At 54.5% G+C, this 134,094-nt stretch overlaps 37 protein-coding genes and 2 non-coding genes across 39 annotated transcripts in view; 20 read left to right on the top strand and 19 right to left on the bottom strand.

Annotated features, from left to right (window-relative positions):
• Positions 1-35: 35 nt before the first annotated feature.
• On the top strand, positions 36-2,012 carry BBK36DRAFT_1110772 (hypothetical protein; the record flags this gene model as incomplete). Its single annotated transcript, XM_024889627.1, has 1 exon — positions 36-2,012. The coding sequence occupies one exon, from the start codon at positions 36-38 to the stop codon at positions 2,010-2,012; it is 1,977 nt and encodes a 658-aa protein (XP_024753284.1).
• Positions 2,013-2,637: 625 nt separating this feature from the next.
• On the top strand, positions 2,638-4,902 carry BBK36DRAFT_1138377 (Mpp10 protein; the record flags this gene model as incomplete). The annotated part of the gene is made up of 1 exon (XM_024893241.1): positions 2,638-4,902. The coding sequence occupies one exon, from the start codon at positions 2,638-2,640 to the stop codon at positions 4,900-4,902; it is 2,265 nt and encodes a 754-aa protein (XP_024753285.1).
• A 559-nt stretch (positions 4,903-5,461) lies between these two features.
• Positions 5,462-6,996, bottom strand: BBK36DRAFT_1084317 (hypothetical protein; the record flags this gene model as incomplete). The annotated part of the gene is made up of 4 exons (XM_024888945.1): positions 5,462-5,734; positions 5,814-6,162; positions 6,230-6,483; positions 6,550-6,996. Coding segments are annotated over 4 exons (1,323 nt in total), but the record flags the coding sequence as incomplete, so codon positions are not given.
• A 1,100-nt stretch (positions 6,997-8,096) lies between these two features.
• On the top strand, positions 8,097-8,760 carry BBK36DRAFT_1189090 (hypothetical protein; the record flags this gene model as incomplete). The annotated part of the gene is made up of 3 exons (XM_024896608.1): positions 8,097-8,153; positions 8,258-8,574; positions 8,663-8,760. 3 exons carry the CDS (start codon positions 8,097-8,099, stop codon positions 8,751-8,753), a joined length of 465 nt encoding a protein of 154 aa, XP_024753287.1. The 3' UTR covers positions 8,754-8,760.
• A 4,772-nt stretch (positions 8,761-13,532) lies between these two features.
• BBK36DRAFT_1111779 (type I 3-dehydrogenase-like protein) lies at positions 13,533-15,806 on the top strand (the record flags this gene model as incomplete). Its single annotated transcript, XM_024889733.1, has 2 exons — positions 13,533-13,919; positions 14,043-15,806. The coding sequence occupies 2 exons, from the start codon at positions 13,533-13,535 to the stop codon at positions 15,804-15,806; spliced, it is 2,151 nt and encodes a 716-aa protein (XP_024753288.1).
• A 6,015-nt stretch (positions 15,807-21,821) lies between these two features.
• BBK36DRAFT_1166176 (N-terminal binuclear Zn cluster-containing/DNA binding domain-containing protein) lies at positions 21,822-24,910 on the top strand (the record flags this gene model as incomplete). Its single annotated transcript, XM_024894870.1, has 6 exons — positions 21,822-21,965; positions 22,087-22,153; positions 22,302-22,581; positions 22,639-22,806; positions 22,860-23,038; positions 23,100-24,910. The coding sequence occupies 6 exons, from the start codon at positions 21,822-21,824 to the stop codon at positions 24,908-24,910; spliced, it is 2,649 nt and encodes an 882-aa protein (XP_024753289.1).
• A 425-nt stretch (positions 24,911-25,335) lies between these two features.
• Positions 25,336-27,413, bottom strand: BBK36DRAFT_1109489 (MFS general substrate transporter; the record flags this gene model as incomplete). Its single annotated transcript, XM_024889483.1, has 4 exons — positions 25,336-26,322; positions 26,393-26,557; positions 26,636-27,054; positions 27,182-27,413. The coding sequence occupies 4 exons, from the start codon at positions 27,411-27,413 to the stop codon at positions 25,336-25,338; spliced, it is 1,803 nt and encodes a 600-aa protein (XP_024753290.1).
• A 2,462-nt stretch (positions 27,414-29,875) lies between these two features.
• BBK36DRAFT_1138383 (hypothetical protein) lies at positions 29,876-31,135 on the top strand (the record flags this gene model as incomplete). Its single annotated transcript, XM_024893242.1, has 6 exons — positions 29,876-30,123; positions 30,189-30,221; positions 30,320-30,349; positions 30,395-30,607; positions 30,655-30,688; positions 30,998-31,135. The coding sequence occupies 6 exons, from the start codon at positions 29,876-29,878 to the stop codon at positions 31,133-31,135; spliced, it is 696 nt and encodes a 231-aa protein (XP_024753291.1).
• A 4,564-nt stretch (positions 31,136-35,699) lies between these two features.
• Positions 35,700-38,739, top strand: BBK36DRAFT_1166178 (MFS general substrate transporter; the record flags this gene model as incomplete). Its single annotated transcript, XM_024894871.1, has 4 exons — positions 35,700-35,993; positions 36,067-37,903; positions 37,961-38,449; positions 38,480-38,739. The coding sequence occupies 4 exons, from the start codon at positions 35,700-35,702 to the stop codon at positions 38,737-38,739; spliced, it is 2,880 nt and encodes a 959-aa protein (XP_024753292.1).
• Positions 38,740-39,116: 377 nt separating this feature from the next.
• Positions 39,117-40,259, bottom strand: BBK36DRAFT_1110734 (FMN-linked oxidoreductase; the record flags this gene model as incomplete). Its single annotated transcript, XM_024889619.1, has 1 exon — positions 39,117-40,259. A coding segment is annotated over one exon (1,143 nt), but the record flags the coding sequence as incomplete, so codon positions are not given.
• A 1,440-nt stretch (positions 40,260-41,699) lies between these two features.
• On the bottom strand, positions 41,700-43,689 carry BBK36DRAFT_151836 (hypothetical protein; the record flags this gene model as incomplete). Its single annotated transcript, XM_024897593.1, has 4 exons — positions 41,700-42,233; positions 42,290-43,167; positions 43,249-43,410; positions 43,511-43,689. The coding sequence occupies 4 exons, from the start codon at positions 43,687-43,689 to the stop codon at positions 41,713-41,715; spliced, it is 1,740 nt and encodes a 579-aa protein (XP_024753294.1). The 3' UTR covers positions 41,700-41,712.
• Positions 43,690-48,326: 4,637 nt separating this feature from the next.
• BBK36DRAFT_t28 lies at positions 48,327-48,434 on the top strand. Its single transcript has one exon. It is a non-coding gene; the product is annotated as a tRNA-Arg (tRNA).
• An 817-nt stretch (positions 48,435-49,251) lies between these two features.
• On the bottom strand, positions 49,252-49,713 carry BBK36DRAFT_1109804 (hypothetical protein; the record flags this gene model as incomplete). Its single annotated transcript, XM_024889515.1, has 1 exon — positions 49,252-49,713. One exon carries the CDS (start codon positions 49,711-49,713, stop codon positions 49,252-49,254), a length of 462 nt encoding a protein of 153 aa, XP_024753295.1.
• A 1,034-nt stretch (positions 49,714-50,747) lies between these two features.
• On the bottom strand, positions 50,748-50,848 carry BBK36DRAFT_t31. The gene has a single exon. It is a non-coding gene; the product is annotated as a tRNA-Ile (tRNA).
• Positions 50,849-51,409: 561 nt separating this feature from the next.
• On the bottom strand, positions 51,410-52,480 carry BBK36DRAFT_1111556 (porphyromonas-type peptidyl-arginine deiminase; the record flags this gene model as incomplete). The annotated part of the gene is made up of 1 exon (XM_024889714.1): positions 51,410-52,480. The coding sequence occupies one exon, from the start codon at positions 52,478-52,480 to the stop codon at positions 51,410-51,412; it is 1,071 nt and encodes a 356-aa protein (XP_024753296.1).
• Positions 52,481-54,009: 1,529 nt separating this feature from the next.
• On the top strand, positions 54,010-55,116 carry BBK36DRAFT_1104977 (HET-domain-containing protein; the record flags this gene model as incomplete). The annotated part of the gene is made up of 1 exon (XM_024889195.1): positions 54,010-55,116. A coding segment is annotated over one exon (1,107 nt), but the record flags the coding sequence as incomplete, so codon positions are not given.
• A 5,709-nt stretch (positions 55,117-60,825) lies between these two features.
• On the top strand, positions 60,826-63,254 carry BBK36DRAFT_1134396 (hypothetical protein; the record flags this gene model as incomplete). The annotated part of the gene is made up of 4 exons (XM_024892289.1): positions 60,826-60,964; positions 61,148-62,490; positions 62,540-62,677; positions 62,731-63,254. The coding sequence occupies 4 exons, from the start codon at positions 60,826-60,828 to the stop codon at positions 63,175-63,177; spliced, it is 2,067 nt and encodes a 688-aa protein (XP_024753298.1). The 3' UTR covers positions 63,178-63,254.
• A 1,675-nt stretch (positions 63,255-64,929) lies between these two features.
• On the bottom strand, positions 64,930-66,324 carry BBK36DRAFT_47169 (hypothetical protein; the record flags this gene model as incomplete). The annotated part of the gene is made up of 1 exon (XM_024898119.1): positions 64,930-66,324. The coding sequence occupies one exon, from the start codon at positions 66,322-66,324 to the stop codon at positions 64,930-64,932; it is 1,395 nt and encodes a 464-aa protein (XP_024753299.1).
• Positions 66,325-67,832: 1,508 nt separating this feature from the next.
• BBK36DRAFT_1134397 (hypothetical protein) lies at positions 67,833-68,997 on the top strand. Its single transcript, XM_024892290.1, has 4 exons — positions 67,833-68,069; positions 68,134-68,691; positions 68,767-68,922; positions 68,979-68,997. Exons 1-3 carry the CDS (start codon positions 67,838-67,840, stop codon positions 68,901-68,903), a joined length of 927 nt encoding a protein of 308 aa, XP_024753300.1. The 5' UTR covers positions 67,833-67,837; the 3' UTR covers positions 68,904-68,922; positions 68,979-68,997.
• An 809-nt stretch (positions 68,998-69,806) lies between these two features.
• Positions 69,807-71,237, bottom strand: BBK36DRAFT_1189143 (DAHP synthetase; the record flags this gene model as incomplete). The annotated part of the gene is made up of 2 exons (XM_024896609.1): positions 69,807-71,102; positions 71,217-71,237. The coding sequence occupies 2 exons, from the start codon at positions 71,235-71,237 to the stop codon at positions 69,807-69,809; spliced, it is 1,317 nt and encodes a 438-aa protein (XP_024753301.1).
• Positions 71,238-73,162: 1,925 nt separating this feature from the next.
• Positions 73,163-74,426, bottom strand: BBK36DRAFT_1134398 (Clavaminate synthase-like protein; the record flags this gene model as incomplete). The annotated part of the gene is made up of 2 exons (XM_024892291.1): positions 73,163-73,527; positions 73,709-74,426. 2 exons carry the CDS (start codon positions 74,421-74,423, stop codon positions 73,169-73,171), a joined length of 1,074 nt encoding a protein of 357 aa, XP_024753302.1. The 3' UTR covers positions 73,163-73,168.
• Positions 74,427-75,892: 1,466 nt separating this feature from the next.
• Positions 75,893-77,834, top strand: BBK36DRAFT_1134399 (acetyl-CoA synthetase-like protein). The gene is made up of 3 exons (XM_024892292.1): positions 75,893-76,224; positions 76,251-76,253; positions 76,331-77,834. Exons 1-3 carry the CDS (start codon positions 75,985-75,987, stop codon positions 77,765-77,767), a joined length of 1,680 nt encoding a protein of 559 aa, XP_024753303.1. The 5' UTR covers positions 75,893-75,984; the 3' UTR covers positions 77,768-77,834.
• Positions 77,835-79,835: 2,001 nt separating this feature from the next.
• Positions 79,836-84,311, bottom strand: BBK36DRAFT_1110996 (hypothetical protein; the record flags this gene model as incomplete). Its single annotated transcript, XM_024889649.1, has 7 exons — positions 79,836-81,072; positions 81,131-81,345; positions 81,411-82,229; positions 82,290-82,420; positions 82,471-82,701; positions 82,758-83,518; positions 83,575-84,311. The coding sequence occupies 7 exons, from the start codon at positions 84,309-84,311 to the stop codon at positions 79,836-79,838; spliced, it is 4,131 nt and encodes a 1,376-aa protein (XP_024753304.1).
• A 3,783-nt stretch (positions 84,312-88,094) lies between these two features.
• Positions 88,095-89,272, bottom strand: BBK36DRAFT_1189160 (hypothetical protein; the record flags this gene model as incomplete). Its single annotated transcript, XM_024896610.1, has 4 exons — positions 88,095-88,121; positions 88,210-88,378; positions 88,446-88,857; positions 88,942-89,272. The coding sequence occupies 4 exons, from the start codon at positions 89,270-89,272 to the stop codon at positions 88,095-88,097; spliced, it is 939 nt and encodes a 312-aa protein (XP_024753305.1).
• Positions 89,273-90,254: 982 nt separating this feature from the next.
• BBK36DRAFT_1110901 (kinase-like protein) lies at positions 90,255-91,653 on the bottom strand (the record flags this gene model as incomplete). Its single annotated transcript, XM_024889643.1, has 2 exons — positions 90,255-90,914; positions 90,961-91,653. 2 exons carry the CDS (start codon positions 91,651-91,653, stop codon positions 90,255-90,257), a joined length of 1,353 nt encoding a protein of 450 aa, XP_024753306.1.
• Positions 91,654-93,890: 2,237 nt separating this feature from the next.
• BBK36DRAFT_1083594 (hypothetical protein) lies at positions 93,891-94,271 on the top strand (the record flags this gene model as incomplete). Its single annotated transcript, XM_024888937.1, has 1 exon — positions 93,891-94,271. A coding segment is annotated over one exon (381 nt), but the record flags the coding sequence as incomplete, so codon positions are not given.
• A 1,414-nt stretch (positions 94,272-95,685) lies between these two features.
• BBK36DRAFT_1156534 (hypothetical protein) lies at positions 95,686-96,944 on the bottom strand (the record flags this gene model as incomplete). The annotated part of the gene is made up of 3 exons (XM_024893934.1): positions 95,686-96,209; positions 96,260-96,434; positions 96,492-96,944. The coding sequence occupies 3 exons, from the start codon at positions 96,942-96,944 to the stop codon at positions 95,686-95,688; spliced, it is 1,152 nt and encodes a 383-aa protein (XP_024753308.1).
• Positions 96,945-99,177: 2,233 nt separating this feature from the next.
• BBK36DRAFT_47103 (hypothetical protein) lies at positions 99,178-100,842 on the top strand (the record flags this gene model as incomplete). The annotated part of the gene is made up of 1 exon (XM_024898116.1): positions 99,178-100,842. One exon carries the CDS (start codon positions 99,178-99,180, stop codon positions 100,840-100,842), a length of 1,665 nt encoding a protein of 554 aa, XP_024753309.1.
• Positions 100,843-101,266: 424 nt separating this feature from the next.
• On the top strand, positions 101,267-102,435 carry BBK36DRAFT_151870 (alpha/beta-hydrolase; the record flags this gene model as incomplete). The annotated part of the gene is made up of 3 exons (XM_024897594.1): positions 101,267-101,456; positions 101,564-101,768; positions 101,838-102,435. 3 exons carry the CDS (start codon positions 101,267-101,269, stop codon positions 102,433-102,435), a joined length of 993 nt encoding a protein of 330 aa, XP_024753310.1.
• Positions 102,436-103,109: 674 nt separating this feature from the next.
• Positions 103,110-103,391, bottom strand: BBK36DRAFT_1156537 (hypothetical protein; the record flags this gene model as incomplete). Its single annotated transcript, XM_024893935.1, has 2 exons — positions 103,110-103,183; positions 103,274-103,391. 2 exons carry the CDS (start codon positions 103,389-103,391, stop codon positions 103,110-103,112), a joined length of 192 nt encoding a protein of 63 aa, XP_024753311.1.
• Positions 103,392-109,178: 5,787 nt separating this feature from the next.
• On the top strand, positions 109,179-110,639 carry BBK36DRAFT_1189167 (hypothetical protein; the record flags this gene model as incomplete). The annotated part of the gene is made up of 2 exons (XM_024896611.1): positions 109,179-109,421; positions 109,752-110,639. The coding sequence occupies 2 exons, from the start codon at positions 109,179-109,181 to the stop codon at positions 110,637-110,639; spliced, it is 1,131 nt and encodes a 376-aa protein (XP_024753312.1).
• A 172-nt stretch (positions 110,640-110,811) lies between these two features.
• On the bottom strand, positions 110,812-111,528 carry BBK36DRAFT_1109556 (hypothetical protein; the record flags this gene model as incomplete). The annotated part of the gene is made up of 1 exon (XM_024889491.1): positions 110,812-111,528. One exon carries the CDS (start codon positions 111,526-111,528, stop codon positions 110,812-110,814), a length of 717 nt encoding a protein of 238 aa, XP_024753313.1.
• A 1,926-nt stretch (positions 111,529-113,454) lies between these two features.
• BBK36DRAFT_1166198 (hypothetical protein) lies at positions 113,455-117,063 on the top strand (the record flags this gene model as incomplete). Its single annotated transcript, XM_024894872.1, has 1 exon — positions 113,455-117,063. The coding sequence occupies one exon, from the start codon at positions 113,455-113,457 to the stop codon at positions 117,061-117,063; it is 3,609 nt and encodes a 1,202-aa protein (XP_024753314.1).
• A 1,251-nt stretch (positions 117,064-118,314) lies between these two features.
• Positions 118,315-121,214, bottom strand: BBK36DRAFT_1156541 (hypothetical protein; the record flags this gene model as incomplete). Its single annotated transcript, XM_024893936.1, has 2 exons — positions 118,315-120,908; positions 121,004-121,214. The coding sequence occupies 2 exons, from the start codon at positions 121,212-121,214 to the stop codon at positions 118,315-118,317; spliced, it is 2,805 nt and encodes a 934-aa protein (XP_024753315.1).
• Positions 121,215-122,501: 1,287 nt separating this feature from the next.
• On the bottom strand, positions 122,502-124,101 carry BBK36DRAFT_1110106 (hypothetical protein; the record flags this gene model as incomplete). Its single annotated transcript, XM_024889544.1, has 2 exons — positions 122,502-123,181; positions 123,261-124,101. 2 exons carry the CDS (start codon positions 124,099-124,101, stop codon positions 122,502-122,504), a joined length of 1,521 nt encoding a protein of 506 aa, XP_024753316.1.
• Positions 124,102-126,552: 2,451 nt separating this feature from the next.
• BBK36DRAFT_151892 (hypothetical protein) lies at positions 126,553-127,210 on the top strand (the record flags this gene model as incomplete). Its single annotated transcript, XM_024897595.1, has 2 exons — positions 126,553-126,822; positions 127,166-127,210. The coding sequence occupies 2 exons, from the start codon at positions 126,553-126,555 to the stop codon at positions 127,208-127,210; spliced, it is 315 nt and encodes a 104-aa protein (XP_024753317.1).
• Positions 127,211-127,385: 175 nt separating this feature from the next.
• Positions 127,386-130,924, top strand: BBK36DRAFT_1189180 (hypothetical protein; the record flags this gene model as incomplete). The annotated part of the gene is made up of 7 exons (XM_024896612.1): positions 127,386-127,668; positions 127,795-128,133; positions 128,226-129,181; positions 129,212-129,261; positions 129,298-129,403; positions 129,434-129,577; positions 129,620-130,924. The coding sequence occupies 7 exons, from the start codon at positions 127,386-127,388 to the stop codon at positions 130,922-130,924; spliced, it is 3,183 nt and encodes a 1,060-aa protein (XP_024753318.1).
• Positions 130,925-131,509: 585 nt separating this feature from the next.
• On the bottom strand, positions 131,510-132,465 carry BBK36DRAFT_1109555 (HAD-like protein; the record flags this gene model as incomplete). The annotated part of the gene is made up of 2 exons (XM_024889490.1): positions 131,510-132,316; positions 132,415-132,465. 2 exons carry the CDS (start codon positions 132,463-132,465, stop codon positions 131,510-131,512), a joined length of 858 nt encoding a protein of 285 aa, XP_024753319.1.
• Positions 132,466-132,923: 458 nt separating this feature from the next.
• BBK36DRAFT_1134406 (ribosomal protein L5) overlaps positions 132,924-134,094 on the top strand; it is a gene marked incomplete at both ends in the record, with an annotated part of 1,210 nt that continues 39 nt past the window's right edge. The window contains 3 exons of the mRNA XM_024892293.1: positions 132,924-132,926; positions 133,102-133,139; positions 133,266-134,094. The exon at positions 133,266-134,094 is cut by the window's right edge and continues 39 nt beyond it. Of these exons, the coding sequence (XP_024753320.1) occupies positions 132,924-132,926; positions 133,102-133,139; positions 133,266-134,094 (870 nt within the window). The remainder of the gene's footprint in view (positions 132,927-133,101; positions 133,140-133,265) is intronic.

A 134,094-nucleotide genomic window follows, 5' to 3' on the forward strand; every position in this document is an offset into this window, starting at 1 on the left:
AACAACACATCGACCGCCATCTCGGGCATCGCATCATGAACCCTTCGAACCCGAGCGCGGGCAAGTCCCTCCAGATCCAGCCCAGCTTCCCCGTGCCCGCACAGCCGGCTCCGGCGTCAGCGGGCTTCGAGACGGCTCGCCGCGCAAACCCGGCACCCGCAGCCTCGCTGCCGCAGCCCACGCCCCGGAAGGGACAGAGCTCGCGGAGACAGCATCGGACGCAGCGCCGGCCCAGCATGGCAGGGAGGCCGGTCGACGAGTACGACGCCATGGCGGAGATCAGGGCGCTGAGGAACCCGACGAGTCGGCGTGGGCAGACATCCATCACGCATCTGCTCAATTACTCAGCGCCGCTGCACCACCACGACGTCGGCCACCATCACCATGGAAACTCGAGGTCTTATCGGCGAAATCCAACCTGGGGCCCCGGCTCGGGATATCATGCCGTCGACAAGTCCCGATACGTCCACGCCAACTATCGCTTCGTCGTCTCTCCCGATGGAGACTACTCCAAGCATGCCGCGGATGCCGACCTCTCCCTCGACTGGTCCAATGTCCTGCAGGTCATTGTGTCTTCAGAATCGCAGGCTTCGTCGTGCCCAATATGCTTGTCGGAACCAGTTGCACCTCGGATGGCAAAGTGCGGACACATCTTCTGCCTTACATGCTTGCTTCGATTCATGAACTCGGCGCTGAGCGAGGACGAGGCGAAGCCGGGCAAGGCCGCCAAGTGGAGGAAGTGCCCCATCTGCGAAGACAACATCTACCTCCCTGACGTGCGGCCGGTGCGCTTCTACGCTGGCCAGGAGAGCCCTCTTCCCCGCGTTGGGGATGACGTTGTCCTGAGGCTCATGGTGCGGAACGCAGGCTCAACTCTTGCGCTTCCCCGCGCGAGCGGAGCCGAAGTCCTCAACTCAGAGGATAGCGTCCCGTGGTACTTTGCCGCCAACGTCCTCGACTACGCTCGTGTCATGAAGGGCACGGCAGACTACATGGCTGGTCAATATGACGAAGAGATTGAGACGATGCAACAACAGGCCGCGGAGGACGAAGCCTTGTTCGGGCAGGATCGCGAGTGGACTCAAAAGGCTGTCAATGCGGTCAATGCCGCCAAGGAAAAGGTGGCTACCCTTGGCGGCGCCGATGAAGCCAGCACAAGCTCGTTACCAGGCTCGGCGAAGCAGTCGACCGAGGCCGACTTTTATTTCTACAGCGCTTTGCCTCATTTATATCTTTCGCCACTAGACATTCGGATTTTAAAGACACAGTTTGGGTCTTTCTCAGCCTTTCCATCCACCTTGCTTCCCAGAGTCGAACACATCTCGACTGGCCACGTCGTCGATGACACTCTGCGGAAACGGGCAAAGTATCTAGGCCACCTTCCGCATGGTTGCGTTATCAGTTTTCTGGAGTGCGACTGGACCGACATCGTCCCTGCTGAGACGCTGGAGACGTTTGCTTCCGACATCGAGCGGAGACGGAGTCGCAACCGTGATAAGGCTGCGCAGGAAGAGCGAGAGCGCCTGCAGTCCGAAAGGATAGAGGCGGCTGCTCTGCGGAATCTTACCGGTTCCCGACGGTCTCATTCTCCGCCCATCCAGGGCGATTCCCCTCCTTTCGTGGACATGTCAGAGTTTCAGCCCCTGGCGGCGCCATCGGGTACGACACCTCCCGAAGCACGGTTAGGATTCTCCACGCTCGCCTCCATGTCAACCAGCCCCTCCACACAACGGACTGTCTGGGGCACACCAGCCATCTCAACAGGTCCTGGGATGGAAGAAGTTCCAGCGCCCCGCAATACTGACGACGGATGGCTCAAGGACGAAGATTTGTTTCTCAGCCCTAGCGAGCTCGCCAGGCAAATGGAAGCATTGAATGCCATGGATAAAGAGGAAAACGGACAGAGCAGCAGCACTCGTGGTGGTGGAGGTGGTGGTGGTGGTGGCGGAGGCAAGAAGAAGAAGAAGCAGAAGATCACACTTATGAGCACTGGTGGGCGTCGCGGCATTTGAAGAGGGACCTCGAGAGGGTTTCCAAGATAGATGATGATGTGTGAGGTCTTCCTTCTACGGAGTTGTGTGTTAATCCAAGCTGGAATTCGTTTTGGGGTTGCGCAAGGAGGCTCATCTCCTTATATATATGCATATAGCCAAGAATGGCACCACGATGGGGAGCAGTCGTACTTCCTGGCTTCTTCTCAAGCATACTGCCGAATTGCACGGCACGACGCAAGCGCTTCTCTTAAATGATACAATTAATGTAACAGAGTTACCAATCATCGTAACAACGAGTTCCTAATTCTGAGAAGACTCGGAATCGTCTTTGAGAATGCATGTCCATGCGTGGAGAGTCAATGGCGGTTGATCGCCAGCGCTGAGTTACAGCGGCTCAAGGCCTAAAGCTGGAGCGTGGGCGGGGCCAGTTGGTGTGGGGTGATTAGCTCACCTCGTCTTTATCGAACTGCAATCGATAGCCAGAAATTTTTTCCACTACCGCTGTTATCGCTCAAGCTTCTCCAGTCGAGGAAAAAAAGTTCATTGGAAAAGAGGATAACAACCGTCCTCTTCCGAATCACAACAAGAAAGGAAGAGCATGGCGGCAAACACATCGCCATCTCTAACGAGCTCGTCTCACACAATGACCGCATTGCCGCTCGTGTCGGTACCCCCGATCTCCTCCACAACCGCCAATGGCGCGAACAACAACCACAACAAGTCGCTGCTGAGTCTGCTCGAGAGCCTGCAGCCCGACAAGAGGCACGTCTTCCTGCAGCCGGACGAGTCCCTCCCCACGAGCGCGCTCAATGTAGCGAAGGAGACGCTGGAGGGGTTCGCGGCGGAGGTTGGCGAGGAGCAGGAGGCGAGGCTGAAGGAGAGCCGGAAGCGCAAGAGGGAAGCGGGACTGGGAGGGCGGAGGGATGAGATTGATGTGCTGAAGCTGAGGAGGGTGTATGTGGACGGGTTCGAGACGGAGCAGGTGTGGCAGCAGGCGAGGAGGATCGTTGCGAGCGTCTTGAAGTTTTCGGGGGGCTTGTTGGATGAGTTGGAGGAGAAGGGGGAGGTTGTTGCCGGGGACAAGGCCGACGGCCTCAATGACGGTGAAGCGGTTAACGGTGAGGAGGAGGAAGATGAAGAAGATTCCGAGGATGAAGACGAGCTTGATGCCGAATTGGATGAGGACGAGTTGGAGGAGGACGACCTGGAAGGCGAAGACGAAGAAGACATTGACGCGCTGGAGAATGGCTCCGACGAGGAACTCAATGGACTTGGCGTGGACGAGGACGAGGAAGAGGATGAAGATGAAGATGAGCAAGACGGCCAAGAATACGTCGAAGACCCCGACGGCCTCAACGACGGCTTCTTCAACATCGATGAGTTCAACCGGCAATCGCAGTACTTTGAAGAGCAAGACGCAAGAGGCGACCCCAACACCGACCGAGCAAGCGATGACGAAGAGATAGACTGGGATGCGGACCCCATGACACAATCCACCGCCGGCTCCAAAAGGGCCGGTCGTAACGGCAAGCAAGACGACGAGGAGCCACTACAAGGTGAAGACGACGAGGATGACGAAGAGGAGGATGGCCCAACTTTCGGCGATATGGCTCTTGATGCACCGGAAGGCGCGAGCGACGATGAATTTGACGACGAGGAGGCCGCGGATGACGAGGGCCTGGACCTCAACGCAAACGGCATCTACTACAAGGACTTCTTTGCGCCGCCGCCCCGCAAGAGCAAGGGCGGCAAGCCAAAGAAGAAGAGCGTCCACTTCAAGCCCGAGCAGCCCGCCCAAGAGGACGTTGACAGGGCCATGGCGGACGTGCGCCGGGATCTCTTCGACGACGAGTCAGACAACGACAACTCGGAAGATGCGCTGTCCGACGTCTCGGCCGGCGACCCCAAGTCCCGTCGATCCGCTCACGAGCGGAGACAAGCCAAGCTGGCCGAGGAGATTCGCAAGCTGGAGGCCGCGTCGGTGGCGAAGCGCGAATGGACGCTCTCCGGAGAAGCCGCGGCGGCCGATCGGCCCCTCAACTCGCTGCTGGAGGAGGACCTCGACTTCGAGCACGTCGGCAAGCCCGTGCCCGTCATCACGCCCGAGGTGACGGAGGGCATCGAGGACATGATCAAGCGGCGCATCCTGGCGCAGCAGTTCGACGAGGTGCTCCGGCGGCGGCCGAACGCGGAGGCGGTGCCGAGCGGGACGCGCCGCGGCATGGTGGAGCTGGACGACAGCAAGCCGAGCAAGGGGCTGGCGGAGGTGTACGAGGAGGAGCACGTCAAGAACGCGAACCCGGACGCGTACGTCAGCCAGTCGGACGAGAAGCTGCAGCGCGAGGAGCGCGAGATCGAGGCCCTGTGGAAGGACGTCTCGGCGCGGCTCGACGCCCTGAGCAGCTGGCACTACCGGCCCAAGCCCGCGGCGCCGAGCGTCTCCGTCGTGGCCGACGTGGCGGCCGTCGCCATGGAGGACGCCCAGCCGACGACCGCCTCGGCCATGGTCGGCGAGCAGAGCCGCATGGCGCCCCAGGAGGTGTACAAGGCCGGCGCGGACAACGCCGCGCCGGGGGAGATTGTCACGAGCGCGGGCCTGCCCGTCGCGAGGCAGGAGATGTCGCGCGAGGACAAGGTGCGCAGGCGGCGCCGCGCAAAGGAGCGCATGCGCAAGGCTGGCGCGGATGGTGCTGGCGCTGCTGCCCCTGGCTCTGGCTCAGGTGCTGGTGCTGCTGGCGCCGGTAAGAAGACGCTTTCGAACAAGGCCAAGATGCAGCGCGACACGATTGCCGAGCTGAAGAAGGGAGGCGTCAAGGTGATTAACCGCAAGGGTGAGATTACCGACGTCGAGGGCAAGAAGACCAAGGTTGCGGCCAAGATTGTTTCCGGAGGAAGCTTCAAGCTGTAAAAGGCGTGATGGGGGGGCTACATACAGGGGTTATAGACGGAGGAAGGCTATAAGGGGAGAAAGGCTGTTGATGGGATGCTTGAGTGCTGTATATATCTGGAGTGCATTTGTCTGGTTCAGACTTTGGCTTGGTAATTTCTCTCTTTTTTTGGCTTGGTGTGGCTGTTGTAATCAATGGGTTTGATTTGGCGAATACAGAAAAGTTCAGAATGGGATGAGAGCATGCATTTCATAGAGGCCAAGCTCATTATTCCAATCCCATGCGTATAAACTTTCTCTAAAATCCAGTCCGAAGGGGGTTCACGTCCCACCTAGTTTTCATAAACGCGATAACCGCAACGGGTATTTGTTTGTTTGTTCAGCTATTCTCATAGCAAGCTTTCTTTGCCTTCCCTTTCCTCCATACGCCCTGAACTCCTCTCCTTTCCCCCCTTAAGGGGGTATTCATGAAAACCCAAATACAGCGTCATCCGAGTCTCATCCTCGTATATTTAAACCAGCAGGGTGAATTTCAGATGCGTTTGATGAATTATTTCTCAGCCTCCGCAGTCTGCTCCTCCTCGACCTTGGCCTTCTTCGTTTCGAGCTCGGTAGTCTCGTCGTCGGCCTTGCGCTTACCATTGCCGTTGGCGGCTTCGGCATCGTCCACCTTGGCCTTCTTCTTGCGCACAAGGCCCGTCAGGTCCACGGCGTTCTTGGTAGCCTCCTCGACGCGCGCCTGCACGTCGGCAGCGGATTGGCCAAATGCAGCGCCGAGGATGCCGCCCAGGGGGTTGGCGCCATCACCCAGGAGGTCGTTTGCGCTCAGGGGGTCCTTGCGAAGGTCGACGAGCTGCGACTAGTTAGTAACGGAGGAGAAAAAGAAGAGTGGATAATTCAGAGTGCTATGACGCTCCGGCAAGTTCACATACCCTTTGCTCCAAGTCTACTATGACTTCCTTCATCTCTTCGACAGCCTTGCGCGAGAGCTCGTTATCCTCGGGCGACGCTGAGCTGGCGATTTCAACCTCTATGGCCTGCATCTTCGCCTTGAAGCTCTTGATGGCAAGCTCCATCTCCTTGATAGCCTCGTCACGCAGGCCCTGGTCAACCTCTTCGCGCTTGGTGTTCTTGCCTTCATCGTCGGCAACGGTCACGGAGGCAAACTCGAGAGCAAGGGAGAGCTTGTAGTGCGCCTCGGCAATGACTTCGGATTCTTCGGGGTACAGCTCAAGCTTGTAGTTGAGAGATGTGCGGCCATCCTCGATGGCATTGGGATACCTGCGCAAAAAGTCAATTAGGCGTCTCGTTTCACATCGGAGAAGAAGCTAGAGCAATCTCGGCATACCGCTCATTCTCTAGAGAGATTTCAGCAAGACAGTCGTGGGTCTCGGCGAGGCGCTCTTTGATGTGTCTGACGGCTGGAGAGTCTTCCTTGGCGACTTCCTTGCCCTTGCCCTTGTCGCCGTCGCCGTCGCTCTGCGCTTCCTCCTCTCGCAGCTTCTCCAGCTGCTTGAGGTAGCAGACGCGAGCGAGGTCGAGGATTTCAAAGGCAGTGGCAAGATCGTCGTCTTCTTCCTCTTCTTCGTCTCCTTCCTGGGCCTATTGGTTGAGCGATGGGTAATTAGACAGCGAACACAAGCTGGGTCAAGCTAGCACATAACCCACCTCGTCTTCGTCAGACTCGTCAAAGTTCTCATCGCCCGTGAACTGGAAAAAGACCTTCTTCCCCTCGGGAATGTCGGCCTTGTCATCGCCCTTCTTCTCCTTGCCTTCTTCAGACTCAGCCGCGCCCGGAGCCTCGCCCTCCTGTGTTACTTTTTCCTCCTTGACCGTCTTCTTCGAGGAGCTACCGTTCGCCTTGGGCTTCTTTTCGATGGGCGCCGAGCCGCCGAGGACGTCGCTCTTGCTCTGGCCGACCTTGAACAAGCTGCGGCCGTAGTGGAAGAGGATCTCGGCGTTCTCTGGGGCGGTCTCGCCGTTGATTTCGGCCTGGAGGATGCTCGCTCGGGAGAAGATGTCGGCGGCGGCCTCGTACTTTTTCTGCGCGTAGAGCGCGGTGCCCTTTGCGCTCAAGTCGGCGAGGGTGACCTTTTTGGACTTGATGTCGTCGTCGACCTCGTCGTCGGCTTCAGGCACGGGAGCTGCCTCTTCTTCATCTGCGTTTGCCTCTGCCTCCTCAGCAGCTGCGTCTTCAATGGTCTCGTCGGCAACCGGCTCTTCAACAGCAGGCGCAGTCTCCTCCACTGGTCGCGTCTCGGCGGTGGGTTCTGCCATTGTGAAGAGCTGCAGGCGACACGCGATAGGTGATGAGAGTGTGCTGGTGGCGGGCAGAGGATGCTATAGAGGAACGAATACGAATGTGTTTCGTCCAATGGCAGATTGAGAAGCTCACCAGAGATGAATTGATGATGCTGGACGGGAAATATCAAAATTGACACGATGGAACGATGGAAACGGAAAATGCAGAGGCAAGGGAGAAGCAGCTCTCGTGAGAGCGCAAACAGCTGATCTTTAGCAGCTCTGGAAGGCTTGCTGCAGTCGTGACGTGCGTCTGTGCTTTGGCGCGCCTGATTGGTTGAGAGGAGCGATTCTATGGGGCGGCCCTCGACACGGTGTGGCTGCGTGGGGCGCAGCTGGATTATGTAATGTCGTCACTTACGATGGAATACCTCTTACCTACCCTACACCTGCTTGATGGAACCATCAAGATTACAGTTTTGGCCATTGCTTCGAGCTGACTTCTGGATGCACAAAGATGGATTTCATCTCTCGGTTAGATAATCTCGGTGATGCTCGTAAAGCTGCCCGCCTCACCGAAGAGCTCCCCTCAGCCACTGATTCCAATAGACATTGTCCCAACCAAACCAGCTGAACAAGCCACAGCCGTTCAGGCGCCGGCAGAACCAAGCCGATCAGCGTCACGGTCATGATGAATATTCAGGTTTGGTGTCTTCTAGCTTTGCGCCACCTCCGCTTCCATTGGTGTTCTTTGGCACATGTGCGCTCCGTCATCACCAAGCAGGCCGGCTTTGAACGAAGAAAGTAATCGCTCGGATATAAGTATGCGTGAGCCCGTCATCTTACCTATTTCAAATCCAGATCCATAGCATCATTGGAAGCTCGAATTGTCTAGTCGTGTTACAAGTTCTTTCTATAGCAGTATATCCTCACCTATCAACTCTACTCATATCTTGAAGGAGCAACTTTCCATCATGCCGTCCACCGAGCCCATCGAACCGTCCACCGAGCCAATCATGCCGTCCACCGAGGTGAGAATAGACTATTGCTGATGCCCTTATTACATGTACTCGTGCTACCAATTCCTTGCACTCTCCGTCAGTCCAAACTCCGAAACTCACCCGTTCCGCAATAGGAACGTTACGGCCAAATGTGCTGGCTCGCCATCCCGGTCATAGACATTGAGCGGGCCAAGGCCTTTTACTCCCAAGTCTTTTCCTGGGACATCAGCCCCGACGGCGTCCCTCACCAGAGACCCGGCGTGAAAGAGCTGCACTTCTTCAACTGCGGCGATACGTTGCATGGCGCATTCTACGTGATGGAGGATGGATTCCACGTCATCAACCACTCGATAGATTTCCAGGACGGTCTGGCTGTACACCCGAGCTTCAACGTCAGGAACTGCAAAGAGACGCTTGAACTGGTGGAGACACTCGGCGGCAAAACGCAACTGTACGTTGGTTCACCTTTCGTAAATTACCCAGCGTGGAAGCACAAAGGTGATGGAAAGGAGGAGGATATTTGAGCTGACAACTTTCAGTCACAAGTCTGATCTTGGTGGCCACATGGGCCATTACGCCCGCTTCATCGATACCGAGGACAACATGATTGGGATCTGGTCCAAAATCTGACTTGAATTTCTCATGACAGCTGCTGCCCCTGCAAGTTCACGCAGCTAGTAGCACTCTGCCAAGTGACGTCGTTGCTATTCTTACCTATGTATATATCTCGCCGAGCAGAGTCATTCTTATGATAAGACAAGAGACGAGACCGATTTCATCATTTTGACTCATTCTGATTCGAGGCATATTAGTAGATGCCGTCGTACGTTCTATCTTATTTTCCCGTGGCGTAATATGTGATCAGTATGCTGGAAAGTCCGCTTCATCATGTTTCCTTTTCCGTTTCCCTTTTCCTTTTCCATCGAGGTACACCGGGATTAAGCGTCACGGACCAGCTGAAGCAGGGGCGAACACGATGATTGGAGGCACATCTCGTCTCAAGTTCTTCGACGGCCGATCTTTTGGAATCAATTTTCCAGCCCTGACACTCGTTCCATGATAATTTTCAGAAGGATATTCATTCTGCCGGTGTTAGAGGCTGGTGATGAAGCATCGCTCTTATCGTGACGGATCTGTATAGCGGAAGTTCCCGTCTCCAGTAACATAGATACCTTACACATGCATATACTGGTTGCTCACTTGAGTGCTCGGTTCTCGGCAGACCGTCTCAATGATGCTCAGTCAAGAAAAAGGTCACGGCTATCTAATGCTGACACATGTCTGTATATGCTTGAAAATCGCGGCTCTTGGCCACATGGTGCTGAAGTCAAGGATCAGAATGTGACACATGTACATGCATGCAGCTCACAGTCTAAAGTATCTTCAAGGCACTTCGCCGCTGACAAAACCAGAATGTGCTGTTGCATTTGGCGAAGATGGGATGAACGGCTGTTGCTAATTGGACGTTCATTTTGCCCTGCAGCCTCTCGGAGATATTTGTGCAATCAGATCCAGCTGTTTCGATGCCGAAACAACGGCGGTTGTCTATTCGTGGAATTAAATCCTCCTCACCTGGGCAGTGCTTTTATTCGTCAAGTATCTACAGCGATAACAAAGCACGTCCTTGCCAACAGCTCAGCGGAACTGCTTCAGACTGAATGCTACTGAGACAATTTGTTGTTGAGAAATGAAGAAACGCGGTGTTACTACGTACTGCGACTGACATCAACTTGCTACATGCAGATAGTTCGTTTGCTTAGCAAAGTGGGCACTATTACGACGCTGAGTAGGATCACTCTCCCAACGGTCCTCCACTCGGGCATATACTTTAGTAAATGGATCAAGTATCAGGGCCTTCTCTGCTCGGCAATACAAACTCCTCCGCGGGGGTCAAGTGCTTACGAGGCCGTGATACCGAATACAGGTACTACCTCTCATGCCAGCGTTGATGACTTAACATACAGCCCGTCTCACTCCGTCCTGGGGAAGTAGGAGGTCAAACCAAGCATTCACTCGGGCAAAGTCCACCTGTCTGCTCCGCTTCCCCTGGGTGCGTAAGGTTTCCCCCACAAGATCGGGAGCCGTTTCGGTCTTACTCCTCTTTAGTCGGGTTGCGGGGGGGATATTCAGGGTGATGGTAATACGCAGCAGGACCTGGGAGTGTTTTGTCTCGAGTCGAAAGAAGGAAGCTGTGTACGTTGGAAGGATCGATTAGGTAGGTTTTCACGACGGCATCAGGAGTGCTAGTCTAGATGGCTGGTACGATAATGGCAGGTACTTACAGGAACCGCGTCGGCTCCGAGAGAATGGAGGTACTTGTAGGGAGTTGTAGGGGTATGCAGTCTGCTGACGATATGACGATATGACTTTCGGGCAACTCTATTATCGGGGATAAGTTGACAGATGACCGGTGCGAGAGTTTGTCCGCTATATTGTCAATACCTTATTGATGTTGCGATAATGATGCTGGAAGGCCGCAATACTTTGAGAATCAGTATGAATGAATCAAAGCCGGCGTATAGCCTCTATGTCCCCAATAGGATGGCAGAACAACTGAAAGCAACGAGGCTGGTCCCGGTACACGAATAGTCTATTCATTTGCCAGACAGACTAAAGATCAACCGTCAATGCGCGCTAGCACTCTCCTCGTTTTGGGCAAGAAATTGAGATGCCTAGATTCCAGTCCAGTCCAGTCCACAGAGAGGCCCGGCCCGGCATGTCTTTTTCCGCTGGTCGCGATAGGAAGGATTACGATTCTCCTGATGGAGCGCGAGCGTTTGCCCGCAAGGGGGCGCCAAGCGGCAACCTACACGTACGGGGTACCTCTGCTTGACGTGGACTGGAGATTTCGTCTTGTTAGTCGAGGACGTGGTCGAGAATTCCTCCGTCTTCCAAGGGACCAAATGCCCAAAGAATCAGCAATGTGAGGCAAAAGTAGAGCCGTCAGAACCTGTTGCTTCCAAGAGAAACTGATTACGATGGCAAACGCAAGAATATGCGAGAGGCACTCGTTATCACTCGTACGAGACGTGGAGGCTCCTGTTCAATCCTCCAGAACCCCATGTCCACTCAACCTTTCCGACCCCGTACTACGGAGTACATACCCCGAGATTGCACTGCCCCGGTCTCAAGTACATATCACCGCCCGTCCAGTTCTTACTCCAGACAGCCAGGGCACACGGACGAGCACGGAGATCCAAAGAGGCAATTCCGGGTATCCTGTACTTCAGAGATGCAGAATCCAACCTGGAATGAAGGATTGATGATCAGTTGTTCTCATTGGGGGGTTAATCGTGCATCGGCAGCGGTGCGGGGCTTCGGCGCGTGATTGGCGGAGAATTGTCGCTGTTCAATATGGCCGGCAAATAGGGAGAATTTGGAGCTGCAGAGGCCTGCTGGATGAGTGGGGCCAGGCCAATCGACAGCAGGGCTGACTGGCCGGTTCAGCGCATTGTAGGGAAGTAGGGGACTGCTGGTCCCTGCTGGGCGACTCGCTAACGCCACATAGCCACAGGCCCGAGTGCGTCGTCGCCAGCAGGCGGAACAGCGCTAGAGCTTCCAGCGAGCTCCAGCGGCTCCCGCGCTGGGGTTTTTGCAGGCCTCCCCACCCAACAGCTTCCCATCTTCCCGCCAACCCCACGGCTGCTGAGCGGGAGCCTGGTGTACTGTACTTCTGCCAACGGCGGCCCCTCGCTGCGCGCGTATGTACTCACTACCAGTCGCAGCACCGGACCACCGTCGCACAAACTGCAGCATCCACTGCTCTGCACCGAACATCATCCTCCCGATACAAGTTCGCCAACTCTGGCCGTGCCGCGCATTGGCTGCCAGTCTCGCTTCGCCATCCCGCCGCTGCCTTGCGAGCTGCTTCTGCCTCTGTCGCTTCCGCTGCTGAAGGATTCACTTGCGCGCATCTCCTCGCGGGCAACCAGCGCCAAGCACTGCCAGGCGCACTCTCCAGGCTAGGCCGCCGCATCTTGTTGACCTTTTCGTATCGGCTGGGCTCCTCTCTCTCCATCGCCACAACCGTTGAGCCTCAGAATCAAGTCTCACCTTTTCTCACTGGTTTCCCGTCCTGCATCCTCCGCCTCCTTTTAAATCTCATCTACCCACGCTCGCCGCGGTGCTGGGGCGCCCAGGAAAAGGGATTGGCCACCTCGACTCCAAGGTCCTGACGTTCGGGAATCCAGTTTCGCCCGAGCGACAGCCGTCTCGGGGAAAAAAAAAGAGAACGGAAAAGAGAAGGGGAGGAAGAAAAAGGACAAAGACCGCCAACGCCGTCTGGGGAGGGAACATGGTCCTGATCTGCTTTCGCCTTCAGTCTCGCGCCACCCTCCGTTGAGCCAAGGTTCTGGATTTCCTGGGACCGAATATTAGCATCACACCCATCCGATAGACGTCCATCGCCGCCTCGCATCTGCTTTTTGTGCCTGCAAATCCCTCCGCCAACAACCGACGAGACCATACGATTTCGGGCCTCGCTTCTGACGTATAGGATCACTATTTTCTAACGCCTCCGCTTTGCGTAGAAGCTTCGGTCAAGCAGGTGCCGGGACCTGCGTTGTGCCTCGGGCGAGAAAGAGAGAAACGGAAAAGCCCCTTGCAACCTTCGGCACCTGTTCGCTCACAGAGCCATTGCGACGGCGTCCTATTAAGGGCAGCGAGTTGCCGTTTGTTTCGCCAGCGGTAAACAATATCCTGGCTGATCGGCTCTCCCGTCGCCGCTAACCTCGTGTCGTGGCGTCTTCTAGAGTAGATTTGGCGAACATTTCTTCGGCGACCCTACAACTATCTTGTTTCATCTGAGTCGAGTCGATTCGGAAGCCATCCGGCTCCTCTGCCACTAACCGGCTTACGGGGCGACAGAAGCCCGAGAGTGCATAGACCGCCGACTGTCGATAATCCAGGCCACCTCATTGCATTGACTTGCGTCCCCTCCTTACTGCAACCTGCCCTAATCGGGCCATTTCCACGGGGGCTATACTTGGGCACAACTGTATAGTCGGGACGACTCTCTGCGAGAGATCGCCGGGTACCTTATCTGACTCGACTCGGTTTTACCCGGTCTCGCGAAGTTGAGCTCGTCGCGCCCCCGAGTCATAGCTGGGTAGGAGGCCAACACGCCACCTCCGGAGCTGATCAGAATCCTTTCGCCAATCGCTGGCGCATCAGAGCCGCAGGTCGTCTCGTTCGAAGTCTTTGGGTCATCTATTTTCCGATTCCCCCTTGGCATGCAGCGCCGAGTTGGTGGAGGGTGCTAGGAGACACAGAGCCAGTGTTGCGTGTACCAAACGACGAGTCGCTTTTTGCCGGAGCGACAGCCTGAAAGCCCAGTCATCTTTGACCTCACAGCAGAGCGTGTGGTCCGAGTCCGAGTCCGAGCCCAATCAAATCCAGAACACTAATACAATGGCTGCTGTTCAGCAGTTGCTGGCGAGTCCGTCGCCCACGCCCGCGCCAGCACCATCACAACACATCAACAACGGTTCGGCGACCGCCAGCATGGAGGAACCTGGGACCACAGACAATGACCCGGTCGTGATTGACAGCGGGCTGATGAAGGGCGCGCCACAGCCGGGAGATTCCCGAATAGCGGTCATTGTCTATGGGCAGGGACAAGAGCATGTTGTATCCATATTCGCCGAAGTACTGGGCAAGCCGGTTAAATTAAAGCGACAGTTCAGAGACGTCGACCACGACGACGAGGGATTCGTGGTTGGCCTTGCGCTCGAGGAGGCCGAGCGGGATGTGGAGGACAGAGACCAACAGCTCCTCGTAGCGATCAATGCTCACTGCGTCAACCTAGGGATGCCTCCGAACTTGCGCCTCTCCGCCCACTGCGACTATGAGTTTCTTTACACCGAAACCCCCTTCTTCAGGCGCGACCTCGCACGATTCATTTCATTCACGCTGGGTCAGATCAGCCCGCACAGCCAGTTGATGGCCAAACCGAGAACGTTTTTCATTTCCACCACCTTCCCCGACGTCCGGGCAGCTCTTCCGAACCTGGACATTCTCACCGTGGGAGCGGATGCGGTCGAGATCCGCGTAGATCTTCTCCGCGAACCCCGGGGCGACGGCACCTTTTCTGACATTCCGAGTCTGAGCTACGTTGGGCAGCAGGTGATGCTGCTGCGCCAGAGAACTGAGCTGCCCATCATCTTCACAACCAGATGCACGCAGGAGAATGGAAAGTTCCCCATGGACAACCCCGACTTGTACTATGAATATCTGTACCGAGCGGTCCAGTGGGGGGTGGAGTACATCGACGTCGAGTTGTGGCTGCCGGAACGCATTCGGAAGAAGCTGTACGAGAAGAGAGGCAACTCCCGCATCATGTCTGCCTTTCACGACTTCTCAGGTACCTTCAAGTGGCCCTCGCAGTACGCACAAGAAGTCTTTGAAAGATCGAAGCAGTATGCCGACATTGTCAAGATGATTGCGATCATCAACGACCACAACGAGAACTTTGAGCTCGAGTACTTCCGCTCAAAGATACGGGCCCAGTACCCTGATGGGCCACCGCTGTCGGCTGTCAACATGGGTGAGATTGGTCAGTTCTCGAGAACGCTCAACACGGTCTTCTCGCCCATCACGCATCCTCTTCTGCCCATCATCGCCGCGCCCGGCCAGATGAGCACGGCCGAAATCAACGCCGCCCTGGCACTGCTCGGCCAGCTGCCGAAGAAGTACTTTTACGGCATCAGCAGCGCTGCCGCTCGAAGTATCGCGCCGCGGGCCCCCTTTTATGAGAAGTGCTTCAACGAGCTGGGACTGCCGCATCAGTTTGCTGTCGTGGAGCGCCAGCACAACAATCCGGCGGGTATTCAGGCGTGGTGCAACCAGAGGGACTTTGGCGGCGCCTATCTCGACCCGGGCCTGTCATACCAGACCATCATGAAGCACAACCCGTGGTTTTCGACGCTGCGAAACGGCCAGGGCCCGACACTGTCCGAGGCCGCTCAGGGGATTGGCATCATTGACACCATCGTCGTGAAGCCCTTGTCGTCATCAGGATCGGGAGGATCAACCTCGACGCCGCCGTCGCACTATGCCAGCGGCACTCTGCCGCCAGGAGGACAGCCGGGCCTTGCACCGAACACATCGCTCATCTTTGACAATGCCAGCTGGAGGGGCATCTTGTCCACACTGACCCGTGACCTAGCGCCCTCTGCGTACTTTGGCCGAACCGCGGTTGTGCTGGCGTTGACGGCCGACGATGCCGCGCCCGTCTTCTTCGCGCTCAAGGCGCTCAAGATTGCCAAGATATACACCGTCGGCTTCCGGACACCCTCTGGGCTGGCCCGCAACGCGCCGCCTATCGAACAATTCATCAGCATGGAGAGTCTTCAGCGCGCGCGATCCGTGGCGGACAACCGCGCCCCCTTTGTCATCATCTCTGCGCTCGGCCGAGGCAAGAGCAACATTGTCGGCATGCTGCTGCGAGTCTTTGGAGAGGCCGGTCCACCGGGATCGTCGAATTCGAAGAAGGTCTTTTTGAACCTGGCCGAGGCTGCTTCCCAGCAGAAGAATGACCCAGTCGTGGTAGCCGAGCAGAGCGGGTTCACCGCATACGACGCTGCAGACGTGGCGGCCTTTACGACGGTCGAGAGCCTACGGTTGCTGGTCGGCCAGAACGTGCCCTACAGCTTCGTGCGGCTGGCCAGCGGTAATTTATTCTGAGCGAAAATCTGGTCTATTTCTGTTTCGAAAGGATCCGGCTGATATAATAATACCCACTGCGAGCTGCTGGCCTGGACCTTGTTTTGTCGCTCGATTGATGGCTGGCAAGGGATGGGGGGAGGATCCATCTATTTTTCTCTTTATGTTATCGAGCTGCCTTTTCAACTTGCTCGGAGCAGCCGGTTATGGCATACGCTCCGGTTCTTGTTGTCCTGGTGGGCTTGCATCTGTGGCGTTGGAAGCGAGGCCAGCACAGAGGGCATGCGATTTCCATTTTTATCATTTTGACGCATCTGGCGCAATTGTCGTGAGGTTTGACTGCTTTCAATCGGGTTCAATGTACTTGAGGAGTGGTATACGGAATATACGATGTATATAGGTAGGCATTTGGATGGGGATTGGAGGAGGGAGACGATCGAATAGGCTGTGACTTTTGATTGGAAACTGTCACTTTCCCATACATTCACGGAGTATGGGGAGGATTGAAGGGGGAAGAAGAGGGAGCCCTGGAGACTCTCGTCCGGACCGAAAATACTACCTACCTACCTAACGTACTGCATACTCTATGCTACAACATGCCTATCGTCGCCATCGGCCATTCAATGTGAGGGCGAACGCGAAGCAACGGTACCCAAGTACGGACGACTTGCTTCAATCGGATTTGCTGCCTCGTATTCTACGGAGCACGGAGGCGCGCGTTCTGTACCAGTAAGGATAGACGTCCGTACGGTCAAAGGGGTCCTCGCTCACCTGGCAGGATAGGCCACTATTTTCTCGGCCTGGACTATCGGCATATGATTTTCTACGATTCTTCCTCTAGTACTAAACGGAACACTGGATGGACCCCTTCCGGTGGTTCCCCCTCCCTTTTTCTACATGACCCTTGTTATGTACCCGACTACTAGTACTACTATCGTGCTTTTGCTGTGTGTGCGACCGACCTAAAAAGTGATAAGCGGAAACGGAATTCGTGGTCAGCTTACCCAGCCCAGCCCCAGGACGACTTTTTACATTGCAGCCGGGCGGCAAGATTACATTGCCTTTTGGGGGACCAAGTTGAAGAAACTTGGAAGGGATGGATCTGATAGGTAGGTAGGGCCGTGTAGGAGGGGAGGGGAGGGGGGTTTGACTTGGTGTATAGTCGGAGGGGGCTTTATGGAATACTGCTCTTATGTTCCCTACGTGTATTACGAGGAAGTACTTTATAGTAACGGAAATAGTCCAGAACTGACGAAGGAACTTCTGATGACGGGATAGGAATTTCCTATAGTGGTATTGATGGTCCGATTGTCCTTGTTGGGTATTTCTGTGCTTTGACCGGATGGAGTTCATAGGGCTGGATTTGATGCTTCAGGATACTAGTCGATCGCCGCCCTCCTCTTCGATGCGGGACTTGAAAAGGTTTGTTTCCTCGGCCAGAATTGGGAGAGGGAGGGAGGAAAGAGGAGGGGCTGTAACGATGGGGGTTGTATGTACTTGGAGAGATACTGCGGTCGGTCGACTCCCGAGTCTCCAGTTCGTCTCTGCATTTACTGCTAGTAGTAATTGTATGTGATTTGACAACGCCGAGATGCTGCGGATTTACCGGACCCCCCCCCCTACACAAGTTGCTACAAAGTACTGCAGATCCTTTTGCTTCTTACCTTGTCTTGTAGCTCGGTAGGGCAGGGAATTCTATTCCTGTCCTCGTCTATATCGTCGATGTCAGGTACAAGCTCCAGAAAACGGGATAGGCACGAGCGAGTAATGTGAGGGAGAACGTGAACGCACCCGAGTCATGGACGTGCTTTGGCGAAAAGGCTGGTGGTGGTGGCCTGGTGTTCATGTTGTGTGGATGTTCGGATGAGCCTTATGAGAACGGATGCTACAGTACATGTGAAGGCAAGATGCGCCCATTAACCTTTTACGCTGTCCCCAGACTTCACGTTCTCTGCTGTTGGCGGGCGGGAGGGAGGGAGGGACGTTGGGCTGGCAGGGGGGATACATTGGATGTACTGTAGGTGTCGATTCAGGGGTCTGGTGGTGCTCGTTTGCGTTTTCTGGGCTGAACGGGTTGTTGCTGGAGAGAAGAAAGGAACAAGTCGGTTATCGTCTCACCCAGGTTGCCCTAGAATTGGTTGGTTGGTTGTTGCTATAGAAGAGAGAAAAGCAACTCGACCATTGTCTCTACGATAGGAGTTAAGATTTGTTGAAGAGAGTTGCTGCTCTATGCATAGGCTTAAGCTCTTTCGCCGGATCCTCAAGCCATAGCATAACCTTAACGAGATCACTAATTCACAGTGAGACGAAGTTCAAGCTGACCCAGTACACGTGCATCCCGGATACATGTACTGTATTACAAAGCTCAGTCTCACTGACAACCTCGGCTACAAGAGAGAAGAAAAAAGAGAGACAAGCACGGCTACGAGAAAAAGAAACAAGAGGGAGCGCGCTTAAGCGACCATTTTCCAAGATCTCGCTTGCGAGGCATCGTGGCATGATGAAAGAAGCGCAAAGGGCGCTACGAGAATACGAGGACGAGTAAGTCTACATGCATGCATCATGGCCCCAATCCCGGGGCTCTCAGCTCGAACAGGGTGCCCTAGATGCGCGCTTGCGCATGATAGCAGGACTTTGTGCTTATAGATAGAGTTGAATCCCGTTTCGAGAGAGAAACAGAGAGAAACACACGATAGAAGAAGAAGAAGAGCAGGGGGGAGAGCTGAGAAGCAAGACATGAGATAAGATGTGCCTAGTATCGCCGAGGAAAAACAAAGACTGCATGGTGCAGGGCGGGTGTCGCTCATTTTAAGGCTGGCGTTTATTTTCCCGTTTTGTTCTTTCAGTCCTGGTTGCTGGTGATTCTGATTGCTAGAGCCCTAGAATTCACGGTTTGCGGGCAGAGCGAGGCTGCACAATCTTGTCAGTAGATGCAATTCGTCCGTCTTGTGTTTTGTGTGCACCGTCTGACCTTGTCTGGGCGTGGGGGTGACGGAGAATCGGCTCACTTTTGCGGTGTCTCGTCTATTTCTGTCTTACTCTTGGTTCCAACTCGATAGTATTCTCGTCACAAGTTCCAAGATTGCAGCTTGTCAGGCACGGCTAGTCATGGCAATTGGCTGTGCTGGCGTGCAAACTACGGGATAGGCGACCCCTGAAGAGAGGTTGAGCCGAAGAGCAGCGCTTGCCAGCCCAGCAGCCAGGAGCCCTGTTTGCCGGGAGTCTCCTGGGCTAATGGTACAAAGGCGATTGAACCCGGAGGGGGAACTTTGCTGAACTGGGGCATCGAGGCGTTGCAGAAGATTGCTGTGCCGGGTTCAGTGCTGTGCGCTGCGGCACGAACCCCGGCGACTCCCCACAAGGCAGCCATTCGTGCGGGAAGGGTACATGTAGCATTTGCTTTCCCCTTTGCCTGGTACTGACATGTGTCGGCGATGGCAGCTTGTGTCGGCAAAGAGAGGCGGAAAGATGGTAAGGGACGAGACAACTGTCAACTCCTCATACGACTTAGTAGGTTGACAACTCGTAAGGTAGCATTGACACACATCTCACCCACACTCGCTCGAACTGACACACGCACATACACGCTTGGCCCAGCAGTCGTCCCACGGCGTCGGCTCTTTGGCGGCATATCACCGCCACCGTGAGCTCGGCAGTTGGGGGCCGGTCATCTCTAAAACGGCGCAAGGCAAGATGGCAAAACGGGCCAAAAAGACGAGTCTCTCGGCTTCAATCGCTGGTCCGCTGCTTGTTCGCCGGCTGCGCCTTGCAGCGACAACCAGCAAGCCGGTGTTGGTTCGTCGCTTGCCTTGCGCGGTTGCGACTCTGGAGGGTAGCAGCAGCAGCAGTCGACGGGGAACGAACGGGAAGACGTGGAGAGAGAAGAAACGAGCATGACACCTCCCCTGGCCTGGCCTGCAGCCCACTCTCTGTGTGGCTCCCCTGACACGGCGATGCGGGCTTGATGTGGTAAGCAAGCCACTGATTTGCGCCCTGGGCATCGTTCAGAGTTCGTTCCCTCTTCCCCTACCCGCGATTCGATGCGTGTGGTCCGATATCCAGCGTGAGATGACGGCGGTGGTGAGGATGAGGCCTGTATCTGCGCCGCCTTATGGAAACGGTCCATGCGGCTGATCGGGGCTGTTGAAACGCATCGTCGATGATGCCAAACTTGGACATCATCCTGGACGGACATGGCATCACGAACCGGCACGAGTCGCCGGGTCCCTCTGAGCCCTGCGGCCTGTGCATCGCGGGATCAGCACCCGAACGGATGCCTCTTGGATGCCTTTGGTTGGCTCTCGGTGTGCGATGCGTGCGAATGTCTGGCTGTGACTGGCGAGTTGGGTGATGGGGCGGTTCTCACTGCATGGCTGATGAGAGTTGACGGATTGCCACCAAACAGAGGGCGGGTGAGATACATGATTTGACGCCCTCTGTCCCGGGTCCTGACTTGGTAGAACTTGGATGTGATGCCGGAGATGTACTTGTACCTCTGCAAGGCTGGTGTCTGTGATTGGGCTGCATGTATGATGGGAATCGAATATGGAGTCTGATGCTATTTCGTGCAAAATGCTCCGAAGCGATTCTGCTGTGATGCTCCATGCTCGTACTCTCAAGGTGACCAGATGGGAGAGACATGGATGCTCAAGTGGGGAGAAGCCGTGATGAAGGATATTAGCAAGGGCGGCCGATTGGGAGCGAGCTCCAGCGGTTCCAAACTGGGCGAGTAGGGCTACGAGGGCACTAAACCGCTAGCAGCATCAGCACAGGGGGAGGGGATGGGGTAATGAGACACTGGAGAGGTGCAGGTACAGGTACAGGTACAGGTACGGGTGCATTACAGACACTCCGACACAGGAACATCTGCCGCAGGACAGGACAGGACAGGACAGGACAGGACAGGACAGGAACAGCAAATCATTCATCAATGGACCAATGCTACAGTACGGCACCATCTTGGAGCGGAGAGGCACCGAGTTGCTACGAATTGCTGCGACAGAGCGAGGGCTCAGATCCCATTCCGCGCAGCGCCACAGGGACGGAATGGATTCATCTTGATGCTTGTCCATCCTGCTTTAGGCATTTGTATCTGTACGGGCTGCGGAAGCGGAGCAGCCATCCTCTGGCGATAGGCTGGAATCGAGGCCACTGACGGGGCTGCTTAGGCGGGCTGGCGGGCTGCAAGGACTAGCGGGTTCAGAAGGGTTAGAGGCTGGGACGGGCCTGCACCGGCTGCAGTGGCTGTCGGGGCACATGGGCAAGTACCTGTACCTGTCCCTGACCCGGCCCTGGACGGGGACCTGTGGGCTAAGGCAGAAGCTGGAGGTTGCCGACGGCTCAGACCAGACTCAATGCTACTGCTCTCTCCATGCTCTGCATCGCATCTCATCCATCTTTTCCATCCTGGGGTCCTCACCAACGAGGCAGCAGCTCCGAGGCCTCAAGCTGAGCGTCCGCGATCCCTCCGGCGTGTCTCGTCTATATTTGTCTCTCCCTCCCGGCGCGCGTCATCCTCCGCCAGCGCATCGTCGACGCCGAGTTCCAGGTCAAAAAGCAGCCAGCACTCCAACAATCCCCGGTGGGTCGGCCGCCGCAGTTCCTCGACCAGACCGACGTCCAACCTGCAGCTGCTTTTCGTCCGGACGCGACAGACGCCCAGCACGCCGACAATCCTCGCCAGGGTCTCCGGGTATCAGCAAGCCGCCGGCATCTCGTATCCCATAACCGCCAACTCGGAATTGCTTGCGCCGCAAACCGCTGCCCCGAGCCCTCGTTCGCCGCTCGCCCGCCTCTGTCCGTCCCTCTTGCGCGCCTCCTCTGCAGCGGCTTCACCCGCCACATCTGGCTTTGCCTCTGCTGTCTGCTACTCTTATACCGCTGCCTCGTGCTGCTCTGCCTTCGACCGCTTAGGCGCCCTGCTGGCGGCGGCCGGCAACCCGCATTGCTTGCAGCGCGGCCTCTCTTCTACTCATCTCCGGAGACATTCGCCAACTCCTACCGGGCGCCCGCGCATCCTCGCCCGCCTCGTGCAAGATGAACGCTCCGCATCGTCCTCCGCAGCAGCCTGTGGCCTTGCCCCCCCAGCGGCCGCAGGTTGGCATTGAGCGCTTGCCTGCGCGGAATGTCACCACCGAGCCGCGCGAGTCCATGAACTGCAAGTCGTGCCGCAAGCGAAAGGTGAGTTGCTGCGTCTCCTGGCAGGTCTTTCAGCTCTTGCTCTGCGACTTTCTCTGTAGCCCCTCATTTAAATCGAGTGCCGCGCGCAGCATCTGACATGTCTCTTCTCATTGGGTTTTAGATCAAGTGTAATCGCCTTCGTCCTTCTTGCGAAGCATGCTTGGTGTTTCAATGTCCATGTATATACGGTAAGCTTCAACGTGCCCTGTGTCGCCTGGTGCTTTCGGAGCGGGTAGCCGAGTGTCTCGGACCTCGCCCGAGACAGCTTCTTCCCTGGAAGCGCCGCTGTCATCAGGACGTAATTGGACCAGAAATGCTCATACACTGGTCTCTTAGATGCTGTACCGAAGAAGCGCGGGCCAAAGACGGATGTCTTGGAGGCTCTCTTAAAGAGAGTGGATGGGTTGGAGGCCAAGCTCAAGGAGAAGAACGCCGAAGGCGAGCAGACGACGTCGTCAGCGGCAACACAGCAGCCGGCAGCAGCTGAACCATCCACAAAGAGGCAGCCAGACGAGCGAGACACTGCAGAACCCGCCGCCAAGCGGAGAGCCACCGAGGACAAGACGCCCAACGTTACAGAGCTGCCGTTGTACTCCCCACAGACGTCGACAGCTGGGTTGGTTGCTCCATGGCCGCTGTGCTTGGTGAATACATGTACTGATCCAGGCCACAGGGATCCCGCCACCCCGTCTATACAGACCGACGCCCTTCTCGATACCTACTTTAACCGCTTCCACAACAAGCCCTTTCACATCTTTGACGAGTCGGCGATACGGAAACGCATTCAGCTCAAGCAGCTTCCCCCCTTTCTCTTTGACGCCATTGCCGCAGTCGCCGCCAGGTATGTCTCCCGCATGGATCGCAACTGTACATGTCATCTTAACCCTTGCGCAGGCACACGCCACATCCTCGCGGTTTCCGGGCCGCTGTCAAGCTGGGCGACGAATATGCCTCTCGAGCCAGGAGTGCCATTGACATCGATGAGCCGTCCATCGACAATCTCCAGGCCATTGTTCTACTGGCGATTGCATATACCGCCTCGGGCAAGGGGAGGAAGGCGTTTATGTTGATAAGTACGTTCCCGCGGGAAGCTGACTCTTTGAAAGCGGGACTGCATTCTAACCTTGTGCTTAGCCAATGCCATTGGCATGATCATGGCACTGGAACTGCATCGTGAGATGGACCAGCAAGCACAGGTGACACCGATGGAACGCGAAACGCGGAGGCAGCTCTTTTGGTCATGCTACTTGCTGGATCGCTTCTCGGCCTCCGGCTCTAAGCGGCCATCCCTCATTGGCGATGATGCCATTGCATTACGGCTCCCGTCATGGTCTCCGGCGGTCTCCGGCCTTCCCGTGGACGGCGATTTCTTCCTCTGCGGATCTAATCTACAGTACTTTCAGGGCAGCGGCAAAAAGTCCCAGGGTAGCTCGGGCATGCTCATCGACATCACGCGCATTCTCGGCGTCACGAACCGGTATCTGGCGGCTGGAGGCGTCAAGGGCGACTCGCACTTCCCCTGGCACTCGCTATCAAATCTGTCCAAGATCAGACAGGATCTCGATGTGTGGGCGTCGGGCACGGACGGCATCTTCGCGTCGATGGATGTTCTCTTTGGCCAGCCGGACTCGACCGTTCTTGTCCTGTGCAAGCTCATCTACCACCTCATCCACTGCTTGATCTACCGTCCGTTCCTCCCCATCAGCCTAGCTGAGCTGGCAGGAAACGGGCAGCACCAGTCGTGGCAGATCGAGGCGACCAACATGTGCTTCTTCCACGCGAATGCCATCACGGAGCTCGCCGAGGTCGGCAGGCAGATGCAGACCATCGAGTGGCCGTCCTTTGTGGGCTACTGCATCTGCACCGCCGGCACCGTCCACATCCACGGCGCCCACTATGGCAAACAGGGCGGCAGCGGCGAGATCAGCGTCTTTAGCTCGTCTTCAGACTTTTTGTCCCGCGAAATGCAGCTTTTGAGCGACCTGCGGTTTACCTGGGCCATTGTGCAGCACCAACGGGATATGCTCCAGCGACTGTACGAGGCACACAGAGAGCTGGTCAAGACCATCACCGGAAGCACAATGCGGTACACGCCCGGATTCCAGCTCGAGGACTTTTTCGACCGGTATTCCAACATTGGAGGGCCTGGGGGGCCGACCTTCCACTTTGATACCGCCAACCTTAGCCTGGCCGACGAACTGGTCGACTACTCCAACGAGCCGACTCCCCTGTCCGATGTACAGTCTCCTTGGCCTACGGAGAACAGGCCGAACCCCAAGATCAAAAAGCCGTCCCAGTCGTCCCTCCAGGGCATACCTCTGCCTCTCACGCCCACGATGACGGTCACGAGCTATCCCCGCCAGTCCCTACCCATGCAGCATGGGCTGATGCCGGCCCCGTCAACGCCTGGGGTGGGTGCCATGGCCGAGATGATGCCCGCTCACATGGATGCTCACCGGCAACAGCACCACATGAGTGCCATGCGCAGCACCGTCGACGTCACTTCGGCCGCCCACCCTGCCATGGCTGGCTTCGGTCTTGGACACCCAGGTCACCCCGGCCCAGGAAACATGGCCTCCATGGCCGGGATGACATTCAGCCCCGCGTTCAACTACAACCTGGGGCCTTCCCACGCGGCAGGCGGTGTGCCTCAGCAGCAGGTCATCAACGACGCCAGCGGAGGCTTCGACGCTATGTTTGGAACGATCACGGCCAGCGCGTACAACAGCCCGCCCACATGGCAACCAGGGGTCAGCCAGGCAACGCCGGGAGCTACGGCTCCTAGCCCCAGCACAAAGAGCAACACGGGCAGCACGGGCACGACGGGCGAGGAGAAGGATCCTTTCATGAGCCTCTTGGAGCAGCTAGCCAACGACGAGCAGCGGCAAAGCAGCGGGTTGAAGAGCGAGCTGGATTACTTCCTGACCAGCGGTGGCGCTCCATAACGGCACTGCCTTTCTTGTGTTCTTTTCTCACGATTCCGGATAATGTGGATGAATGGGCGGGCTCCCCTCCCCCCCTGTGCTGGACATAAGATTCGTATTTAAGAACAGTTGTAATGACAGGAGCGTGCATGTATACGCTGACAAAATCTTACAAACGGGCTTGTATTTTCATCGAAGGAGGAACTTGTACAAAAGGGCCATGTAGGCTACTGCATGTATGATATGACGAAACGAAGCGTGAGCCTTGCTCCTGTTTTTACCTGACCTGGGGCCTTGAGAACATTGCTTTTTGAATAGCTAAGCATTTAATGTTGAAGATAATGTAAAGGATTCAACGTGTCTGCAGCCTTTCTACTCGAAATGCCCGGTATATCAAGTGATTCTGTATAACTTCGCACTAACACATACACTTATACGTAATCTAATCATCCTTCCTCCTCCTCTTCCTCCTCCTGCAACGTCCGCTCCCCCTCCTCCTCAGGCGCCGCCCATCCAGCTGCAGCCTGCACAACAATGACAACCACCCCCAAGCACGCTGCAGCCCTCCACACACTCCCGATGGCATCCGCATATCCCCGGACCGCAACCTCCCTCTCCCTCGCCCTCGACAAGAAGCCCTCCTTCCAGACGAGCTGCGGCGACCCGAGCAGCTCCTCAATCAGCTTCCTCCTCTCGGGACTCAGGGGGCCGTCGTCTAAGTCGTCGTCGAGCGAAAGGAAGCCGCTGACGAGACGCGCGCGGAGGACGCGGAAGAAGATGCCGCCGCCGAGGGAGGTGCCGAAGCTGCCGCCGAAGCCGCGGAACGTGGCGAGGAGGCTTGTGGTAATGTAGGAGGTGGATGGGTGGGAGAGGTGGAGGATGTGGACGAGGGCGTAGTTTAGGGATATTCCTGTGATGATGCCGTTGAGGCATACGGTTATTACGAAGGCGGTGAAGGATGATGATGATGATGATGGTGCTGGTGACGATGAGGAGGAGAGGGAGACGTGATGAGTGAGGACTGATAAGCCGAGAACAGTGAGTGTAAAGGCGAGCAAGGAAAGGAGCTGCGCGAGATAGTACGACCCCTGGCGGCGGATGTGCAGCCATCCGATGGCGAGGCCGCCGATGGAGAAGCCAATGTTGGTGGCGATGAGGAGGGAGCCGGCTTCGCCGGGGGAGGACGCGCGGAGGGAGAGCATGAGGATCGGGGTGTAGAAGAGGATGGCCCAGCGGGCGGTCATGAGGCCGAGCTGGGCGAGGCAGGAGAGGAGGACGGGGCGGGAGGAGAGGACGGAGAGGGGGATGATGGGGTCCGTGGCGAGGCGGAACTCGACGAGTGTGAAGAGGGACAGGGTGAGGAGGGAGGTGAGGAGGGGGAGGGGGTGGATTTCGGTGGAGAGGGAGTAGAGGAAGAGGACTATGGTGAGGGTCTGCTTTTTGTGTTAGTTAAGTCGAAGTTGAGGTTAGAAGTGGGGAGGAAAGAGGGGATGAGAGGCGTACGAGGAGAAAGGCGCCTAAATAGTCTATGCTGGCGAGTCTTTGTCTCAGGGGAGCTGGTTTGCCTGATTGTTCTGCTGGTGGCAGGGACATGGATGCCGGGAGGCTGATATAGAGCCCGACACCTGCGAGGAGGGCTATTGGCGACGGAAACCAGAAGAGCGGTCTCTGCATCAGGAGGACAGACAGGTTCATCAGTATAAGTGACGGGACGTAAGAAGGGGGTCGATATGAGAACACACTCACCCATCCAACAACCGGCTCCAAAACACCATACACCGCCGCCCCAACTGAAACCCCCATGGTAAACGCCGCATTCACAGACCCGATCACGACGCCCCTTTCCCTGGGGCCCGTGAGCTCAATCACAAACACCACCGCCATGACGACGATGCCCGCGCCGCCAACGCCCATGATGATCCGCGCGGCGAGGAAGGCTGCGTACGAGGTTGCTTGGGACGCGGCGAGGCTGCCGAGGGCGAAGCAGGCGGTGGAGGGGAGGACGACGGCGCGCGGGGAGAGGACGGCGGCGAGGCGGCCGACGGGGGGGAGGAGGGAGGACATTGCGATGAGGTAGCTTGTTGTGAGGGATTGGGCGCGTGAGGGGGCGTGGAGGGAGGATGCGAGGGGGCCTTGGATCATGGTGAGGCCGGACATGTTTGTTGCTGGAGGGCGTTAGTGATGTTGTATATCGGACTGGTAAAGGTGAATATGAGATGAGACTGATGTGGTGTATCAGGGCGAGGAGATGGTGCTGGGTGATGCAGATGAGAACTGGATGATTGTACATACAGTGAAGAAAGATGAGGATAAACAAGCTCGCCCCGACAGCGATCCCCCGAGCGAATCCAACTTTGTGCTTCGGCCCCTCTGCCGGCCGGGACGACGACGGGTCCCCCAAAGCTCCTCCTCGTCCTCCGTGCGATGTCCCGGCGCCGGACGAGCGGCCGGGAGGCGGAGAGGAGTCGCCGGATGGAGACTCGTGGCCGGCCAGCAGCGCTGTTTGCTCCGGCGACTTGGCCATTTTTGACAGACCGGTAATCTTTTCCCCCACACTTCTTGGTCTTTTATATGCCCATATGGATGTTTTTGATGAGATTAGAGAGTTGATGGGGGTTTGAGGATGGTTATCTGATAGTTGTTTGTTTGTGTTGATGACGTGATTGAGTTGAGGCGAGGCGAGGCACATGTCTCGGGCAGAAGTGGATATTGCGGGGAGGTAAGCTGTGATGTATGTTGAGATGTAATGTAGGCCAGATGCGACTCCAGATGAAGACGAGATAACAATCGAGAATGAACTTCGCGGTGCCATCTTCTTGCTTTTAATCTTGTTTTGAGCACTTCTTGGCTTTTGTGCCTAGCTATTGTTGTTGGTTTTTGGAAAAGGGTGGGTGTTAGTGTCGTGAGGCGATTGGGGTAGAGTTGGGGCGTCTTGCTCGGGCTCGATTATGACACGGAGAAGGACAGTTATAAATCTCTGATATTTCTCTGGCATTGCGTAGAGTACCCAGATGAAATTCACTCATTGAGAACTTCACGGGGTGATTGAAAAGGGATAGAGAAGGTTATTGGGATGAGACGTATTGTAGACTCCCTGGCGTTTTGTAGTGAGGTAGATGATGCTTCAGAAGTACTAGGTAACAGAGCGACAACTAGCATTTGGGAAATTAGGTAGATGGGTTTGATATTCAAAGTCAAGCATGAATACCAAAGCAAATCGCTTCTCAAGTCTTTCAGCATAATCATTCGGCTACTTGAGTTCGTTTACGTCCTTCATCTCTTGCCTACCACCTCATGAAGACATTGTGGCTTTCCCGATGGGCGTGCACATGGGACCTTGCAGACTGCATGCAGGTACAGACGGATAAAGATGAAAGCTACACATCAAATACCGCCAAGGTTGGCTGCTGTTGCTATCATGTCCATGGATGTCATGCAACTGAAAATGTAGAGACACTGCTGCATGGGGCGTGCGAGACAACATGTAGGCTATGTTGTATGTGGAAAGTCTCACCATCCCATCGCCAATGCTATCGGCATGGTGAGAGTAATGGGATGGCTGGGTTGCGCACGCAGTCATCTCTCAGCTTGAAAATTTCACAGGCATAAAATCAAGTCTTATACTCCGTACAAAACCCCCAATGGCTGAACCATGAGAATTGCATGCATGTGGCTTTCTCCAACGCGCCACACTCCCCCACAAAGAACAATGAGAATTGGTCCTTGATCAGACGAACCCAAACGCCATCCAATCTACAGAAGTGGATGCACCACGCGAGACAGAAACCTGCAGTGGCGTCTTCTCTTTCTTCGAGGCCGTCGACAACACGTGGGTTCGTAGAAGTTCCCCAGCTCAGGCCCGAGGTGGGCACTTTTGAAGTGTAATCCCCAAGGCTTCAAGAGAACAAGCAAGAAAAAATGAATAAAGAGCATAGCAAAATTCTTTGTCAATTAGGCTTCCATATTGTGGTGTATGCCCCGAGCCCCCTGAAATCACCGACCGAGTCATGATTCGGTGTGCATCTCTGTCTCAGGAGCATCGTGGCCCATTTCTGCCTTGTTACTGGATGTGCTTGGGTTAGCTTGGGCTATGCAACTTGCTACCTTATGGAATCCATTTTGGGCACCGATCTAATATTTGACAACCTGATCAAGTGGAAACGCTGATACTTCGGTATTGCAATTGGATACTGGTTCAGGTGATGCTTCCTCACAGGAGTTGGCGGGCATCTGACTTGCTGCCGCTGCAAAAGAGATCGTGACCTGGGGGCGATGCCCTCCTACTGGATCAGGACTTGATCAATGCTTTGCGGGGGAATGGGAGACGAAGTGGACTTTCGGCAGTGGTGGTGGAGTCTTCAAGCTTGACCTTATTCACCTTGAATCATTGATCAAATGGCAGAGCAATACTAATAAGAAGAGGCAGGTAATAACAGTAGCGCAGGGCGGCTCGAGTCAAGTGCTTCCAAGTCCGAGCCAACCATGTCCGCTTCCTAGTACCGTTTGCACACGGCATCAAATCTCTACTCAGTATTTGGTAAAGACAGCAAAAGGAAGAGGAAGGATGCAATGTTTGATGAGGGCAGGGCCAATGGCGCTTCGTGCATGTACAGTACGGGTTGGAGCACGTTCCCGATGCATGTCTTACAAGCTGGTCTGAGACATACAGATACTATGACGGGCTTGGGCGTTGAAGACTGTGGCCTGGTGGATAGATGCAAGCTGTCGACCCGTCTGCGTCTTATTGGACCGGCTGCAGTCCCGCCTTTGCTGTTGACAGTTGCGTATCAGTACTTGCGAGTGGCTTGGTCTTACCGAGTCAAGAATGCTGATCTGGCTGAGCACAACAGCAACTACATGAGATCTGTATCGACATCTTCACGTAAAGAACTGGAAGCAAGGCAGGCAGCACCGCGGCATCCTGAGCTCACGGGTCGGAGAGCTACCGGAACGCCGGGCGCTCTACCACTCAATGTCTAAATCAATATGATCCCCAGCTCATTTCCCACAAGGTTGCGCTCTTTAGCCGATCCGAGTTCCGACTCCATCCCCAGACTGGACAAGGCCACTTGCCGGATCCAGAAAGGAGTCGAGAAAGATGGCTTGGATGGCTTGAATGAGAGCCGACTCACCAGACTAGTAAACTGCGGGCGAGGGGAAGTTGGCTCTTTGGCGGAAAATATCGTCTCGATAGCGGCCATCTCAGGCACTGTAGAGGTTGCCGCTTGTTATGTGTGTGTGTGTGCGTTGTGTGATCCAGGCAGCAGAATTATTTTGCGGTGACAAAGAAAAAAAAAAGTTCGTCAGGCTTCGTCATTGTGCAGGTTTGGTGGTGTGTGAGGTTGATCAAGGGGTCCAACTGAATCTTCTCCATGTCATGTGCTGAATGCGGGCTGTTGATTGAAACGCTGACTACGGTATCATCAACAGTATCACGAAGAATGGGCAATTTGCCTACATGTATTGTTTACATGCTTGTAATTGATGTATGAATGACAAAATCAGGCTCGGTGAGACGGTCGCCAACAAGAGTCGATACGTATCAGCCAGATCCGACGCTGTGGAATGGGACATGCCACAGCATGATTTCAAGGACTCGGCGGAGAACTCCGTTACACACACCTGTACATTAACACCAGGCTCAGATCCGCGGGGACAGCCATCAAACAAGGCACTCCAATCGCAAGCCGTCTCGGCCGAGGCCGGTCGTCTTGCGATGTATGTCTTCCTTTCGAGGTAGCCGTGGCTGCTGGCTTGACATTCAGGCTTGGACCTGAGAGCCCGGTCGCTGCACTTTTGGTAAGTAGGCAAGGGCCGCGATTGGTCCCGAAGCGATGGGATTTGGGCTAGCACACTTGTTGCTGGGGGCAGGAAAAAAAAAGTTGTCGGCTGAGTTGAATGAAGGCTGAGGGCCAAGGGTTGGTGAAGGCATCGTGGGGGGGAGGTTGGATCGGGTTGGACGTGCCGTAAGGTACCTGTTCCAGTGCTTCGTATTTTCGTACAGTGACAGAACACCATGAATTAGACGGATGGCCAATACATAATGTAATTGATGTTGATGGTTGTACAAGAGAGGTACTCGAATGATACTTTGTAGCACCCTGGCAGGCTCTGAAGTCATTACAGACCTGTAGTACGTTGGACGTGGCCGAAAGCAAATCTGCAAGCTGCTGCTCCATCCGGGCTGAAGATCCGGCCAGCGACATGTTTGAAGTCGGTGATGCAAGCGGGGCAGCGGCAGCTTAAGCCGCGGGAGGGGGAAAGAGGAGGGCGAAGTTGTTTGAATTGCGAGTTGTTCAAGTTGAATCATGATCGTATAGAGGAATACTGTGTAGTTAGTTGTATACGATCTTATGGTCTATCTGTATAACTATGCTTGTATCATATGACCTATCAAAGTGAAATGTAAAACCCGACAAGAGACGGAAAAAAAAGTGACAGACAAGGTACATATGTATGAGGCGGGTGAGGCATGTCTGACCGTTTTTCCTCCAAGACTTTGCCGCTGTTGGTTGCGTGGGTTGTTGTGTGCATCTTGTCTGCGAGTGTGGTGTGAGCGAAAACTCGCTGTTCGCAGATGGGGCAGCATCTCACATCGCATGTACGGGTACAAGTACATACTCGTACGCATCACAAGCAACCAGAACTTCAAGCGAGATGCCGTTTTACCTTGGAAGCAATTGATACAAACGGACACGACGCGCATACGCACATCGTACAGCGTCGATTGCAAGGAAGTACTAGTAGACGGTTGCGTTTAGGCTGTCACTTGCATATTGGTCACTTTTGTTTACAACGCAGCAGTTCACATGCAACGTGTGAGCACGAGTACCTACATACACGAACAGGAGGTGAAGAAAGTGGGATTGAGACGAAAAAGTGGTGTTGAAGAATTGACGTGGTGGTGGGTCGTGGGAGGAGCGGCCGTCGCTCCGGGTTGCGCCATCTCGACCCAGAGGCGGATCTATAGGACGCTGGCGATGCTAGACGGATTGCTGGATGGCCTTTTCTATTTTCGATATAAACCTATGATGGCACTTGGACAGTGTAACGCCCATAATCTGTCCGTAAAGTACTAGAGACAGTGTCGGTGCTCTTCATGAAAAAAAAAGGGCAATTGTTCGAGGATTTGCTTCAGAAACAAGGCGACGTCTAGCGTCCGTAAAGATCGGTCAAGACCAGCAGCTGCAATAAAACCGATAATCCGGCAACACATTGCGTCAAGATTCCCGAACCGCATCTCAATCAGCAGTTGTACTCGTACATACCTTACATACCAATTTGTACAGAGGTAGACTACGGTATGTGGGCAAGGTGGGCAAGGCAAGGCAAGGTCCATGCATCTACAATGTACGAGCGCGGGGCACAGAGTGGCGGGCATGCAGCTCTCTTCTGCGCAAAACTCACCGCCGAGGTGCCGGGGTTGATGCCAGCTTTTGAAATCCCTGTGCTTTTTTCCCTCTTCCTCGGGCGTTTTCCATGTATGTATGTATCTGCGTGATTCGAGATAAATACGGTGTAGAATTGCGTAAGGCACATGTATGTTGGGTGTCCGTTGTAAGTCGAAGTATTGACATCAACTTCATGCCCAACTCGTCGCCCTTTTGCCTCGTCCGCCCATCACGCAACAGCCGCCCTTCACTGCCGGCTGAATGAATTACAGTATGTAAACCAGAACATCATGTACTGGTGCCATCCTCCTCGCACCGTTTGAGCTGACAACTTGATGTCTTCGAGTCGGTCCGCTTCCCGTTTAACCTTCAACGGTCAAGGTACAGGTACATGTCCCCACTGCCGCCTGGGGGTCTGAGAGCGCGGGACGAGCCCCGTGCATGGCTGGCCAGTGGCGTACCGACATGCGGTTGACGGGCAGGTACAGGTACGCACGTATGTACATGCTCTTGGGCAGATGAGGATGCTCGAGGGCTTCACTTTGGCATTAACTGACCGAGTACTGCTGTAATGGCATTCTTGATTTGCTCAGCTTCACGCTACTCCTTACAGCAGTTCATGGTGTCAAAGCTTTATCTGGCATTTCATAGCTGGTCTCAAGTATGCAATTCAACGTAGATGCCTTGGCCTCCACGAAATCAGGCACAATTGCCTAGACCGTACTAAACACCTAGAGCCTCAGCATCACCAACAGCACGTCGCCGCCACATTCAGCCGTCGGTTCTGCCTCCTCTTTCTGTAGCCGGCGTCATGACACCTACTGGTTGGCGCCTGATGGCTCTATTCTCGGCCCTTTGGCTTTGTTAACGGTTCTTCTCATTTGCTCGCTTTGCGCGCCTACCAACTCAATTCTTGAGTAATTCTGCATGTCTGGTACCTATGGGCTACTCCAAACCACTGCTAGTTGCATCGTGGAGGCATGAGGACACAATGACGAGCGAGTCAATGCTGCATAGCCCAGGTCGAGCGAGGCGCCTAATACCGCTCTTTTGTTTAGCATACACATACACACTCGCCGAAAGCGATGAAAAACACCAATGAAGTGCATGATGCGTGCGTGCCTATGCCCTTGCGGCAGCAACGATCGAATGCCCACCATCGTCTGTGATTCGATGTGTTCGCAGCCCTCGATTCGATTCGACGGGGCCTGGATCCCGCCAGTCGGCGCAAGCGTCCATCCGCCCATCTTTTCACACACACACACGCTCTCTCTCTCGCGTCTTTCACAGAAGCTGTCATGTGCCTGCTGTGCTCAGCTTCATCAATCTCACTGTTCCCGTTGGCTGGCTCAAAGAGCCCACGTACCCTCCCATCATATCCCGGCAGACCCCCATCCTCGCAACCTTTTGCCGGCAAGGCCAGAGAAGCTCCTGATACGCCCTCACGATGGCTTCAGGATCAACGAAACCCGGCGTCTGGATGCGCTTCACAGGGGTGATCCGCCGTCATACCGCCATCACGGCCAGGTTCCTTTCTTTATTCCTCGACAGCCCCTCTTTTCGCTGCCACGCCGCCCTTTTGCCCTATGTCTGCCGCATGATAGAGTGGCAGCAGTGGTCGAACTGGCGGAGTGAAGCTTCATGTTCTTGGGAGATGCTTGGTGTCCATGGTCTTGTTGAAACACACTCACGCACTCACACCCAGTGGTTAGGAGGCTGCTTTGCATTTGGTGGTTTTTGATTGTTCACTGCTTATTCTTCGGTCCTGCAGGGTGCGCACACTTTTACATGCCACTGAGCGTCTGGATGCTCACCCGCCCCCTTGCCCGTGCTGAGAATATGGGGTAGCAGTTCAGGCTGGCTGCGGTCATGCTTGTACTGTGCTGTGCTAGTATGCAGGTGCTTGTGTTAGCATCGTCGCGTCATAAGGCCTCGGTGTCTTAAACTGGATGTGACTTGATGGCATTTCCAATAACAGACTGGGCCAGACCAGCCAGCTGAGAGCACTGTAATACTGTCTGTACACCATGTCATCTCATACACTCACTCACATCCACCCGCGCCTTGAGATGGACAACATCGACACCGCAAATGCCCAACCGCTGCAGCTGCAAATGCATGGAGAGACCTGCCCGGTACGACCTGCTGCAAAAGGGACCCTGCCGCCCTCGCCAAAACGGCCTGGGGTCGGTACCTTGAATGTACATTTAAGCGCTGCCCGACGTCGCAGCAGCCCGGGTGCCCTCCGCGTACTCGCCAGCCGCTAGCCGGGCCTCGGTACCGGTACTTTGCGCTGAAGACCCCCTCAAGCGGTGCCAGCCCCTCCGTACCTTGAAGTACCCTGCAGGTATCGAGTGGCAGCTGCACGCGCAGGCGCAGACTCGCGGGCAGGCGCAAGTCCGCCACCTGCCCCCAAGCATCGGGTCGGCCTGTGCAGGTGCAGTGCAAGTGCAGGCAGGTACCGCAGCTCCGGCCTCCGTTGCTCTTGCTCTGCTCGTAGACCGCGGCTTTTCCTGGTCAGCGAAACTCTTTCCAAGTTCTGCTCTCTTCTCCCGGACCTCAACACCAAACCATCGGGCTGCTCCGTCTTTACTCTCCTCTTCCAACTCCTCACCGAGTCGCTGACGAGCTCCTGACAGAGCTGAAAGAGAGAGAGAAAGCCCTGGCTGTGCCTCTGCCGGAATTGCCCTCGACCCGGGCCTGAGTCTGACCAAGCAGCACCGAACATCCATGTATCACATCTCACTGCCTGCGCTATAATTATTCTCCTTACCAGCACCGGCGTCAGCAGCCTTGCGCTGCGGTCAAGCTGCTGCACTGGACAGGCCAAGACCGGACGTTGACTGGCCTGGTCACGGCCCTGGCCGAAGGCTTCTCGCGTATATCCTCTCGCGGCTCCCGGGCTGCCGCACCGCTCAGCCTCTGGCCTCGGTGCTAGTGCAAGCATCTAGTCCAAGACGCTGGGCCGGCAGCGATCCTGCATATCACCTGTCGACTGCGTGCTGCTCGCTTCCCTCTTACAAGTATAGCTGGTCCAGGCACAAGGTAGCACCCGCCCAGCCCAAGTCCGACCTCTCCCTGCTTCGTGCCGTCCTGCTGGAGCGCATCTTCAACCCAGACGGCAGCCGAGATCTAGATCAAATCTAACCCCTGGGGCGCGAGACAATGGAAGACTCCGCATCAGGGACGGATACCTAGCTCGACAAATCTCGCTCTCCTTTTCCTGGGTCTGCCGGAGACTTCTCCGTCTTCGACCCTTACAAGTATTAACCTCTCAGCTGCTTGGTGCGCCTGGGAGGCTTCTTTTCTCGCCTCTATCCGTCTCTCAACCGGACTCCGACTTGGATTCCGGCCAACCTCTGCTCTCCCTCTCGCCCATCCTACCATTGCTCAATGGGCTTGTTGTCAAAGCCACCGCCATGGAATCAGATTCGGATGTGGAACCGGGTGGCTCCATTGCAAATCGAGGACCTGCCGTCTTGGCCGTCACGATAGCTACTCTGGTCCTCGCCTCGGTTTTCGTTTTTGCGCGCATGATTTCTCGCTATTTCATTGTCAAAAGATTCACATGGGACGACCGGACTATCCTCTTCGCATGGCTCATCTCCTTCTTCTTGTCCTTCACCATCTGCTTGGGCGTTGCCAACGGACTCGGCAAGCACGACGTCGACATTCCCTCATCACAAATCGAGACTCTTCGCCATTGCGAGTATGTCTTCTCTATCCTCTATGTAAGTTTGTGTCCCCTTTTGCCAATGGCGACTCCGAGCTGACGAGCATACCCAGAATCCAGCCTTGATGGCAACGAAAACGAGCATCCTCATCTTCTACTTGCGCTTAGCTAGAAACACCCAAGTGCTCTTGCGCTTCGCTTCATGGCTGATCCTTATCATTGTCAACGTTGCAGGGATCGTCCTCACCTTCATGAACATCTTCCAGTGCACGCCTGTACAAGCTGCTTGGAATGCGAATTATACAGGTTCGACGAAATGCATCCCCCTGCTGACCGAGTTCATCTGCGCCGCTCCTGTCAACATCGTTACGGACCTTGCGATTCTTGCGGTGCCGATACCCGTCTTGACCGGCATGCGGCTACCCTCGCGGCAAAAGACGATTCTTGTCGTTACGTTCACTCTGGGTGTTTTCGTTGCCGTCGTGGATGTCGTCCGAGTCTATTACCTCCAGCAGGCCATCACCGACGTCCCCACTGGAATCACCACCGACCCGAGCTCGAGGTTCGGTGGCCAAGCTGACTTTGCCTACAACGCATCGCTGGCGCTGATGTGGAGCGCCGTCGAGGTCAATGTCGGCACCACCTGCGCCTGCATTCCCACCTTGAAGCCTCTGGTCCTTCGCCTCCTGCCTTCTATGCTCTACAATCCCAAGAACAACAATGGCAACAGGCCCAGCCCCGGCACCACGAGCGAGAAGAGCCAGACCCGGCGAGGCTCGGCCAACCGGTCGGTGGGTAACAATATCAACAACTCGGGGGTCATGAAACCGGAGCCTGTCGCCCATGGTGCCCTTGGCAGTGGTCGACAACACGTCAGCCCCGGCCCGGATGCGCCCATGAGCGCCATGGAGTTCCTCACCACTCCCGATATGACGTCCCTACCCCTTACCCACTCTGCGAATCGCTCCCGCACCACCAACACAATCTCGACGGACCATTCCTACGAAAACGGCGTCTATTTTGGCTTCGTCAACATGACCAAGCCCAAGAGCATGCTTCGAGCCAACAGCAGGGAGTCGTGGAAATACTGCACCATTGTGGCCATTCTCTTCTTTCTGTGGGGAATTTCGTACGGACTGCTGAACACGCTCAACAATGCGATTGCTGCGGTGGACAATATGAGCACGGCTCAAACAATTGGCCTGACGAGCGCTTACTTTGGCGGCGGCTACTTCTTTGGTCCCCTTCTGGTCGGCGAATGGATTCTGCGACGAGACGAGCACAGCCGATCCAAGCGTCATCGGCAAAACGACGAAAATATTGGGGGCTACAAGGCGACATTCATTACCGGCTTATGCATTTATGGCACGGGGACCATCATCTTCTGGCCCTCTGCCGTCACTAACTCCTTTGGCGGCTTCATGCTCAGCAACTTCGTTGTCGGCTTCGGCCTTTCGGTCCTCGAGGTCGCTGCAAACTCCTTCATGGTGCTCTGCGGGCCACAGGAGTACGGCGAGACTCGCCTCATGCTGGCACAAGCCGTGCAGGGTGTTGGCAGCGTACTCAGCGGCCTCTTGGCGCAAAAGGTCTTCTTCACGTCGCTGAGCCACGCCGATCCTGATGACAGAGGTAGCAGCACTACGCTGATCAATGTCCAGTGGACATATCTCGGCATCACGCTGCTCTGTGTCGTCCTCGCTCTCTTCTTCTATTATATGCCGCTTCCTGAGGTTAGTGACAGCGAGCTGGAGGAGTCGACGAAGCGGCTGCCGGTTGACCCAACCAAGAAGAGCATTGGCGGTCTGCAGTTGCGAACCGTCAGTCTCATCCTCGCCGTCATGGCCCAATACTTGTACGTGGCTGGCCAAGAGAGCAACAGCACGTTTTTCAATAGTCTTCTCCTTTCCATGCTGCCGTCACAGCCCGAGTCCGGCGTGGGGGCGGCCAGCGGTGCCGCCGTTACTGGGCTATCCGGACTCGGAGCGGCGGATCCGGACCAACCTCCAGAACTGGCTCTCTCTCTATCCGATTATCTGACGGTTGGACACACGGCTTTTGCTGTCTCCCGATTTGCCGCCGCCTATCTCACCTATTCGGCGGTCAAGAACCCTCGGCTGCCTCAGCCACGAACCGTCCTCAGCTTCTGTAGCTTTCTCTGTTTTTTATCCGCTCTTCTTTGCGTTGTCATACGGCCTTCTAATGCGAATCTGATATTCATTCCCGCTTGTCTGTTTTTCTTTGCCGAAGGGCCCATTTGGCCTCTCATCTTCGCCATAGGCATGCGCGGCCAGGGCAGAAGAACGAAGCGCGCAGCCGCTTTCATCACCATGGGCGCCTCTGGTCCTGCCTTCTTTCCCTTTGTCATGTACGGCATCATCATCCATGGAGGCACCGTACAAACGGCGTATATTCTCATCGTGGCGATGCAGGTGGTCATGATGGCCCTGCCCCTCTTCCTCACGCACGTCAAGGATGCCCGGCTGATGGTGGATCCGCGTCCACCACGCCGCGCGCCACGAAACCAAGGAGAGCGTCCCAATGACGAAGTGGTTGCTGAAGGGGTGCTTGCCGACGGAGAGCCTCGTGCTGATCCGGCTGCTGATCCGGCTGCTGATCCGGCCACCATTACGACCGATTTCTTCAGGGGGCCTGCGGTTGCGGAAAAGCCTCCCCGCACTTTCTTGGGAGTCGTTTCCAAAGGACTGAGCGCAAAGCTCAATGGGTCTCGTCGCAAATCTTCGCCTACACTCGAGGTCGAGCATAGCGAAGGCAGCCTCGAAACGTAACTTTTTATATGCTTATAATCTTTCTTGTTTCCCTTTGGTCAGGTTGATTCCTGGATATATCGCTTTCTGGTCGTATATATGACGAGGCCACGACTTTGCGTATTTGGCCGGAGTTTGGTGTTGTTGATGGCATGAATGGTTAAGGATTATACCCCTATCTCAAAAGGTGGCTGGTTCTGGATATTGTCTGTGGGATACAGACGGGAAGGTTATATAAAAGGAACTATATACAGTTTTACACGAGCCGGCGTATTATAGATGGTAGATGGCGCAGATACGCTTGTATCAATCTACTTGGCATGGACAGTTGTGTTAACGAGTGCTCTCTCACACTAATGTAGACATTTGACATGTGTTCCATTTGGAAAAGATGATATCTACCAAGCTGATTGAATGTCCTTCTCGATAGATGTAAAGACGCCCACGCCCTGTCTCCCCAACGCCGTCGCGATGCCCACGGCCATGGCTCCCACACTGCGCATTCGCTGATATCCCTGACTGTCGTAAACGCCCCCAACGCCAATGATGTCGAGATGTGCCAGTCGCGGATCGGCATCAAACCTGCGGCGCAGGATGGAGACGTTGCCTAGCGCGAGGGGGTGGAGAGGCGGGCCGGCCATGCCGCCTATGCCTGAGTCTGGGAGGGGCGGCTCGGGAGAAGAGAAGGAAAAGTCGAGGAGGAGGGATGAGCCGAGGGTGTTTGTTGCCGTTATGAAGCTTAATTTCGATGCTGGGACTGGATCTGAAGGTGAAGGTGCTGCTGGTGATGATGGGGAGTGAGAGCCGAGGAGGGCAGATACAAAGTCGTCGAATTGGCCTGCGTGGGTATAAGGCGGGATTTTGATGCCAATGGGGATTTGACTGTCTGAGTCGGGACTGGGCAGAGCGGCGAGGTATGTCGCTAGCGAGGCGGGTGAGTATGCTGGAGGGGGCAGGTGGGGGATGTTGGGGCATGAGAGGTTGATTTCGATGGCCAAGGGGAAGGAAGACGATGATGACGAGGATGATGAGCGAGAGAATGAAGAGATGAGTGCGATGGAGGATGAAATTTCCTCTGGGGAGCCGGTGATGCTGATTATTATTGTTTTGGGGGTTGATGGTGGGGACTGTGAGGAGGATGTGAGAGAGGATATGATGGAGAGATATTCTGATAGGGGGAGGGGGCTGTAGCCCAGCGTGTTGAGCGATGCGAGGGGCATTTTGTCGTTGTCGAGGTCCTTGAGGAAGATGTCGTTGACGAGTGAATCTTCAGGCGGCCCGGAGAAAGTGTTGGCACCCGACTTTGTACCACCACCGTCATTGACGCTTCCGTGCACAGCTTCTCCGGTAGCGGGATCGAAAAAGGCGTACCGGTGCCGCAGGGGATCATGCGGGAAGCCGGCGAGGAGACTCGTCCGGGTGGTCACGGCGCCGAGGGAGGGGCAGCGGAGGAGGGCGGCGAGGTGCGTGCGGGACGTGGCCCATGGGGAGGCGGTGTTGAGGAGAGGGGGGTGAATGCGCAATTTTGGTGGCATCTTTTTAACTTCTGCCGATGATGAAAGTTATTTAGGGTTTGTGTAGATGAGTGGGGGATGAGGTTGTGGTGGTTTATGGGGCGATTTGCTGAAGGGATGGGAGTGGAAGGGTTGGAGATTGGAGATTGGATGTGAAGTTGTGATGAGGCTTGAGCTGATAAGCGTGAACAACAGACGTGGGGAAATGATAGATAAGAAGGCGAGTGAGTTTGTTCTCCACATCTGGGCGGTCCGGCCCGCGTAAGCGAAGGCTGAGGGAAACGGGGGAGCCAAAAACCGAGATGAGATGAAAAGTATCGGTACTCCTCCTTTGCTGTACGAAGTATTGTATCACTCTAATCCGCGTATTCGGCGTTGCGATTACCTGCTTTGCCAAGACATGAGAGCGTGTATGTATGTAAATACCTAGGTAAGCGGAAGAAAGGAAATCGGGTGCTTCTATTGAATAAGGAGAACAGACAAACTAACGTGCACCTATAGGTCATTCCCATCAGCTGCACCCCGCAGTTTCGCAAATCGCACCACAAGCGCACCACACATGTTCTTTCTAGAAGGAAACATCGATCCGAATCATGCGAGACATTTGCGCTTCACCTTCCTACTTGGCTCTCGTTTCCAGCTCGTTTATGAACAAGCACTCCCAATCTTTCCCAAGTCACATAACTACTTTTACCGCCGCATTACCCACCAAGGGACCGACAGCCCTCCTAATAAGGCAGCCTGAGAAAGAGGGTGGGCTATTCTCCAAGGCGCTTCAACACACTTCGTCAGCATTTATAATCTCCCATCGCAACCTCGGGAGGTGGCAGTATTGGAGAGATTGCAGTTTTGTAAGTCACAAGTCCCGCTCCGCCAAGGTCTCGTCCTCCTTTTCCGCGCTCTGCTGGCCGGAAGAAAATCCGGGGTTATAGCAGTTTTGATTCTCGGAAATCCGGGGTTATGGATGATTCCGGAAATCCGGGGTTGGGGTTGATTTGTCCTTGATTTGTGTGTTGATATATGTAGGGGTTGTCGTGGCTCGCTTTTTGTTCTCGTGATGTTTCCGGTCTCCCCTTTCGGCCCCTTCTTCGCTCCCCTCTTACAACTTCACTCTTTGATAGGAACACCTTGCATGTCTCATGCTATTAACTGAAACAGGACGCACTTTATATCATCATATGTACATGTTCCGCCGAGCGAAACCAGGAAACCAGATATATATACAAGAGCCGTATCTTCAAAGCATGACTCATTTCCTCCGAAACGACAAAAGAAAGGGACAACAGGAAAATACATGGTATACCATCTCACCGGAGATGCAAAGAGATGACCCAACTCCAGGAAGCCATGTCGGACGTGAAAACAGAGGCTGCAGACAAACATGACAAGGAAACACACTTTTCTAGGGGCGCAAAATATGACAAGGAAAAAAGAGGCCAAAGATAAGGAAACAAGAGCACGAAAAGTCGACATCCCGACATCACCAGCCAAACTGCTCGCAGTGCAGCTCGACTCCCGGCCCGTCGGACCGGATACACGCCGCCGTCGTGTTGCGAACCTGCGCCATCAGACCGTCCGGCCCGCAGCCCAGCACTAGTACGCGCTCCTCCGCCGGCGTCTCTTCGATAATGGTTCGGATCAAGGCGGGCATTTCTGGCCTGCCGCGTCGGATGAAGTTGCTGTAGGCATGCGGCTGTGTGTCGACAGGAGCGGTGTTTTGCGTCGAATCGGTTTCGTCTCTGATTGACTTGGGGACTGATGATGAGGACGATGATGTTGAGGGCAGGGAGGATTCGGATGAAGATGACATGAGTGGCTCGGCCCTCACAGCGGGCTCTGCCTTCTCGACGTCGCGTTCGGAGGGTGGCGTGGCGGGAGCCGACTCGAGACCTGTCTCGTCGTCCGCCTTCTTTTCCGAAGTTCGAGTAACGTACAGCTGGAGCTCGACGCGGTCGTCCTTTGCAAGGGTGTCGAGATGAGAGGCGAACCAGCTCAGGTGACCTATTGCCTCTTCGTTAGCATACGCCACAGTTTTGAGGGGATGCCGGGGCACTTACTCTCATACTTGACCATCCAGACAAAGGTAATCTTCTTGGTCAGTTGCGCGGCGGCCGGGTTCTTGAGCATGTTGAGCGCCATGCCAAAGGTAAACGTCGAGCCGCTTCCACCCGCGACCAGGACGACTCTCTCATATTCGGAAGCGTTGGGCAGGGTACCATAGGCGCCCTCCACCGAGGCCTTGACCGTCGCGCCGGGGTGCTGCACGGCATACCGGTGCAAGTCCCGCGTGAAGCCATCGTGGGAGTTTACGACGAGCTCCAGGGGATCCATGGACGCAATGGTAAAAGGGTGAGTCTCGGACATCCGAATCGAGGGGATCCAGAGGAAGCAATGCTGTCCCGACACAGCGCCCAGGGGAGCCTTCTTAAGGGTCACGCGAGTGCCACCGTTGGGGAGAGGGGTGAGGACGGCAGTGTTGTTGGTGCTGTATACCAGCAGGCGGGCCATGCGGATGAGGCGGTCGAGCACCCAGATGCCGGCCGTCACAATCGTCACGTAGACAATCTTCTCGCCAAAGTTGGGCTGGTGGAGGCCGACCATGACGATGGCGAGGATCCAGAAGCTGACGTGGACGTAGTAGAAGAGCTCGTACCACCAGCGGCGGATCACCGCTCCCGCGAACCCGACGACGAAGAAGGACACGCCGGCAATCTCGCCATAAATGACGCTCTCCTCTCGGAGGATCGCGCCCCGACCGGCCTGCTCAAAGTAGGAGGAGTAGCAGGAGGCGTGGATGATGACGAAGATGATGCACATGGAGCCGGCGATTTGATGCAGGATGTTGAGGCGCTCGTACGACCACGCCGTGAGGAACGCCAGGGGAGTGTTCTTCAGGGCCAGGAAGATGAGAACGACAAGATTCGCAATGGCCATCCTATTACAACCCGTCAGCTTTCTGAGACGATAGAGGGCGCGACTTGGCTGCCCCTTTGCGGAATCCGATCCAGGCACCTACCATGCTGCACGTGCGGCCAAGTTGGAGTTCATCTTCATGACGGAGTTGTCAATGTCCGTAAAGGTAATGATGATGTTGATGGCGAAGTACAAGAAGACGAGAAATGCATGTCCCCGAGAAGGCAGCCCGGGTGCTGTGCGAAGAAGAACATTTCGCGGTTTCCTATCCCTTTGTCTTAGCTTCTTCATCACTCAGGCTTCTGCTAACCGTTTGATATATCGCCACCAGGCTTCGTTTGTACTTGGGTGATGTCTGTTCTTACCGAGATAAGGCGGCCAAGGCTGAAACTCCCTTCTTTCCCGCGTTCGTCTTCTGCGCAATACGTCGTCCCAGATGGAAGAAGATGAAGATGGCCGCGAGCCCAACCATGGATCCGATGAATGCGTACATCTGTCGGTGGTTGAGCGCCTCGCGGTGCTCGAAAGCGCTGCTGCTCGTCATGTTGGGCAACTGTGATGCAAAACGGTTCGGTATAGGAGAGAACGTCCACGTCGAAGCAGGCGGCTGTTGCCCAAACGAGGGTCGAGGCTTGGGTCTTTAATCACCAGATCGAGCAGTGATTGTGAGTACCGGCAAACAGAAGGGAAAGATGAAGATGATGAAGAGAAAAATGAAGTCGTGATTCGTGTCAAGCCTGAGGCTGAGGCTTGCTGTGAAAGAGAGTAGAGAGCAGGTGAGTATGACAACTTGTGCCGAGCACCAAGGGGGATGTATATGTCCTTCGACGGCGACTATCTACCCGTCAGCGACCAGTCAAGAACAGAAACTCCAAGCCCCGGCAACCACGTAATGCCCATGCTGATTACATACAGCGTCGCTTTTTCGAAGATTCCGAGATTCTATATTTACCTCCCGAAGTGGGTGCTGAGATTATCTTCGGCTTGACCCGTGCGGCAGCTTAGTCCCGCTATCTCTGCTGATATCAAATGCTTGCCCCCTTGTAACAACAGGGGAGGGGCAGGCAAACCGCAGCTCTGGCCACGGGCTCAGTGCAATGCTGGGCAGAGATTGCGAATCTTTTTTGGGGCTCAAGGTTATCTGACTTGGGGTTTCAGATTAGGGAAGGTGAAGGCCGACTGGATGCTCTGTTGGCGGTGGTTCCTGCTTGATGATGCCTGTCAGACATGTGTTACCCCGGCCCCGACGGCGCGGGCGAATAGGTCCATCTGTATGTAAGTGAAAAGACTTCTGTTTGAGGATGAGGCTTACCTTGTCTCACAGAGTGAAGATCTGCTGCCAGGTCAGAGACTATCTCGTTGGCTGTTTTCGACTATCTCGTTGGCCGATTTGCTGTTTGCCGGAGATGATAAGCCTCCGACGAGAGGGAGGCCTCGGACGGGGAAGAAGGCCGGTGAGAGTACGGATACGATTCCACACTTTTGAGGTCTCAGATGCAGACCTCAACACCGGGATAGCCTGCCTACTATGCGATTTGATGTCAAGCAAGAACCCTCACAAGACGAAAACGAGCGGAGAGCACAGTTCCTTGAGCCAAGGGTCGAGAGGCTACCCACGACATCCAGGACATCTGCCTTTATGTTTGTTCGCCCAGCACCTCGTGTTCTCACAATTAACTCCCCCATCCTTTGCAACCACCCACTCCAGGCGCCCGATGGCAGATTCGGCCCTTGACACAGCATACATGAGCCAAAGGGCCTGGCCCAATCCATGTAAGTCGAGAGCAAAGAGCCCACATCGCCGAAGGAGGGCAGGGGTGCAGCACGCTGATCTCTTTCGGCTCCTAGGGGTGTGGCCAGGCACTCCAAGAACCAGCACTATCGAGCCTATCTGCTAGCACTTTCATGCTTCGCAGTAGACTCGACCAAAGTCTTGATACTGCAGCTCTCCTCCTGCCCCCTCCACCCCGGAAGGACCATGATGCCATGATCATGTCGATATGAAGAAAATCCCTCCCTCCCCCTTCGTCGTTAGCCCTTCTTGGCTCGGCATCCACGATGCAACTGTTGGCCCAACTCTGACTGCAGAGTTTAATTTCTCTCCCACCCTCCCCTACCATCATGCCCTATGAAGTCACAGGGATTGTTTTCTCTCTCTGGGTGTCTCTTTGTGTGTGAAAGTATGCTTTCGTACGTTTCGAAGGCTTTGGAACTTTGGCGGCACAAATGTCACCATTGCTGGAACGGGTAGGAGCTCGCGCCGTGATACGGCGTATCACCCATGACATGACTTGTGAGACGGCCTGCCCTGCGAGTCGGCATGCTACTCTGCGAAACGCCCCCCCTGCTTACACCTTCCGTTGCTGTAGCACTAATCTCTGATGTTTCCGTCCCCAGGAACTGTATGGGCATCATGGATGAAGGCAAAAAGAGGACAAACTTGACAAGCCATGCATGCAACTTTGATCTTCCCACGAGGACCAGAATGCGGGGGATACGTTCCCAGCTAAACCATCTTCTGCCCTGAGGATCTGTTGAGCACCTCGTACTTTGTGTTGAGCCTCCGGGGACGGGCCGACTCATACTGTACACGATGGGCCAGAATAGGCCCGTTGATGAGCAGAAATACATGTATGTGTGCACCAGGATACCCTCCAGACGTAGTAACGGGGCAGCATGTTGAGACACGAGACGGCAACCCTGATTCTCCCCATTCAGTAAGGTACACCCAGCTTTCTTTCTGCCTCTAGCGAGGATAATGACAAGGTTCATGTGTATGGCCCCGAGATAAAGAGAAGGAGAGTAAAAGGTTTTTTTTTCGACGTCGCATTAAATTTGGCCGTGGCTCTATCCCAAAGAGGCAGGCAAATAGTCCCATTATCATGCTAGTCTCACTGCTTATGGGGGACAATTTGTTTCCTCATCGTCTGCAATCTGTCAAATTTTCAAGAGGAAACAAAAAATCACAGCACCTCTTCTTTCCTGTAAACTCATCCTCGATACGGCATCGCGGGCGTTCGTTTTCGTCCTTGGTGGGCTGAGCCAGCTCCGATTCAGCCAGGGAAAATATACCGGGACGACGTTGACCGTGAATTTAGCCTCGGGGCCGGCAAAGTGAATTAAGGTAGTGAGTCGAGGTGAGTGAAGAGTGGGTGTGCCTTGTCCAAGCCAAGTTTTTAGTGGCGCTGTCATCTTGACTCTGCCGGGAAATCTGCACACGAGAACTGCAAGTACCGCAGCTGGGCAGCGATTTTAGCCTACGGAAGGAGTTTGCGGGACATCAAAGTCCCCTTGTCGGCCTTTAAGCAGCTTGGGGGTGTGTGTGTCGGCTGTAACAGACATAAGGCGCCGATAATACAATGGTTCTCTACAAACCTCGGAGGGTGTGTCTGATTTCATGTTCATTCTAAGACTCTGGCAGTCTGGCTCAGCATTGTCATGACTCGGCCCAAGGAGAAAACATCTGCCGGTGCCATTTCAAATACTACGAGTAATGCCCTCGGGCGTTAGATAGTCGAAGTAGGATGAGTGATCATTCGTCGGAGGAACTGAAACTCGTCGTCGCCGCTCGATGCTGACCGTGTGTGGGACCAGCAGGCCATGATGTACAGGGGCCCCCCAAGCCAAGCCGGCCGGATTAGCTGGACAAGGTGATGATTCGAAGGCGTCAAGCAGAGGTGGCCCGTCGGCACGAGATGCAGATCTGACAGGAACAGGGCTAGCTGGTCGTGATGGGATAGCCATATATAGATGTCGGCACCGGGCAGTGCGGAATCGAGATTGCGTCTCACCAAGTTCAGTCGGGATAATTCGTCCGTAACCCTACCGCTGCTCACGATACAGGCAGGCAGTGAAAAGACATGCCTGCTTCGTCCACGCTGCACAGCATGGGCATGTGGCGGTGATCCGTGGACCGCAGTTCACGGCAGATGGATGATAGCCCGCATCTTTAAGCAGGGTGAGGCATCGTCCAGGGCTTATGACTAAACTCCGTGTTATTATAGCACGCAATCTGTTTTGGCGCTGGCACGATAGCACTGCCGGACTCAAACTCCGTAGCCCGTTGCCCAGGATCCGCGGACTTTTTAAACTCGCCATCATGCGCTGCCTGACGGAAACAGACACAGTTTTGAGCAAGTTTGGGCATCCCGCTGCCTGATACATACTTATCAGTACTCGTACTCGTGTATGTCATACGGAGCAGCGCACTCGAATTGGGCGAGGTGCCGCGAAAGCAAAGCAAAGCAAACCCCAAAGTCCACAGCCCTCTCGAGCAGTTTGCAGCATGGCCCGGGGGTTACAGCGCAGAAGTGGAAGCGCAAATGCTCGATGATGTCGCCAGCCACATGACGGGCCAGTCAGCTCGCGCGGGCAGGATTGAGTGAGTATGTAAGTCGAGGCCCATGAAATCAATGAATAATGCCCGCAGCACAGAGAAACCCGGATCACACTGCAGAGAGCCAAAAGCGAAGACGAGCCTTTTTGACAGGCGTGGGTTCACCAATCAGCTGCCCGCCCACAAAAGCACTGCGGGTTACATGAGGATTCTCGGCCCTGTACGACCGGAGGAGAGAAGTGATCGGGTGGGAGGAAGGAGACGGTCGAGGGGCAAAGACCAAACAGGGCTGCGATGGTTGTGTGTGAGGCAGTGGTGGTGTGGCGGGAGTGCGAGTTGATTCGAGTTTTGGGCATCGTCAGTTTGTCTGTCGGCAATACTCTCTCCGCACTCCGGAGTTATTATGCGGAGTTTTATGAGGCCAGTTTCCCCGCTATCGAGATCAGAGGTTGCAAAGGGAAAGGATTCATCATGCATCTGGACTTGTTGTTCATATTTGTTGAAGGCTTCAATGTTCTCGCTATTTTGCGGGGTACGGGAACGAAGATGGCTGCCGCCACGGCGAACATGCAGAAGAATCAGACCACCAAGGTAAGACGGTGTCTCGATAGAACCGGGTTGTCTATATCGGACAGTAAATTCGGCTACAAAGGTGGCGATGAATGGACTCTCGCGTGAGTTGGGACATTCCGCCGTCTACTCATGATGTCTGTGAGGAGTTCAAGATCACGGTGGATTCGCAGGAGGACAAGCACCAGAAGCGAGTGCTGTCAGTGGAATCAGATGAAGTAGTAGAAGCAGTTGTGCTTATAAGTAAAGATTCTTAACCGGTGGGCCAACAGAGCGCCCCCTTGGCCTAATGGTTAAGGCGCAAGACTTCTATTAGTGCTGGACTAAACCAGCGTCTATCAGAGCGTATCTTGAGATTGCCAGTTCGAGTCTGGCAGGGGGCTTCATTCACTCAGACGCCATTGATGGCTCAAGCGACCCAACTTTTTGCTCGTCCCTCAACAAGAAATCAGGGATCTCTTATTTTTTTCTCATCCGTCTCTATCAAATAAAGGTTGTACTTTGCTCGCTCCTTAATCATGGCCTGTTTATGCCCGCAATGAACCCGAATAGGGAGTTTCGGAAGGAATCGTTCCGATGTCAACTCCATCGCATCGCTCGCAACCCACAAACTGCCTTGGCAAGACGCCTCTAGGTAATACAAGCCTCGTTATTACACACCGTTGCAACTCTGCAACTGGTGGCCATTAGCACAGCTCTGCATTGTTCACTTACCCTGAGGTGTCACAAGTCGTATCTCATCGATGTGAGGGTTAGGGTTATACATTTTACATGGCTTCATATATCGTGGTGGTAGTGAGTGCTCTGAAGATGTTTCTGGAGAAGCCTTCTCCTTGACATACAGCTATAGGACACTAATTTCGTTGACAAGCCGCTTGTCCATCTCGCGGAAGTAGAAAGCTGACGGCAAACTTGACATTTAGCCTGATGAAGATGCTGTTCCTTGCAGACATTGCATTGTAGGAGGAATCTAAACTATCCTATTCTATGGCCTTGACAGGTTTGTGACCAGCGCGCCATTCATCAACCCTCATAGGACTGTCTCTCACCTCCAAAGTTGCAACCTATGATGCCGTGTAAGCCGAGCTGATACAATCACAAAACGCCAAGCAACCCACGAGAAACAGGGAACGTCTCGTCTTCACTCACAGATCAATCATAAATCCCCTCCCAACGATCACGGAGAAACCGCACCCTTCGCTACCTTAGCTTCTTCTTCTCGCTATAAAACACGCGCAGGTCGCCAGAGCCTCTTACCCGCCTGAGCTCCGGACTCCTCTCGCCCTCCATCTTCTGCCTGCTGAAGCTCTGCAGGCCCTGCAGCCAGTAAATGTCCTGCGAGTCGACCGTGCTCGCCATGTAGAACTTGTAGGCCTCCTCCCACATGCCAAGGCCCCTGTAGCAGTGGGCCATGTAGAAGTTGATCTTGGACTCGACGCTGGTCATGCCCTCGGCAAACGCGATGACGGAGGCCTCTTCCGCCTCGCGCAGGGCCTTTCTGTATTGGGGCGGCCGCTCGCCCAGGTGCGCTTTGCAGGCTGCGAGACGGTCGAATATTCGCTTCTTGACCCAGCTGATGTCTTCTCCGTCGAGCTCGAACAGGCGGTCGAACATTTCGGCTTCCTTTTCTTTGCTGACTGAACTTGATCCGCTGCTGGCCATGTTTGACTGTAGAACGGTTGATTTCTGTTTGTTTTTGCTTCTTGTTCTGCTGCTTGTTTTGCTTTTCTTATTCTCCAAATGCAAGCAGCCGAGGCTCTCTTCAGCTTCCCACGAACGGTTCTCGAAAACCCAGGGCCGCGGATTATCTCAACTTTTATAAGCTCATGGCGCTGGTTGCTATTCAGGAATCTTTGAACATGATGTCGATTCACCGCCATGGTACATCTTTGTGTGCCTCAGCGTGCTTCTGTTCAGTTGTTCAGAATGCTGAGGTGGTCAAGTGACACAACATGCGGCTGGCGGTTGACACAGAGGCCAAGAGCAAAACAGAAGAGATATTTTTAGGGAAACAGTAAACCGAGGGTCATGGAATCACAATTACATGGTGTCAAAATCAGTGAATTGTTGGCAACAGGCAACCAGCAAAAAGGAGTGTGATTGTGCGACAACGACACGAGTGGCGTTGTCCGCTTCGGATCATATCGCTGTTCAGCCAGCACAAACCTCCTTGTTTTGCGAAACTGTGTGTGATGCAGCTTGCTGGCAATGCCTAAGAACAGATTTTGAGAAAAGAGCATCATTGAATTGGTGAACAAAGCTGAACATGGCAGAATCGTCAACATGCAAAATTTGCTCGATGATCTCTATGCTATCTGTCAGGCGTTTTTGCGACCTGAAAGGTATCCCACAGAAGGAAAATCAAGGGAAACGAACAAGAGATTCGCAATGCCTGTGGATTATGTTCAGGTCATGATAGGCAAATGTCCAAGCTCACCCAAAAACAAAAGACGAAGCCGTGTTCATGGAAGTGAATGGAGTCAAGCCAGTCAGTAGGCAGGTGAGCCGCTTGATAGTCCGTTTGTGGGAAACAGAATATGGCGAAAAAAGCTTATCGAACAATGCCAAACGAGAACCAGAGGGAGCCTAAGTTGAAGCAAAAGAAGGAGGAGAGAAGAAGTCAATATCTCTGGATATATACAAAAAATTATGGGAAGAAAGCACAAAAAAAGATTCGATTGCGCACTGGTGAGCTTTGCTCCCGGCAGGGCTTGAACCTGCGACCTTCGCATTACCAACACTTAGCTTGGAGGCTGGAGTATTAGTACGAAGCTCTAACCAACTGAGCTACGGAAGCGCATACGAATCCGGTTAGTGAATGAATTCACAGTCCCGATTGTTGACGGGCGGAGACTTATTCTACTTTATGCAGGATACACAGCGAGAATATTCAACGTAGAACTTCGCCCTCTCTCTTTCATCCGGCTTCAGAGACGTGATCAGGGAAATTACTTGGGCGTAAGGGTAGGGCAAAGAAAGCTTTGAACAAATGGAAGAAATTTCAGGTTCTCATGGGCTGACTACACCTTTACAGGTTCAGCCGATGAGACCTCATGCTTAAGTGGATGAAGACGGCATATCTGCTTCAGTTGTATGCTTCTACTCGCCTGATTCAAATTGATGGCAGACCTTCCTCCTCTATCAAGCACCTACGGAGGCTTGCATATTGTCATAGAACATTCCATAGTAGCGAAGACATTGTCGCTTCGAACGGCCAGTCGCCGCTTGCAAAGTTCAAGGTTTCAATTTGAGGAGTGTCAAGCGCGACATGCTAGGCATGACAACTACACATTTCAGAAAGGTTGAAAAAGTAACAGAGAACTTAGAAACGGTAAGACTAGCTCAATTGACGTCTTCTTCAGGGGAATAATGTAATCTCCTGCGTCGTGCAGTGAACGCCGCCACCCTGTGTGGGCAGCTCCTCAATAAGAACAGGGCAGATTCTTCGCTCATCTCCAAAGACCCTCTGCGTAGTCCGAATAGCTGCAGCATCATGAGCTGGGTCACCAAACTGAGGCAGGATCACGCCTCCATTGACCAGCAGATAGTTGACATAGCTTCGCACGGCGCGACGATCGTTGAATCCTCCGCCCTCAAAGACTTCCTCGTCAGGCTCCTCCACCTCAATGACTTCCAACGGACGGCCCTTTGCGTCGGTTGAGGAGCTGAGAATATCCAATGCCTCCTCATAGACAACTGTCCAGTCGGTGGGCTTCACCTCGTTCGTCTTGCTGAGAAGGATGACGCCAGGGCGGACGAAGCGCGCGAGGGCATCAATGTGGCAGTCCGTCGCGTCCAGCCCGGGCCTTCCCGGAATCCAGATGACCTTTTCAACGCCGAGAGTACGAACGAGCTCATCTTCAATCTCCTGGCGAGACTTGCCGGGATTGCGGTTGTCATTGACGATGGAGCTCTCTGTTACTAAGAGAGTCCCATCGCCGTCGGTCTCGAGCGCACCTCCCTCAGTCACGATAGAGGTCCCGATGCGCTCAAGGTCAAAGTCTTTCAGGAGCGTTTTGGCGAAGCCAACGATAGTATCCGTGGGATACCTGCCGCCCCAGCCATTGAAGTTATAATCAAGGCCGACAAGGCTGCGATCGGCACCGGGGCCGTTCTTGATCACAAAAACGGGAGCAAAATCTCTCAACCACACATCCATGCTATCTCCTTTGATAGGTTGCACTTTGATATCGAAGGGGGTATCAACCTCGGCGAACTGTGCTTGGGCTTCTTCGAGCCGCTCGGATCCCACAATCATGGTGACGGGCTCAAACTGGGCGATGGCGGCGGCGAGGCTTGAGACCTCTTTGGTTGCTTTGACCAGTCTGTCTGGATGATCCCCGAGGACTCCGTTCAAGCCTGGCCAGCCCATGATGATCCCCTTTTGGGGAGCCCATTCGGCTCGGCGTTGAAATGTAACGTCAGACATGGTTGGAGAAGATGCTGATGGTTACTGAGAAGTACACAAAGCAGCCAGAAACGAGCAAGGTGTTGGAAGATAATCGAGTTTCAAAATTTGATGAAAGTTCAAGATGGACCCTCTATTGTGACGACCATTGCAAGCCTTTTATATCTATCTTCAGCGCTGAGAGTTACCCTTGCTTTCATCAATTACGTATATGGTAGCTCAATTTGCTCATACGTGACTATCAGTCAGTAATTATGGCTTCATATAGATGATCTCGTTCGTTAAGCTGGCGTATGAGATATGCAGGGAGAGGGATAGTGTCTGTGCGACGTGCAGCTGTATGTCTTATATAGTCCCAAGCCAATGTGTCTCATATTACGTCTGCGTCTGCCGCTTCTATGTCTATCTATCTCAGTGTATTATGTCACGCTGCATCAGTGCTAGTAGTAGTAGTAGTACTACTAGTATTCAGCTCAGAAGTATTAGACATTGAGGCAAAAGGTCTTGAACTCAGCTGAGATCGAGGCGTCAACCAGATGGAAGGGGGACGTACGCCAAACGGAAAGCTCCATAGCGTCTGAGCGCTCTCCTTCAAAACGGTAAACCTACATATATGTAATAGACGTGTGTGCTTCTGACTTGTAAAACAACCTTCGCTATAAACTGACAAGCATCATGTATCAATCGCGCTCTTATAGATTTTTTCGTATTGCTTGTTTATTGGGAGCAGTATCCTTTCTAGGTATCCATTCTCACGTCCCCGCGTGAATGAAAGGCTGCATGTACACGTGATTAGGCTGCAGTAGCCAGGCAGCACTTCATACCATCTTTCTTGTCCTCTGTTCCGTCTCTGTTACGAGGTGATTCAACTACGTCGTTTGCCTATTGTGTTTCGGCAGTACTCGGCCTCTTGTACTACCTTACAGTTACCGTACTATAGTGCCCGAGTTATATGTGCCGTGCCACTACCACGAGGAAAGGTCCTACACGTCCCACACCTGGCAGACCGATTGAAGTAGTATGGATATACAGAAAATGAGCGCAGAATCGGTACATCAAGTAAATCAAGCTCTCAGCACTTTATTGAGTTACGCACATATTGACTTTGCGGACCTTACTTTTTGCCTCCATGTTCTTTCCTCATATACTAATTCCCTTGTCTACTAGTTTCTCCAGCCCGCCACAGCAAGAAACGCGGTCAACGAAGGATGCAGTGTCTGTGAAACAAGCAGACTGTACGCCAACTACAAAGATATTGTCGAAGCTGCAGTATCATGTGCGATGTGCAAGCTAATGGTAGACATCATCATCAGCTATGAGCCAGATGAGCAGGTCCGCGAGCACCGAAGGATATTCTGGGCATACAATCCCTTCTTACCCAGAGACGTTACCCGCAGACAATTATGGCTGCACTGGCTTGGTCGTAGAAAGGCTTTTGATCTGCAAATATTCCCTGCGAGACCTAGTGAGTCGTGAAATATGAGGCAGAGCTATCGCTACGATAGGAGGTAACACTATTCCTAGTCGCAGAGCAAGTCAAGGATGAAGGAAATGATCTTCCCCTTACATGTTCATCGCCTCGTCTTCCGCGAGACACATCGTCTCAGCAGAGTTTTCAATGGGCTATAGGACAGATCGAGAAATGCAACAGAAAACACAAGTGTCACAATCTGGCCGTGCTGCCCTCTCTTCCCACTAGAGTGCTAGACGTTGAGGCACCGGAAACAGGATTGAGTCTCTACTTGGCCGACAGCAAGCCCGGTCGATACATGTGCTTGAGTCACTGCTGGGGGCAGTTGCCAGCAACTGGGAAGACAACTCGTCACAACCTTGAGCTTAGAATCAAGGGTATACTGCTAGAGTCACTACCGAAGACCTTCCAAGACGCCATTGATATGACTCGAAGGCTGGGTGTACGATATCTTTGGATTGATGCTCTCTGCATTATACAAGAGGACGAAGAGGATTGGCTCAGGGAGGCGCCGCAGATGGCAGCGATCTATGAAAACGCATACTTGACCCTCGCGGCGACCGCATCTTCAGACAGCCATGGTGGCTTTTACCGCATCTTGCCCCCCGAAGCCTACGAACGAGAATTTACGTACGGCGGAGACACTTTCGAAGACGTCCCAGCTGCCACGGTTTACGTGCGCGAAGCGCTTCCTCATTTTAACAGCCCCGATCTCCAAGAGACCTCAACTCTTAGAAAGAAAGAGTTCCCCCTTTTTGATCGGGCCTGGGCCTATCAGGAGCGAGTCCTCTCTCCTCGCATGCTTCATTTTTGCAATTCGGAGCTGTGGTTCGAGTGCAACAGGGACGCGGTCTGTCAATGCAAGGGCACCGAGCGGGAACCACTAGCATGGAAAGCTACTCTACGTCGGCTACTACAAGAGCAGCATCAAGGCCGTCCTACCGTCTGGGGCTGGAACCAATTTGTGCTGGAGTATAGTGGCCTCAAGATGACATATGATAAAGACAGGCTGCCCGCCCTTTCGAGTATCGCCAGGAAGATGGCTCAACTCAATCCCCAGGACTGTTATTTAGCCGGCATGTGGAAGAGTACGCTGCTCGAATCACTGTTCTGGTCCATCGCCCCTGGCCAAGCCCAGAGGTATCGTCCCTCGCATCCGAGGGCACCGTCTTGGTCGTGGGCGTCCGCTTTTGGCTCCCTTTGGTGGCCAAGTCTTGAGATCAAGGGGAATGACTCGACACCAAAGAGCCCTACAGGCAGGACATATCAGGTCCTTGCTAAATTAGTGGGAGTTGAATGCAATTCCTTGAATGGCGACCCCTTTGGATGTGTCGATTCTGGAATCCTGACGCTGAGCGGAACGGTCACGCCTGGCCTGCTCACTTGGTCGACTGATGGAGATGTCCACCATCAGAGGCCAACTTGGAATATGTCCGCTTTCGGCGGCTTGCTCTATGACGAGCATGCATTCAGCTTTGAGGAGGACTACCTTTTCAACCTTGGCCTGCCTGGTAAGCTGGACATCTTCTGCCTGTGGCTGTATCGGGCAGACAACTACTGGAAAGGGCTTGTTTTACGCCAGGTTGATAAAATGTTTGAGAGAATCGGTAGCCTTTCAATCATATCGAAAACGGGCTACAATCCTCGGGATTATGTGGGAGCCATAGACATGACCGTGGATATAATCTAGATTCGCAGACACTGGGCCCTACGGAGTCACGATGGCTCGCTACATGCATATGGTTAGATAGGATAGGCAATTCAAAGACCGTTGCAACGACGTAGGCCTATGGTTATCCGAACGTCTGGCCGACGAACTTGATGTATGAATGTTGAGTCTCGTGCCCGAAAACACAGTGCTGTATCAGCCGACTTAACGTTGATGACAAGATATCAGGGCGATGTGACTCTGAGAGGAAACATGACCCTAGGATTTCAAAACCGCGGTTTATCACTTGAGAATAACATTCTATCCGATTTTCATGCGACCCCAGACTCGGCAACCTTCTTGGCACAAAGAGAACGCTTTGCTGAACTTGGCAGCAATCAGCAGCAACAGCATCAGACAACTCTATAGTACAACGCCCCATTGGGCTCGCCACTCAGAAGCACGTCAAAGTCTCATATGATGATGCCTTCCCCAGATCGACCTGCAAAAACGGCCCGAATTCTCTGTTACGGGGCACTTCTGGAGACCGACTCGGATGATCTTTGCACGTGGAAAGAACATTTTCAGTGACAACTACAGACAACTCCTCCAAGGGCAAATTGATTCAGACACATAGCCTCAGCTTAGGTGCCACGGATAGTTATAGTGACCTACCTTGATCATTATGCCTCATTCGAACTCTGTTTTCGTTTGCCTGTCTGCCATAGGTACGTGCATTTGTCTACATAATGAAACCTATCAGATTGTGTAAACGGCCGGTGGAATGGAACAATGACAAGAGACGTCACACAGAATCGAGCCAAGTCATCGTATCCACTTGATTAACGCAGCCTTTCTCTTCTCTCACCGCATGTACGCAAGGGGGGAAACAGTCTCCCATACTCGGTAACGACACTTACGAGTACACACGGGCTGGGGAACCTTTTAGCCGTGAAACAGTGCAGATCCCTAGATCTCATGAGTCGCTTCCCTTTCGATGAGTATTTTGGTCGCTATAACAAGGCTTGTGTTACCGAAATTGCTCTTCTCGGCATTGATCACCTTCGAACCTTGTTGTCAGCGGCACTTAGAAACCGTGCTCTGGTGCGTTTTCTGGTGATGATTGTTACAAGCCCCCATTTCTGGTAAGCCCCCTATTGGGTGTTGTTGGCTTTAGGTTGGTCACGCAGTGAAAAAGAGATCTCCGGGAAAATCAATTCTGGGGATAAAAACGCCGCTGCCGAAACGTACCCTACCTACCTACGGAACGTAGAGTCAGAAATGACTCGTCAAATCCTGAGGTAGCCTAAACTGATTAGGCCTTTATTGTCGTAGATGAAGCATATAGTACTTTGAGAAGCGGAGAAGGGTATATTGACGCTGTGTTAGTCTGCGGAGTTGGAAAGGGGGTGGTTGTTGGGTGAGCTGGTTGTACTCATCTGCACACAACTGTGTCTTCACATTCACCCTTGTTCCTATCAACCATTTCCATATACCAGCTGTTGACAATCATTGACTTCCTTCGCCTATTCTATATTTCTCTATACGTCATTTCCAGCCCCTTTGTCTCTTTGATTTCACGACACTAGAAGCAGACCCTGGATATGAACTGCCGGGAATCATAATGTAGCACTCGCTTTCGAATAACCGTGCGTGGCCCCACGTTTACAACGAATGTCATTTGTGCTTAGCATCAAAAGAGACATTTCTTAGCCATGCAAGCGTTGATATTTTCTACAATCTAGCAACGAGGAGTCTTCAGATGATATTTCCAAGCCCAGCACCAGACATGTATCATTACCCACATGTACTTTGACATTTTACCTAAAGGCGTATACTACCAATTCGTCTACATTCATGTGAAACTACATCCAAAAAGGCATTGAGTGATCACGTTATGAGGCAGCGTATCTCGAAAGACCTTGCGAAGCACAAAGATGATGCACATCTTGATCAGCAGCATAATCTGCTGGCCTGGTAAGGCCACGCTGCCATAAGCGGAGATGAAACTCCCTTGTAGACACTAATCAATGGCAATCGCGTCTACGAGAGCCCCAGCCCATCATCTCGGGCATACTTACAGACGATTCCATATGTCGGCCTCACCTCCTGCCCAACTGGCCGTAGACGAGAATAGCTCCCATGCGAAACGCACGCGAGGACCCGCAGGAGCGAGATCCGGCTGATGTGGAATCCCGTAAGCACATACCAAGTGCCGTTGGAGCCTGGCGAGCGAGACGAAGGGATCTTGGAGAGCGGGATTCAGCATTTTCGCTCGTAAACATGGCGATTGCGTGTCAATTTCTCATCAATTGCTGAGGCTCTGGGAGCGGTGTGCGGCCCGTAGCATGTGACTTTCTGCCCGTGCTGACGAGTTTGACGAGATGACAGGAGGACGGGCTAGGGCTGGGCCGATGATTTCGTTGCTGGCGGAATTAGAACTGGCAGCGGGCTCGGCTCTGGTCGAGGGAATCGGCTGTGACATTACAAATGCATCGAAGGAATGAGATGACGATTGATATCAAACATCTGATGGAGATCCGATGAAGGTGCATCAGAGGTTAGATCCGGGACTCACCTTCTTGAGCCAGGTAGGTACTTTCACCTTGCGTGCGATATGACCCAGGCACGAAGTACCTTACCTCCATGTATCCCCCGATGCATGCGCAGATCCCTTTGTGGTGTGGTGGCCAAGGCGTGCTGTCTAGAAGCAGAAGCAGAGGGCGTTGGACAGAGCAGACTGACCCTGCTCAACTCCCCGGTTCATGTAAGATAGTTGCCAGGCAGTGGCAACCAGGGAAAGTCCCTGGTTCACATGTAAGATGGTTGCCAATTACGATACTAGTAGGTTCAATTCCTTGTTTCATGTAAGATAGTTGCCAGGTGTAGTGGCAACTCCCCGGTTCGCAAGTGAGATAGGTAGTTGCCGGGGAGTTGCAAAGTAGTTGCCTAGCCAGTGAGGTGAACCCGATCGAATCAAGTCGACTCGAGTCGAGTCGAATCGAGTCTCGTCGAAGCCGGTGCGGGATTATCCCACTGCCTCCGCCCTTCATTTCGGAACCGTTACATCTCGTCGTCTGATCGCTGCAACCCGGTCTGGCCCAGAACCGACGCCTGCATATGATCCTCAACAGGTTCAGGTTGGTTGAACGGGCTGCTGCACCGTGCGTCCATGTGGCGGCTGCACACCTCGGTTCCAGAAACCCGTCTGAGCACATGTCTGAGTCGGAATCCCCAACGGCGGTGGCCCCAAGGTGAGCCCCCTTTCCACGTGGCTGTCAATCATGGCAATGGCACTCTGCCAGCGATCAATTAGAGATCCTCGAGATCCTCTTTGCCTGAGACTCCATGTCCGCTTAAATCCGCTCCGCCTCGGGATTGCTGATGGTTGTGCGTCAAGTTCCTCCGTTCCATGGCTCGCGAGATGGAAGCCTCCAGTCTCTACTGGAACTAGCCGCACAGATTGCCGCAAAGCCTGCCGCAGAGCCTGCACGTAAGCACCAAGACCGAGTGATGGTGTGCGACGGAGGCTGTTCCGTCTTGTCTCCTGGGCCAATGGGTGGATGACAAGACCGGTTTCCTGCTTCGGGCTGGATTGCTGCATGGAAGACGGAATGCTTTCTTACAGACATGGATCAGGCTTGTGAAGATTGCGGGCCCATCTACACGATGCACCAAGTCCAGGCTTGCTGTGGCTCCCCTCGGCTGGCTGGCCTTACGAGTTGCACGCACGGATTGACGGAGCAGTGAGCCATGTCCATGTAGGACCCAGTAAGCGACGCTGATATGCTTTTGAATCCCTGCATGTCGCTCTCGCTCCTGTCCTAACCCGCACTGATGTGCCCTGCAAGGTGCCATTCCGATGGCTTTAGCCGTGGGCAGGGACGGTCATCCTTTTTGACGGTCCGATCATGACTGCAGGCAACAGACTGGATGGGTCTTGCTAGCACTTGTCTGGCTATTTTCGAGCTGATTTCCTGATAGGGAGCGAGATAGTCTATGTTCATCAAATGTCTAGGGGCCCAATGGATCGCCAGCGTTTGCGAGCCCCTCCAATAGCCGGCGACTTACCCGCCCAGATAGCGGTTGAGAGCCCGGGGTCGATGGTTGCAGCAGATTGGAGACTCCATAGACTCCATAGACTCCATACTTGCACTTGGGACGCATGGGGGGCATCTGCTGCGATTACTACAGGCGCTGCTGCTGCTGCTGGCATCGCATGGAGAGCACATGGGCAGTGTGACAGGCACAGCCAGACAGACGGACAGGCACACGCGGAGCGATTCGCACGCAGCCCGTCCGTACTGTAAGAACTTTAGCATGTTCGGAGTGCCCCGTCGTGAGGATGTCCGCCACGCCCTCCCGCCGAATCCTTCCGGGTCTCGCCGCCTTGCCTAATCGTGATGATGACCCATGCCCGGTATGAATCATTATACGTTGTTCTTGGTTGGATGAAATCACAATCACGCTCCGGTTGACTAAGCTTTCCTCAATGTTCATCCGACCTATCTACCTATCTACTGCCCTAGATAGTACCATATCAATGTCTCTTCACATACATGTAGTCTCTAAAATTTCGAAGCCCTCTATCGCCATCTTCCACACTGGCTACCCTGAATATTGGGAACCCTTCCAGCTTAGCACCTTGTGCAGTATCTCGCGATTCTGCTGGGTCGGTATCCGGGCTAAATACTCAACCAGGCCTAGCCGGCGGTGCGCGCTTGGCCAAGCTTCCGTGATGGCGCCCCGAGGCAGATCAATCATCGCCTCGATATAAGCATTGGCTGGCCCGCCGCACTAAAACGTGGCCTACAGGCGCTGCTCGGTCCCGTCCAGGTGCTAGTACCCAACTAAAGGCACCTAACCAACGGGCCCGGACCACTAACCCAACGTGCTAAGCCTTGCCTGCCTCGCTGCCGGCCGGGTGACAAATTACGTCGCCAGCTTCGCTCCCCCCAATCCTTCATACAAGGTTCTCTTCCCTCACCACTCGTCCCTGGTCTGCCCACCCACGCGCGCCCACTTTGTCCACCTTGCCGACCTTGTCCATCCAATCCTTCTGTCCACTCACTCTCGCAAACTCATTCACTCTCTCTCGGACATCGCTGGACAAGCTGCATTCTTCAATGCCTCGGACGTGCTCCAGATAGTGCCTGTCCTGTAGCTCGTCTCCGTCTGTCCTCCTCTTTTGTCCGCGTCCCCTCGTTCTCTCAAGACTCCTCTCTGCCCGCTCCCGCACACTCAACAATGCAGACGTCCGTTGTCACCATCGGCTCCCACGCTGCCACTGGCACCAGTACGACGACGACCACCTCTCGCCGGGACCGCGAGGCCTCTCGACAGGGTACCTGGAGATGTGGAAATTGCCCCAAGAACTTTGCTCAGAGTAAGTCACTCGCCGTTTCACATGCTTTGGCGCACGCAACTCCAACTCCGGGCCGCCGCTGTTGGTCCGGAGTTCAGCTTGTCTCTGGCTGCCGGAGGCTTGCTGGCGGGTTGACTGATCCCCTCGTAAGAGCCGTTGACTGACGTTTGGGGCTGCGGTTTCGTTCCCCGTCCATCATTGCAGAAGAATACCGAGACAAGCATCAGCGCCGCTGCATCCAGGCTTCAAGTAGGCAGAAGCTGTCCAAGCAAAAGTCGTGCGTCGCATGCGCTTCCTCCAAGCTTGGCTGTGATCAGGCCACGCCGTCATGCTCCCGCTGCATACATAGAAACATACACTGCCAGTACGTCTCGGCCCTCGCCGCCGACAACCAGAAACGGCAGCAGGACCAGCAGGCAGCGCAAAAGAATGGCAACCGCCGACTGAGCCAGCAGCGGGAACAACAACAGGTGCAGTCGTCAGACGGAAGCCCCGCCCAGTTTCTGTATCTGAGCGGCGAACCGCACCCAAGTCTCGAGGACAACATTGCTAGTCGGGACATCCGCTCGACGGGAACGTCTCCCGAGCTGGACCCTATGAGGGTCGCCAACGGCGTGGCCCACGGCGGCACAACAGGAAACGTCATGGCAATGTCAACGCCTTCACCACCTCAGGGTCATCACCACCCGTCCGCTCCTGCTTCTAACATGGGCATCGGCAGCTGGCATGTCGAATCACCACCAATTACCAGATCGGAGAGTCTCTCCGACCAGCTCTCAGGCGGGTCGCTGAGAGATGCGGGCATGAGCCTGGACTGGTTCAGGCAGAACATCTATCCCTTCAGTGCCGCCGGGAGCGAGAGCGGCGAATCCGTCTCCCAATGGCAGCGCAGCCGACTGTCGCCCTCAAGAGGCAATCCGTTCATGCCGTCGGATAGCAACCTATCGGCCGAGATGGAATATGTCAACGACAGCGCCATGACTGGCATCTCCAACGATGACCTCAACTTTGACCTCCTTGGTTCCTTGGGCATACTAACCCAGAACCATGTCTCGACGCCCAATGCGCAGCCATCGCCGCTCTCAGCCCTGCTGCGCCCCCCAACCGCAGCCACCACAGCCGGCCAGGGTATGCCGCCACCAGTGCGCAACATGCCCTCCCATAGTCACAGCCCCGCCAGCACGGACGAGGAGTCGACTGCAAAGGAGTCTTTGCACGACGCCGTAAAGATGGCAACGGGTGGAGGCTCATCGCTGAGCGGCAAGTTTGAAGACCACGGCTGGCAGCGCTGCCCGTTCCACAAGCTCAACACGGCCGATGAGCTCGTCCGCACCATCTGCAACTACCCGAGACTCATGGTCCGGCCCGGTGGCGAGTACCCCCCATTTGTGCATCACAAGGTATATCGATGTGCTACGGGAGAGGTTTCGGAGCCGCTTGCCAGGGCATTCTGCTGTGTTGGCGCCTTTTATGCCTCTGTTCCGACAAGCGAGACCTTTGTATACTCCATGATTAACGAGGAGAGCAGAAAGCTTGTCGACTTGTTTGTAAGTTTTGTGCCTGCCTTATCCTTTGGACTCTTCTGACTTCTTGTAGCACAAATGGTCAGGCTCAGATAGCGACATGTTGGCGGTCATTCACGCCATGTGCATCTACCAGATCCTGGGCTTCTTCGCGAGCAGCAGTCCTGCCCAGGCGCAGCTGTCTGAGATGCTCCACTTGTATTTTCTCAAGGTACGTTGCATGCATATCTTGCTTACGAGATGACTCATGACTAATGGTAACAGATGACACGACGACTTATCCAGCAACACCTTCTCCCGCCCTCCACTGACGAGGTCACCGACGAGGTGAGCTGGCGACGATGGATCATGAAGGAGACGATTCGACGAACCGTCTTCCTCGTCAACACCATCAACACCCTCTCCTGCAGGATTCAGAAGCAGAACCCATACTACTTTGAGCCCCTGGACGACAATCTGATCCGAAACACAACACTCCCTGCTCCGGACTCTCTTTGGAAAGCCTCGTCAGCCGAGGAGTGGATGGCTGCCAAGGCGCAGCTGGGGCCAGAGGAAGCCGCGCGCAGTAACCTCACGGTCCAACAGGTAGTGGACCAGTTCATGTCGGAAAACGACCCCAACGACCACCAGAACCACGACATTTGCCGCGTCAAGTACGAACAGTTTGATGCCTTTACGAGACTTATCCTTGCCACAGCGAGCAACAGCTGAGGGGGAAAAAAATGAACATGTTGCCAAATACCCAATCTTTAGAGCGAGATACAGTAGAGAATAGATTCTACGTGTGCACACTTTTCTTGTCCCCCCAAGCTTGATGGCTGCCTGTTCTTCGTGCCCCAATTGGACTCTTCCGGAACGTGTCAGCGCCATGTTGCAGTTGGTTAGCGTACGAGTATGCATGATTCCAGCATGATTCCAGCTGTATTGACGCTGACGTTTAGATTGTTGCATCCAGTCATCGACGCCCCTTGCGAAGCTTATACGGCTCGTGAAGCTATTCCAACATGGGTACTGGTACTCCTTCCATTAGTAGAAGTCGGTACCTAGGTAGATACGAGCGTTGAAAAAGACTTTGAACCCTGCGGATCTTTGTCGATCACGCTTACTGCCTTAGTCACCATGATCAGCTTTGTCCGTGACCTCCGATCGCGTCGGCAAATGGACAAAATACATACCGCCCTCCGCTTGTAGTCTTGGTAATCAGCCTGCCAGAGGGCGTCGGAAGTCGGGACGTTGCTCCCCGGCTTACATACTGAAGATGTTTGTGCTGCCGAGTCGGGCGCTGCCCACGGTTTATCTTGGGGTTACATATGTAATCAATGGGGTGGCAGGGGTTGAACGATTGCTACCTTACATCTACGTAGGTATGTAGGCACAGAGGTACATAGGCTTGATGTGGTTGTTTGACCTCGGGAGCGTTCTTGAAGTTTGGCCGTGGTTAGGCTATCCATCTACGTGTCGACTTTGTATCGGAGATATGTAGGTGTTTGGTTCGATTCTTCGGCATTTGAATACCCGGCCGTTTTGCGGCTCTTCGTCTGCAGGTTCCCCCCTGACTTTTTGCGTTGACAACTCGCTGGGCTGGGTTGTAAAAAGTGCCCTCCCGCGCGGTAATTGAGCTACTGGGTATCTAGCTCGGCTGGGCTGGGCTGGGCTGGGCTGGGCTACTTACTCGTACATTGATCCCCCCACTATATCACATACCTTACTTTACATAGAGCGAGCATCAATGGCAGGGGGAAGAAGAAGATCGAGTCAGGAAAGTTCTCTACTACTGTATGTAAGGAGTTGCCCGATGGATACCCGGTCGATCGCGGCGGCAAACGGGGCTCTGGAAATACGTGTACTATGCCAATGGGGGTTAGTTTGACACGGCGGGGGAAGGAATATCCATTTCATCTGACAGGTACAGCAAATCGAGACTCTTTGCTCTGTTCTAGTATATGATGTGCTAGGGAAGGAGGGGGCTGGATGGAGGGGCACAAGGGAGCGGAAGAAGTGAGATTGAGGGGCGGAAGATGCGGGATGGAGGGGTTGAGGTTGCTGACTTTTATTTAACTGGAGATATAAACTCCGCGGGGCAGAAAAAAACAAGAAAACTTCACGTTGACAACATCCCTTGAATGATGACAAGTTGTACGCATCATCACGAGATATCACGATGTGATGGCGATGTGATGCGACGGGGGACGGAGTGTGACCCTTGACGGACTCAACAGGAAAATCAAACAAGGCAAAAGCTACGCTGTAAGAGAAACGAAAATTCAATTTATATCCCTTAAAGGGTAGTTGAAGCACATTTCCCTTTGTTTGGTTTCCCGGATGTGCCACCAGTTATCCTCCCTATGAGGTTTCGTTCATGATGTCTCTTGGCTACCAGGCTAGTACTTAACTACCTACACACGCACACAACACAAAAAAGAGTAAAAAAAAAAAGGAAACAGCAAACATCAAATCATATGCTTACGCGCTCGCAGAAGCAGCACCATTCTTCTCGAAAATCACAATCTTCTCGGCAAAGTTCTTGCCCGCCCTGCTCAGCGCGGCGAGGCTGTCCTGCTCCTTGACGAGGATGACGTTCTCGGGGTACAGCTTGCCCAGGAGGGCGAGCCGGAGGATGGGGTCCGCGGTGGGGATGACGTGAACGGCGGGCGGGCTGCCGGCCGTGACGCGGGGCGAGATGACGAGGCCCGGCTTGGAGAGGATGCTGGCGGCGCTGTGGACGTAGGCGGTGCTGTCCGAGGCCTCGTCATCAGACGTTTTCTTGTCCGAGCGGATCTCATAGGCGTAGCGGCGGCCGCGGGCAATCTGGCCGAGGTCGACGGAGACGCAGGCGCCCGAGTCGAGCGTCAGGCCGAGCTTGACGGCGCGGCGGAGGGCGTCGCCGCTGGGCTGCTCGACGACGAGGGAGGACTCGGTGACGGTGGTGTCGGCGTCGAGCAGGGACGCCGCGTTCCAGTTGGTCTTGGTGGTGAGGGCGTCCTCGGCCTTGATCTCCGTGCGGGGCGCGGCAATGTACTGCGCGTGCTCGTAGTCAAAGAGCAGGTCCGTCTCGGAGCTGTTGAGGTGGGCCGGGTGGTAGCGCAGCAGGTGCAGGGAGCGGGAGCCGGACAGGAAGGCGGGCAGGATGAGGCCCTGGGAGTACTGGAAGCCGTAGCCGCCGCGGGGGAGGCCCCTGGCCGTGAAGACCTTTGCGAGGTCGACAATGGCCATCTGCTGGATGTTGCCGGTGAGGCAGTGGACCAAGAAAGCCCGCCGGGGCTCCTCGAGGTCGCGGATGCCGCGGGTCGAGCCCGGGGGGATGACCAGAGGCACTTCCTCAAAGTTCTCAAAGGGAATCAGGCTGTCCCGGAGGAGGACCATGCGGTGCAGCCACTCGTTGTAGAGCTCCATGAGCTGCGAGTCGCTGCGCGGGCCAAAGAGCAGCGCCGCGACCGAGTGCGTCCAGAGGTGGCCCTCGCAGGGGCTGCGGATGCGGAAGTCGAGGCTCTTGGGCGCCGGCTTGACGCTCTTCTTGACGTGCTTGACAATGGTCGAGGCGACGCGGTTGGCCTGGTGGACGATTTCGCTGCGCGCCACGTCGTTGCTCGCCTTCTCCAGGGGGAACGTGGACTCGCGGCCGCGGGTGGACAGCGACGCCGCCAGGCCGTCGATGAGGATGGACGAGGCGCTGGGCTGGCCGGGGGGGTCCTGCCCGAGGCGCGAGATGACGACATCCAGGAGCGGCCCCGAGTTGGCGACGAGCTGCTGGACGTTGTAGACGCCGGGCGGGGTCTGGAGGGCCTCCGTGAGGGTGACGGAGACGGAGGAACGAGCGCCGCCCTGCTTATGTGATGACGGGGGAGAGACGTTGGCCATGGGGACTTGGTTCATCCAAGAGGGAACGACGCTGTATCCGATCTGAAGGTTGGCGAGGTTGGCTAGGCGGTAGGGCGAGCCTCCAATAGGAGGGGAGGCGATGGCGGAGACCATGGTTCGAGCTCGAAGCATTCAAAAGCGGCTTTGAGGCTCGAAGGAAGGTTGAAAGAAGGGGGAAGAAAGAAGGAGAGAGGAAAGGGGGGGCGGGGAGAGAGGAAAGGTCTGAAAAGAGGGAATGTCAGAAATCGGATAGACTGAATTCTGAGGTAAACCCGAGCTTCTGTCGACAACGATTGATCGACCCTTGGAGCAAAATGTGACGAAACGTGTCCCCGGCGGAATGGAATACGAAAGGGCAGCAGCTCAGTCTCGTCTCTCACTTCGTTTGTCGTGATGACCAGGGATGTGTAAGGATTTGGGAGGTTGATGTTTTGAAGATGCAACTTTAACTGGAAATGTAAAAGCGCCGGCTTGCGGAATCCTTTTAGACCCTAGGAAGGGCTGGCGGACTGGGCTTGCTTTAGCTTACAGGAACACGATCCCCGGCTCGGACATGCATGGATCGATACTAATCTACGGGACGATCTGGCGTGGCTTGTGTGTGGTTTTATTATTTCCCAGTGCCGTCTTGCTCTCTGCGAGGGAGGGGGCGTTGGTTTACTGATCGGAGTTGGGTGGCTGCTTGGCGTTATATCGGGCTGTTTGAGAGATCTCGGAGTTGGACGGCCGGGTTGGTGGATCGGTTCGGAGTTGGCGCGGCAGTCGATGGCTTCCGGATCGCCTTTTCCTCTCTTTTCTTTTCTCTTCTACTGCCGGCTCACTTACCAATCCGCGGACCGGAATGCAGTGGCAAGTTTTTAGGCAGGTTTTTGTGCAATTTGTCCTGCCTATTGTGCAAGCTCCAGGAATTACCAGGTATTTGGTTATAGTTGCCCCGAAACCATGTCAGCCCGATGCATGCAATTATCGCTACTTCAACCTCACATGTACTTTTTTACTATCAAGCAGCAAAGTAGAGATAGACCCATGGATTTTAGACCCATGCCGGCGTAGCCGCTGCTGCAGGGCCCCGGATGCAGCTTACGGCCGCGTGGGTGTATGTGTGTGTGTGTGTGCTGGGACCCTTGGCTTCAGCCATCTAGATTCTGCATCTCGTATCTGACATTTCTGGGGAGTCTTTGATTCCCTTGCCTTAGACAGGGCATGTTTTGGTGCCTTGGGCTGGAGATCTGTTGAGACGCCGCTTTGGATCCTTCTTGCTTGGCTTGGCTTGGGGATGGTGCGCGGTTTGGGGTGGGATGGGCGGTTGGAGCTGGTGGGATTTGTTAGTGGTGATGATAAAGAGACGAGGCTCATCCAGCTGCAGGTGCTTATAAGTGCCCAGCACCACGTCCAATTGATAGAAAAAGGACAAGACAGCAGCAGCATCAACAACAGAAGCCAGACAAGACAAGCTTTACATCAATTCTTTTTCTTTTCAAACTCTTTGATACCCAAGTCTCCCGCAAAAATCATGGCTTCAGCTGCTACCGCCACTGCCCCCGTGGCCGTCACCGGCTCCGCGCCCATCGTCCCCTTCCGGGGCACCGAGGGCGCCTACATGCTGCCTCACCACGAGCAGGAGATTGACCGCCTGACGCGCCAGCACCGCTTCATGAACTCGACCACGGGCGGCCAGCTGCTCGTCACGCCCAACATCAAGGAGAAGAAGGAGCTGCGCGTCCTCGACTGCGGTGCTGCAGATGGTATGCCCTGAACATCTCCTCACAATTCACGAGTATAGACATGTGATGCTAATTTGAGACTCAGGCACCTGGCTGCGCGACCTGCCTCGCCAGCTCCCAGACCACAAGCTGGACCTCCACGGCGTCGACATTGGCTCGACCCTCTTCCCCCCTCCGTCTGCTGGCGAAGACCTCCGCGAGCACGACATCCGCACGCCCTTCCCCGCCTCGTGGGGCTGGCAGTCGTCCTTCGACGTGATCCACCAGCGGCTGCTCATCTGGGGCATCAAGTCCGTGGAGTGGCCCGTCGTGATCAAGAACCTGGTCGAGGGCCTCAAGCCCGGCGGCTACATCCAACTGGTCGAGGCCGAGTGGATCAGCCACGACGCGCCGGCGGACCCGGCCACGCGGCCGCAGCTGCACAAGCAGGCCCTCATGCAGGAGTGGTCCACGGCCGGCTTCGGCATGGACATCCACGTCGCCTACAAGCTCGAGGGCTACCTCAGGGACGCGGGGCTCGAGGACGTGACGACGGTGCAGTTTGACCACGGCTACGGCGCGCTGGCCAAGGCCGAGGACCAGAAGAATGCCTCGGCGGAGCTGTGGGTGGAGTGCTTCCGGACCCTGGACGAGAAGATTCCTGGTACGTTTGATTCTTTCCCCCCTGAGTAGACCCTTTGTGTTGCTTCGCGCAGATGCTAATATTGGGCTGATGCAGCGACTGGAATCCCTGGAGTGGCGGCTGATGCCAAGGAGTTCCACAAGTTCCTGGATGCCCTCGAGGTGGAGATCAAGACGTATGGCTACCAGCCCAAGCTGAACTTTGTCTACGGCAGGAAGCCCCTGTCGGCATAAGCATCAGGAGTTTTTGATTATGACTAGGTTGAGCCAAGGCAAATGATCTCTAGGCTCCCTCGGTAGCAAATGCTTTTTTGTATATAGAATGCTTTGAATGCGCAACAACTACCAAGACACGATTTCGCGAATGCCAGATTCCCAAGTGTGTGTGTGTGTGTGTTACAGGCAACATGAGGTAGGCGACCATCATTGGTGGAACATCTCCATCAGAAACGCCTCTCTATGGAGATTCAGGCACCCGCCAGAACCCTCAATGCAACCAGGCGTTGGCACAGCATCTAGTATCTAGATCTGCACTCACGATAGATAAGATGCTACCACTGCAGCGTTACAAAAATACTTCAAGCCAGATAAAGTAGGGCAGATCACCTTGTGTCAGATGCATATCCGTGAGACACACCAAGTCCCGCCTCCTCGAGCCCACAGCAAGGCTCCAGAAATGTAACGCAGAGCCCGTCCTTCCAGAAGCATGCAAGCCTCATGCACGTCCACGGCCGCCACGTGGGAGCCCATACAACAGCAGCTGGACAGGGGTGTGTGTGGCACAAAGACGGCAAGATTATCGAGAGGGAGATGGGCGTAACGCTGAAGGTTCTCACGCACCACCACCACTATCATGATCGATCACCGCCACCGATACCACCAACACCAACCAACATCAACACGTGGCACGCCACTCGTTTATCTCATCTTGTGAAATTGGGAGATGGGATGTAACTGAAAATCATTGAAATTTGAGTAGAAGATAGAAAAAAAAAACTAGGTACACTCTGGCCGAAAAACACGTCCCAATCTGCGTTTGTCCTTCCTGGTCGATTGATTTATTTACCCTTTGAACCCATAAAAACTTGCCATCATTGTACATACAAAAGCCATCAATATCAATACAAAAACAACGCCTCATGCCTCATGCTGGTAGTTCTTGACAAACTCTCCAAACTGCTTCACCAGCGACAGCGCCTGCTCGTTGGACAGCCGCGGGTCGCACAGCGACTGGTAGCACTGGCCGAGGTCGTCCTCGCACGTGTTGATGGCCTCGTCCATGCACTCGGTCACGTCCTCGCCCGTCTGCTCGAGGTGGATGCCACCCAGGCGGCTGCCGAGGCTGCGGTGCGCAATGTACGTCTCCTTGAGCTCCTGCAGCAGGTCCTCGGCCTTGCGCGTCTTGACGCCCGTAGACGTGGCGAACGTGTTGCCGTGGCACGGGTCGCTCATCCAGATGGGCACGTGGCCGCTCAGCTGGACGGCGCGGATGATAGGCGGCAGCACGGAGCGCACGCGGCCGCAGCCCATGCGCGTGATGATGGTGATCTTGCCGCACTGGGTGCGGTCGGGGCTGAGCGCGTCGAGGATGGCCACCACCTCCTCCGCCGTCGCCGTGGGGCCGACCTTGACGCCGATGGGGTTGCGCAGGCCCCGGGCGTACTCGACGTGCGCGCCGTCCAGCTGCCGCGTGCGCTCGCCCAGCCAGATGGTCGTCGCCGACAGGTTGTAGCGGTCGCGCGTCAGGGCCGACTCGTACGGGAGGTGCAGTGCCTCGTGCGACGTGTACAGGAACGACTTGCCGGGCGTCTTGCCGGCCGCCGGCGCGTCCCGGTGCGTCGACACGTGGCGGATCGTGTTCTGCGACGCCGCCGCGTAAAAGTAGCCCAGCAGCAGCCGGTTGGGGTCGGGCTGGCGGCGGGTCGGGTCCTCCGAGTTGACGTTGTGGCCCCTGAACGCGTGGATCTTCTCGCCGGACGGCAGCGTCTCAAAGGGGTTGGAGCGCGGCTTCGCGTACTGGCCGGCGATGCGGCCCAGCGGGATCACGGTCATGCCGAGGGCTTCCTCGAGGATCTCGGCCTGCTGGCGGAGGAGCTCGACCTTCTTCTTGATGATGTCGTACTTGATGTCGTGGAAGCTCTCGGCGCAGTCGCCGCCCTGGATCACAAAGGCGCGGCCAAGGGCAACGTGGTACAGCTGCGCGCGGGCCTGCTCAATCTCGGACGGGTTCACCAGGGGAGGCAGCTGGCGCAGATAGGCGCACGTCTCCTCCAGAGCGTCCTTGTCGGCATATTCAACAGCTTGAGCTGCGCGCTTGGTGCGCCACGAGTCTGGAGACCATGTGCCGAGGTGATCTGTGGGTGGTGTGATCTCCCGGATGGTCTCTGTAACTGCGGGCTTGACCTTGGAAAAGGTCGTGGGCAGGAGTCCCAGCTCGGGAATCTGATAGTCTTCTTGTTAGATACCTTTACTACCAGATAGACTAAGAGAAGGCATGGGGGAAAGGGGGGAAATGGGGAAACGCGAAGGAGGAGAGACGTTACTCACCTGGATCTGAGTCTGGACCATGTTGACTTGTTTGATTTTTGCTTTCGAGTGTTCTCTGAAAGCTATGTTGAATATTCCCGTCTGGGTAGCTGGGAAAAATGCTTCAAGGAAGAACGAGTTGAATTGTCCGTGTCTTGTCGTTGTGTCACAGCAAAAGGGGGCTCAACGGCAAAGGCAATCACTCAAATATAAGCTGAACGGATGATGACTTTTCTCTCTCTCTCTCTGTTGGGTAATCTTGTCCTCTCTCGCCACGTGCGGCCTATCACATCTCCCGAGATATCACAGATCCTGCGTAATGCCCAGCCTTCCATGTTTGGTAACTCCCGTCTCGTCTGGCGTCTCACAATCTGTGTGCCGTTCCGCGAAGGGGCCAGGATAAGGAATGGAATCCCAGTTTCCGGGGGACACAGCCTCGATAGCCACATAAACTGCATCATCCAGAGTCACATTGAAGCCATTTGTCTCTTTTCGGTATCCGCGGTCCTAATCCCGTTCTTCCCAGCTCTCTCGTATCTTCTTCGCTTCGTCGCTTCGGTGCAGTGGCAAGGCAATCACTTCCCTTTGGGCGTTATCGAGGATGTCATCGAGAGGTAAGGTAATCGACGGGGGGGCGTGTATGTGCGTTAGTGAGTGTGTGAGTGTGTGTGTGTGTGAGTCCTTGCTGGTTCGGGGCCCTGGTTGCCCATGGCTTGAGGAATAAAGAACTCAAGTCAGATTTTAGGGGCGCCAATATGCGCGGGACTGGGGCCCTATGAATGGGTTAAGTATGGCCGATGCCAAGGGTTGTCGGAGAAAAAGATCCTTCGACGATGTGCAGGAGGGACATCCTTGGAACTGCGGCACCGCCTGCTTTGATATGAGTTATAATTGGGATTCTTTTTCTTTCCGGCTCCGGGGCTAGGCAAAGTCCGATCTCTCCCAAGACCCTCCGAGGAGGGAGCCTCCCCTCCCCCGAAGAAACAAGATTATAAGAGAAGAATCGGAGCTCGATGGCTTCGGACATTTCTGGCTCCTAGATACCGGGCCTTCGGCAATTGTGGCTAGTTTCTCGTCAGTTCTCGTCAGTTCTATAGTGTTGCCGAGCTTCGGGGATTGCCAACCTCTGCAACGAGTGTTGAGAATGACTCTTCACGTTTTCACGTTGATAAGACGACAAGGCCGGGCTAGTTGTGCTATGCTTGAGTTGCCGGTCGTTCATATTTCCTTATACAGCCTATTTAGTGAACTACGTCGGCGAATTTCTCTAGTTTGAATCCTTCGCAACTGCGTCGAAGAATCTAGAAATCTCTGGTAGTAAAGAGTTGGTCAACTTTAGTTATGCGCGATCTGTGCACCCGTAACCTAATCCTCTAACCTGGCTGCAGCAAGCTGTGAGCCAAGACCTCGCTTGTTGCCTGAATATCTTCCGTCTCCGTCAGCTATGCTCGGCATCCAAGTTATGATTCTCCCCGCCGGTGGTGATCTTACCCATGCAGGATTACTCTATTGACTGGGCCCTGTGGTCCTGGGCTAGTCTTACCTTGGGGTTTACAGGGGTCTTCATGCAAGGGTGGCCGTTTCGGGCCGGCAGGGTATCATCCTCGTATATCTTGCTCTTGAAGACTTAGGCTCATGTCATCTGCAGCTGCCCTGCCAGGGCTGAGCAGGTTCCATAATGCTGTTTCGGGTAGGCAGATGAAGCTATCGGGGCCTGCTCCAGATTGTCTGACGAAATCCACATTGCATGGGACTACTAGTTGAATACGCAAGCATTGATCTTCATGTTGTCATTTTTCATTCCTACTATGTATCTATCCAGGAACGCGGATTTACACCACCCTCAGGGGTGGGGGAGGAGGCGAGTTTCTTCACCCTCCACTCAGCCTTATACGCCTCCCTCTCGTTCTCCAACCAACCATCACCACAAGCCACGCGCAAAAACACAACCCCCCCTCCTCCTCTCCAAGACTTTATGAGCTAGCCACGGCGATAGGAGTTGCAGCCGCGGTGGGCTCGCTCTTGTCACGTTGCATCCCATCCGACCATTCCGTGGTGTTCTGGCCCTTCTTGTGCAGATAAGCCAGCCGCTCAACCACGTGCTGGCCGGCATAGACCGGGGCGTACTTCTTGGGGTTCTCGGGCGTGCAGCAGGCGTCGATGGGGTCGACCAGGGCGTCCCGGTTCGGGTGGCCGAACCAGGCGATGGCGTAGCGGGCGGGAACAATGTCCGGGATGTTGCCGTTGGCGTCCGGCTTGGGCTCTGGCTCGACGACGCGATGTTCCGTGGAGATGAGCTTGTCGTTGAACCAGCGAGAAAGGAGATCGCCCACTGCATGAGACGAAAAAAGAAGACCAGGGGTGGTTAGCAGGGGGGTTTACTTTGTGCAAGATTACCGGAGCGGCGTGGCTACAAGGGCCGGGGGTGGAGGCAGGATAGAAGGGGTCCAATGGGTGTAAGTGTAACAGGGGATGGGGAGGTGTAAGCCATGAGTGTAGTATCTACAACTTACCGTTGATGATGGCGCAGCCGGGAATCGGGGGCGCGTCAATGTAGGTGCCGTCAGACTTGCGGACCTGCAGACCGCCGCTGTTGTCGTTGAAGAGCAGCGTCAGCGTGCCGTAGTCGGTGTGCGCCGAGGCCCGCAGCCGGTCCTTGAAGGCAGCCCTGCTGGTCTCGGGATAGTAGATGACGCGGAAGAAGTGGTCCCTGGCGGCGACGTGCGGATCGAAGAAGTGCTCGTCGATGCCGACCTGCTGCGCCAGGGCCTGCAGCAGCACCAGGTGGACCTCGTGGCACTTCTCGAAGAAGAAGTTCATGTCGTCGCGGAACTCGGGCCAGTCCGCCGGCCACTGGTTGGGCCTCGTCGGGTCGTCGTCCTTGCCCACGTCAAAGGCCTCCTTGAGATCCGCGTGGCGCTTGTCGCCCGAGGTGCGCGTGGGCGAGAACCAGCCGTGGAAGGCCTTGCTCTCGCCCGTCTCGACCTTTGCCTTTTCCGACTCGGGCAGCGCGAAGAACTTCTTTGCGTGCGAGAAGAGGTTGTCCCGCGCAAAGTCGGGGATCGAGTGGTTGGCCAGGTACACGAAGCCCACGTTGACAAAGGCGTCAAACAGCTTCTTCTTCTCCTTCTCGCTCTCCGCAATCACCTCGGCGGAGTGCGAGATGGAAGGGCCGACGATTTTGGCAAAGTCAATGATGGGCAGGCTGGTCGTGTCGTTGGCGGCCATGATTGCAACCGTATGTATGTCTGTGTGTGTATGTATAAAAGGTGCTTATGTGGGAGCTTGCAGTTGTTGATAACAACTGATTGATAACGATGCTTGTTGTTGTTGTCCTTTGTTGAGAAGGATAAGAGTAGCAGAGTGCAGTAGGGGGTATACAGGAAATAGGTCCGGCATTTATAACCGCAATGGGCGTGTATGCTGTATGCCTTTGGGACTTCTTGTCTCGACTGGTATGGTACGAAACTCGGGACTCTATGGTCTGATCCGAGGTGACAATATGCACACGGATGCATAATCTACTGATCAATCATCGGCCCTCGAAGGAGATTGATAATGAATCGGTTAATGAATCGGATGGGATGGAACAACTAGCACAACCAAGACAATCCTTTGGACTTGCCTGATTGTCGAATGCCATCGTTCGATCTGGTTCTTCGAGCGTCGTCTATCCTGCTACCCACACTCATCCCACAAAGTCTGGACAACTCGACCAGGGGGGCTCCCCTACCCCTTGAACCCCTGTCGCCCGCTTATGTTGTCATCATATATTGCTGACGCCGCGCCCCCCCTCCCTCCCTCACGATGTGGGGGTGTGATCGGAGCTGACTGTCTGTCTGTCGCACATTATGGGGCAATCCAGATCCCATCTACTCTTCCGGTGTTACCGTAGCCTCTTCTAGTGTCCTTCCATCTTATCAGACTGCATCTGCACGTATCGTCACCCCATCTCCATCTCCGAAGCTTACATCCCCGTCGCAACCACTTCGTCACATCGAAGGTGGACGGGACCCCTGGTCTCCATTTCGTAGCCGATGAGTAAAGGTGACGACGACTTCTCATGCACCCAGGCCGAAATCCTTCAGGGCCAGCCGCATGCAGCAGCAACACATGTCCTGATCCATCACACCCTCGGGCGGCACGCGGGATACCCTTGCCAAGCCAAGCCCATCCAACAGAAAATCGAAGAAGATGCAAGTAAACGCATGAAGCAATTCCTTCGGGGGAACAGAAACATGGGTTGCCGAGCTGAGTATCCGGATGGGCAGGGGGGGGAGGAGAGGAATCAAGGCTATGGCAAATCCTTTTGCAGCCAGCGTTGCGAGATGAAACTAGCAAAAAGTTTTGCTTGCTTCTACTTGTGACGAATACTTCGGACATCTATGGAAAGCTTTGACTGCAAGTTTTTTTTTCTCAGACCCCCCCTAGTCTGTTTGATAGTGAATTTTGGCTTCGGGATAAGGAATCGCGAGATGCCTAGTATGTCCTGGACGGCTAAACCCGGCTCCGTGTCCGTTGGGGTGAGGCGAAGTCATGACAGCGAGCGTGAGAGTAGGACAGGAAGCGTCAAGGATCGAAATAGATTATGCTAGCTCGTATTGAGGCAGCTCAAGTGAAAAGATAAAGAAGGTATCATGGCAATCGAGTATTTAATCAAATAGATTTGCCACAACAACCTTCTGCTGTGTTCTTCTGCAAAGACCAAAGAAGATCATCTGCATTCAACTTCAACTATAGTTCATCAACTGAACCTTTGAAAGAAAAAAGTACAACAACTTTCTTCAAGATGATCTTCGAGTCCAAGTTCCCCAAGCCCGAGGTGCCGGCCGCCGACGTCTTCAACTTCATCTTCAACGCCGCTCGTGAGAAGTATTCTCGTGATAAGGTGCTGTATCGTGTCCATGAGACCGGTGAGACCTTGACCCTCGATGAGCTTGAGAACCGCAGCCGGCGTTTGGCTTCGGTCCTCGTCAAGAAGTACGACATCAAGCCCCATGATGTGATTGCCTTCTTGGCAAACAACTCTGTAAGTATACCCTACGTCGTACAAGAATCAAACACATCAGACGATACTTGCATGCTGGGCGAGGTTATGAATCTGCTTGCTGACCATTTGTATTTGATATTAGATACACTACCCCGTAGCCTTCTTCGGTGTCTTGGCTGCTGGAGCAACTATCTACCCCATTCCTATCCAGCAGGGTCTTGATGTGATTGCAGTCATCTCAAGAGTGCAGCAAGCCGGCGCCAAGCTCATCATTACCGATGAGGAATACGCCATCATGTCCAGAGGCGCCGCAGACGCCTACCGTGACATTCCCCTCATCAGCCTCACGGGAACCCCCCATGGCATTGCCAACGTCCACAACCTGCTAGAGAACGAGACGGAGCTCTATGATGGCTTCCGTCTCACCACCAAGGAGGAAACAGACACCAACTACGCATTCATCAACCGCACAACGGGATCCTCCGGCAACGTCAAGTCATATCTCATGACCCACGCCCACTGGACAGCCAACCTGTTGACCACCCGCCTGACTGTTCCCGAGGACACAAACCCAGAAGAAGACGTCTGGATCGCCTCCCTTCCCCTGGCGTACGGCATCACCGCCAAGCTGTACCTCGGCCTGAACATCCTGCTCGGCATCCCCGTCGTCATCCTGCAGAAGCCCCTCAACCAGGCCTCCTTCCACCTCATCGACCAGTACAAGATCACCTTCTTGTTTGTCACCCCGCCGCTCGCCGCGGAAATCGCAAAGTCGGACAAGAAGGACGGCCAAACGTACAAGAGCATCAAGTGGATGCTCTCCGCCGGCGCGCCCATCCACCCCAAGATGCGCGAGGCCGTCCAGGAAAAGTTCAACGGCGTGCGCCTCAGCCTCGAGTACGGCACGACCGAGACGCTGCTCATCGCCCTGCAGGTCGACGACGCGTCCTCCGTGCGGGGATCCAGCGGCACGCTCGTCCACGGCATGCAGATCCGCGTCATCGACACCGAGACGGGCGAGGACCTGGGCCACAACGAGCGCGGAGAGCTGCTCGTGCGCAGCTCGCTGGCCCGGTTCGCCGGATACAAGGACAATGCCGTTGCCAACAAGGAGTTTGACTCCGAGGGCTGGTTCCACACCGGCGACGTTGGCTACGTTGACGAGAACTCAAACGTCTTCATCGTCGACCGCATCAAGGAGATGCTGCGTGTCGGCGACGGCTACGGCACGCACGCCTCGGCCAGCGAGTTCGAGGCCATCCTCTTCGACCACCCCGCCGTGAACGCGGCCGTCGTCGTCGGCATCCGCGACGAAGAGGCGCAGCAGGAGCACCCTACTGCCTTTGTCGTCCTGCAGCCCGAGGTGCGCAAGGACCGCGACTCGCTGGCGAAGCTGGCCAGCGAGCTCGAGGCCTACGTCGAGAGCAAGCTGGGCAAGTTCACCCGCATCTCTGGCGGTGTGTACTTTGTGGAGAAGTATCCTCATGTTGGATTCAAGATCCACAAGAGGAAGTTGAAGGAGCTGGTCAACGTTGGAGCGTCTGTTGATCGCTCCAACCGCTGGGTCAATGTCGTCGGTTGATGGGTCTATTGTAAAGGAATATGTAAATATGCAGCTAGTCTTTTTCCAGATTGTTATGAAGCCAATGATATCTTTATTCTAAGTCAATTCTATAAACTGAACATGCGAGATGAGTTCGAGAGAACTAGACTAGACAACATTGTGAGCATATACCGTAGTCAAGCCAGTATTTGGGTGACTGCCAATATTAACGTGCGCCAGAGGGGTTTCTGTTTATACATGATAGTTGACTTTTGTCGTTGGAGGCCCCACGAGCCTTTTACCTGCTATATCACGACCATAGAGGCCAAAAAAAAATTACCAGCGCCTTTTAACGCATCTAAACTCTATGTTACATTGGCCTATGCCATGACCAGAAACAGCTGTGTCGTACGACAGTAGTTGAATAATTTCTTCATGACCACTACTATGAAGCATAGAACTTCAGCTGACCCTAGGACGAATATTGCCTATCTGTGCGTAGGTATAAAAGTGAGAAAAGCGCTGAAAGGCAGACAGAGTGTCATGTATTTGGTGCTGCGGATAGACGCAGACATGCACCTTGCAGCACGAAAGAAAACTGTACAGCAGTAGAGTATCAAACGACACTGCTCCAGAATGAGATGATGAAGTCCAACACTTGCTATACTTGGACAATTAAATGCTGAGTTCCATATGCTACACCTATGATCTCAGAGACCTAGTTTTCGAGCGTGTAAAACCCTATCCCGGTGTGAAATATACAAGCCGAATTACTTTACCAAGTGGCCACGGCAGAAGGTGGCTGCTGCTCAGTTTCCCAGTTAAGGTGATGGCTACCTTAACCTAGAAAGTGACCGGTGGTCACTCTCTACATGCAGCCAGTTGGTAGGTAATCTGACTTGATAACTTGTGAGAAGACAAGGATTAGAGGTTACATGAGTAGCATGCCACATAAGTACTAATATAAAGCATGTCTATCTATAAAGAAGCAACAAAGAAACATAATTCCTCGTAGGGAAAGTGGCCAGACCGTGAAAGCCCAAGAACGAGAAAGGTAACCGACGTAAAACTATCGTAAATGCTACTTTCCGAATCACCAGAAACCAGCAACTCTGACATGGCAGGTCATCACGCCATAGAAGACTAAGAACTACCACTTCTATCCTATCTATACCCCAGGCACCCCGACCCCAAACGTGCCCACACCCCGGATACCTCAGACGTTTGACCCAAGTATCCCGGCCACGATGACGAGCATTGCTATGCTATAGGCCCACGCCATGCAGAACCTGTAACAAAGACTGTGAAAACAATCACCCGCTCCAAGCAACACCAGTCAACCCCCAGCATTCTCCCCTCATCCCCAAGATATCACCTATTTCGACCTGGACGCCGGGGAGTCCATGGGGATCAGCAACATTTCCGCCAAGGTTACTATCTATACATGCTATCTATACATGCGCCTTCCCACTTACAACCTGCCTGCAACAACTCGCCAGCATCCGCGGCGAGGAAGCAGTCAAGGAAACCTGGACGGCATGTCTCCGCGGTAGTTCCGTCATGTGGCACACCCGGTCAATACCTCTCAGAAGCCGACAAGGATCTTCCCTAGATAGGTAGTTTTCAGTCAGCCACTCATGATAGACCCCCACAAATGGCAAGTGATGACCAGAAAAACAGGAAATCCGACAAGTATCAACACATAAGACAATAAATATAGGCACATATGTGAGACGTACGACTATCTACTCAGATGGTGCTCCTGTTACAGGTACGCATGAGAAATTCCATTATATGCATAATGGCAAGGGTCAGGCACAGAGAGTGGTGGCGGAAATATTAGACAAGATTGTTCTTTAGATACAAAAGTTACTCGTAACGATATTATTAAGTTCGACTGAGTCTAAGTCTAATGGACTGGCCAAAGGCGTATAAGCCTTGAAAACATCAGGACATTCTAAGGTATCCAGGGATCAGGTATTTTCCTCCACTGCGAATCAAATCTTTCCATCCCCTCCATCATGCAACCATATATGCGGGAAAGCGTAACAGTATGTCTCATGCGCTCCTCCCTATGCGTCCCTATGCGCAAATCTCTTCGAGTCATTTAGAAAAAGTAAAACAGCTTCCAGTACTTCACCTTGGTGGCCCAGGTGAAAAAGTACACCAGGGCCAGGTTGCCAAAGGTGAAGGCCAGGAAGATGCCCCAGCATCCCCACTTGCCTCCCAGCTGTCCATCGCCAAGGTTGAACTGCGCCAGGAACTGGTCACCAGAGTCCCAGCGGCATACTTGACAGTCGGACGGGTACACAGCATCAGGGTTGAGGAGCTGAGCGGATGCAGAGAGAGCCCACTTGGCCGCATAGTCACCGCAGGTCTGGTTCTCGGGCGGGGTGAACAGCGTCAGGTCCGCGGTGTCACAGACCACATGAACACCACCGGTGACGGCCGTGACCATGCCACCGAGGAGGTATGTGAATGGCGACAGGTAGTAGAGCCAGTAGCGCCAGAAGACCTGGATCTGGTCATAGGGAATGATGATACCGTTGAACCAGTTGCAGGTGCACACAATGAAGACGAGGACGTTTCCAGCCGCACCGAGATCGGGGCTGAGAGCCATCATGAACAATCCAAGGAGAACCTGGAAGATCTCGTAGGTCAGGAAGAAGAGGAAGATGTATCCAGCTTCATTGTGAGGCAGTCCGCTAGGGAAGTACCAGACAACGTAGTAGATAACCGTGACAAAGAGAGCACCAGGGATCTCAGCAAGAATGACGGAGTTCACGAAAGCAACCCAGCCATATGCGTGAGAGGGACCCTCGCGGTACATCCAGTAAAGACTAGCGAAGAAGTACCGGGCGAGAATGACGTTGACGATGGCGTTGCAGAGGAACAGCATGAAGTAGACGCTGAACATGCGGTTCTGCAGGTCAGTGGGGCTGGTTCCGAGCTGGTAGAAGGTAAATCCGACAAAGAACGCGCTGAGAATATGAACCCAAATCTTGGAGTAGATGTATGGCGTGTTGCGCCACTGGTTCAACAGCATTCGCTTCGTCAGAAGATAAGTCTGCGCAATGGTAGACGCGTTATACTCGGGGACCTTCTCCTCGTCGTGGGTAGTGCTGCCATGGGGGTTCTTCTTGCTCTCCTCAATCTCTTGTGCGAGGGCCGCAGCTTCCGGAGACTCTGCCCAGTTGGTCGACCAGTTGGATCCCTTGTCATTTGTGCGGGCGTTGACACCGGCGCCGACGGTCTCGAGAATGAAGGCACTGGGGTTGGCACCCTCGGGGCAGACTGCACCGTGACGAGCGAAATACGGGAGAGCTTCAGTGACCTTGCCAAAGCTAGAGAAATGGTCAGTCATACTGGTTGAAGAGAAACTAGGAAGGGCCAGTGACTTACTAGAGCTGTCGGCCTTCAGACGAGAGAGCCAGGAGGTTATCGAACTGAGAGAACAGGAGAGCTGAAGGCTGGTGGATGGTGACGACAGTAGCCTGGCCATGACGAGCAAGCTGCTTCAGGTAGCGAACGATACGGGCAGCGCCTTGGGAGTCCAGTCCAGATGTAGGTTCGTCAGCAAAGAGGATTTCAGGCCGTGCGGCAAGCTCAACACCAATCTGTACGCATTATGAGTTAGCAAGGTGATTCGAAGGGAGGGTCGGATAACATGTGCAAAACATACCGTCACTCGCTTGAGCCTTTCAACGCCCAGGCCGCCACCCTCTTCGCCAATGAGCACGTGCTGGACATCAACCAAATCGAGCAATTCAAGAACCGTGTCGACGTAAGCCAGTCTCTCCTCGCGAGAGTAATGCAGGGGCTGTCTCAGCAGGGCAGAGAACTCAATGGCTTCCCGAACCGTAGCAGTGCCGTCGTGGAGATCCATCTGCTGCGCGAAACCGACAGTCTTCCTGTAGCTCGCAGTTGGAGGCTTGCTTCCCACAAGAACTTCACCTGAGAGAGTACCAGCAAAGTTGGTCTGACTGAGAGCCGTGAGCAGGGTAGTCTTGCCAGCACCGGAAGCACCACACAAAGCAGTCAGCTCTCCACGCTTGACGTATCCAGAGATGTTCTTGAGAATGTGCTTCTCTCCAATGTGCACGTTGACATCCTTCCAGGTGAGGGCGAGTTCTCCGAGTCTACCTGACAGGGCGTTTGTAGGAGCGGACTTCTCGACATCAGTGACGACTGCCTTTTCCTTCTGGCCACGGCGCTTGGCGAAAACAAGGGGAGCGCCTCCCTGAGGGGCAAACCTCATGACCTCACTGCCGAACATGCTAATGAAGAGGTAGATGAACGCAATGGAAATCATGATGCCAATGTTTCGCCACTTGTGGGACAGGGAAAAGCCGTAAGCCTCGATGTACTCGGTGCCAGGGACGCTGGTCTGGCCGGGAAGCGCACCACGGATAGCGCAGGTCTGGTGTCCAGCAACTCCGTCCGCCGGAATGAGATTATCGTCGCAGGCAAGGTTCAAACCACTGAACTCGTTCGAGAAAAGCTACAGCCATGGCTGGTTAGTTGACGAAAGCCAACGTCGAGGTATATGCTGGATACTTACGTTCTCGAAGCCGTAGAACATGGGGTTCAGATGATGCAGCCATCCAAAGGCGGCACCCATCTCATTCGGCGGGATCAAGAATCCGGCGAAGAGAAGGAGCACCGTGCAGGAGAAACCACCGTAACGGAAGCCTAAACACGTGTTAGTCGTGACTTTTGGAGCAAAAGGGACTTGATCTTACAATCGTCCAAGGTTCCGACGTAGTAGGCGAACATGCGCAGCAGATTGCTAAAGCACACCGTGGAGATGAAGAGCGTGAAGTAGAAGAAGAAGAATTTGCCTGCTTCAATCTGTAACCGCGACAGGAAGTAGAAGATGATGATGAACAAGGCGTGCTGAGCGGCAATGAGAGGCAAGTCGATGATGAAACGGGCCAATGCAACAGCGGACGGGCGGTTGAGATGCAGTCCAGCTAGAGACTCGAGTCAGTATAATGAGCAGTATGTGTGATATCAGGGCAATTCTTACCATGTCGCTCAATCACAGGCCTATTGGTGTGCGCATCGAACAGTTCGGGGAACTGGAACCAACCGTTGACGATGAGGGCAAAGTACAGGATACCACCTCTTGTGAAGGCACCTTGAGCGGTGATGTCGATGTCGAAATAAACACTGCCACAAACCAGACACAGAATAAGAGTAGTAACCCATTTGATGTAGTAGACACGGCGCTGAGCGCTGACCAGCTGGACTTCTCGAGTGAGACACTCCCAGACCTGGGCAGGGTACGAAAGGCGGTAGTTGTAAGCGGGGAGCAAAGCATCAGCCTGAGCTTGCTTCTGGCGGTACTCATCAATCTCAGTCAAGAGACGCTGGTAGTTATCCGAGCGGCGGAATGCAGCCGCCAGATCTGCTGCGGTCTTGAAGTTGGCCGCCGCAGATCCAGGTCGCACTCTACGCTCTTCGGGGTCCGTAGCGGTAGTGAGGAACTCGGCAGTTGTCTGTCCAGGGACAGGGATGAATCCGAGATCTTCAAAATACTTCCAGGCCTCGGATGTCCTTCCGAAGAAGGCCATCTGGCCATCATCCAGGACGATGACCTTGTCGAAGTTCCTGTAGAGATCCTCGCCTGCCTGGTACAGGGTGGCCATGCTAGTCTTGTGGCCAACATCCGTGACAGCTCGCAAAGCCTTGGCGAAATCCAGCGCGGTAGAAGAGTCGAGACCACGGGTCGAGTTGTCAAAGCATTGAACGGACGCTCCGGCAGCGAGAACTTCGGCGATCGATACTCTGTTTTCCTCAATGTTAGTGCCGGTCATCTCTCAAAAGATAGGTGTGAAACTAACCGTTTCCTTTCACCACCAGAAACACCAGGGAAGAAAGCTCCACCGACGGGAGTGTCGAGGGCATGAGTGAGACCAAAAAGCTTCGCGATGGCCTCCGTCAAGTTGGAGACTGACTTGCTGTCTCGGGCCTCGGCCGGAAGCGAGTTTCGAAGAGCAAAGCGGATAGTTTGCCTCACAGACAGAGACGCAATGTGCCTGTCCTCTTCCGGGAGGTAAATAGTTTCTCGAGCGTGGTTCTTCTTGAAGTCTGCGGCGGCGACGTTGGCATATTCCAAGTCACCTGTCACGGCGAGGGTGGACTGATTGGCAACCGTTCGAAGGAAAGTCGAGCAACCACTCCCCGGTCGGCCGAGAACAAGCAACATCTCACCGGGCTTGACAATGCCCGTGAAGTTGGACAGGATGGGCCTTCCGGTGGCATTGAAGGAGCTGGGGAAGATGCGTGAGAGAATGTTTTGCTTGATGAAGCGGAACTGGTCGGGTCCGAAGGTGTTGAGAATGGCGCGCGGCAGAGTCTTTGCGTCAATCTCGGTTCCGGCCTGGGCCGTCACGGTGAGATCCTTGAAGGAGAGGCCGATCTGCTTGGGGGTCTCCTGGCCCTTGGGGGCTTGGCTGTTGAGGAGGATCCTGATCGACTCGAGGGCTTCCGCCTCGATTGACTCGGGGCGTGAGGAGGCCGTCTCATCAGAAGGGCTACTCAGCTCGTGGAGCTGAGTGTCCTCTTGCTTTTCCGACATGTTGGGCGTTTGCAGAGGGGATTGACGGGGAAACTGCGCGACCCTTGGGCTATCTGACACCACGGGATGTCAGGATAGACAGCACCAGCTTATATGAAAGATGCTGTGGTTGAGTCTGACCTGATGCGTAGTAAACAGTCTGAAGCCGTCGATGGGAAGACACGAGGCTTCTAATAGGAAAAGCGATCTGGGATCCATCTCGGGCATCTCACGCAGGCTGGGTCTGCCAGAAGCGACCTCCAGGCGCCCAGGACCAACTCCGATCCATGCCGGGGACAGGCCGTAAGGCTGCCTGCGTGCTGCTGAGCATCCCCGTGCGCTGTTCGTGCCAGGACAGCGGCCGTACCTCGTGCGTACTGCGTACCGACCGGGTGCCATCGCGGAGCAAATCCCAGCGCATCTCATCTCCTTTGCTGGCCCGCCATGTAAGCAGGCCGATCTGGCGATGACTAACGCACGGCTGACAAAAAAAGCCCTGTAGTTTCATCTTTTGAGATCCAAAAGTGGGGCGGTCGTTCAACTCCGATCCCTCCTTGCCTGTTCCTGTTCGGAGCGCGGTGGCAGGAGCGGCTCGTAAATCGGACTTGCCTGGCAGATCAACCACGGAGTTTCTGCAATGGCAGGCTCGTTCATTGGCTCTCGAACGCACTTGCCTGGCTCTATCTGCCTTTTTCCCTGACCCATTCAGGCTTACGGCTGGTTCTATTCGTCGCTACAACAAGCGAGTATTACATACAGCAGAAGTGAGGTGGCAACTCGCGACTGCCGCTTTGCTCGAGAAGAGACCCTGCTGTTTCTGATAAGCAATTGGCACTTCCACAGCTCTCTTTCCTCACAGCTTTCATATGCAATACCTATTCAATTGGCGATTACCCATCTTACCGAGTATGAGAAGTGATACTGCCTCAACTACTAGACACCACAAGATATTTCGAATGTAAGGTAATCATGCTAATTAGTCTGTAATCGTCTTGTATTTACTACAAGATATTTCCCGATAAACTTTTCGCCGGCCCACTGCCATTGCAGGGATCTGCTGTCAATGAGAGGCGGGATCAATCCACTTCGCTCCGAATTGATAGCCCGACAGCCAGGGTATCCCTGCCCAATTGGAGGATCGTGGAGCCTCTCTATCTCCAACTCCAACCGTGGTGCCTTTGAGACCAGAGATACGGAGTGGCAATACACGTACACGTACTCGTATGTAGTCGTACATGCATTCATCCGTTGCTTTGTCAAGTGGAAAGCTACCTTGTAGATTATGCCGAGCTGCAGTATCACACAAAGAGTACCACGTCAAATCATGTCCAGAGCCGATATAAGGAATGCGTGGCCCTCCAACTCCGGTACGGCGTAGAGCCTGAGGGAGTTGATGGAATCAATGGCCATTGTATGGAAAGCGCCGAATGGACGAGTGTATCTTCTTCCAAATGTCGTCGACCAGTTATCTCGTCATCTCTTCAACTGATACAGATCCCTTCCATTCTGACCCAGATCCGTTCGGTACGACATCTCCTATCGGCGTCTTGCCCCTATCATAGGCCACGTGGATATCGAAACGAGTCGAAGAGCCAAGGTTTCTCCTCATTCGCTTGGAAAATAACTCTCTAGATCCTGCAAGGCATGTCAAAGCACTTATTGATCAGAAGCTGCTCGAGTCCAATACAGCATTGCCAAGCCATCGCCGAGTGACGAACAATACCGTCGAACAACTTGTTGAGTGAATGTCCAACGCAAGACATCTCCAAGCTTCAATCTCTTGGAACAAAATCCAAAAAGCCCATCGATTTGTCGACCAGCCCAATGTCGCCTCGACCCCTCTACACACATGCATGCCTCGTCTCGATCTACGCCCATCACCCAATATGCACAAGAAGAAAAATAAGAGAATAAAAAGTCAGAGAGAGGGGCAAAAGAGCAAGATAGAGCGGGCGTCCACGGTCAACTCACGGTCCCGATGATTTCGAAGGGACCAGCCCTGTAAACGACATCAACCCGAGCCAGCTGAAACCCTTCACACAAATCCTCACGAGAACACTGAAAGAGTAGACGCTTTCTTCTCTCTTTCTTTGAGTAGACCTCCTCCATCTAACTCTCTCTTATCTCTAAAATTTGTAACTGGATATGGGGATCTTCTTCACCGATCGTATGGAAATACTGGCCTAGTTCTCACGGACAATATTCCAGCGTCTTCCGACCTGGCAGTGTATATATGCCGTATCCGAAAAAGAGAGCATCTTCATCTCGTAGATATGCCGTCCCTGAAAACTGGCCAGGTGCAAATCGAAGTCATATGGTTGTAGCACATTTTCGATGGCAAAGAGAAAATCGCGAACAACGATCAAACTACCCCTATTCCTGCAGAGTAGCTCAACTTTTCCTTGGCAAAAGCTGCCTAGCCAAAACTTCGTGGATCCCTGTCATGGCTCATTACATTTGCCGCTTTTGATTGGCAATCTCCTCGATTGGCTTCGATTGTTATATGGTGGCACTGTGTGTTATATGCCCAACCTGAATAGGCAGTCTTGACGGAGATGTGCTACAACTGAGGAACTCTGAGTTCAATAATTCAGCATCGAGGCGAACTTTGCTGTTCAAGGCGTCCTGAGAATGACTTCTTCCGGAAAACAAGAGGCAGAAGAGAAGAAATACCAGACTGTTTCGCGGAGTTTATAGCATGAACATCATCCTAATGCATGGTATTAGAGGAACTCATCAGTAGCCTCTGGATGCAGGGTAACCCCCAAGGTTGCTCACGAAGTAATTCACATGGTTCACGGTTGGGATCACTGGCCTATGCTTTCAATAGTGGACTGGATGATGCAAGCCAGCAAAGGACGTCACGTCTCATTATCCCTCTACCAGGATCACCAAAAAGGGCCACGACTGCTGTGACCGTCGCAAGGCCAGGGGGTGCTCAGTTCTTCCCTTCTAGCTTCGCCGCTGCACCCAGCCCTGCCAGGATTACGGCCATGCTTCGGAAGTACCCTGTGGCATAGAAGCCAAAGTCGAGTCCTCTCTCTGGTCTACGCCGCTGCACCCGGCCCTGCCAGGATAACGACCATGACTTCGAGAGAGGACTCGACTTACCCATACTCCGGCAGTTGCATTCCGACAGTCTACGCCGCTGCACCCAGCCCTGCCGGGATAGCGACCATGATCGTCAGAAACGTCCAACTGCTCGGGTTCCGGCCAATGCCTCGTTGGAACTGCGCCGCTGCACCCGGCCCTGCCAGGATAGCGACCATGCTCTCGGAGACATCGACGGTCACAGAATCCAACCACCTCTTGCCACCCCTTTCGAGCTGTATATTAACGATGAGTAGCCTCATACTAACCGAGGCTTGCCAGATTGATCCAGTTCCAACAAGGTAGATGGTCCGCCTCTCCTTCTAGACCTAGTATTGAGAGACTTCGTAGGTGGAGGTGGTCTTTTGCGTGGTTGTCGTGTGCTAGATGTCCTCCGCTTTTGATTTTCGCGTGCATCTTCTTTTTGGTCATCAATGCTCTTGTCCGGAGTTTGCTGTGTGGAAGATGAGGCGTAGAATGGCGGAACAGAGGCACTGGTATCTTCTATTTTTTGCCTTTTGAAGCCATTGTCGTAGTCGTCGCCCTCTCTTGACCTCTTTCGAGATGCTGTTGAGCCTGTAGCCGTTGTAGACGAGGAAGCGGACGGTGTCAGTGGGCACGACGCAGGATCTTCTAAACTTTGGCGTTTGACTCCGCGGTTGTGGCCTCTGCTATGTCTCGTTGTCCTCCTGGGTTCCCCGGTATCTGCAGCTGTCAGGATAGGGGAGGATATATGAGGTGCTGGTACAGGCGCAGTAGGGGTCTCAAGCTTTTGGCGCTTTTGCCTATCATTGTGATCATCATCGTGCCTCATTCTCTTCTTCGTTACATTTTCGTCCGCAGCTGGTTGGGCAAGAGAGGAAGTGTGTGGTGGTGGAGCCTCCAGTCTTGCGCGCTTATGCGCACGAACATTATCATCATCATTTTCCTCAGGGTCAAGTTCCTGTTGGTGCTGATGACGTTCAACATCGACAACATCATCAAAGCGAACACTCTTTCTAGTCGAGCTTCAGCATATTTTGTCAATTACTGAGCAAGAGCTCATGTAGGGGATGAAGCACTAACCGCTTCCGCTTCTTTTGCGTCATTGGTTGTGTTGTCTTTTCTTCGTCTCCCTTTCTCGGGGTAGATGTGCTGCGCGACAAACGCGGCGACTTGGAAGAGGTTCTCCCAGTCTCAGGATTGAGAGCTCCTTCGTCACCATCGTTCAACTCAGGGGGCGCATAGTCGACGGCGTACGAGCCTATGTAAAAAACATTATCTGCCATTAGGGGTTCTCTCCAATCCTTGGTCGAAGGCTCCTCGTAGAAGCAGATGTCGGGGTCATAGTTGAACATCTGCGAGCGGGGGAGGCCGTCCTCGTCGAAATATTCTTCATTAGGTGTCTGCATCTCGTCAAGGCTGTTGGGCGCCTTGTCCGGAGGTTCCTCGCGTACAACATCCGCTTCATATCCATAGGTATTGCCTTTTAGAATGTCTAGGAAATGTGTTAAACAGCCAGTTTGGCATGCTCTGATCATCTTTTTCCGAGCATCTTCACATGGGAATGCTTCTTTATGACGTTTAGCGTGATATTCCGTCTTGCCCAACTGTCTCTTAACCTCCCCCCACCTTTGTTTGTTCTTCTCTTCGAATATCCTCTCGAATTCAGCCCGACGGCCGCCCGCAAGCTTGGCAATTGATAGTGCAGTGTCAAAGAACTCGTCCTGTGGCAAGATTGGAATTTCAACGGTATTGAATCGCTTCCAATATGTCCTCCAGAGAAGCTCGTCGCCACGCATTTCGTCGGTAACGGCGGCACCCCATTTCTGACACTGACTGATGCGAAAAAAGTAGGGAGGCTCGAACGGTCTAATTTCGGGCACGTAGTCTGCAGGTCCCCAGACAGGCATGCTGGACTGCGTATCGGTCGATTTGCGGTCGCGGTCGGATCGTGACGGTGGAGGGCTACTGACGCGTTGCGACTTGCGCGCGGTACGAGCCCAGTCGGATACAGGCGCTGATATTGAACTGCTAAAGAGGTACACACGAGTCTGAAAGGCTGGAAATGCAATCAAGATGGTTTGAGACGTGAAGTAGTATGAGTAAACCGAAGAGCTGCTCACTCAGATTGCGTGGTGAACGATGATCAGGGCACTGTCGGTAGGAGGGGCAATCGCGTGTGCTCAGGTGCAGTGGTTTAGGCAGAGCGTCACGTGCGGGACATGCATCGGTCTGCAACTTGCACTTAGTCTATCTTATGTTTGTCCGCAAAAATTCCCCCATTGGCCTCAGTCAGGTTTCTACACCAATGTACGAGGAGACGACGATCCGATTTCAGCTGTTGATAGAGACTCTGAAGGAAGTGAGAGGTGCGGTGGGTTTTAGCTCTGATTGAAGTCCGACTTAGACCGAAAGGTGGACAAGTCGGCAGCTTAAGCTCGAGACTAAGTCGCCTGGCCGGCTGCTAGTCTAACATCTGAGTATACCTTGACATCAGCGCGAATGGTGTGTCCTTGAGTTCGAGTACGGTATTGCATGATTCCTTGTATGCGAGCCTTCAATATTATTACAATGCATGAACAGTTTGGTTGGAGTATACTGAAGGAAGCAATCCGTCCGTGTGCCCACGTACACGTACCTAGTAGTTCGAAGCCTGGACTGGAAAAGCATTTGGGATACCCTCAGTTGTTATAGTGAGGTGCCCCCCGAGAAAGAGGGAGTGGGGTGCGTGTAAAATGTTGATCTGGCGATGAGGACTATGAGCCCAGAGATACATACGTCAAGACAGGTGCTCGTTTTCAGCTCGCGAGTACTACTAGTAGTAAGAAATCCTCCATGCAGTTGAAACCACCTACCTACTTGAGTACAGTCTGATAACTACCAACATGTACTCTAATCATTCCCGTCTGCATCATCATCAACCTCAGTCGGAGCATGGCTCCTCCTTAACGCTACCTCTATATCCGCAGCCGAGACTCTTCGTTTGACGTTTGGCTCCAGCATCTGGAAGATCAAATTCTCAACCACGTCCTCGACATTCAACTGTTTTCTTACTCTCGCAATTTCCTGCAGCAGATCTTGGAACGCGGTCCAGGATCGGCTCCCTAGATCGCGTAAGTCGCGTAAATAGATGTCTCTCCGGAAGAAGTTTGCAGAAAGTTTTCGCAATATATAGAGCATCGTAACACCAAGTGCCCATATGTCTCCAGGAAGACCACGGGTTCCCAGTTTCTCATCCACGTACTCAGGGGGATAGAAGTGAGGGCTTCCGCCCTGCTCATCAGGGTCGGTGACCGAAGCAGCCATACCAAAATCGATCAGCACAGCACCTCGTTCGGCAGAGTATGTGATGTTTTGTGGTTTGATATCGTGATGGACAATGCCTCGTCTGGACAAGTAGGCAAGAGCAGACGACATATCGCAGAGTATCTTCCTAGCATCGGATGGTCCAATCGGCGTTGATCCAGGTCCCCGGCGAAGCGAAGACGGCAGATACTCTAGGTAAATTGCTAGAAACCGGGCATCAACACCCTTGAGCGACACGATATTTTTCTGGACGTGGTCAGTAAATGATCCAGACGCAAAACATACGGCTTACATGTTCTAAACCTTCCAGCATTGTCTTCTCTTGCATCCACATGTCTGTAACTCTCCTCACATCTGACATCGCCCGATGGTCTGGGCAGAAGAGGACTTTGGCAACCAATATCTCTGGAATACCAGAACGCTGGCAAGAAAAGACGCCTGCACCTCCTGTGTTACCCATCTTCTCGATTCGCTGTAATCGATATGTTCCCATTGTATCAGCGAGATTGACTTCTGGGGCCCGTATGAGAGCCGTCTCCCCGTCTGTCAGATCTAGAATAGGAACGACAGCTCTGTTGACGACTTCTCGAGGCGCCGGAAGTAGCTGGTGGCTGCCAGCAACAGATAGATGTTCCGATTGCTTCGGAGACGAGTCTTTGATCTGGACCATCCGACTTTTCATCCTGCCGCCATCAAGCTTTTGTCGCTTAGCTCCTCTCTCATCCTCGGCAGATCGGTCATCAGCGGATTGTTTCATGACTCCATGAATCGAGACACTAAACCGCCTCCGAAGAAGTAAAAACTCAACGAGTCGGTTTTCAGTGAACCTGTCTCTCTCGCCAGTATCCACTGAAATTGTCCATATGCCAGGGCGAATAACACAACCCTTTCTCTCCCCGAGACATATCCGCACAGTCTGAAGATGGGTGTCCACCAGATAAATCTCCTTATTTGTCTTATTGAGCAGCAGACAATTGTCACTCATCGGATCATACAGGATTGTGCAATCAAGTCGAGACTTTTCAGAGTCCATAGACCTCTCGTCAACTGGGCGGCGGCAATATGGTAAGCTGATTGTAAAATCGGCGTGCCTGGAGGTTTGGACAACGCCAAACATGTCGCCGCGGCCCGGAATCTTCTGCAGACAAATCATGGCCGAGTCCTTTTCTTCGTCGTCAGGGATCGAATAGCGCGTGTAAGCGATGACAAGACGCGCGTCTGGCAAAGACAGCGCGGCATTGTTGAGAAGCCGTCGTGTCACTCCCTCCAAATCATGGGCATGGCTTTTCTTTGTCCGCGACTTCTCGGGTTTTGTAAGGTGTCTCTCATCTACTACGTCAGGAGACGCGAGAAACCGCAACGCGGAATTGGTGGGCTGCTGGGTCGATTTCTTGAGACTCTCCTGCGATCGACATGAAGCCAGCTGCGTTGATTCTTCGACAGTTTGCTTGGGGGTATTTGTATTCAATTGGGTCGATTCCCCCGTGTCCTGGGCAGGTCGCATTGATGCTGCCTCAGGCAAATTCTCTGCCAAATTCTGAGCGAGTACGGCTGTAGCGAGCTGGGTCGACTCCTCGACACTTTGAGCGTGAACCTCGGTTTCCGTCACTGGATTTCGTTCCGGACTCGCATCCCGCGGGACTTCATCATTTACATGATCAAAATGACGCTGTAACGAGCTACTAGGCTGCAGCTTTGCTGGCCTCCTTCTCGACCGAGGCATGCTGTCCAGACAGATGGAACGACTGATTGTTGCACGATCATTGTTAGACCGCCACGCGATGGCTTCTTCATGTCCTCGCTTTCCTCATGCTGCATGTATGCAGCTTCAGCCAATGGCTGCCTATCTGACAGACAGGGTCCCCCGCAAACATGGAGTCGTATAAACACCAGCATAATGCCCTTTTATACATGCATTTGGCGTGCGGAGTTGTGGTAGGTATGACGGCGACTCGACTGCATAAAGCAGAGAATGAAGCGATGATTAGCATGCTTAGCCTCTGCAATATAGCACTGGCGGATGAACAAAGCTGCTATGAAAGCCTACAGCATTTTATACATCTTGTTATGGCTAGGATATGGATCGTGCATTGCTGACGTGTCTGTAAATGCACGCTGAGCCTCCTGCATATCAACTGCTATCTGCTGAAGCTGTACACAAATGGTTCCTCGAAATGCTTGACAGGATGCGGGACTTGTCGAAAAACAAGGTGCAAGTACAGACACGGCAGGCATTCTGTTTCTTGACCCTTGGCCGTAGAGCTCGAGTCAATGTATAATGCCGCTTGTTTTGGTGTGGTTAGGCCCGGGTATCTATGCCGGTGCTTTTCGGCTCCATCCGAGCCCGTGATCCAAAACTCCCAGGGCCACATCGCGATCGGCCTAAGGAGAGCGGCCTTAGCACTTCGAGTTAGACCAATCGAAACTCAACCCCCATAGAGCTACGCTATAGAGCAATGGGCCCATTGGCGTTTGCAATCCATGGATTGCAAAGATGGGTTCCTCTCGCGTTGCTTAGGCGAGAATGAGAAATACTCGAGGCCTCGGGCATACACTTACATGTGCCTAGGCAGTATGTTATAGTATGGCATATGTCTCACATGCCACGCTTTCTCTACAGCCTTGGCCGTTTCCATCGAGACGTCTCATTAGTCACAAGACCTTTTATAGAGAGCAAAACAGAGATAATTCCCAATGCGGAAACAGCGCCTAGCGGAAGCAGTATGTCTTGGAATTGGGCATGTTCAAACAGGCGAGGCTCAATTTACGAAAACGACCCGGTTATTGTTTTCTGTAGGTGCTCCAACATAAAGCTCATTCATTGTTAGACCGATCTTGCACTCCTCGATATGAACTCTCCTTCATTGGTCCAGCAATTTGCAGCTGTGTTCAGTCCATCATCTTCTGGACGGGGTTTGACGTCACATACCTCGGGAGGCCTACAATAAGGTAGCCCCTCATCTTCACTCCTACCTACAGCTTAATTTGTCTCTCGGCATATTTATCAGTCTTGATCCTCCGTCCTCGTACGCTTCGTAGAGGCTACCGGTGCTCAATGATCACCTTCAAAAGAGCAATTCATACTCCATCTTGACTTTTACCATCCTCATCATGAGCTACTGTCCAAGTGAAGCCAGCTCTAGTACTCCGATCTTCACCCCAACGTCTGACCATTGTACTCCCGCCGCAAATCTCCGTCGCCAGGAGGATCCAGACGATGCCGTTCCTTGGCCCGGCGATACGTACAAAATCATAGAAGAAAGCACCGGAGCTTCACTTGCCGTCCACTATGCAAGCCTTCGGCTCCTTGATTTTGGAAACGCTTGGGAACCAAATCTCAGCTGGCTTTGTGTTGAGACCAATGGCTACTTCGGATTCTTCCATCCCCGCAGCAATCTCTATCTAAGCGCCCACGGAACGGGGATAAACCTATCAAAGACCTTCGGGCCTGATCAATACTTCATACCGAGAAAGCATCCGAAGGGAGGATATCAATTGTTGTCGCCAGAGGGTCCCAATACTCTCAAGCAACTAGCGGTTCTTCTGCCCAATCAAACACAAATTGTAAGGAGGCAGCATGCTGGGACAATTTGGCGATTTGTCAGAATCTCGGCAGGCGACGGTTGATATCAGCCGTGAGTCAAGGGTTTACGGCGGAACATAAATCCCAACACGAGACCCTACTGGGAACTGGCATATAAGAACCACAACTTTTGGGAAGGGATCAACAGTCTCCGGTAGCTTCAATAAACTATTATAATTCACTGGCAACTTCTAGATTTCAGAAACTATTACGTGTGCAAGTGTATGCTTCCAGCATCCCGCTGAATAGATATTCCTAGACCAAGAAGTCACCTAGATTCGGGGCGTCCAGCAATAACAGCATAATCCTTTACTTATCTAGCGCCGAGCATTGATATCACATCACAATTCTTCCCATGGCATATCAACCACGTGGACTGGTAATCGTTCACAAGTATGTGAGATCTAAAGTAAGCCGTTATACTCGTGCTAGATTCCAATGTTGCGGCTGGATGCTCGGGGCGGGCTCGTTTCAACTTTGGTCCAAATATATGGCAACTCTGTCCAGGCTTCACCAGGCTCCCCAACCTCATACCTAGCATATAGCTCGATCACCTTACCATTCGAGAAGATCACCATGAAATTCCCTTCAGCGAGATACAAGCACGCCGAATCATCAGCCAATGCCAGCAGCTATCAAAACGTTGCCTCTTTCCACCTCACGTTAGTCCACCCCAGTCAACTCTCACGCAGTCATCTTATAACCTCAACCCACAACCGCACCAATACATCCCAACCTAGACAGCCAAATTAGCCGCTCGTATATCCCCCAAACCCCATCATCCCCGTGCTCGTCTTTATCCGAGAAGCCGCGGCTCATCCTCCTACTAGTAGCGAACTTCTCATCTCCGTGCTTCTCGACAGGGATCCCTGTCTGTGCTCTTGTGTTCTAAGCGGCGGTTAATCAACGAATCACCACCGTAGCCGCGCTGTGACGGGATGCACATCAATCACATATCACAGCCGCAAACGCACACACGCAGCATGCGCCCCGTTCAAGCAGGAGAGGAAGAAGAGCAGAAACAAATACCGCGCATATGTGGGACGGACAAAGAAGCCAGGGCCGCAATTTCCGCGAGAAGCGCAACTCCGGACAGCGGCTTCTGATCCGCGGAATCACCCCTGCTGTTGAAAAAGAACTTGCGCTGCGGCAATAAGCGAACTAGACGCGCCCTTCGTGCTACAGGGTGCGATGCGTAAAACGACCCAATAGCAATGGAGCACCTCCTCGTTCTTCGTATCTGCGGCGTCTGCAGTCGCTTAGACCCCGGGACCGTGCTCCGATATATCATGTTCAACGTGTATGTAGCTCTTCTGTCACCATGCATGAGAAAAGTTTGCTTTCAAGGTATCATTCTTATTACTGCTTGCTTGCTCGGGCAACTTGCAGCTCGTTTATTGTCTAATAGGTCACTCTGTACTCTTCTGATCCTTGCTACCATAGCACGTCCCTGTCTACCAAGTCTGCCTGAGCTGCCCATCCCTCCGTTCGGTCACTCAGTCTCCCTATGCTCACAGCTCGGACCGATATGGGTGACAGGATCATCGGGCTTTGTGGCCTGTTCACCGGCCTTGGAGATGACGGTAAGCCGTAGGAGCCGTATGTGGGTGGGGGCTTAGCCTCTCGCAGCGGCCTTTGCGTGGAAGGAGAAAACTGCTGCCGGATGTTGGGGTCGTAGCGGTGATGAACGGCATGTCCAACGCCAAATGTTGTTTGTAGGGGTGGTAGAGACAGACCCCGGCGCTTTAGGTGTCGAGGAGACGTAGAGGCCCATGACGGCCCAAAAGCAGCGCCCGGCTGTGCAGTTGTCAACAGCAGACAGGCAAAGAATGGGACCAATCCATCCATGACCATGAAAGCGGACTCGCTCTGGAAGAGAGTGCCGCTCAAGCCACCAACCATCTCGAAGATCCGATATATCGTGTGCGCGAAGAGCAGAAGGGCTGCGACCTCCATGCCTGTCTCACGTCAATGAACGCTCAGGTCGTTGGGAGAGGAGAGGACTTACAGCGAAGGAATCTGGAAAACCGAGTAGAATGGTAGATGTCTGCATGGGCCGGATCTAGGGCTTCACCCCTGAGACACAAGCCGGTACTGGAGCAGACATACGCGCCCATGACGGCAAGCAGCACAAGAGCTTGGGCTCCGAGTCCGCCAACAACTATGTCGGCACTTCGATCACGCTTTTCACGTCGTTAGTAAACAGTCTGATTGGAGAAAGGAGGTTTCGATATACTCACGTTTCCATATCCGTATGCAACAAAGACAATGCCAATGACATTGAGTATAAAGCTCACGATGAGCAGAGCCCAGAGGAAGAATGTGGCAAGAATGGATTGCCGTGCGCCATGTCCTTGCCCATAAATGGCCAACAGATGCGGCAACACCATTGACATAGCACCCGAGACAAACGTTGGCCCTAAAACACTCCCCAAGAGCATGAGAGCAAAGTAGCCTTGGCGATCCCGGGCTTGGTGCAAGAGTATCCTCCCCAGGAAGCCAAAGACCTCAAAGGATATGCCAGTTGCAAGGAGGGCAGAGAAGCCTGGAGTACGGAAACGGTATCCCAGGTAGAAAGTGGCGGGCGTCAAGGAGGCAAAGGCAGCGAGGAAGACTGCGCTACCTCCGACATTGAGGCCATTGGCGAAGAAACCGTGTTCGGTGGGACATGTTGGGCCACAGGTACTCGCCATGATGAAGAATGATACGGCTTGATCACGTCGAATACTCTATGACCATGGATCAAACCCGTCGAGGGAGGAGGACTGGGGAGCCTTTGTGCATTTAATAGAGAGGCATGTTGGCAGCATAGGCTTTGAAGACGGGATGTGGACCAGGGACTGCAGCCTGATGGAGTGGCCCCCATGCCATCCCACTCAGAAAGCAACAAGCACGATTTCGTCTGGCATGTCACTCACACAGGGGACGATGGACGTCTCTCCACTGTCTAAGCCTTCTTCGGGGGCGGGAGAGCATCTCGATAACAGGTTGGAGGCCAGCGCCTTGTGGGATGAAGAGCCTTTTCGGGTATAATGCCGACCCTGAGATGCCAGGGAGGCCATCTGCCATTGGGCGACACCCATGTTCAATCACTAGCCGGCCTGTACGGATGAGCTCGTTGGCAGGTCAAGCGACGAACCCATGTACCGTGCGGTAGCAGAGAGACGAGGGCAGTAGATCCGGCAGTCTGGTTCTGCCGCGGCCCCCAAGGCCTGAGAAACTGGCTTCCGTCCAGTCATGGGGGGCCAAATCTGGCGGCCAGCGGTCCATGGCCGGTCAAAAGCCGCGAGGAATACACACCATCTCGCAAAGCGTTACGTTGGCCATGGCTTGTTGGCATACAGCTTCCCGATTGCGACTGGGGATGCAGCTGTCGTGCTATGGCCTGTAAATGATTTGTCAATCATGTGATTTAGGCGACTATCGAGATCTCAGAATGTATCTCAGATGAGCGATCATGTTTCACGCCTTGGACGCCCTGCATGCGAGATCTAGCTCCAGGAGGAAGCATCTCGAACAACCCCGAGCCAGCTCTGGAAGCTGGGTTAACACCAAAAGCTGCCACTGCCTAGCAGTTCGGCAAGAGTGGAAGCATGAATGCCCAGTCGCCACCACCGTATCTGAGGAACGTGATTGTGACGGTCCGATGCCTGAGCTGCCATTTGCAGGACGTTGCAACAAGACGCGATAAAAGCGAGAACCAACAGCGGCAAGACGAAGGACTCGGAGGGGTTTGACGGCCCGTGACTTTGCGCCAAGGCAGGCTGCTGGAGATCTGGGCTCTGAAAATGGCGCCATGGCCGAGGGGGGAAGCATGCAGCTCAAACGGTTGGAACCAACAGCTGCAACGTCGTCGATCCTGGTCGTTCTTCATCCCTAAGGTAGGGCCCCGGAGCAGAGCGAGCGACGAGAGACTCTCATAGATAGCAGCAGGCCATGTCCGTTGCCATCCATGTGATTATTTCACATCGACCTGCTGTGGACGATAGCCGTGTCGACTGCCATCCGTCCATCAGGCTCGACTGGAAATAAGCAAAGACGGGGAGCGCGAGGCGACAAAGCCCGGCTGTAGTGGGTTGATGTCGCAGCGAGTCCAGCCTCAATGCAACAGCAACGACGGCAAGACGTCCAGCCCTTTACGGCTCGGCAGTCGATGCAGTTGGCGACGCATGTCCGCTTTGAGAAATGGGGTCAGTAACCATGAAGTAGTCCAGGTCGGGGAGAGACGGGACGCATGGCGAGACATCAGCAAGGTCAACGAGGCGGTCACGTTGTTGATTTTGTCAGGTTGAAGCTCTCGTCTAGCAGTAGACGATAGCTGGAGACGATAGCTGGAGGAGCCCTAGTAGGGCTCCTCAGCATCTTCAGCGCACCTTGGCGCTAGAACCACCACCGGATCCAACGGGCGTTTGCGCCTCAGCGGCCTCGTCAGCGCCTCGCGGCAAGCCACACTCGCAGGCGGTGCAGCTGGCAGAATTCATGCACCCAGAAGCAAAACTGATGACATCAATCCAGCATTTCCCACCCATGAGCTTCTCTCGGCCTGGACTCGAGGCTGCGCCCCCATCGCCAAATGACTTGACGCGCGTGCATCGTTTCAGCTCTCAGACTCGAAACTCGTCACCTATTCGACCTCGTCTCCGTCCTACGTGATTCCGCCAGCCATCGCGGGCAATGACAGCGCGTTGGATTCGGCCTCATCCTCATCAGTTGCCGAGCTTCCTGCGAAGAGAGCAAAAGTTCTGTTTATCGCCGCCGTACCTAACTGCGGGGACCTAACTTCAAGCTTTTTATTTACTTTTCTACCTTTGTTCCCCATCCTACCAAGTCCCATTCTCAAGTCCCTCCCTTGTTGATATCTGTCCTCCTTCCTCTTTCCTTGCTCGCCATCGTGCTCGTCACAGCGCAATCGCTCAGTCGCTGATCATGTCCATCAAGATCTTGCTGGACAATCAGCCCGAGTTCTACACCAACCTCGACGCCATCTCCGGCAAGGTCTTCTTGACCCTGCCCAAGAGCGAGCAGATTGGCAGCATTGTCGTCAAGCTCGAGGGAGAGTCTGCCACAGCGCTACAGGTGCCCAGGAACTACGGATATGAGCCAGGCATCACTCGAGTTGCCCCGCCACCGGGGCCTCCGGGCAGCATCGTGGGTGAGAATCACAAGATTCTGTACAAGCTGGTGAAGGTCTTTCCGGACGATTACTACGAAAGCTCAAACAACCCATATGGATCGCATCCCCTCGATGCCGGGCAGCACCAGTTTCCCTTCGCATTCAAGCTGCCTATCAACAATGCCTGCAGCAATCCTGAGGCCATGGCTCGGTTTGGCGGCTTGGGCGGCGTTGGAGGCTATGGATCGGGCGGCGGCCTCTTTGGCCTTGGCGGAGTTCGCGTCATGGACGGTTCGAAGCAGTTGTTCCTCCGGCACGTTACCGCGACGCTTCCTCCATCCCTGACGGGCTTCCCTATGCAGGCCGAGATTCGCTACTACATCAAAGTCACAGTCCAGCGGCCCGGGCTCCTCAAAGAGAACTGGCGCTATCAGATTGGCTTCAAATTCTTGCCCATTGAGCCGCCGCGACCTCCCATTACTGGCCAGGAGGCCTTTGCTCGGCGGCCGTTCTCCTTTACGCCACGAGCAAAGGGAGGATCGTCAAAGAAGCGAAGCTCACTGTTCAGCAGCAAAAAGGTCAACGAAGCTTTAGAAGCAGAAGGAGACTCCCCAACGCCGCCTTCAATAGAGATTTCAGCTCGACTGCCGCATCCATCAATCCTGACGTGCAACCAGCCCGTTCCCCTCCGACTCCTTGCGAAGAAGCTCGTAGACAGCAGTGAACAAATCCATCTGATATCATTCCAGATGGACCTGATTGGCGTGACCGAAATTCGCTCGCACGGGCTGTTCCACCATAAAGTGAACCGCTGGGTCGTCGCCTCCTACACAGACATCAACATCCCTCTGTGTGCTCCAGGGGACGAAGTGGGTAAAGAAATGGTCATCCCTGATGACCTCTGGAGGAACCGGCCGCTGCCCAACACCGTTGCGCCTTCTTTCAACACTTGCAACCTTTCTCGAAAGTACGAAATAGAGCTGAAGCTGGGCGTGAGCCGGGGCGATCCGAAGATGGGCGCCATGACGAGAGATCCCTTCTCACAACCTCAAAACATCTTTCTGCCTCTTCACTTCGCGAGCGTCGAGGTCTATTCAGGCATCGCGCCACCTGTCGAGCTGTTGAAGGCTGCTCGCAACACGCGACCAGAGGGCATCGTCATTGTTCGGCCCCCTCCTCGTCTACCTCCCCGAACCTCCGTCTCCGAGGCCAGTGGCCCCGGTCCCTCTGGCAGACCACCTCAGCAACGGCCTGGCCAGGCTGGCCCAGCGATGCCAGAAAGACCTCCTCAAGATCCGCTATATCCCCCGCAACTGCAGCCAGGCGACATTCCGGCTTACGAAGACGTACCGCCGCCGAGCTACGACGAGGCCATGGCAGAGAACTTGTCAGGGCCGTTTGACGGCTTGAGGCCTCGGCCAGCGTACAGCGGCGTGACGAACGAGAATGCGCCCAGTGAGATGCCGGAGAAGAGCTAACTCATTGCATGCGAAATAAGTTTGGGTTGATGGGCCAGGAATCGGGAGCGAGTCAAAACAACATGGCGCATAATGGAGTTGCAAATAGATGGGTCTTTGGTTAGCACAAAACACGGTCTCCCTATGTATATCTGTAGACTCTGGTGTATTATGAACACGAACCATATATTATGATACTGTCAATGTGTTCCCAAGCAGCGTTCAATTCCCGTGCTGGTGCCCAGCTGTGCGAAGGCGCGAATGCGATTTCGAGACCAAGAGGCTCGTTCGCGGCAATGACGTCAGCAAGCGTCCAACACCGAAACCGCACTTTGGCCGATTTCTCTCTTTCACACATGTCGCAAATCCTCCGACAAACCTGGTCCCCTATAAACGAAGCATGCCCTAACAAAAATCCCGAAGAGAATATCAAAGAAGATAAGCCATGAAACAATGGCCTCGCCATCACGGCCCTCGCCTCTCGCGCTCCCTGCTAAACCTACGACCCTCCCGCCCGCGACGAGCCTTCAGCGCCGGGAGACCGTTCCTTGAAGAAGAGTCCAGTCACGATCCTCGCATCCGCGACCTCGGGAGACGGATCCTAGACGACTACGCCGTCATCCGTGAGAACTATGGTACGCCTATTCCGCGTTCACACATCCACCCTGACACTGTCAATCCATCAAATCAAACGAATGCAAGAAGGGAGATCAACAAGGCTGAATGAAAAGCGGAACAACAGCAACCCCAAAACACCCCATCGTCCTCGCCCACGGCCTCCTCGGCTTCTCCGAGCTCAAAGTCGCGCCGTACCTCCCCGCGATCGAATACTGGCACGGCATCAAGCAGGCCCTCGTGGCGAACAAGTGCTCCGTGGTGACCACCTCCGTCCCGCCGTCGGGCTCCATCGAGGAGCGCGCGGAGAAGCTCGCCGCCGACATTCTCGCGCAAACCAGCACCACCACCTCCATCAACAATCATAGGAATACTACACAGGATGGTGGACCAGAAGAGAGTCAGAACCAGACCCCCATGGTCAACATCATCGCGCACAGCATGGGCGGCCTCGACGCCCGGTACATGATCTCCCGCCTGCAGCCCGCGGGCATCAAAGTCGCCTCCCTAGTCACCATCGCCACGCCGCACCGCGGCAGCCCCTTTGCGGACTACCTCGTCGAGAGCGACTCCAGCCCCGTGCACCTCCCGCGGCTGTACTCGGTGATCCGCCGCGCCGGCCTCGGCACCTCCGCGTTCGGGCAGCTCACGACGCGGTACATGCGCGACGAGTTCAACCCGCGCGTGCCCGACGACCCGGCGGTGCGCTACTTTTCGTACGGCGCCATGATTGACGAGCCGTCGCTGCTGGGGGCGTTTCGCGTGCCGTACGGCGTCGTCAAGGCGGCCGAGGGGGAGAACGACGGCTTGGTGAGCGTGGCGAGCAGTCGTTGGGGAGTGTACAAGGGGACACTGGTCGGGGTGAGCCATTTGGATCTGATCAACTGGTCCAACAGGGCGCGGTGGGCGGTGCGCGAGTGGATGGGGATGAGGAGGAACTTCAATGCCGTTGCGTTTTATCTGGATGTTGCTGATATGCTGGCCAAGGAAGGGCTGTGAGTGACGGGATGGATTTCTGTAACATGAGTGACCTGTATCATTACCGACTGTAGATGGATAGACGTTCACTAGAAGGGAGCACAGAAGAGGACGGCGTCAATTGTTGAATAAGAGGAAACAGGCTGTAGTTTATAACAGGTTTAAGCACTAGATTGTTGTATATGAGGTATCAGGAGTATTAGAATATAGAGAATATAGCATCCCTGTGGCCACGAGCCCTTCCCCGACACCCAGAGTCGCCTCACGAGCCCCCGAGCGGCCCGTGAGCGAAAGGCGCTGTGTCTGTGCGACGCGAACAAGAAGCAGGCCAAATGCATGAGGGTGTATGTACATGGTCATGCAAGCACCGATAAACATCGCGCATCTCTCTTTTGATGAAGGAGAAGATGGGCGACGAAGACGGGAAACATGCTTGGGTGCCGAGACCCTCGTGGCCAAGAGGTCGAAGACATTATGCCGTGAACGCGGAACGTTTCGGTTCGCCGAGGTTGTTGTTGATTTTTTTTTTCCTTTGTCGCGCCAACACACACCCCCCGATTTCGCCGTTGTCTGTATGGATCACGGTCTCATTACTGCGTTGCGTGCGTGACTCCCCTCTCTCACCCTCGTCAACTCCTCCTTTCCGCACCCCCTAGTCTCAACCCGCCCCTCTTCCCCAGGCCTCAGGTCGTCGCTTAGATCTGAGACTTGGATGCCCGCCTCTTGGCGCACTGCTTGGCGATGAACAGACCAATGAGACCAACGGCAACTAAAAGAAGACTAGGTTAGAAACATCACGCTGCCGACAACGGGGGGCTAACAAGCGAGGGGCTTGTTGTCGACGATGACGATGACTTACCGACAAAGACGATGCAGAAGACGACAATGACACCGGGCTCCCGGGCGGCCCAGTTCTTGCGCTTGACCAGCTCGCTGACGGCGCGAGCGGCAATGAGGTTCTTCTCAATGGCGGCCATTGTGTCTGTGTGAGAGCGGAGATGGAATGTCTGAAGAGGAGCTGAGTTAGTCTCGCAATGTCTCAGGATGTCTCAAGGTCTTTATATGTCTCAATTGATGGGCAACGAGCTGAATCCAGGCGCGCGGTGTCAGGGGGTCGGTGTAAGACAGAAAGCGGTAAGTGAAAGAGAGCCAGGGGTTGGGAAAGATGGAGATGGTGGAAACCCTCATCAAATGCCTCGGGAAAAAAACACGCGAGCTTTTCAATTGACGCCTGCTGCAGAAATCCAAGAGTCTTTGCAAGGCCGATACGTTTGCGATGATTTCAAACTTCTTCCCGGTGCGCGTTCCAAAAGGCTGCGGTAGCCTCGGATGAAGCTCAAAATTTTTGCGACGGCTCGGCTCAGGGCAAGAGACTTGTGGAATGACCGCGTGCAGGCCCTATGAAAGCAGGGCGTTCGAGAGGCATTCGAGAGTTGAAGGAGTGTGCAGTTGCATCTTTCTCGGTGATGGGAAAGGTGAGAGGCGAATTGGGAGAGCGTGATGGTCATTACCTCTTTGGCTGAAGGGCGTTGGGAAGAGAGGGAGAAGGATGGAAGGTCTGGAAGAAAGGTCGCGTAAGTGGAATGCGCTGAGGTTTTGTTTCCACGGCAGCTCTGGGAATTATAAGGGCAGAGGAAAAAAAGAAAAAAAGCGAACAAGTACAGGGTACAAGCGGAGGACCGGCAGGGGCAAAAGAGTGGGGGAGCACGTCACGGGCCACTCTGCTGTGCTGGGCGATTTTGGAGGAGGGAAAAAAAAGAGATGGCGAGGCGAGGACGAGGAGAAGCCAGTCCAGGGATCGAAACTGGGAATTGACGCGCTCTGACCTTTTGATGCTGTTTATGGATTGGCGAGGAATGGAGAGAGAGCAAAAGACGGGGGTGTGATAGCCGGACTGTCGATTGGCGATTGGCGAGCGGCGCGGAAACAGACTGCTGAGACGGACAGACGGACGGACGAGGACGAACCGAGGCGACGACGAAGAGGGTTGGGAGAGGAAGAAGAAGAAGAAGAAGAGAAGAGGGAAAGAATGGAAAGAAGCGACGGAGGGAGACGAGGAATTAAAAACGAAGCCGAAAACAAGTCCTGACTGACTGGATTCCGGGCTGGGCCGGGGGTGTGTGAGTGAGTGTGTGTGTGTGTGTGCCTTGCAATGGATGTCAATGACATGGCCATCGCGACAGCAAAAAGAGGCGTGTCACGGCCATTCCTGCTGGCGGCGAGCTGGAAATTGCCTGGTACAGTACCGTCCTTCGTACCGACAGGAACGGAACCGCCTGAGCCTGCCTGAAGCCTGGAAACGACGCACCGGCAAGGTATCGTGTACATCGGCCTGGTATCGCCCGTCTTCCACTTGATCGGAACACGGCATGCGCTGGACCCTGGCCGCTTTAGCGCTCTCGTTCCTCGGCCGGTACTACGTGCGGCGGGCCTTATGCCACGGGCGATTCTCTCGACGCTTTGCCAGTCCCTTTCTTCCTGGCTTTATTTTTTTCCTTTTTTCCTTTTTTACTATTTTATCTACTTGCAATGTCATCTTCTTCTTTTTGCCTCGTCTGGCCCTGTTGTACAATTGCGCAGCTCTCCATTTTCTCGCCAATTCTTCGGCGTCCTCCATCTGGATCCATTATTGCCTCTTCCGGCCTCGATTCCCAGACTAGCCCGGGCGCCCCATGTGGGGAAGCCTCGACGGCGGCCATGGCAAGTGGATTCTGCGTCCATCCCATTTTTTCCCTTTCCTTTTTCTTCGCTTTTGCCTGCGCGAATTTCGCCCGTCCCTGCAACCGTAGCGATACTTGGTGAAGCCGAAGGTACCAGGTATAGGTACTGCAACCACCTGCGCTGGCCGTGCACCTCTTCATCGTTGGAATCGAACATCTCCGTAAGAGCCATTTGTCGACGGCCGACGGGGAGAGAGTCCCGTCGCCCTGGCCACCCATCATCACGGAGCGCGAGGCGGCAGCGCGGGCCACGCCCTGGCAATCTTCAGCGCTGCATTGACGCTTTTTGCTGTGATATCCATGCCATTGCCCCGTATGACGCACCAGCCAGGAGAACAATCGGGCTGCTGCCTTTTCCTCATCACTGGCCCAAGCTGCAAAGTACCCCGTACTTCAACCCCCATCCCAGCCATCAGCATGAACCGGGGGCCACGCCTCAAGTCACGGCACTGCACCACGCCTTAGTTTCCAGCTCGACCTTCATTTTCCTCAGACGCCGGCCTTTTCGCGCGCATCACGAAAGAAGCGTGCCCAGTGGCTTGCCTTTTGAGTGATATTCTGGAATGCCGCCAAAGAGGGATTAGCTCGGTGCGGCAAAGCTCATCTAACAGTAATCTCCAGGCTGCGATATTACATGTAGGTATGGAGTACTTCGTCGCTTTCTACCCACAAAGTCCATCGACTGGCCTCGGCTGCAACGGATATCGCACTCAGGCCGTTCAATCAGGAGGCGGCAATTGCCTTTTGCTATCGTCGTAGTGCCGTTCTTGACCTGTCGTCCGGCGACGGCTGGCTTGACCGAAACATGCCGCTACCAAATTTTTCTTTTCTTTTTTTCTCTCCTTTCAATTTTTCTCTTAGACGCCATCTAGACTACTAACCCAGCAGCTAAATGGTAGCAGCTGAGTAACGGAGCACCAAACGCAGAGCTGATAAGGCCCATCGCACCATGGAAGCGTCGTGCAGGACCTCTGTGTACTGTGGCAGGCTACCATCACCTGCTGTGCTATGTATGTACTACATAATCCCCAGGTCAGCCCTCTCATCATTACCCTACCTCGTACAAACGACCGAGACTGAAATAGAGATGCGTGCTTCGTTGTACTCCCGTACTTCTCTTACCGGCACTGTCAGCTGCCTGTAACGGCACTCCGTACATGGAGCCGGCCGCCGTTGGACAGACAATCGCAGCATGGAGCGGTCCGACTGTCGCACCGACCGGTGAAGGGCAGATAGCAAGCATCAGAGCTTCACAACAACATGTACCAGTAGGCCGTGATATCATCACTTGGGCATGGATGAAGCAGATCCTCGGGCCCTGCCGCCCAATCGCGTGCCGTTTGACAGCACAGCGCGATGCGAACGAGTAATTGCCATTGTGCAGTAGCCGCAGCAAGACGCCGCAACCCAGCCAGTCATCCATCCATCCATCTCAACGAGCATCATGCCTTCGTCCTCGCCGTCGCCGCTCACGTGAAAAGAAGCAAAGCGAAGTACATACTCGTACGGTCAACAGCGAACACCAACGCACACCCCACTCCGCCAACGGCGGCAAACGGCAGAAGCAAGACGCAAGCCGCAAATCCTGCTCTTGAACAGAAAATCCAGGCCCTTTGCTGTTTCCGGCATTGCTCCACCCTAGTAATCATCGCTATTTAGTACCACCATTACCCGGCAAGCCCGACATGGGAGGAAGAAAAGAATGAGGCGGCTGGCTGCAAAATAAAAGCCGCTCCGTGGACTCCGGACAAAGCTCGCTCTGGCAAAAGCTCGGCAATCGAACGCCCGCCGCCCTGCTGGACTCGACTCATGGACGGGTGTGGGTGAGACAAGACAGAAAGCTGACAGGACAAGGCAAAGCAGCCCGGTAGAAGCGCGAGAGGCGATTCCGCCGACCGATTCCAGCGAGACCATCTCCACATTGAGTTCCCCTTATTGCCGCATGAATGATTATGGCTCTGCACTGATTGGACTCTTCTTGATCTTCTCGTGTGCTTCTAGACTGTTTTTCTGGACCTTCGCGCTTTTCGCGTTCAAATGGGACTTTGCGCTGTATCGGCCAATGACCTCATTCTGCTTCTGGTACCCCGGCCTTGGCACCGGCGCTGCAGGAGCGAAAAGTACCGACTAGTACCTAGCCGACTTGAAGATGATCAGGTTGGTACATGTACGAGCTGCAGCTTTCTGCATTGCAGTGCGGTGATGGTATCGGTACGAGAGGCCGTGGTGTTTACTTCATTTCGAGATGGTCTCCATCGTTTTGGCTTTCTCAACGTCGAACCGTCAGTCTCTTGAAGATCTCAATATGTCCATTGGGCCCTCCATATTCCACAATAGACCCAGTAGGACAGGCAACTACTAGAAGGCAACCCTAAATCCAAATCCATCGAGTATCAACAACATCACAGCGGATCACGGAGAGACAGGTACGAGTAAAGCCATGCTCCCCTCGGAGAAGAACCGCAAATCCCCCGGGCGGTCAGAGGCCCTTTCTCCACGACGTCGTCTAGACTCTCCTTTCGCCTCACCGCGGGCGGGTACGACGTGCTACCATCGTGGAGAATCATGGCCGGATATCGACATCCGCGCATCGGAGAAAACTTGTGAAATGCAGGTACAGAGTACTAAGGTGATGCTACCTGCACCGGTATCACCTCTACGCTCCGGGCCTCTACCGTACCGCCGCGGCTCTATGTACCTACTACAGTACTAGTGATAGGGTGCAGGCACACTTTTGTTGCCTTTTCTCCACGGACCCTACCAGACAGAATCCGGCGCGAGTCGGTCCCTCCGGTAATGAGCTCCCTGTGCAGAAGGCAAACGGGGCCGATGTTCTAATACTAATTGGGCGGCCCAGAGCGATTTTCTGGTCGGCTTATTCTTAGCCGGGAGCAAGCAAATGCCTCGGTGGAACTCCCGTTGGCCTGACCAGTAGGAATGAAGGGCATCTTTCTTCAGGTTTATCGGTTTTGCTTTCTGGAGAATGATACTAAAAAGCTGACAAGAAGCATCTATCTGGAACTCTGACCCTCTTTCTTGATTCTCCCCTTCTTTGCGACGTTGTCATAAGGGTCTGGGGACGCCGAATCTGGGACGATATCGCTGCGACATTCCCGCTCCGGCAGACAGCCGCATCGAAAGGGCGCGTGTAAGCCGCTGTTGAACGAACCGAACGGTCCGTCTTACGGGTCACGTGACGATGCGCTGGCCGCATTGCCCTGGCCAGTTGATGCGGCGATACGAGACGAACCTTGCAGACAGACGCATCTGCCGCGGAATCGGCATGATGAGACGCAGCTGGCAGGCCTCATGATACACCGCGTCGCAATAAGGCGAGCGACACTACAACGATGGCAGGGTGAGGACGTACGAAGATAGTAGCTCAGGGGGTGATGACAGGCTGCTTTGATATCTTGGGATATCTAGATTCCAGCTACCGCTTCTCCGTGCTTTGCACAGACAAGTAGTACAACGGGCTACCGACGCTAAAGAGGCTGAGGCCGAGGAGAAATCGCAGCATGTCGACACAACATGATGCCCAGAAGAAGCTCAGCACCAGCTCTTCATCGCCTAGCCCGACCCAGCGCATTCTTCCCATTGTTCTCTCGACCACAAAGGAGAACCAGTGAATTTCTGTACTTGGCCCGTCTTTTTTCCATTACTTTCCTGTACAACCGATATCCAAGACCTCTCCAATAGAGACCGCGGAGAAGCTCAGTCGCTGCTCCAAAAGCTGGCACCACGTGAGACAGCTGTCCCTCCGCCGACGTAATGTATCCACGTGAGTCCATGTGCGCTCTTTGATCGCCCACGATTTGCCCAACGCTCGCAGCTCGAGATCCTGCGATGGCCAGGACTAGAGCTACAAATGATGCCTACCTGGATATTCTTTAATCGGTAACCAGAGACGCCGTGGTTTTGTTCTCCCCTAGTGATCCCACCCTGGCCTTCTCTTGTCCTCTCATTCCCTGCACTGAAGCCGTTCTGCCCCCTCTATCCTCACCATCCTCGTGTTGAGCAAGGAAACCCAAGGGAGGCATCAAAATGGCCACCGCCTGGCTGGCCCGAGTGCGGCGCCTCAACGCCCACAACCTGACAACATTCCGAGATGCACCCCTGGCCGAGATATCCGGATCTCTTGGCGATTTGGGCACGCTGCTGCCCCTGATGATTGCCCTCGCGGCCAAGGGGTACATCGACCTGGGCTCGACGCTGGTCTTTTCGGGTTTCTTCAATGTTCTCACCGGAGTCGTCTTTGGCATTCCCTTGCCGGTGCAGCCCATGAAGGTATGAATGACACATATGCGGGGTGGAGCGGGCTCCTCTTCTAGAGCTCAACTATACTCCCGTCGCGGCCACCCAACTCATAGCCTTACATTCATGCTGATCATCTCCGGCAACTAGGCCATTGCCGCAGCTGCCATCTCGGCGCGCGAGAATCCCTCCATGGGCGTCGTCGTCGCTGCCGGGCAATGGGTCGGCGCAGCAGTTCTCGTCATGAGCATCACCGGCCTGCTGCGCGGCGCCGTGGCCTTTGTGCCCATCCCCGTGGTCAAGGGCATCCAGCTCGGGGCGGGCCTCTCCCTCATCATCGGCGCTGGCTCGTCGCTGCTGCAGCCTCTCGGTTGGATCCATCCCGCGCTGGACAACCGCGTCTGGGCCCTGGCGGCCTTCCTTGTTCTCATCTTGACGCAGAACATGCCTCGCTTCCCCTACGCCCTGAGCTTCTTCCTCCTGGCGCTGGTGCTGGCTCTCATCCAGGTGTCGCTCTCCCACCAGAGCTTGCCTTGGTTCCACGTCTGGCAGCCACACTTTGTACTGCCCTCGTGGATTGGCCATGGAGACGCCCCGGCCTTGTGGATGGCAATAGGACAGCTTCCACTGACGACTCTCAACTCCATCATCGCCGTGAGCGCGCTGGCCGCCGATCTGCTGCCCGATCTGCCCGCGCCCTCCGTCACCTCGATAGGTCTGAGCGTGGCGCTCATGAACCTGACCGGAACGTGGTTCGGAGCCATGCCAGTCTGCCACGGCGCCGGAGGACTGGCCGCCCAGTTCCGCTTCGGCGCACGCAGCGGAGCCAGCGTCATCTTCTTGGGCCTCTTGAAGATTGCTCTGGGGCTGCTGTTTGGGGAGACGCTCGTCAACTTGCTGAAGCAGTACCCAAAGGGCTTGCTCGGCGTCATGGTGGTGGCTGCTGGACTGGAGCTGGCCAAGGTCGGCCACACGCTGAACCAGGGTGCGCCTGATCTGTGGCATGTGTCTGTTGGCCAGAGCCATGCCGAAGGCTTGAGAGAGCATCGGCACCTGTCAGACGAAGAGCGTCTCGAGCGATGGACGGTCATGTTGGTGACGACGGCTGGTCTGCTCGCGTTCAGGAATGACGCAGTTGGCTTCTTGGCCGGCATGCTTTGTCACAGCTCGTATAGGCTCTCCGAGAGGTTTCTGGGCTGGAAAAGCCGCCGGTCTATTCTTTCCAGCGAGCGGGCGCCGTTACTACGATGAGCTTGTGCAAACGGAAGAACAAAGGAGGCAATTTTTAAAAAAAGCAGTTTATGATGACTGATGTCTATCAACCTAGATTATACCAACCTGTTGCGTCTAGCCCAATCCTATGCCAGATTTCATATCTCATTCTTCGCCAGCGAAGTATTTTCTCCATTAGATACCGCCAAAATCATGCTGGACTATCCGGAAACAGTTGCTTCGAGAATCTGTGTCCCGGCCAGCCCTTGTAGTGCTCTTCATGCGTCTCCTTGACCTTGCGCAAGAGCAACATCCTGCAAAAGAGAAACAGCCCGCCACACACCGCCAGCGAAGCCCCCTCCGTGATGGCCGTGGTCCTGGCCGTGATGCTCCACGTCCCGTGCTGCTGCGAGTACACGCCAATGAGCGTCGACACCAAGCCAGCCAAGGAGTTGGTCATGCCGGGCAAGAAGAGCTTGTTGACGATCCAGACGTAGTTCTTGGCGTGCAGGATGGTGAGCACGAGCATCCCGATGGCGGAGATGGCGCACATGACGATGGCGATGACGAGCAGCGGGATGTTCTTGATGCTCTTGACGATGAGCTTGGCCGCCTCCTTGGAGAAGGTGTGGTCATCGTCGCCTTGCTTGTCGACGGAGGCCTGCAGGCTGGTGAAGGTGCCGGGGAAGACGAGGAAGCCGGCGAGCAGGAGCCAGACGAAGACGGCGGCGAGGATGTTGTGCAGGAGGGGGATGTCGTCTTGCTGGAGGAGCATCTGGACGTAGCGGGAGTGCTCTGAGCTGGGGTTCTGGACCTGGTTGGGGTCCTTGTTGTTGTTTGCTTTGGGCTTGATGGAGGAGGAGGGCTCGAAGTGGAGATGCCGGTGGTGCTGGCCGGGACGGCGAATCTCGACGTGGATTGTCGGCATCTTTTCGTCTTTGCCACCTCTTCTCCAATGTCCTTTGATGATTACTTGTAAATGGACTGTAAATATGGAATGTTCTTGATGGTGTCGGATATATAGAAACGAAGGCGATGTGGGCAAAAGAATGTCGGCACAATTACTGCTACCGGAGCAAAGCGAAGAAAGAATAACCAGAGAAGAAAAGAAGAAATCAGAGCAGCACCAAAGCCACCAGTCCCACGACTTTATTAGTTCAAGCTGACAGCCTTGAACCTAACAGTCGGAGGCCTTTCCGCGCTTTTCGTTCACCTTTTTGTGTTCTGCCATTGTTCTCAAGGGAGCAATTTGTGGGCTCTTGTGGCCCATTGTCGCGGGCTTTGTCCGATCCTCCTTGCATCGTAGCGCCATCTTCATGCTTGGGAGACGCTGTTCTATTCTATTGAATTATTTTTTTTGTTCTCCTTTGTCTTGTGTTACTGTTTGGGTGCGTGACACGATGGTCGTTGAGTGGATGTGGTGATGTCGTTGCTTGTTACAGTAGCCGCTGGGGAGTTCTGGGCAGGCTATGAGGGTGAGACAGCGAATCAGATGGGCGGCAGAGGGATAAAAATAGGTCTACACGGTACAGGACAGCTGTTTTTGAACGCGAGGAGTAAAGGAACAAAAAAGAAGGAGAGAAGAAAAGTAGTCACGGAGAGATAACGATGCTAATTGCAGTGATTGAAGCCCTACAAGAGGATAAAGATTGCTGGAAGTGTTCATTCAAGAAAGTCCATCGTTACTTGTAGGTACCGCCAAAGCTGGTACACGCAGCAACCTGGAAAACGGAGAACTCGGAGAAAAGCCGTCAGGCATGTACTCTGGCGGCAAGTACCTGATTTTCGCCTTGCATTAGATCGGAGGTCTCGTCATTCCCTTTGCATGAAGAGGAGGGGGCAGCAGTAGTGTAGAGTGCAGGATGCTAAAACAAGGGAGGACTGAGCCGAATTGGACTTGAAGGCCTTCATTTTCTCTCCTATCACGGTGTCTCTGCTTCAATGAGATGACAGGATTTGATATCGTGATGCATACGTAGGTGACAGGGTAGATGGGAATTGTGAAGCCTCGGTATCTCGGAGAGATCGCAATGAAGGTGATTCAATTCATTCACTCATACCTCTAGAGACAGTGATGCATCATCATCTTCAGCATGAGTCATCAGGCAGATACAGCATCATCATCGGTCAAAGTAATGCAGCAAGAGGCAGCGCCGACAGCAACTGCCAAGGTACGGCATCAGGCAACGCGGGGAAGCGACAATCAATCACCGCTTAGACCAAGTCCGAGCAGAAGGAGCCTCTTTGGTTTCCTTGCCGTCTGTTTTTCCAATAATTTTTTCGTACCGGTTGCTCTTAACGGCTAGAGCGAACCCGGAACTGGTGAGGAGGCTCCAGAAGGCCCGCCGCCCAGCCAATCAGCGGCCCGGATCGCGCCTGTGACCCCCCCGGGCAATCGCGCCAGAAAGTTCAAAGCAAAGAAGGATCGCAGCTTTCTCTTGTGACGGGCCCTCGACACCGTTTTCTCGGCCGCCAAACCCGACTGGAAGAGCGACGAGGCTGCCAGAACGACGAACCGCCAGCCTCGCCCAGAGAGAGGGAGAAGAAAGGGCCTTTCTCCTGTCTCCGGTCGACAAGCAGCGCAGCGACTCCCCGCAGCCCTGGCGAACGAGCTGTTGCCCGAGCGAGCGAGCGAGCAGCGATGACTTCGACCGGCGCCCACGACCAGCTCGACGGCCGTCTCGACGATGCCGCACCCATGCCCAAGCCCGACGCCCAGCCCGACCCTGCAGCTGCAGCTTCGACTTCCGCGACGTCGGCGGCTTCGGTAGTTGCAGCTGCTGCAGACGCGGATGCTGCTGCCTCTGCCGCTGCGCAACGACTGCCCGACGACCCCATGCCCGCAGCTGCATCGATGCTGCCCGAGGCCCAGCACCAGCCGGCGCAAGAGCCTCCACGGCAGCCGCAGCTCGAGCTCGAGCAATCCCAGCCTGGAATCTGGGCAGAAGAAGCATCCGTGCCAATTAGCGACAAAGCGACATCATCCGGTCCTCAGCCTGCCTCTGTCGGCGACACGGCGCCTCCTGCAGCCGCAACAACCGCCGCATCATCATCCACATCGGCGCCGTCATCGTCGCTGCCAGCAGATTCTGCTGCGCCCCCACTGCAGGCGCATGCTTTAGAAGAGAACCCAAAAGCTTCAATCGCTGCCGCATCCACCACCACGACGACAACAACGACGCCGCCGCCGCCGCCGCCTCCAACCTTCAACGGTGGAGCCAAGGCCGACAGTGGCTTGGAGCAGTCCGTTACATCAAACGCACACACTTCTGGAATCGGTGACTCTGAGGCGCCGAAAGCCACAATCGAGACTGGGGAACACGGGGGCCAGGACGTTATCATGGCGGACGCTCCCGGAACTACCACGACTGCTGCGGCTGCTGCGACGGGACCATCTCTACCGGCGTCTGTCGTGAACACTGCCCAAGTGACTTCGGCAGGCCAATTCCCATCATCAACGCCATTCACATCACAGCCTGCTGGCATCGACCACCGTCACGCATACATGATGATGGCTCTGGCCTCCATGTCTGCCGCACCGCCCGCCATGTCGCCGCCGCCCACCGTCACTCCCTCTCAGATGACTCTACCCAACCTCGCAGAAGAAGGGTACTTTGGCCTGGGCTCGAACAATAACCTGCGCCAGTCTGACCCCGACATGGGCCTGGAGTCGTTTGCTCGTGTAGAGTTCGCCGACAGTGTCTTTCAGATGACCACTTATGCCGTCATCATCGGCCGTGACCAGCGAGCTTTGGAACAGGCCAGGCGCGATGGGAAACGTGCCGAGGAGTACCAGCGGCGTGTCGAGGAGAACGCGAGTAAAGGCCTTCCTCCGCCATCCCCCATTCCTTTGCCTCAAGACCGTCACAAATTTAGTAAATCGTACGTCAGTGAGGAGGGCGGCATGCTTGGCCCGGAATCAGATAGCGAAGACAACGGGCGTCCGGCGAAGCGGCGCAAGACCAGCACCACAGGATCGTCCCAGCAGAATGAAAACGAGAACGCCCAAGATAACATTATATCAAACCGCCAATACGTCGCTCATACTCCTGGCGCTGCTGCGGTTGACCTGGCATCACTCAGGCCGTCTCCCTGGCATGTTCCTTTCATCGGTATCCACTCTCCCGGCCCCAACATTGCGAGCAAAACAAAGGCTATATCGCGAGAGCATCTCAAGATCGCCTATAACCCGGAGGAGGGCGTATTCGAGGCTATACCCTTGCACAAGAATGGCTTCTTCTGCGAGGACGTGCACTACAAGAGCGAAAAGGTCGTTCTTAGGTGCGGCGATCGCCTTCAGATCAAGGACGTTGGTTTCAGATTCATCATCAACGGCGTAGAGAGGGGGCGGACTGGCGCAGAAGAATATCAAGAAGAGGATGCCACGAAGAAACGCCACGCTCAGGGCGGAAAGAGCATGAGTTTCGACTTTACACAGTCACATGGCAACGGCCAGATTCAAGACACAAGCGATGAGCTGTCAGATGTGGACATCAGCCCAGCGGAGTTGTCCGACTTTGGCGGGGACGATGAGGGCGAAGGCGAAGAAGAAGAAAAGGCCGAGGCTGAACGAGAGGGCGAGGAGGAGGAGGAGGAGGAAGAAGAGGAAGAAGAAGGCGACGAGGAAGACGAAGAGGAAGGAGATGCCGACGTGCCAGAAGCATCCATCGAGGGCGACTCTGAAATCAAGGACGAAGGAGAAGCGAATCACGACCTCTCGATGCCCGAGATACCGAGGAAGAGGGGACCCGGCAGACCACCCAAGAACGGCATCATGTCGAAGAGAGAGCAGCGTTTGCTGAAGAAGCAGCAGCAAGAAATGGCAAAGAAGACACTGCCTCAAGCGCCGCCGGTCGAGCCGCCTATCAAGCGCAAAGTCGGCCGGCCGAGGAAACACCCACTGCCGGAAGACGGGGTGGATCGGCCCGAGAAGCGCAAATACAAGCCTAGGAAGCCCAAGAATGAAGACGGCGCCGAAGGCTCCGATGCCGAGAGACGAGCGAGGGAGAAGAAGGAGAAGAAGGCACGGCCCAAGTCGCCTCCTCTGGAACTCAAGATTGAGGACTACACCGAGGAGCAGCTCCAGAAGCCGAATAAGAACTACGGTGTGCTTATTGACGAAACATTGACGGCGGCTGGCCCTGACGGTCTCACGTTGAAGCAGATTTACAAGAGAATCTGCCAAAGATACCCGTGGTTTTATTTCCACACCGAGACAAAGGGCTGGGAGAGTAGCGTACGCCATAATCTGATTGGGAACGAGGCGTTTAGGAAGGATGAAACGACGAACCTGTGGTCTCGGGTGCCCGGTGTTGAGCTGGATGCTGGTAAGAAGCGCAAAGCATCCTCCCCGGACCGAGGACTGGCGGCTGCGCAGGCCTATGGACACTACTCGTATCCCTACGCCGCTCAGCACATGGCCCCTGGAGCGCATCCTGGTTACCCCCCAGGCCAGGCACAAGCTCCCGCGTATCAAGCTCCCGCATATGCGGCGCAGCCGCCTAGCCACGCAGCGCGTCCAACGCCGTATGGCCCATCACAATCACCCCCTGTCCATCAACCGGTTCAGCCAGCCGTGGGCGCTCCGCCTCCGGCTCCAGCCCCGATCCAGCTGCCAGGATACGGTCCCCCGGCAGCCCCGGCTCGCCCCCAGCTCGGGGTACCCCAGCCCGCATCCTACAGCTCGCCCTACGCTTCGAGGCCGCCTCCCATGGCAACCCCAGCCGTCAAGGCCGAGGACAGCGGCGCCGGCGTACCGGCTGCGGCTGCTGTTGGCCCTGTCCAGCAGTCACCCCGACCAACCATTTCGCCCGCCGCTACCGCTACGGAGCCAAAGGCGGCTGCTCCAGGGGCCGCACCGGCAGCGCAAAAGACGACGGTGCAAGCCGCCGCTCACCCGCCGCAGCCTCGACCACAGGCGGCGCCTGCTCGGCCGATCATCGAGCCTCGTCTTCTTAGCGCAGTCGTCGGCCTCAAAAACGGCCTCGTGGACAATCTCAAAAAGGCTGGCAATCCCAAGGCCGAGGCCATTGTCATGTCGGCCCTGAATAGGTGCATTGGGCTCAAGAAGGAAGCGACTGAAAACGACAAGATGGAGGCGATCTGCATCAAGGGAATCCGGCAGGTCATCGATGGCTTCACCAAGGGCAAGAGTCCCACGCCCGGAAGCTCCACCTCGCTGCCTACAGATACGCCGCCTGTCTTCGAGCCCAAGGTACTGGCTGCGCTGAACGGGCTCAAGGACGCCTCTGTCAATGCCATCAAGGGAGGTCTGGGAGAGGCCAAGGCTGAGGCTGTGACCCTGTCCGCCATTGACCGGGTGATTGGCCTCGCCGATGCAAGCATCATGCCCAAGGCGGCCGAGGGCGAGCCGGCGAGCAACTTTGAGGGGGTGGAGCAGCATCTCATGAAGTCGATCCGGCAGCTCCTCCAGGGCATGAATCAGAAGCTACAGGGCGACTGATTGGACCTTAGGTGTGGTATGGCGATGGCAATGACGGCCAGAAGGGTTGCCAGATTTCATGAACTGAGCATTTGTATCACGGTTTTGTAATCCGTTGCAAAGAGGGCTGGAGTATCAGAACTACCGGGGCGTTTGGGCCACTCGATGGAAGGACTGCCACAGGTGTAACACATGTTTTGACGTCTTTGTCTACGGCTACGGCTTGATGCGGGCCGGATATACTATGGTAGCGTTTCTTTAATGACTTGATCATGTTGCCTTGTATGACTGGAATGTGAAGTTTCCAGACTTTGGGAAGGTTGCTTTTGCCAGTCACGTCGATTCTTCTTGGTACCTACCTTTGGTGATGTCTGCCTCCCGCTAGGTAGGTAGTAGTAGAGCATCCACAGCTCTCAGAGATGAACATGTCAACTCGATCGGAGACACTCGGAAGTAATAGAGCATAGGTATTTGCACAATCTACCTGTAGCGTAAGGTAGGTAAGATAATTTGCCTCTCAAGGTGGGATAAAAGTAAGGTCTATTCGGCCAGGGCATTGAGTTAACTCCTCCTCCTCTTCTTCTCTTCTCTGTTTCTTGTCCCACCTCCTTCTCTCACTTCTCTACCTCCCCGCAAGATATTTCGAGCGAAATCAAATTGTCCCAAGTAAGAAAACGCACCTGGAAACTTGATGAAATAAAAGGAAAAAGAAGGAAATTTGAGATCATGATAAAAAAAATAGGCCGTGTTCCTCTACCGAACGAAAACTTGAAAAACACCAGGAAAACGTAAAGCATACCATGACACACACACACACACACACATAGAGATAAAGAGAGGAATTGGAAAGGGGAAAAACAGAAACCAATTATTAGAAATAGTCTTAATAATGACGAAACTCCCCCCAAAGATTAAGAAGAAAAGTGGTAACGGAAAGGGGGTTTTCGAGCTGCATAAGAATTTCTTCATAATCCGATCTTTCTTTCTTGCTTTCTTCTTTCTCATAAGGCGTCCTCTCTCCCTACCTATCAAAAAAGAGCCAGCCAGCCATTTCTCACGTTAAAAAACATTTCTGCGACAGTTTCTCTTTTTCGGTTATCGTTTTTTTTTGTCCACTCCTCATTCTTCTTCTGAAAAGCAATAATGGGTGTCTCCTTTGGCGAATAAAGCATCCCGCGAGTAAAAGCATCCCCCCTGTTCATGATAACGTCCAGACTCCAGCCCCCCCACAATGTCAAATCAAAGCAGAGTCTTCCTCCACCGGAGCGCATTCTACGCGCTCAACGGCGAAAAAGAAGAATCCTTGTCGCCAAAGTTCACGTCCAGCCGAGCCCCGTCAATCTTGAGCGCCGCCAGCTTGTCCACGCCGGACACGCCGCTGTCCGCTTCGCCGTCTACTCCGCCCGCGGTAGCACCCGCGTCCTCAAAGCCCGGGGGCCGGTGGCGCATCTGCTTCGCCTTGGCGAGGGATATCGTCTTCTGCTGGTACGTCGTTGTGATGGGCTGGGTGTCGTCTCGCTCGATGGTCGACTTCATCAGGGCTGCCATCCAGAGGCGGCCCTGCTTCAGGTTGGGCACGGCAAAGTAGTGCACCGTCGGCTTGGTGAAGCTGACGCCCTTGGAAAGGCCTGCTCGCGGCGGCACGAGCTTGAAGATGAACATGGAGTCGTCGCCCTTGGTCAAGCCGTCGTCGCCTGCAGGCGTGTGGCCGCCTGGCATGATGGAACCGCCAGCTGCGCCAGTCAGGGTCGCGTGCAGTCCGGTCAGCCTCTCGTTATCGGCCGGCAGAACGCGGTGGAATGAAATGTCAATCAGGCCCTTTTCCTGATCGTCTTCCTCCGAGTAGTAGTAAGCAAGTCGGCGTCCCTTGAGAACAAAGAATCGAGGCTTCCAGGTGGTCATCAGGTTGGAGCTCTTCTTCTTCATCCAGCCGTAGTAATCCGCATCCTTCATGGCCACCTGCGGCGGGATCTTCAACAAGCCTTGCGTATAGGCACTCGTTTCCTTCTTGCCCTTCTTCCCACCCTTCTTGTTGGCGGGAGCCGTCGCCGTGACGGGGCTCTTGAGGGCTTCGTGTGAATCAAGTTCCAGGCTTTGCCCTGCCGAAGCGGTGCTGGATCCCGTTCGCACCGGTGAGGGCATGGGCGGCTCAGTCGTCGAGAGGTCGGCCGATCCGCTGCCCTTGGATCTCTCAAAGGTAAGCTTGTCGGAGATGGCTCGCATAGCGGGCCGCGTGGCTTTGCCAACAGGTTTAGTCACCGACGAGAGCCAGTCGGCGCTGAGGCCCTGGCCTTTGGCGACGACTGGCGACGCCTCCGATTGGGCAGGGTTCATCATGGTATCCAGGTTGGTCACGGCCGGCGCCGGTCCATCCTTGGCCGGGGGCGGCGGGCGGACAGAGTCGGTCGTGTTGGTGGAGGCGTTCCGCCTGTGGGGGCTCGCCTGGATGCCGTAGTACTTCTGGGCGGCCGACGGCGCTCCGTCCCGGAAAGAGTCGACGCTACCGTATCTCGAATGCCGGGAGAGGGCCGTTGCGCTGCGCACTCTCTGCTCGTCGGCGTAGCTCTGCTCGGTCCCGTGGTTAGCGCTCTCACGTTTCCGCAGAACATTGCGCCCCTTTCTATATACCTCGGTGCCGGAGAAGTAGCCCCGGTCCAGCTCGACGGCGGAGTCCTGCAGCTCGGGGTCGGAGGTGCCTAGCATTTCCTGCAGTCCCGTGGAGGAGAGCGGCCGTTGAGAGGTCTGCGAGACAGCGCCGCCCAGGGTCCAGTTTCGATCAAAAGAGGGCTGTTTCTTATGCACGCCATCACCCACGGACAGGTTTGCGTTGGCCGATACCTTGGGCACCGTTGCATTGGAGCCTGGGAGGCGGAATTCGGTCGAGGAGTGGCGTCGTGAGTGGTTGAGGTCTCGGATGGACGCCGCAGAAGGGCGCTTGACGTGTGTACGCGACGGGCTCTCCTGAGAGCCGTTTGTTGGGGTTATATGTGCGGCTGGAGAGGCCTTGTTAGATGACTGAGCCAGGGACAGGCGCCTAGCCTGCACAGAGGTGGGTCGTGATGATATTGAGTTCCCTGTCAGGGTGCTCGTTCGGCTTCTCGTCCGTTTCGCATCTTCGGATCCGCCATCGCTGCCGCGCGTGTGCGTGGCGCGCCGGGTATCTGGCTCATCACCGGCAACCATGTCTTGAAGGGCCTTAATCTTCTGCCACGTTTTCAAGCGCCGGCCCACGGACCCCAGATCGAAATCCTTAATGAACAGGGAGCTCTGGTCCATGCTTAGCAACACCTCACCCGAAATTTCCTGGTCCCTGAACACTTCGCAATGGTGCTTCTCCACGCCTTCGGTAAAGAGATACTCGGCCACGTCGTCTGGGGACCAAGCCTCCACCTCGGCGCGACTGTGTTCGGCCTCCTCCTCTTCGTCCGTTTCTTCGCCCTGGATGTACGACATTCGGTGGTCAATCGCAACGCTGTACTCGCTGCCAGAGTCTGTAGCGGCTGTGTTGCCAGCACTGGTGCCGGGTGGTGACTGCAGGTGGGTGATGTGCTCGTTGATGACGTTGAGGGTTTCGCTAAGAAACTCGTCCTGTCCGCTGTTGTCCAGAGCGGAAACGGGGGATCCTGTGCCACCCAGGCCAGACACGGGAGCTGACTCGGCGCCCATCAAATGCGCTGGCATAGCAGAAGGCGATGCGATTGAGGAGAGGGGCATGGCAGATGAGCTGGCGGCAGGATGAGCAATCGGGGTGGCCTGGAGGGATGCCTCTTGAGTGACTTCTACCAGGGGAGAGAGCGGCTGTGAAGACATGAAAGCAGGGGTCGAGGCAGGGTTCGAGACGGCTCTTGGGGTCGGTCGGGTATAGACTATGATAGCGAGCGAAATAGCAGAGATTAGCGGAGGTCTGCTGGATACCGCATACTGCTCGATGCAATTGATCGTGGTGTTGAGCGCTACTCACCTTCAGGGAAGAGACCGGTGTTGTTGTTCGTCATGTGGCGGCCGAGAAACCAGCCGTCTCCAAACTCGTCGTCTCGTTCTAGCAATTCCACGCGGTCCCCCTTCTTAAGGCTCAGCTCATCTGAGCTGCGGGCAATAAAGTCGTGGATCACCATTAAGAGGTCGCCCACGTCGGGCCGGACAGCCCCGTCGTTTGCTGCTCGCGACGCCATTGTGCTCGACGCCCCGTGTGTTTATATACGAAGCAAACCAAAGAGCAACCCTAGAAACAAGTTGTTGTCGTTTAAGCCAAGCAAAGGGTGACGATGCCGTCAGGATGCAGGGCTAGGAGCGGTTGGTCCCGAAGAGCGACAACGGCTGGGCGCGGGAAAGCGGGCGGGAGGGATATCGATGCCGTGAGCGGATGCGTCTCGGATGTGCTGTAGGCCAAGATACTGCTGCTTTCATCAACGCCGTGAAGCGACAACGGCCATGAGTGATCTTTGCCCAGACGGATCAAATCCCGGGGGGGGGAGCACGAGGGAGCAGGAGGGCGGTCGAGCCCTTGTCAGGCTGGTTTATGCGCTGCGCCGCGCCGCAACTTGGGATTGCGTCGTCCGAGATTCCAGCGAGACGTGCTGTTTGCCGCTGGACTCGACCAGACCGAGTTCGATGTGTACGCGCGGCGGCAGTCGAGCAGAGTTGAGAGCAGGAGAGGCGAGCCGAGGGGGCGTCAGTCTGTCCTTGCCCCAGCCCAAAGACCCCTTTGGAGCCGCTTGGGCCTCGTGAAAAAGCGTCCGGGGAGCGGAGAGAGAAGCGCGCACAGCGGAGGCGGGCGCTGGCAGTGGCGGGAATCCCGTGGTGTCGCCTGTGTGCGCTGCGAGCTGCTGCGCCGTGTGTTGCAGCTGGAGCGGCCTGGAGAAGGGCTGTGCCGACAGGATTCTGAGGCCGTTTGTTGGGTTGATTGGACGGCGCCGCCAGATGGTTGAGGGAGGGTTGAAATGGTCTGGACTGGTGCAACGAGGCGATTGGGCGGCTGGAGGCTGGGCGGGCGAATCGCATCGCAGGGGCGCTGCACAGTGTGTGCGTTTAGGGGAGTTGGGCCACCCAAGCCACTGGAGCCGGATCGGGACACGGCCAGCACTGTCTGTTGATGCTATAAATACTTGGCCTCGTATGTGCAGATAGCAGATTGATACAGTACAGATGGAGAATGCGATCATAACAATGGATACTAGAACAGGTAGTGGCAGAGATTTTCTTACTATTTAGTTGTCATGTTATGTTGAAAAAAGATAGAGAAACCAGTTCACTATTGCTAAAGTACTTGAAGTGCGTCGGCCAAGTCTGTCTGATGCTTGCTTCAACTACGGGTTGCCACTTGACTCCATGCATGATGCCTCATGTCAGGAATATTCTGTTATAGTCTACTACCTTGCCCTGTTTAGAACTCTGACGTGAGAGAATACCTAGACAGACTACATACCCTAATCCCTGCCGAGCCCATCAATGTATCCCATTCACGGCATGCACTCCGTCACGAATCCTCTCTCCATCCGAATCTGCTCCAGCGAAATAGGCCGAATCACCGGGTGGGAAAGCCTCAGATAGTGTATTGCATCACCGGTGGAAGTGACAGCAGCAGCATTCAGCAACTCCTTCTCAATCGTGCATCCTTCGCAACAATGATTCTTTGCGACGACTTCCCAAGCATCGACGACCTCAGGACACAAGGCGAAGTCCCATGTTCCCCTTGTTGTAATCACAGCCGGTTCCCTCTCTCGGGCTCTCTGGTACTTAAAGACCATGGCCAACCCTTCTGATCCATTCCACAACTCCATTGTCTCAAGGTTTGGCATAGTCATGGCCGCCGCTGCTGCTGCGCAGAGCATCTCATCCACCTTCTCAGCATCCTGATCGGGAGTTAGCAATCGTGAAGTCAGCGCCAGCCAAGTCAAGTTGAGCCACCTCCAGGAAGGCTCGCGGGCTTCAAAGAAATCGCTAGCGTCCACCATGAACGATGCTGCGAGGTGCTCAAGCACGAGACTGGCACTGGCGATGGCCCGGCTGACAACGAGGGTTGAGCCTCGGTCAGTATCGAGAAACGGGAAATCAAGCAAGTACTGCGAACAGGAGTTCTCAAAGAGTATGAGTCGCCGTACTTGGCTAGAAGCGAGGGATTCGAGTAGCGATCGCATGCCTATATGTTGACAACGAGGTTCGATATAATGTCAGCGCTCGGCAAAAGATAATAACAATGGATGCATGGTAGCACAAACTTTCATCCGTCGGGATCTGCTGTGCATGAGACCATTCTCTCCAAGGCTCGTAGTGAACATCCAGGAGACCCGGAAGACGGGCAAATATGCCTGCCAGCGCCGTCGGGTTCCATCGTCGACGGTTCTGCTGGCGAAGAAGCACACTCTTTACTGCTGGGGCCAAGGGTAGCTGCCGCCAATACTCTTCTTCTTGTTCGTCTTCCGAGAAAGGCCCATTGCCCATGAACCTGTTGAAAATCTTGTGGATGGCCCATCTATCTGGGGCAAAACGTCGCCGACCACCACGCCAACCGTGCTGCCAGTCTTCACAGTTATGCGTTATTGATCGCTCCAAGTCTCTTCGTCGAAGCCGATTGTACTCGTTGGAAGGTTCGTCGGGTTCGAATGTCAGATACTTGAACCAGTGCTCTGAATCGCTGGGGGAGTAAACGCTGATATCCAGCTGCAGGCTGCCCTGTGGTTCCCAAGTGCTGAGAACCGAGAAGACATCGAGCAATGCTACCATGATCATATAGCTGTCCGTGTTACGGAACTCTCGTAATACCGGATCCATAGGCGCGCACATAAAGCAGTCATATTCCATGAGTTCCAAGCACAGCCATATGTATCGTACGAGAGCCCTATTGCGGTGGACCATTGATTCAAACTCGTCGATGCGAGACGGCGTCAGCCTAATCCGGGCAAATGTGTGCGTCTCGACGATTGCCTGCCATTCTCGTGATACGGTGGCATAGGGAGCCTGGCGACAACCGTCTTGCCCTAGCAAGGATTGCAGGATCTGGTGCCGAATCTCTGTGGGCAAGCGATGCCAAGACGTCTGGCTGCCGGGTGTTGACGACATTGACGAGTCAACAAATGAGGCGTCTGAAAGATGCTAAGGACGTAGTATAGCCATGTTCTCAAATAAAGCGGCGAGCAGCTTTTCTAGCATGTTTGCCTTGGTGCGTGTTTCTCTTAAACGCGAGATAAACCCGGAGGCTGTCTTTATGGGATCATGCTGTGGCGTTCCTGACGAAGGCAGTGCAATCGGAAACATCTTGAGCAGTAGCCAGGGTTCATAGGGCCGTTCTGTCCAAAGTTACGCAGTTGTTGTTTCTCAGTTGATATCGATGGACGTGCCTCAGGAAGGCAGTCCCTTGTAGTGTCTGGATGTGTATCAGGCGAGGCATTTGGTCACTGAAATCCCAGGACTGCTCAAGGTAGATGGCTTAGAGCATCTCTTGACAAGCAATATATCATATAAATACCTATAATCCCAGCCTTGCCGATACTTTGCGATTGTCTTGTCTTCTAGCACACGTCGATGTGTGTAAGTGCAGGTTATAACGCCTTCATCTTTATGAGGCCGATGTCATGGCCCATGAAATGACCAAGCACAGTGCAAGAGCGACCAGACGCAGAGAAGAAGCGGGGTCACATGGCTGGTTGACCTGATATGCGGAGAACCAATTCTCTGAAATACAGTGTCTAATAGATATAGGCATACTGTAGCTCTTGCCGCACAGTACTACCAACTTCTGTCTCTCAACTCCTGTTTTCTGTTCACTCATTTTCATAAGGTATGATATATTGTCTCCTATCTCAATCAATCTATAATCCTTTTTATCAAAGGCACACTTTGCTATAATACCAGTTGCCATAGACTTTGAAGTGCGTTTCGAAGGGCAGAACGCCGTATGCAGTCCATCTTTAAACGCCCTCAGCCGTAAGTTGGCTGCATGCGGTGCAAGGCTTTAGCTCAAGCCACTTGAGGTTGCATTCAAGTTGTAGGGCGAAATCCAAGTGGAATCAAGTGGAACAGTTCCATGCTGGCTTGAGGCTATCGTAAAGTGCCGAGCGGGTGCCTGACTACTCCATCGCCTTGAAGACTAGCCCAACCTCGTTTGACAACAGGATCTGTGCCCGACACTCCCTTACTGAGACGCCAATTATTCCCCGATGTTTGCAGTACTTCGTGATGGGAGTTGAAGTTCACGCAGGAACTAACACGAAGCCTCTTTCTAATACACGCAGAAAGCCTGGCAAATACATTCCTGTAGGTAGATGGGCACTGAGCAGTATAAGGTAGGTAAGGTGACTTGCGGAGTACTGTATTCTAAGACCACTTCTCTCCCCCATCTTTGCTGTTTCACGGTTGGTTGCCAAAGAAGCAACAATGAGAAGCAACAAAAGAAGCACTAGAACCAAAGAGAATGAATGGCAACACTAAGCCGCCTCGCATGCCGCACCCCCTGCTATGTATTGACGCCACCATCCTTCGTCCTCCGCCTCTGCACTTTGTGCGACGGACCTATACAGTTATATGAGCAATGTCTTGCAAGAAGCCGTTTGTGCGGAAATATCTGGATAAGAGCATCTACCAGAGGGTTAGATACAGATATGTGATATGTAGGTAGTCGCGATGCTTCCCGCCTCGCCACCGCGTTTCAAACGGACAGATATGCCCAGAGTTGAACCATGCATCCCTCCGTGGAAGCGCCTTGAATCCAAGAAGAATCGAGAAGAAGAAGAAGAAGAAGAAGAAGAAGAATCTTCACCGCCCAGACTCCATGGGCTTTGGTGACTCCAAATTGTTAATCGTTCACATTCCTTGCACGAGCCGTTGAGCGGGTGGTTGTTTGCCAGGCTGCATGGCGTGCTGTGGTTTGCATGGGAAAAGCAAGGAGGGAGTTGTGGCAAACAACTTCCAGCACGATGAAGCGCATGGGCTGAGATCTCGCCAGTGCAGTCGAGCCCTGCAGCCGCTTTCCGACAGCTATTTACGCTGGCACGGCGCAGGCATACTTGGGAGACGTTCTGATGGACCTTGGGCATAAGGTATGCCCGTGAGTGGGTGAATTGTGGTGGACGGGCGACAGAGATTTGCATTTCACTGCTGGTGCCTGAAAGTGCCTTATGCGACGGAGGTACCAGTAGAGGTACCGTTGAGTCAGGCAGCGGATGCGCACGCAGATGGGTATCGATACAGATGCAGCTTGCCTTAAATCCCAGGTGTTGTTTGTCTCTTCTCCTTCCCTCTCTCCTCGTCCTCTTCCATCCTCAGGCAACTCCTCATCGGCACATCAGAGTGGCTTGAGCGGAGCCATCATCCACCTCTGCCGTGTATTGAAGCAGCTTTATTCTGCGTCAGGCAAGGCTCAGGGCAATCACTTTACTTGGAGCATTGCTACAAGGATCCGTCCGTCCATCTATCCATCCACTTACAGTCAGATACATCCCCATCCGTGCCCAACACTCGTAGTTCACGGCCTCAGCTAACACCATTCGCCTCTCATGAATAGGATCGGCTGCAATGCCTCCAAAGCCTGGAGACAAGCAGATCAGCAAGCCGCCTCAGCAAAAGTTCAAGCTGAGCAGTCGGGGTCTGCAGTTGGCACTTGATTTGAGTGCTGCGTCTACTGCTTCTGCTGCTTTCAGCACGGCCGCCGCTGCTTCTGATACTGCTGTTGCAGGGACCACAGCCGACTCTCCCGCCATTGCTGCGTCTCCTCCATCATCCCGTCTGTCCGGCTCCGGCTCAGGCTCCGTGTCGGTGCTTGACTCAAAGGCTCATGAGGCACAAGTAGGCCGATGTGCATGGACCTCTTCACGGTAATGCGGTCCTCTCATTACGTCTCTCGTCCTGTCATTTTGTCCCCTTCTCGTCCTTTCTCTATATTTTTGCCTTTTATTTTGCCCCTTGTCTTCCTACCTTCCTTTCATCTTTCTGTTTTCCTTCATGTCTTTCTTCTGGCCTTCTCCCTCCTCCTTCTACATATGTACTTCCTCGGGGGTTGCCACCTCATGCGAGCCTCTGGTCCTGTTCTCTGCTTCGTTTCCGCCCCCTCGGTATATACCATGCCCGTTATAAGAAGAGTCCCATACTCAGTCACGCCTGCTAACAAACACATACCTGTGCTACATAGCGCTTCATCCACGTGCACGTTACCCTCCCCATCTCTCACCAATGAAGCAAGTCCGGCATCCACCCATGCTCTAGGTCAACCAAACAGTCATCCTACGACAGCCCCAGCGGAATCAGCACCGGTGTTACATACCCCCTGTGAGGATCCCAGCCTTGACACAACCAACCAGAGAAGAAGCGACCACGATGGCGATATCGCTATGCAGGTATTGGAGAAAGGAATGTCCACACCGACACCGGATACGGCTCCTACTGCTCTTCCCCTCCACAGAGCCATGTTGCAGGCCATTGAATTGGTGAAAACCAGGATTCGGCAACTCGAGCAAGGCAATGTAGCAGCCACGCTCCCCGAGAGGGCTCGATATGACATGCTTCTTGGAGCCTGCCACAATATGGACCCGATGTTTCTTATCCTTCACCAGGTGTACTGTTGCTGGATAACAAACAGAACAGCAGCACATGTCCGCTTTTCCATTCCATCCACTGTCATCGACGTAGCCTTTGGTGAGCTGTATAAGCTTTTCCAAGACGGTGAGAGACTGGCTCCTCCCCATCGACTATGGTTCTCGAAATTCCCGGGATTCGGCGACGATGTGGTTGGTCTCGATCGCGTGTATTGCCAGATCAAAGCATTCCTCATGGCCTTTGCCTCAAATTGGTCACATGTCTTGGTAGCCATCAGATCCAAGCAGGTGCCCCTTATGGCATTTAAAATTCGTGACTACTTCTCTTGTACGTCGCCAACCATCGCCATCACGCTCTTCACGTACATCCGCAGAGTAATCGGGGTGCCCAACGGACCGCTAGGAGTCGAGATCAGCCAACTCTTCACCATGGACAGCTGCCAGGAGCGCGCCTTTGAAGAGCAGAAAGTTTCGCCAGATGAAATGGCGCGTGTTCGCAGCACCGTGCTGAGGAGCTACCTGGCTGTCGTGCAGAAGGCTCGGGTGCAACGAGCCAGTCTCGCAGGTTGGTCAAGGCTCTGTCTAATAAGTCCCCGTGTTTTTCTGACATAGTGAATTGGGGCTGACTGATCTATGGGGTGTTTGCATTATATATAGCCGTGCCAGCTGCCAACTCCCAGGGAGCACCTGGCAGCAAGATTGAGGTAAACAACACAAACACAGACGCAAATATAAACACAAACACAAACACGAACAAATATAACAATAGCTACGATAGCAACAAGAGCAGCAACCTGAAGGCCTCCCTGGAGGCACCGCAAGAGCCGCAGCTTCTTCGTCCTCTTCAAGACCCTCAGCACGAAGCACAGGCTACCATGGCTCCTCCTCAGCCTCACTCTTCTCTTCCGCATGTTTCATCCCAAAGCTCCCCTCAGAGCGCTAGACCTGGCTCTCTGCCTGCGCGCCCAGCGTCTCAACCAGCAGCTAGTTCCGAGGGTCGGCCTCGGCCAGATGGCCTCCAATATTCAGCAGACGCTACTGACAGCCCACAAACTTCGCAGGCGGCGAGGGTGTCAGGACCGCCGGCGCCGCCCGTCTTGGAGCAGCAGGATTTTCTGTCTCCGATGATTTCATCGCAAGACGAATCACTGCCACCTGCAGATCAACGGCTGAGGCAGCATCAAGACCGGAATACTTCTCTCCCTTCTCCTTCTCAGCCTCAGTACCCTCCTCTTCCTTCGCGTCCTCCCATCCCTCATTATCCCTCTCCCCCTCCTCCGCCTCCTCCGCCTCCTCTACGTCCATCTACTCCTCATATCCCACATCCTTCTCCTCCCCAGCAGCCGCAGGAGCCTCATCGCCCTCAATATGCTTCTGCATCAGCGCCTCGTTCCCAGCAGTATTATTCTCCCTATCCCCACACTCTTGGGAATCCGCCACAATCCCAGCATGCTCAGCACCCACAAATATATCCAAACCAGCAACAAACTCCCTTTGCTCAGCCTTACCAGCACCCTCAGCATCCGCAACACTCTCAGCAATCCCAGCAAGCTCTACTTCTCCAGCAGATGCAGAATCCCCAGCATCCGCGGCACCATGAGTATCTTCAGTTAGTCCAGAACCTCCTCCAGCAGCAGCAGCAGCAGCAGCAGCAGCAACTGTACGCTCGGCAGCAACGCGTTGTTCAGCAGCAGTATCCTCCGCAACAGCAATATTATGGCAATCACAGCAACCAGAGTCACGTCCGAGGCCCAAATCCCCAGCCAATCCAAAATCCAACTTCCATGCCGCAGAACCCTTTTCTGCCCCCGTCGGGACAAGCCCAACAGCGTGGGGTACAGGGTGACGGCAGGCAACAGCACCAGCCAACGTCTCTGCCATCCGATGGTCCGCCTTCGCTCCAGTCTCACCCACATCAGCAGAGTATACCGCAACCAGAAATGCTGCAAACTGGTCTAGGGTCCCAGAGTACTCAGGGGTCTGAGCACTACCAAGGTCGTCAAGGCCAGGTTCGTGTATATGCAGGCCCTCGGCCTAGTACAACCCATCAGCCTCTCCCCCATCCCCAGGTATCAGTAGAAATGCTGCAGACTCCCGGCCTGCATTATGTACAACTGCAACAGACTGCTCGAGATCGCCTTTCAGCGCCAGCACCGCGTTCTGACCCAACAAGCAGCCAGTCTGCAAATACTACTCATCCCGTAAATGCACGTCGTTTCAGCCCGCATGAATCCACCTCAGGACAAGCAAGCCTTCACTTGATCGGTTTGCATAGCCCTCGAAGAACTCCATCCAGTCCGGTACTGGGTGCGCAAAAGCAGATGACTCGTTACTATCAGTTCTTCTTAGAGTTCGCCGTGGAACCAACAGAAATTCCTCCGCAGATGGGAGTCACCGTCCTCGAATTTGATGTAACTCAAGAAGAGATAGACCGTCTCTCCATTACGAGCCGACCACCTCCCTCGCCTCTTGAGGATCCGCTCATTATTCAGTTGCCTGTGAGCCGGCACTTCAATAACTCTCTTCGATTCCGTCTTCGCATGTGCACCAGCCGCAAGGAGAGACCTACGACTATCCATCCAGCTGTATGGGCCCGAGGCAAAACTTACTGGCCGCCTCACATCTTCGTCTCAGTCAATGAGGAGATCATTCATGTGCGCCGCAAGCAACATTTTCATCATGATTTACCGCTCGAGCTCACCGACTCGGTGTTCAAGGGAAAAAATAAGATCAAAGTCAACCTACCACAGTATCCTCAAAACGTCATACAAGACATTGCCTACTTGATGGCTGTCGAGCGCATTATCACGCTGGATCACAATTCTGTCTGGGACATGGTGACTTTTGGCCCCCATATTGGGGCGGAAGTGACCAAGAAGGAGATCTGCAGGCGGCTCAGGGCATTGGATACGGATGAGATGATCATTGAAAGCGGCGTCTTAAATGTTTCGGTCGTGGACATATTCAGCTCCACTCTCTTTAACATGCCGATTCGAGGCCACAACTGCCCGCATATCGAGTGTTTTGACTTGGGGAATTGGTTGGTTTCTCGCCCAAGCAAGCCATCGCCGGGCCCAGGCGAGCCGAGTACGGTAGACTGCTGGGCCTGCCCTATATGCGGTCTGGATGCGCGGCCTTGCAACCTCCAAGTGGACGATTTCTTTCTCGATGTAGCGAAAAAGCTCTTGGCTAGTGGCAAGATGAACGTGAAAAAAATCAAGGTGCTTGTGGACGGCAGCTGGACCGCCATAGAAGAGGGCGGTGAAGGCGAAGAATTGTCAGACTCTGAGAGTGCCCATCAGAGCCCTCCGAGCCGCGTTAAGACGCAGGAGATAACTCCCGATGCGATGGAATAGTGCGTTATTCACGCTACCTATCAACGTATCATGATGGCCATTGGAAAGGTATGGAGCTATGGATGGATACAGACGCCTGTTTGACATGGACGCCTAATATATCGACGAGCATAGAGGCTTCTATCTGGGTTCGTTAACAAGAGGCAATATAATTAACAAGAGATACATTCAAACACAGATATGGCCGAATATTAAACGCGTCAGCGGCAAGCTGGCAACGGCTCGCTGACCAAGGAAGAGAAGACAGGACTCAATGTAAGGAGAGGGCTTACATACATCGCCATCTTGAGAAGAGCTAAAGGCGCTACTAGGCAGCGTTAAAGTGAAGGCATCGCTTAGCTAACTCTATTTAAGCGTTCTTAAGGGAAGATGAAAAGCCGAGAGCGATAGCAGATGGGGTCTTGACGGCGAGAGATATGGACTTGGAGTGAGAGATCGATGCCGGCGTTTTCGTGGCCGATGAGGGCCGGCTGGTTCAGCGGCTCGATGAGAATTTGGCTTAGAACTTTAACGATGTGGTCTAAATCAGTTCGCTCTTCTATACATCCCACTGCCATCGCTATTAGTGCATGAACAATGTCACTATCATATCTTGGCCCGCGGCTTTCCATAGTTCGGTTTGATAGGTATCTTCGGATGCGGCCCCTCGAGCGAGAGTCCCGTAATCTTCTCCAGCTCCTCCACTGCCTCGTACGTCCTCCCCAGATGCACCTTGATCGTGTTGAACCCTTGTCTGCGCGCCTCCTTCAGGTTCTCGCCAATGTCATCCAAGAAAACAATGTCCTTTGGCGAGATGCCGTTCTCCCAGCCTTTCCCCTGATGCCGTGGATCGTGCGCATTCTCCTTAGCAAAGGCGTTGAGTTTCTCAACGGCGAGCCGGTAAATTTCAGGGTCGGGTTTGCGGATGCCGACGTGCGCCGATGAGATAAAGACATCGAATATCTGGCGCACGGGCTCGTCGAAAAAGTCTTCTCTATGCAACTTGTGCCCCGGCGGGAAAATGACCGTGTTGCTCAGGGCAGCCAGGATATACTTGCCGCTGTCCCGGAGCTTCTGCAGGGCGGGATACATCCAGGGGTCGGGCGCGTCGGCGCCGGCCATCATCTCGTTGAACAGCCACTTGCCGTCGATGCGCGGCAGCGGAGGGATCTTCTCCTTGGCCAGGCGCGGGTCCTTGGCCTGCTGGGCCGCGTAAAAGTCCTCCCAGAGCTTCTGCACGTGGAGGTCTCGCGTGAAGCCCTCGAAGAAGGCGTCGTCCATGGGGATCTCGCCGCGTTCGATGCGCTGCCAGAAGCCTGTGGGGCCGGACTTTGAGATGGAGTAGTTTATCCAGCCGGGCGGGATGCCTAGGGAGAGTTCATAGTCTAAGATGATTTGAAAGGGTGATTTGACCTGTGAATGTCAGTCAGAATGAGGAAGTCAACATAAATGCTTCGACTCTTTGCAGTAAATAGTACAGCGATATGCAAAGTGATGCATCTCGAACTTACACAAACACCTCCTATGTCGAACAGGAGGGCCTTTGGCTGTGCACCTTCCATTTCGGCATCTATTGCTTCCAGAATGAGCTCAACAGAGCAAGTGTCAGGTTCCATGCGGTAAAGAAGAGGGAAAAGAGCAGACTCACTCAATCATTGAGTGAGACGGCTCTCATCAAGTCCCCCAGCTTCAAGCAAGTTGCCGTGCCTCGGCTCGCGGCTCACCCGCGCCATGATGGACGATAAGATAAGAGCACAAATGGCATGGCTCGTTTTACCCCATATTCTGCTTGCCTGCTTACTAAGTCAATTTGCAGCCTCCATCCAGGGGTCGCGTCATGTGATTCGTAACCAACCCGGCTTACCGCGGTGTGGGAACTAGGCGAAGCGGATAGCGCACGAAATTTTAGGGCTTCACAAAATAGCCCACCGGGAATTTCGCCCTCTCTATCCTCATCATCAAATTTTCCACCCAAAGTTTGAGGACCAAAGCCAGCCATCGCCAGGCCGCCACCGTCAAAATGGTAAGTTGTGGCCTATCGTGAAACTCCAGCTCAGTAACATGAGGATGGATTTTAAAACCGTTGTGGCAGAAATGCCGCTCAATTGCTCGTGATTGAGAGTCGTCGCAAGTTGCTTCGGAAGGAAGACGAGCATTCTGAAGCGCAAATTGCTGACTCGGGGATTTTTTGTCAACAGCCTTTCCAAAAGCTCGCCAAGAACAGCGCGTACTACAGGTGAGTTTTTCGATGTTTTTTGCCCTATTTTGTTCTCTGCGTTGGACAGATATAATTTCCAAGATGCGCTCCTCCGGGAAACACGATTTGATGGACTGGAATCTTGGGCTAACGCCTTCTTCACAGCCGCTACCAGACCAAGTACAAGCGCAGACGTGAGGGAAAGACCGACTACTACGCCCGTAAGCGCCTCATCACCCAGGCCAAGAACAAGTACAATGCGCCCAAGTACCGCCTGGTCGTCCGCTTCACCAACAAGGACATCATCATGCAGATCGTCACCTCCGAGATCTCTGGTGACAAGGTCCTGGTCGCCGCCTACTCCCACGAGCTGAAGGCCTACGGCATCAACCACGGCCTGACCAACTGGTCCGCCGCCTACGCCACCGGTCTCCTGATCGCCCGCCGTGTCCTCAGCAAGCTCGGCCTCGACAAGGACTTCGTCGGCGTCGAGGAGGCCGACGGTGAGTTCACCCTCACCGAGGCCGCCGAGACCGACAACGGCGAGCGCCGCCCCTTCAAGGCCTTCCTCGACGTCGGCCTTGCCCGCACCTCCACCGGTGCCCGCGTCTTCGGTGCCCTCAAGGGCGCCTCTGACGGCGGCATCCTCGTCCCCCACTCCGAGAAGCGATTCCCCGGCTACGACATTGAGAGCAAGGAGCTGGACGCCGAGACCCTCCGCAAGTACATCTACGGCGGCCACGTCGCCGAGTACATGGAGACTCTGGCCGACGACGATGAGGAGCGCTACAGCTCCCAGTTCGCCAAGTACATCGAGGACGATGTTGAGGCCGACGGCCTCGAGGACCTCTACACCGAGGCCCACAAGGCCATCCGTGAGGACCCCTTCAAGAAGGTTGAGGGTGAGGGCGAGAAGAAGACCAAGGAGGAGTGGAAGGCCATCTCCAAGAAGTACAAGACCGCCAGACTCTCCAAGGCCGAGAAGGCCGCCAAC

This window comes from Trichoderma citrinoviride (assembly GCF_003025115.1).
Source record: "Trichoderma citrinoviride strain TUCIM 6016 unplaced genomic scaffold BBK36scaffold_2, whole genome shotgun sequence".
Classification (NCBI taxonomy): domain Eukaryota; kingdom Fungi; phylum Ascomycota; class Sordariomycetes; order Hypocreales; family Hypocreaceae; genus Trichoderma; species Trichoderma citrinoviride.

What these genes read in the sequence shown, in the direction of transcription:
- BBK36DRAFT_1134397 (XM_024892290.1), top strand. Translation starts at nt 67,838, where the DNA reads ATGGCTTCAGCTGCTACCGCCACTGCCCCCGTGGCCGTCACCGGCTCC. An exon ending in CGACTGCGGTGCTGCAGATG is followed by an intron (nt 68,070 to 68,133) that starts GTATGCCCTGAA and finishes TTTGAGACTCAG; the next exon opens with GCACCTGGCTGCGCGACCTG. An exon ending in CCTGGACGAGAAGATTCCTG is followed by an intron (nt 68,692 to 68,766) that starts GTACGTTTGATT and finishes GGGCTGATGCAG; the next exon opens with CGACTGGAATCCCTGGAGTG.
- BBK36DRAFT_1134399 (XM_024892292.1), top strand. Translation starts at nt 75,985, where the DNA reads ATGATCTTCGAGTCCAAGTTCCCCAAGCCCGAGGTGCCGGCCGCCGAC.